Source organism: Amblyomma maculatum, chromosome 1 (assembly GCF_055883805.1).
Source record: "Amblyomma maculatum isolate TAMU_Amacu chromosome 1, ASM5588380v1, whole genome shotgun sequence".
NCBI lineage: Eukaryota > Metazoa > Arthropoda > Arachnida > Ixodida > Ixodidae > Amblyomma > Amblyomma maculatum.
In genome coordinates, this window is record NC_139344.1 from 72,966,848 (window position 1) to 73,111,026 (window position 144,179).

At 47.1% G+C, this 144,179-nt stretch overlaps 3 protein-coding genes across 4 annotated transcripts in view; 2 read left to right on the forward strand and 1 right to left on the reverse strand.

Annotated features, from left to right (window-relative positions):
• Nucleotides 1-18,056: 18,056 nt before the first annotated feature.
• Nucleotides 18,057-97,665, forward strand: LOC146202791 (protein lev-9-like). Its single transcript, XM_084588337.1, has 8 exons — nt 18,057-18,291; nt 63,153-63,335; nt 69,149-69,322; nt 82,246-82,449; nt 84,662-84,835; nt 89,914-90,111; nt 93,415-93,658; nt 96,919-97,665. Exons 1-7 carry the CDS (start codon nt 18,222-18,224, stop codon nt 93,654-93,656), a joined length of 1,245 nt encoding a protein of 414 aa, XP_084444463.1. The 5' UTR covers nt 18,057-18,221; the 3' UTR covers nt 93,657-93,658; nt 96,919-97,665.
• Nucleotides 19,358-26,763, reverse strand: LOC146202792 (uncharacterized). The gene is made up of 3 exons (XM_084587516.1): nt 26,556-26,763; nt 24,904-26,236; nt 19,358-19,364 (listed from the first exon to the last, which is right to left on the reverse strand). The coding sequence occupies exons 1-3, from the start codon at nt 26,761-26,763 to the stop codon at nt 19,358-19,360; spliced, it is 1,548 nt and encodes a 515-aa protein (XP_084443642.1).
• A 27,496-nt stretch (nt 97,666-125,161) lies between the features above and the next one.
• Nucleotides 125,162-144,179, forward strand: part of LOC146202793 (sushi, von Willebrand factor type A, EGF and pentraxin domain-containing protein 1-like) — a 136,376-nt gene continuing 117,358 nt past the window's right edge. For both annotated transcript variants that reach the window (XM_084588340.1, XM_084588339.1), the window contains exon 1: nt 125,162-125,314. In XM_084588340.1, the coding sequence (XP_084444466.1) occupies nt 125,242-125,314 (73 nt within the window). In that variant the 5' untranslated portion in view covers nt 125,162-125,241. The remainder of the gene's footprint in view (nt 125,315-144,179) is intronic.

The window sequence follows — 144,179 nt, forward strand, 5'->3', positions numbered from 1 at the left end:
TGACTGCGTTTTGAGCCCTGGCCGTGAGCACCTCATCATTGTTCATTGTTAACTTGGATTATGCACTTGACGGCGATGCCTTATGATGTCAGCACCATGCACGGTATGACCTCCGACAGCATAGCGCTTCCCTCCTGCCTCACCTGTTTCAACCGCGGTTGCGCGGTTGTTGCGGCGATGAACACTCGTACCCAACCTTTATTTTTACCGAAAGGAGGACCTGCTGGCTTTTTTTAAGGAGATCCTGTTCCCCTCGCCACGCTTTCCTGTGTTTCTCCGCCATCTGATGCTCTACCTCAGCGACCTTCCTCGGCACTCGCGGCAACCATCAGCACTGACCTAACTTCTGAAGAGTCGGCGGCATTACTCGCAGTCTTTTTGAAACACAAATACTCTTTTGATGTGTGTACGTCAAATTTAGGCCGAACATGTGTCACCTCCCATCGCATAGAGACTGAGGGATCAACCATTGTTCGTCGCCACCCATATCGCGTTTCCTCATCACAACGCAACATCATCGAAGACCAAGTTGCCGACATGCTCGCGCGAAAAATCATCGGGCCGTCGAGCAGCCCCTGGTCTTCTCCTGTTGTTCTCGTCAGGAAATAAGATAGTTCTGCGCGGTTCTGCGTGGATTACCAGGTCCTAGCTTAATAAGATAACCCGCAAAGATGTTTACCCGCTACCACGCATCGATGACGCACTGGACTGCCTTCAGGGAGCAGAGTATTTCTCAAGTATCGGCTTGCGCTCGGGATATTGGCAAATTTCCATGCATTAATCCGACAAGGAAGGGACTGCATTTGCTACTTCCGATGGTCTTTGTGAATTTAATGTAACGTCTTTCGGTTTATGTAATGCTCCAGCCACCTTCGAGCGCATGATCGACACAGTGCTTCGAGGAATGAAATGGAAAACGTGCTTGTGTTATTTAGACGATATTATCATCTTTTCGTCGGACTTCGCCCAGCACGCACCGTCTTACAGAAATTCTTACATGTCTGGCACGAGCCGGTCTCCAGCTCAACACTAAAAAATTCCACTTCGGCAGCAAAACCATCAAAGTATTCGGCTATGTCGTTAGCAAGGCGGGCATACAGCCCGATCCCGACAAAATCGCAGCTGTAAATAATTTTTCTCAGCCCAAACGCCAGAAAGAACTGCGCAACTTCCTCGGTTTGGCGTCGTACTTTCAACGTTTTTCCGCAACTTTCCTTCTATTGCGACCCCTTTACACAACCTCCTGAAGTCTGACGCACTTTTCTTATGGTCCAATGAATGTGAACAGGCCTTCCAATTACTCAAGCAAGCACTCACTTCAACTTCTGTGCTTCGACATTTTGATGACAGCTCCCAACATTCTTCATACTGACGCCAGTGGACAAGGCATTCGTGCCGTTCTTTTGCAAAGCAACGCTGTGTCTGAAGAGCAGGTTGTGGCATGCACTAGCCGTTCTCTCACAGCCGCTGAACGTAATTACAGCATTACGGAACTAGAATGCCTTGCCGTTGTTTGGTCTGTGCAAAAATTTCGACCCTATTTGTATGGCCGCCACTTCACAATCGTCACCAACCATCATGAGCTCTGTTGACTGACGTCCTTAAAGAACTTATCAGGTCGGCTCGGCCGCTGTGTGATACGTTTGCAAGAGTATACCTTCACCATCACGTACAAATTCGGCAGAAAACATCTCGATGCTGACGGCCTCTCTCATTACCCGCTGTCTTCTACTCCAACCAACTGCCATGCGGCAACTACACTCTGCCCCTCACGTCAGCCTTCCGGTGATCATCTAGATGTTGCACCCATCGAGGCCTTTCCGCTGGACCTAAGCAGTAACTTCCCGGCATTACAGCAGGCTGATCCTTACTACAGCACAATTATCGCTCGCCTTCGCGGTCAATCACCGGCACCCAACAGTCGCCTGCGTCGTCAGCTTCGCCTTTTCTGGAATAAACACGGAACGCTTTACCACTCTGTATACCACACGACTGGCCACCGGTGGGTTCCCGTTGTTCCTTGCTCTCTCCATCATCGAGTGTTGAAGGCGTACCATGATGATGCCACTGCTGGTCATTTTGGGACACCACAAGACAACCGTATAAAAAGCCGCTACTTTTGGCCCGGGCTTTCTACCAGTGTCGCCAAGTGTATATCCTCATGTGCGCCTTGCCAACATCGTAAGCGGTCAACATCTCGTCCTGCCGGCCCCCTGCAACCTCTTCTTTGCCCACGTGCCTTTCGATTCTGTCGCCATTTACTTATTCGGCCCCCTACCTCTCACGGCCGCCGGTCATCAATGGGTTGTAACCGCCATTGACCATCTGACGCGCTACGCTGAAACAGCCCCTCTTTGCTCCGGTGCCGCTTCTGAAGTTGCCGAGTTTTTCCTGCGAGCTATCATCTTGCGTCATGATGCTCCCCGTATCTTCATTAGCGACCGTGAGAAGACATTTCTTTCCCAAGTCCTGGCGGAAGTACTCCACGCTGCCAACACCGTCCACAAGACATCTTCTAGTTATCATCCTCAAACCAATGGCCTCATAGAACGCTTTCACCGCACCTTGTCCGACATGATATCCATGTACGTCAGTTCTTACCATAAGAACTGGGACACCATTTTGCCTTTCGCGACCTATGCCTATAATTACGCCGTTCAACGCACCAGTGGCTACAGCCCATTCTTCTTAGTTTATGGCCAATTGGCCATCAACCAACAACTCTATTCGACACCACCATTTGCTGTGCTCGTGCCCCCGCCCTCCCATCTGCATTGTTGGGCGACCAGTTTTCTACACGTATGGCCCAATACCGGCAAATTGCTCGAAGCAACACTGAAGCCGCCCAACAAGAAAGGTAGCACCACTATGACCAGCACCACCACACGGCATCCTTCTCAACCGGTGATGAAGTGCTACTCTGGACGTCGATCTGCACGCCAGGATTGTGCGAGAAGTTCCTCCATCGCTATATCGGTCCTTAAACCGTGCTCCAGCAAACATCTCCCGTGAACTACCGCGTTATCCCATCGCATACCGTCGCCGATCGGAGTCGCCGCTCTGAAGTTTACTTCCAAAGAAGGGGAACCAGCCGAAAGACTGGTTGCACTGCTTAGAGAAGGTCAGCAGGGATCCCTTTGGTCTCTGCGGCCTCCAATGCGCGCAAAAAATGGCACGGTAATCAAAAATCAGGGTTTTCTGTCCATTTTTATGAAGTGGTTTTACTCTGGCCGCGAAACCTTCAAAACTGTATTTGTTGTTTTTCAACAGCCGCCTGTATACAGGCTTATCACTCTGATTCTGAATCGCGTATCTGTTCCGCAATTTTTGTCTGTTAATGCCAGATGTCGCGAGTCACAACTTTATCAGTTTCGTTGTAGCGCAAGATGCACCGAGATCTATCTCGAAGATTCCGGCCACTCATGTGTCTTTCCACAATGTTCCAGCCCGTGCTGGTAGCTGTTTGCGACGTTATCTAGATTGTTCTGTGCAGCCTTTAAATTTTTTTTCGAAGAGTTTGCCACAAGGCATAAGTTGAGAAAGGGGGAATGGGACGCAGGAGATAGAAAGTTAAAAGAAGGAGTGAAGTCCAGTTGTGCTTATGTATTCGAGAAGGTTAGCAGTAAAGCGATTGTCCATTGTCCATTTCTCATAATCACTATCGCGATTCCACCGCAGGCCCACCTTCATGATAATCCGTTGCCTAATGTGCGTCGTTGATGGACACGTCCACAACAAGGGACGCACATCGCAGACGTCAGGTGGAGTCTCACAGTGAGGGCACCTGTCAGTCACTGGTAGATCTTTTTCCCACCATCGATGTCGAAGAGATGGGGTCAGAGCCGCCCCTGCCCGGATCCGGCGCACTGTCACCTTCTCCTGCCGAGTAAGGCTACGGGGGAGAGGGTGCGAACACGGAGGAATGAGAGCGCGTGTTCGCTGGCGCAGAACTTGCGAATCGGAAACGTGGGACAGGAACGGACCTGGGGGAAGAGGGGAAGGTGGTGGATCGTCTGATGTGTTTATATGCGTCATAGCATCTGCTTGTATGTTATGTGGATCGCGAGCATGGCCGCGAATCCAGTGTATGCGAATAGGACATGGGTACTTTGAACATAGCAAATGTATGGACTGTGTTATTTGGAATGTGCGTCGAATGGCTTTAAGCTGTTTAAGGGCAGTGAGAGAGTCTGTGTAAAGATGGACTGCATTGAATGTAGGAACTGGTGGAAGGGAATGTATAGCATTGTAAATTGCTTGAAGTTCCAGTGCCAGAGGGGTGCACGTATCCGCGGTATATGTCACGTGAGTGTTGAGATGCGGTCATTGAGATGTCATCAATGTGAGGCTATGCGTGCGATTACATATCTTCCCCGCCTAACACCCATACCAGTACTTCAGGAGTATGCCCAGCTAAATACGCTCACTGAACTCGTTGATCAGCGGATGGTAAAACAGAGCTCGCAAAAAGTCTTTACAACTACATCATTTCAAGACACTACCTCCATGGTCGCACTGCCAGCTCACGGACAATTGCCCGCTGCTTCCCCGTCGGTATCATCGGCACATCTGCCTGAAGGGTGCATATTATATACCGATGCATCACATACTGCAGAGCGAGGAGATACTTCTGTGTATAGTCCCTCTCAGCCTTTAAATTGAGCGTTGACGATTGTGACGGGCATTCTTTGTCCGACGACCGACGAGCACGTTTGTTGCTATCGCCGCCGCCGAGTTGCTTAGTTCTTTTGCGGGCGCAAGTCAGCCCCAATAAACAGTTATTTCAGTACCATCACGCCTGTGTCTTCTTTTGGCGTGTACGGCCTTGTCACTACTACGTGATATCTGGTGCAGGTGCTGCCTTTGATCCTTCAAGCGAAGACCCAAGCCGTGTTCCTGTCGCACTGGAAGACCAGCCAACAGGTCACCGAGTCAGCCGCCGACTTCAGGCCTACAACCCGAACAACGGCTGTAGCCTGACCCCATTCGATTTCGGGAGGCATCGATGCTGACAATGGCCCAGCCTACAGCACCGGTTGTTTTCGTCCAACCCCGTGAGCCCCCCTGTTTCCATGGATGACCGGTTGAAGATGCGGGACACTGGATGGACCTTTTCGGTCGTGTGGCAGGATTCAACGGCTGGAACGACGCCGCGAAACTTGGGCAAGTCTATTTTGGTCTTCAAGGACATGCCCGAGTTTGGTTCGAAAATCATGAGGCAATTATGAAGGATTGGGAGACTCTCAAGGAAGCGTTTCCTACTGCCTTTTCAAGCGTTGTCCGAAAGGAAAGAGTCCAGGCCCTCCTTCAGTCAAGACTTCAACTCCCTAATGAGCCTGTCCTGGCGTACGTTGAGGAGATGAAGCGCCTCTGTCGCCGCGCCGACCCTAATATGACCGAAGGTGAGGGAGTCAAACATTTATTGCGAGGCGTTAAAGAGTCGCTCTTTGCGGGTCTTGTGCGAAATCCGCCAAGAACTGTGGCGGAATTTTAAACAGAAGCGTCTACCATCGAGGAGACGTTGGACAACCGGATGCGCCATTACGAGCGACCACTTCAACCGGACTACTCAAGCCACTGCCCCAGCGCATCTACAAGCGGAGAGAACCTTCGGGACCTCATCCGGGAGATCATGCGAGATGAGCTCCGCCGACTGATGCCATCATCGCAACAACCGCAGGTGGCGACGCTCGCGGACGTCGTCCGTGAAGAAGTCCAGCAGGCGCTGGGCGTTCCTCAAACGGCGGCTGCGACTGTTCCAGCACAAGAGGCAACAGCGATGAACTACGCCGCTGCATTACGTCGCCCTCCGCCCCGACGTGATGACTTTCCGAACCCTCGCCGCTACCATCCTGTTCCTGAAAACCGCCCCTTGGCCCCCGCCCGCCAATCCTACCAACGACCAACAAGCCCCAGGAAGTGCGACGCATGGAGGACAGCGAACAACCGGCCATTATGTTTCCACTGCGATGAGGCCGGTCACATTCTGCGGCACTGCCCGTACCGACGAATCGGTCTCCGCGGATTTGCAGTCGACGCTCCACGACCACGTCCAGGTGAACGACCGCAAGAAATCGACAGCTATCTGCGTAGCGGTGAAATTGCGCAACCAAGCTGTCGGCTCAGATCTCCATGTCGCCGTACAGGGCCCGCTTTGCGTCGCCAGGCCGTAACTATGATGAGAGTATGCGCGGAAGGTCCCCAAGCCCGCGCAGGGGAAACTAAAGGCAGCAACCTTTGGAGGTGAGGTTGCTCAAGGCGAAAAGACGAACATCTTCCGCCGCCGACGACCACTAACGACGACGCAGCCATTTCACCGCCGCTCCACACGACGTCGTCGCCGACAACCCGACCAGAGTGCAAGCAGACACCGCCGCCCAGCGAAGTAACAACGGTATGCCCCGGCCATGACCTGAAGAAACGACGGAGCCGAGATCGGACACTGAGGCCCACGTGCAATGCGAGGACGCGAACAAGTGACCTTGAAGTTGATATCGACGGTCGCAGAGTCACTGCCCTAGTAGACACCGGAGCTGACTATTCAGTCATTAGTGGACCGTTAGCCTCTCAGCTCAGAAAAGTTACCACCGCTTGGGATGGCCCGCTGATTCGCACCGCAGGTGGCATCTGAGTACTCCATCGGGACGATGCACTGCAAGAATAACCGTAAATTGGCGTACTTACCCCACCAGCTTTGTGGTCTTTCAGCAGTGCTCCCGCGATGTGATTTTAGGCATGGACTTCCTAAATGAACATAGGGCTATCATCGACCTGCGATCCAAGCTCATCAAGCTCTCTGTAGACAAAGCCATTCCTGCTACGACGACGTCGACGCAACACATCGCTCTAAACGTCCTCGATGGAGAATTGACCGTCCCGCCCCGATCAAGCATCGTAGTCTGCGTAGATAGCGCAAACATCGAAACCGCTGAAGGCATCGTCGAAGGAAATATCCAATTGCTCTTAGAACGAGGTATCGGCATCGCAAGAGGCATCGCGAAATTTCGGAGAGGTCAAGTTCAGGTGCTGGTAACAAACTTCTCCGAAGAGTACCGGCATCTCAACAAGGGCACGACGATCGCTTTTCTCGACGAATTAGCGGACTTCAAAGATGTATTCGCCCTCCACGACCAAACGCTGGAAGACGCACTGGACCTATTCCGTCAGCCCACATTTGACATCAACCCGGCATTGACCCACAGCAGGAAAGACCAGATTCTCAGTCCTGTTCGAAGCTACGCGGAGTGCTTCTCGTCATCATCGAAGGTACGACAAACACTACTGGCCAAGCACCGCATTATAACGGACGAACACACCCGACCTCTGCGCCAAAGCCCATATCGTGTATTGCCGCGAGAACGCCAGGCCATACGCGATCAAGTTCAGGAAATTCTGCGTGATAACTTAATCCAGCCATCTAAGAGCCCCTGGGCGGCACCAGTCGTTTTGGTGAAGAAGAAAGACGGCACACTTCTCTTCTGCGTTGATTACCGCCGCTTGAATAGCATAACGAAGATGGATGTGTACCCGCTTCCCCGCATCGACGACACTCTCGACCGGCTGTGCAATGCAAGGTACTTTTCCTCGATGGACCTGAAGAGTGGATATTGGCAGAGGTGGGCAAATGCCCTCATTTTGGCCTTTCCTCCCTCGCCCTCAATTTCCAATCGGCAGCCCTCCGTCACCCTCACCCTCACTTAAAAAATAATGCTGGTCCTCACTCACCCTCACCCTCAACCTCACGCCCAACAGTTTTAATATTTGTTATTTTTCATTATTTTCGATATATGGCAACGTTACAGTGAGTCAAAGTAGGTGCAAACTTTTCTTCTCTGCTTCTGTTTTCGGCAGTGTCAAGCCGCGTTGATCATTTAGCAATCCGAATTTCTCGAAGCTAACAATGGAGATAAATAAATGATGGTGCTGCGTTCATGCTGTAGCGTATCACTGGCAAGAGCCATCTGGTGCTTGTTGCGACAGTTGCTGAAAATCAGATATGCACTGCACGTGGAAACCACAGGTTGTGAAAAGTGCAAAGAACAATTTTGGAAGTGCTCTAAGCATGCCAATCAAATGCGAAACTTCAAGGAGGAAGCAAAATAACCACTGACATATAGTTTAACGGGCAAACCTGCCCACCGGTTCACATGCCATATGTTTGAAGGAGATAGAGTGATGAAATGTGCTTACACCGCGCACGAGGAAGGAGGAGGTTCTAACTTCTAACCAGCCGCAGACGGAAGGCATGAGGCGGATAAGGCATATTAGATAACAGAACAATGTAATCTAATTCATGTAATAGAAAAACGTTATCACACAGAAGCGTATATTTCGAGGGAGTCAGGGGGTCATGGGACCCTCGATCGCTTTGCAGAGGGGGGTGGGATGGAGTGATATAGCCTGCGAGCTCGGGGCCGTGCGTGACAATTTCAGACATGTACATGTAGTGTCATTTGGGAAACACCGCGTAAAAATGCGGTGGCTAGGACACGGCGCCGCAGGTGCCACCGACGGTGTGCCCCGATCGCATCCCGCCTTCCTCCAAGAACAAACCGAAAACGTAAAGTGAAACACGTAACTCTGTTGCGCTTCTGGTGTTCACGAACGCCGCCTCAGTGATGCGTAAAATCGTTGTTTTTTAATTTTTATTAAAGTTATACGAGAAAAGGACGAGACAGCGCCTAACTAGAACAGTACGATGTGCAAAGTGAACAGGCCAGAATTTCATGCATAAGGTTTGGTTATGCTTCCTGAATAGTGTGCTTTAATGTAGGATCACTTATAAAAAATTCAGCGCTTATAGAACGGGAACAGAAGAGCAACACATATGCACCAACTATAGCCGGAATTAGCACTCTTCATCAGTTCGTCAAAGTTCACATCTCCTAGCTGATCTGCTTCATTCCGGACAGAACCCGCACATGCAAAAGTCAGAAAACGGATTGTCTGCACCGTGAAGGCAAGAGCGGCAAAATAATGAAACTCACCTGGAACCTGCATGACGTCGTACACACCTGTCACTTGGACCGCCATTTCCCAATAATATCTGAGGACACTGCCACAATTCAAACTTATTCGCGCACATAGTACACGGACGTCCTTGAGCATATTGAATTTGCAACAGCGCACCAAAGTGTTGTTTCCACAAGCTTCAACAACTTGAGTGGTCCAATCGAATGGACACAGCAACACAAACTGAAGGGCTTCCCCAGCCGTTCTTGTTGTTCGCTGTTTTTTTTTTTTTTTTTTTTTTTGGGGGGGGGGGGGGGGGGGACTGGGCTGAAGGAAGACCCTTTTTTTTTGGACAGAGAGAGTGGGAAAGGAACGCATGGTGGTGGACGCGCGTGTAGCCTTCGGAGAGCAATGCTGCCACGTCCATCCATGCCTCCACCCGGTGCCTCAGAGAGATCTGACAAGACCAGCCACAGCCGCCTCTTGGGCTCAGCCGTGGACCAGCGTGCGTGGTCTGCCCACCGCTCGGATATTTTTTTTTTCTTTTTTTGAACAGCTTTCCTAATGACAGCTGCCCTCGCTGTGGGAGGAGCCTAGCGCCTGTCGTCGGCGCATTGCCACAGGGTGCAAAGCCAGGCGCATACTGATTGGTTTGTGCGTTATCTGTCGCCCTCTCCAGCGGTCTTCAAACGAAGCGCCGCCAACCAAAGCTCTCGGATGTGCAGGCTGAGGTGCGCCCCGGCTAACAACGTTCCGGCTTACAGCCTTGTAGAACACTGTAGCCCGCTGAATGGAACATCTTCCTACGGCCTAGTACGAGTAGTGGCGTTCGTTGCTTCGTTTTTAGTTTGCTTAGGAACACACACATAGTGTATGCGTGTGTTTGGCACAAGACAGAAAAAGTAGCAGGCATCTCGCTCATCATTCCACTGCTTCACATGAGAAGCGATCAACCGCTTGCACAACAATACGGGAAATCCGCGGAAGAGAGGAGGCCTCTTTCCTTCCACAGAAATGGCTAAGCACAATCAGGCGTACAAAAATCAGTGCTGTCATAGTTTCAACCTGCCAGCTGGAGATCCTAGGACATACCATGACTACGCGGCATTGGGTTTACTTTTATCTCAGCTGTCTGCTTCATAATTATTGAGTCAGTCTTAGAGTGAATGTGGGGCGCTGAAGCTGGAGGTAGTGTTGAGCGTTAGAGAGCAGGTATCACGCAAACCCTCGAAGCCTTCTTCCCCGAAGTCTTCCTCTTCTTCAGACATGGCAGATGCTTTAACAGTATGCGAGAAAGGTGCTGTCTGGCGTGACTCTAGCTTTTGCGGCATGCATAAAGGTACTTCATCTCAGCTGGTCATCTTTATGTTAAGAAAATGTAGGAACACTTATTAAAACGTTCTCATAAAGTCCGAAGCTACAATTACAGCCCATTTTAGTCAAACCCAAAAAATGTGCCTGTATGGCTTTGGGGCAGCGGGTTTTACTAGAGGTCTAAGCGTCCTGAGGGCTGGACTTCGACGTCACCCTCTCATCTCATAGGTCAAAAACACTCAGTACGTACCTCTATAACCGAATGTGAATTGATGTTTTGTAGCTTTTCTTGAATCTAAACCCCGCTTTGCGTCAGTTAAAAATTCCAGTTCAGTGGTTGCCCTATTCTGCAGCATTGAACCCACATCACTTTTTCGCTTTATATCGTGACGTACCAAGCACAGGAAACCATGCTTTGGATAAGAAGCTGTTGAAAGCCGACATAAACGTGGTCCACCCCTAGAGTGAAGCTGATCTAAACAAATTAAGTAATGACAAAATAAGAACACTGGCACGTTGCCGTACGTGCGACTTCTTAAGTTATCGGATAAGGCGACGGAGGCTTCAATTGCTAACACAAGTGGTGAATTCCATCTTAATCTAGTATGCTTCGTATACTTTTCTGCTGAGTTCGAACACAAACTTCTTTAAGATTCTCGTTTCTTGGAATCGAGGCGCACGCCTTTGGAACAGAACCATGACACTGACCACATGGACGGCCAGTTCCCCACCACCCCGCCAGTGCGTCTACTCCTGCGATGAGCTCTGAAGTGTGGCGTTCTGCAACATCCAATTTGTTCTGTGTAGCTTCTGACACGGGACATCGGTATATGGTAAACGACGGCACCCTTCTTCGGGATGAACCTGCCTAAGTGATACTGCCTCCTTAGCTGCTTGTGCTTTCCTTGCACCATATTGCACAAGCCAGCCAGTTTTCCGGGTACAGTGATGACTACCAGGACGTCACCTTTGCTGCCACGTTTTTTAAGCGGTGGGAGATTTGATAGCAATATGGAATGACAACGGATCTTGTACCTTGCGCTTCTTCAGCGCAGCGGCGCTGCTCTACATCCCTGGCATCCCTGGCAAGGTCCTGTGAAACAGAGGTGACCATCTAAGAGGGAAATCCTGCACTGGTCAGTATTTTCAGCCAGACATCCACGCTATACATGTAATTTCATGTAGGCAGGATTTGTCAAGAGCGGCATGCAGGTAGTTTTTAGCAATGCTCTTCTTAGGAACCTTGGAATGAGCTAACTGGTGGCTTAAAATACCTTCTTTATTTATAGCGAGGCTGATACCTCCAGCACGCTTTGATTTTGCAAACAGCAACACATGTATTCTAAGAACTGCAAGCACCCTTGCGCACCCAACCCGAAAGCGCATTCGGCAAAGAATTAAACCCGGTTCAGCATTGTCATACCCCCCTCATGCGTGAGTCTGTGACAACATGCGGCCTTACGATCGTCGGGCATTTCGATGCATTAAACTTATTCTGAATACAGAACAGATACTAAAATCAAAGAATATTAAAGAACCTGGTACAGGACTTCAACAGGTTAACACGAAATGAGAACACTCTATAGACTTTGGATACTGGAAATGAAACAACTCTTTCGTGAAATTGTGTTCAATGCTCACACGCTGTAGTTATTACTTTCAAAACGATGTTATGTTAAAACTTATCTGAAGAAAACTGTCTTAAAGGGGCCCACAAACACTTCCCGAGCATTGCTCGCAAACTATCTCAGTCGCTAGGTTATGCTGCGATACACATGTGAACGTAATAAAGCACGTCTACGCGCAGCACAAGTCCCGAAATCCTATTTCTACTTGCTTGACTTTTGTTTTCCGTAAATCGAGCTTGAATAAGGTTGAAAAGCTCATTAATAACGTGTACTCTATGAACCAGATTGTCGACAACTACTATACACGAGTGGATGTCAAGTACACTCTGGAAGTAAGCGATCACATCGCATACGCCTTGCCATTTGTATTAGTTAGCCACTTTGTTATATATGCTCGAAATACCGAACGCTCTATAAGCACTACGAAACGAAGCACACGATGGCGCGCTCGATCGATTTTCTTCCATTTCGAATGCGAACAGCCCACTTTATTTGTTTTGTTATTGAATCCTTCTAAAAGTAATCGTGTTTTCTCAGGGATGAAAGTTAACGGCGTAGGAAAAATATCTTCCTATGGCAGTGGTGTCTATTCACTGAAAAGCCTTGGAAGGTAAGAGACATGCGTTCTCTCTCCGGATAACCCAGGTAATTATTCGCGGGACAACGAGATTCTTAAACTCTGAAAGCTAGGCAGGCTTGAAGCTAGGCTGAGAAGCTAGTCTCATGTATTTTTATTCTCACGCCATTTTTGGATTTGAGTTTTGTGAGAATATGGGCTTTACAGACACACAACTGGCTGTGCAAACGCAGCATTCAGTGCCAGTGCCCTCAAACCAGTGCACGCGACGAGTACGTGTCAATAACTAGGGCGCAAACACACGCGGAACGACGTCAAGACTCTTTCAAACAAGTTTCAGTGCTTTGTTGTTGCTTTGTATCTGCTCCCCGATTATTGGACAGAGTTGAAATGATGAAAACAAGATTAGCATATGCCGAGGAAAGTTTGGGATGCTTTTAGCACTTCTAAGACAGAGGTAAAAATGTAGGCTAGATCACATCTGTTTATTTCATAGCAGGCACGTTCATACCATCAAAAGTGAAAGTTTTTGGTTCTAGCCGGAAGATGCCCTTGCAGAGCTGAAACTTATGCTTACTGCAAACACGAAGCTGCGGTGACCTTCATGTAAATTATTATGAAGCAAATTCATTCACCAGTGGGGTTGTAGGCAATGTTCTGACCTCTTCGTCCGCTAGTTGGAGAAACATTCATGCGCTACAATTCAGCGCTTCGATAAGAGTAAAGGATAAATTCTGAATCCATGAGAATTTTTCCCGGTGAGCAACAGTCCTTTTTGGCCTCCACTTTTTTATGAATCATTAACTTGTTCATCTCTCGTTTCATCCTTCTTCAGCATTCTTCAACCAAAATCTACAAAATCAAAACTTGCTTTTCCCACAAAGGCATCCCCTCCTACTCTCCACTCCGACTGAAGGGCGCGTACGCGTAGGTATATCGTAGGCGCTATCGCCGCCGTCTGACCGGCAGCGCCCACCGCGCTTCTTCCGAGTAGCCTCGACGACTTTCCGCCGGGGGAAGCGTGGCGCTGGCTTCGCGAGACGAAACTTGAGCTTGGGTTCTCTGTGTTTCGAACTACCCACAAAGTTATGTGGAAGCAGGCCATGAAGAACCGCTCTGCTGATAGTACGAATTGAAGAACTCTATCAGGATGCGACCGCTCTAGAGGGAGCCCAAATATCAGCGACGGGCACCTGTGATATTCGTAAACTGTATTTCTGGCCTACGCACCTTACATACACCTTTGTTAGTAATGTCAAGAGCTGCCTGAAAGTGATACAAATCAACAGGCAATGTAGCATGTTTGTTTTCCTCATTTCATTTAATGTTCACAGCTGATCTGTGAAGAAGACCGCATCCACACCATACACCTCTGCAAAATATTCCCGAGAAAGATGATAAGACTATTACTGACAAAACAGGCTGAAACAACCAGACAGCTGAAGAGTTGTACCGACGTAAGCAGCCTTGTATGTAGCGCTCGAATGGGGGTTGATGGAGCACAATATGAGAAATTTTAAAGCAGGTAAAGTAACCTTCACACTCAACTTCAGCCATATAGCTAAAAAGAGGATAAAGCGCCAGTGCTGTTCGAAAGCTACTGAGGAAATTCAAAGCCTTAGTCACCTCCGTACTTGCACATAAATTTATTTTGAGGAAAGTTCATCACATTTGAAAAAAGCTTCCAACATTGGTGTACCTCACATGACTTCAAAGTGAAAAAAAAAAAAAACTTGGCTGAGCTTGGCTCCTCGTTGAATTGGCCGTATTGTCTTCATTCACTGTGACAGCTGCTGTACAGTAGTACTTTTAACTGCTGCCCACTAAAAGAATATTGAAAACAATTACATACGAAGAGGTTGCACAGCGCTGCGTCCTGAATCGAGAGTGTGCCAAAAGTGCACGGCGTTAATAATCGGCCCAAAACCCCAATTTCGATAATTATACACGATACGGCTTCATGTGTTTAAAACACCGGTAACGGAGTGAGCGACCACTTGCTGAAGCACTCTTACAAGTGACGCGCACGGCAGTACGGTTCATTTTCGGTGTAAAGGCAAGTGCATATTTCGGTCGAAGCACTGCGATCGATCTCAAACCTTCCCGTCATCCTTCATACTTTCTCACGCCTTAAATCCTGAAATTATCAAGCACCGACCGTACCGATGTTTCGACGGCAGCACAGCCCATGGAGGAATGTCTGCAGTGGCGATGTGAACTAGGCGCAACACGTCTGTTTCGGGCGACGCGGCGGGCCGCACCTTGTGCGCTTCATATATACTCACTGAGTATATACATGTCATTTTCCCCTTTCACAATAGAACATTCGTGTTCACTGTTTTCACAATTCATTGTTTTGCATCTTGCAAAATCCAGCTACAGAAATGTGTTGAAATTACAGTTGTGAATTGTGAAATGTCTACGTTTTGTTACGTATGCCCGTTAAAACGTAAGGTTACGCACACTGGTTTTTGTTTGTGAAACCGCTGCAGTTGCCACTGTTGCTGCACCTTATCGAATTCCGAGGTCAGGGTCCTGTCAGGAGGAAATGCTCGAGGGCAAACATTTGTACTACCTCATTCTGAAAATAAAAAAAAAAAAATATTATTGAGCTTTCGAAAAAAAAAAGAAACACCATGCAACGACTTCGGCCACTTGTTACTGAGCGTTCACTAGTCAATTCGGCGGTCAACATCATTTCTTCTTTCTCTCTCTTTCTCTCGTTTTCAGAAGCTTACAGCGCGCTGTGACTGAACGTTCTCCGTGTGCTATTTCGCACAATAACGGCCGATCGCCCACGACAGCCGGTCAGTGTTTTGTACAGTGCGCCATTGCGTGCGTAGTGAACAGTTGCCTGGACGCAGAGCTATTGCGGAGGCCCGCCCGATGTGCCGAGTGCTCAGTGACTTAAGACATTTGCGGGTGGGCCTCAAGCAAACTACTGTATACTGTACCATAGTGTATATATTTCTTTTATTTTTACCTACCCTTTTCTTTCTCTCTACCGCTCTCCTCTTTGATTGCCTCTACCTCTTTCTCGCTATCCCTTTATTTCCGCCGCCCCAGTTCAGGTGCTTCAGATATCAGATAGCAGATACCGGGGCTGGCAAACATCTTTTCTTTCCTTTTGTATATACAATAAATAACCACTACCACCGCCACTTGAAGGTCCTGGAATGTTCCGACGCTTATTTTCACCTCCGAGAAAGATTTTATTTTTTTCCAGCTTGGGGGGGTAAGGTTAGTGCACTAGACATAAACTGGAGATCGGCGGTGAAGTTTAGAATTACTGTTTATGCGCCTGTGTATTATACTATTCGCCACCGTCGCTGCGATAGTGGGGATCGGCAGCTTGCGGCGCTGGCAGAAATGCACGCGGTGTATATCTGCTTCCGAGTTTACGGCGGGTTTGTTGGCCAGGAAAGCGTGCCTTATGCAATGTATTAGCGATTTACTGTTTATTTACTGTTTAGAGTGTTCCAATATTGCAGAAAAAAAAATCCGTGGATTTCGCCAATGCAGCAAAAAAAAAAAGAAAAAGAAAGCGCGGATTTTAGGAAAACAAGGCAAACATCCACCCGTCCTTTAGATTTGCTGGCATCGCTTTGCACGCTTTTTGCGTTGTAGTACGGCGCTCACAGGCCTGGTACTTGGGTCTGAACATGACATATCGCCTTTTCAACAGAGTGCGCGTATCTTATACGAGTGAGATAGGCAAATTTAGTGTCAAGCCCACAGAGATACAAGGTTCGTGTTCTGACCTGCAGTACTTTAGATTGAATCGATGCAGCCTGGTTCATTATATCGTACTTGACTCGAGGATTAAGCATATTAAATGCAGCACTGACAGCGTACTGCCCGGCGGTTTGCCGTAGACTGAGTGGACATCAACTCTGGCTAGAAAGCCAGGCACAAGTATTCCCCAAAAATGAGATTACGCCGACACTGTACAGGAAACCTCGTCGCACAGGAAAGCTGACTACTGCTCACGTATAGAACGGTGAGCGGATTGAGTTTGCCGAGCTGACAACAAGGCGAATGCTTCTTGCGGATGATAATCTGGTATTGCACTCTGAAATGACTCTGATTTCCTGAAACCTAGGGAATTATAAGGAATTTTTGATGCGTGTGATGTTTATAAATGGTAAATTAGTAGCGTAATTATTTTTTTTCAATGACAATTATTTCACCATGTAGCGAATAATTTTTAGTGACGTTAAAGTGCAAGCTACGAATCTGTAGCTGCGAAGACGTAAAAATTGCGCTCGGTTGCAGTCATGTTCTGGCAAGGAATTTTGAAGGCTGAATATTTCTTTATCATTGTAATTATTGTTGACTTGGGGTGGTTCTGTCGTTTACTTCCAAAGCAGGTACCGGATATAAAGCTGTCCTGGAAGAAATGGAGTTCACCTTATCATGTCATTATAAATATGCATTTATTGCCGCACTAAACACCGATGGTTAAGCCCGTATGAAGCTATACCCCCCTTGTCAGAAACAACCAGTCTGCTTGAAGGACAGCACAGAATTGATTCTCATGGGCAACCAGTGTACATTGATCTAGGTGTATTATCTAATATTTAGTGTAACAGGGGCTGGGAAGATTCGTTTCTCAAACGTTCGAGCATTTCTCTAAAGCGAAATGTGTTCATTACCACTGTTATGGACGCGCAGGAGCCTTCAACAGAAAAAAAAAAAAGCAAAACAAAAATGCATATATGGGTTTAACGCGCCATGCGACATCGGCTATATGACGGAGGATGTAGGGGACGGGCCTCGGTGTCGTTGACCACGTGGGATTGTTTAACGTGCAGTCAAATCCCACAGACGAGGAGAGCCTTTCGAAACGGCCGGGATCGAGCCCCCCGTTCTCGAAATCAGCAGTCGAGCGCTCTACCACTGAGACACCGCGACAAAGAATTAACAAAAAAAAAAAAAAAAGAAACTCAGACAACTCTATCGTGGATACAGAAAGCACAGAGTAGCTTGTCCGCACTGGATTTTGCTATGCAGCAGTCTGCGGTCTCATGTTTCAGTAGTTGCGGTATTCCAAACAGAAACGGGAATATACGATGTTTGAGCGTTTGCATTAGGTTGTATTGACGGCAGCAACCTGTTTTGCTTTGACACGGCGCCTAACGACAGCAACGTTTCGTTTGAGACACCGCTTGTGAAAGAAGCTCAAGCGCCGAAGGCTGCGACTGATGATGTCCTTTGCAGCATGACATACTCGATATGTACAAGTAAATTTTTTAATGGAGCGTGAGGTAATAGCCTGTCCATACTTATTTTGAAAGAGGCAGATAGTAAGCATAAGCGCACAGGAACCGCGAAACAAGCAAAAAGCGCTCTTGTACACGCGCGCACGTAAATCACTGCGGGCTGGCACGCAACGCGAACACGCATACACACAGGGTATAGGGTTCGCCGCTATGCCGTTAGGTGGCGACTCTGCTCGATCTCGAGCCCAATACCTTCAATCAGCGGCACCTCTTTGTCTCAAGTAAGGCATGCAGACATGGCCTCAAGCTGCTCTCTGCAAAAGCGGAACCAACCGTCTGAAATGAAAGCCGATGCGATGTTGCCATCTCCTCGGTTATTCATTATCTCGGCGCCGAGGTGAGGAATCCAGTTTCGCTACTTCATATCGCAGTCAGCCGCTGTATGTAAGACCCAAGAAACTATTCCGCACACACGGCCTGCGTTCGCGACTGACTCCTGCGGAGCCCTTTACGTCGGCTGGGCTAAGCATGAGGCCACCGTTGATTCTCGCCTTGGCAGCCATGTTCTGTGCCAGGTCAGCGCTTTGCCAAGGGCCCAGTAAGTGGCACATCGTTTCTTTTCTTTTTTTTTTTTTTCATATTCTAGAGCGCACTTGCTTCGCGTCGCGGTGGTTACTGTTTCCACAACGACGCGAGCTGCACTTTTCCCATTCGAGCTAATGACGGAAATCGAGTGCGCAAATTGACTCGCTGCTTGTGCTTATACGCTCTGCTTGTGCTTGGAGCAGCGTAAGAAGTGCACTTATCTCCGGCGGTCAAACATATTTGCATTGAGCTGCATAATATGTAATAATAATCAGCTGCTGCAGTTAACTTCCTTAAGACATAAGCGGGCCGTTCTTTAGCGTGCAGTATTGCGGACAGGAGAGTCATGATCGGACTTCAGGTGTCCGTATACGCTTAGATCGCTTGCTCTAATCGATATTTTAGGTCGGCCCCTGACTCCCGGCCGTCGCCCGAGAAACATTGCAGTTTCCGGGCTTTAAACGCTAGATGCCTTAGTCCCTGAACGGATTACTAGCGCGATGTCATGATGAATAAACAGCGCTAAAGACGAGAACGAAGAGCGATAAGCAAACAGGACGGGCTCTGAGTTGAGAGTCGGCGCCCGTCCTGTTTGCTTCTTGCTCTTCTTCCTCGTCTTTAACGCTGTTCATTCATCATGTCACCGTACCAATTTTCCCAGATCTCTCTTCTATTAGTGCGATGCGTTCATCACTGGCAGCCGTTCGATGGGAGCTGCATAAATGCAAGAGCCAGCAGCTCGATTCATGTAACAGTGTTCTGGGAAGAGCGAAACATGTACGACTGCACGCGAATGCAACCTGTGATACCATTAGTCAAAAGATTGAGTGCTTCGTTGCTTTCGCTTGAAGGGCTTACAGTTGCAGAACAGTGTGAAATACGCTCTTCGCCTTTTGTCGCGTCTCTTGGACTGTTTTAAACATGCATCCGAGGCTTCTGGACGAATACTCTAAGCACGGTGACGCCTAAAATATTGTTAAGCGTGTTTCGTTTTCAAGAGTTTTCGTGGCGTGTACGCGCGGAAGGACAATTTAAGGACTCGGCAAGGCAGAAATGTAGACTCCAAATGCACTACTGTATTAACACCTGCACACAAAATTATGGACCAGAGAGTGAGTGAGTGCGCCAACTAAATTTAGTCGCAAAGGCTCATTACTAGGGCCTTTAATCCAGGACTCCAGCTGAATGGTCGATGTGAAACCTATAGAGTTTACGTAGATAGTCGTGACAAATAAAAGACGTTCAGCATCAAAATGGAGCATTTTGTAAAACGTGTACTGCACAATACTTTCAGTATTATGTGCTAAATATTTCTAGAAGCCATTTGAGTGCTTGAAATTTGCGCGAACATTTCAAATGGGGTCTCTTAAGTTGGTTCCAGAGTTATTTACTGCTCGTAATTAAATCAAACCATAGATATGTTTCTTTATCGCAAGCGTCACGTGAAAAAGTGATTTTGCAGCGTTTCACACGCTGTGTTCGAAATTTTGTGCACAGTTTAGTACATTTTGTAACGGCACGGAATGCACTTGCAGCTATGTATGATATTAGTAGGCACCTGTAACCGCCATCACCCACCGTGCGCGAAGCTCGTCTTCACAGGCTTATTAAAATGCACTTAAACCACTTGCCGCCATTTCCTTTATCGCTATCGGTCCGTTCCCATGTCTCCCAACCTATGCGAACCTTTCCTACTGCCTCTTTTACTGCCTGCTGCTCAGTAGTCGGGTTCCTGTATGCCTGTATGACTAGCTTAGCGCTGAAGGGGAAAACAGCGTCGACTAGTTACCCAGGCCTTCAGCATGATCAGCCTGTAAGTTTTGGCCAAGTAAAAGCATTGCACTACTACTACTGCTACTATTGTATAGTCAAAGCTGTAAGGAACTGCTATGGGTTGATTTCGAAATATTTACCTCTCCCGTGCATTTCTCACGATAGCCTTTCAAGGCTTTGCCAAAATTCTCTTACACAGAATTGCTTCGGAATGGCCGATGATGTAGCAACGATCCAGTGATTATCCCGTTATTGATCTTACGTGTGAAGGGCACGGGAGTCTTTAGGAATTCGGTTATTGTTGCTACAGTGTCGGTCATCGTCTTGCGACGTCACCTGCGTATCTTTGGTTTTCTTGCACCGGCTTCCTTTGTGTAGTCGATCTGTGCTTTCGGAAAGGGGAGGCGGGTTATTTATACGACAAGTGTAATCTTTCATATTTATGCCACGCAGATATGAGTTATAAACGAAAATCTCATAAACCTGTTCCGGCGTCGTCTACTGGGATGGCAAATGATGTCCTTGAAGTACATTTTGCTCTAGAACCCCAACACAAAACAAAACAGAAGTACAAAAGAATGAAAGCAAGTGAATAAAAAAGAGTCATTTGATTGTTCGCAACATCATAAATTTATCCCCATTTGCTTATTCATTTCCACCTAAGAGCTAGACTCGCAGCTGATTGCAGTGGTGGCTGGCCATTGTCCTTACAAACCGACGTTGACGCATTTGTTGAATCGAATTCACACGGTTTGTGTTTCTAGAATTACTATTCGCATGCCTATATTAGTCTTCCAAATGCGTGCTCATCACTATATATTATTTCTGAAAATGATATTTTGGTAAAAACCATTTTTACAGATTAACTCGCGAGCAACAATTGTCATTTCTCACTTGTCTGTAAACTCTATTGGCTAAATTCATTTACCGAGAAGTCACTCCAGCAGATACTTTGCACGGCGTACGGTTGTTGTAGACTGCGGTATAGATTATTTTTCAGGTCTCGAGTAGCAGTGATTTTCAGCACACCTAAGTACGTCAGACTCCATGTCTTAGTAAAATATGCTGAACTACTGGAGAGCAGGCTAACGTGAGATTGGTGCATAGAAGTGCTTTATTTCCTACCCAGATGTTTAAATTACCACGACGATTTCTAAGTATTCACGCGAAAAGAATCCCTAGGGTTTACGCAGCCTTCAGCGAGCGAAGAATGCTTAAGCATGCGAAAATTTGGAGGTGGCCCATATAAATTTGGTTGTCACCACTGAGCTGGCCTTAGTCAAATTATGCTGGAACCAACTTTGGTAAAATCTGGAAGGAAGCAAACTGTGGGGGTCCAGAGACCGGGTTTTTGGTTTTATGGGGTTTAACGTTCCCAAGCGACTCAGGCTATTAGAGACACCGTAGTGGAGGGCTGCGGAACTTTTGACCACATGGGGTTCTTCAACATGCACTGACATCCCACACCACACAGGCGCCATACTTTTCGCCTCCATCGAAAAGCGGCGGCCGCGGCCGAGATTTGATCCCGCATCATTGGGCGCAGTAGTCAAGCGTCTTATCACTGCACCACGGCGGTGGGCTGAACCGAATTTAGACGACTACCCCCTCAACTATATGGAGGTCATCATGAATTGGCCAGAGTAGAATTAGGTTAGACATCAATTTTGTTCAAATTCTGAAGAGGTCACATTTTTGGGGTACAGGAGGCACACCCGAATTCGGAGGCCAACATTCAGTTGGTCTACCTCGATTAGGTTGGACACCGAATTTGGTCAAAATAAATTTCAGAGGTTCAACGGTTCAATTTTATGAGGGCGGAGAGACACGTTCTGTGCAGATTTTTCTGTGGAAAAGTTCAGCGAACGCCATGTGAGGACATCTTCTGCGGGTGCTCTTTTGCACCACAAGCCTATCAATAAGCAACTATTAGCTATAACGCGTGAATTTCCAGCCGCCGGTAACCTCTTAACAGTCTTTTGATAGCGACCAACTTGTGACATAGCTATGCATGTGATCCTAGCAGAGGTCAGCGACCTCCATATCAGCAATTTTCAAGCATAAAATGGGGCAGCCGCCCTCGCTTAAACAGTGACAGTGCCGTATGACAGGAGGCACCGCCTTTGCAATGATTATTATTCATTCATTCACAATAGGGTGGTCAGCCATGGTTAACCCGGCCGCCCAGTAGCCAGTGTTCATATGAGCTACCTCGTAATAATGCTGTTAGTTTCAGAACAACGATATACTTATCGTAAGACGTTGCTAGTTCATTCACAGTGAGAATCTATACAGCTTTTACGCGAGAGATAGATAGATGTATTTATTGAAAGGAAAAGGCAGAGAGGTTGGCCGGAATAATTCAAATATGGCCTGCTACTCTGCACTGGGGAAGGGGAAGGAGAGAAGAAAGAAGGTCATGATGGGTGACGATGTGGGAGAAGGCATGTGAAATACATATACAGACACAGTAGCTTGTTTTACAAGCGCGAATCAAGTCCGCTGGCGCACAAAAAACGGCAAAGAGCACGCTGTTGTGCCCAGTGGATCCCGCAGCTGCCACCAATGTTGTGCCAGTGGGGTTATCACACAGTAGCCCACCGTCAACAGGGTTGTGCCAAGGAGTTGGTAACGCAGCGCTCGTCACCCGTTTCGTGAACGAGGGCTGTCAGCTCCCTGGGCGGTAGCGATGAATCCGAGTCGGCGTTGGTGAGATGAAGAAAAGGCTTTATACACTATTTACAGGTATTTACACAACAAGATCGGCTCTGGGGCCGAAAGCTAACATAGCCATGTGCGACTGTTCTCGCGCAGCGACGGCCGGGGAGATTTCGCCGCGTCCGCACTGTCAGGGGGCGAACTGCTCCCGATGGACGCTCGTGACGAACTCACACTCGGAGTCTCGAACGGAAGCACTTGAGACTCCGTCGCCGAGAACCGTTGACGCTCAAAATGGTCCAATCCGACGGCAGCACTTTCGCAGGGCCAATGGGAAAGCTCGCTGCGCTCTCGCTTCAAATATGCCGCGGGGCGAGAAGGGGTTCACCGTCAGGGCCACGGCGCGCCGTGCTGTGTGGACGTTCAGCTCATGTTGAAACACGTCGCTCCTCTCCCTTTGGTACGGCTCGCCTCCAGTGCACTGGTGCTTTGTAGAGAAGTATCCAGAGTTTGTGAAGGAGGCGTTAGCCGAAGAAGTCTGGCGTCCGGCTGAATTTCTGGGCGGCTTTGGCCAGGCACAACAGCACCCCCGCCATCAGACAATGCGCCGCGAAGACGAGCTGCTCGCATGTGGCTCGGATGCCGGGCGCGCTCATTCGCCAGGTTCCTCCCAGCTCACGCACAGTGTCCGGGCGCCAGGTAGCCTCACGTGCCTCGGGTTCCACTCGCCAGGTCAGGATCTCTGCCGACAGCCTTGTTGCCGGGGCACGCCGATCAACTTCGCTCGGGTCGCTCCGATGCCCTTGCCACTCGCCACTGGTAACGGTAGACTGTTCTGCGGCTTGCGAAACCGACCGACAACAGGCAACACCCAACACAAGCAAGTACCCTCGGTCACCCATCAAACACCAGACAGAGGCAAGATTTCAAATTGAATTAGCTAAATTGTTGTCCCCTTTTTGCTCCCACTACAACAAGAGACAAGTGTATAGGATGCAGTACACAAGGTTCAAACAACAATTTTGCGCATTAAGGATACATTAAATAGCAAAGAAGATTAATAATCAGTAATAGAAAAGAGTCTCCTTGAAATCACTTGGACCGTAGACCACAACTGAGGAAGTAAGGAGGTCCTTTAATTTTTCCCAGTCTGCCCGCGAACATAACAGTCCGTAGCGAAGCAAGAGAAGGTAAGCAACGCGGAGTCACTGCAGGAAGCGCGGCCTAGAAGGCCCGACTTAGAGCGTCTGCGTTCGCGTTCAACCTCCCCTTTTTATAGCGGACAACGAGATTGTGCTGCTGGAGTGTCATGCTCCACCTCAGCAAACGGCCGCTTTTAGACGACATATTACTTAACCATGTTAGCGGGCAGTGATCCGTTTCCACAATAAACTTAGAACCGGAGACATAGCAGGCGAGCCTTTGAACGGCCCACACCAGGCAGGCGCACTCTTTTTCAGAGGTGCTGTACGCCTATTCTCTACAACTGAGTTTGCGGCTCAAGAATAAAACTGGTCGTTCATGACCATTGGCATCTTCTTGGCATAGCACCGCTTCCAGGCCGCGATCACTCGCGTCACACTGAATAATGAAGCCCTTGGAAAAGTCTGGCGCCGTTAGAACTGGCTTGTTGCTCAAGGCTTGTTTCAGCCTCTGAAACGCTTTCTCTTTCTCTGAGTCCCACATCACTTTGACGGGCTCAGATTTCCGGAGTGCGTCTGTTAGCGGGCTGGCAAGGTCAGAGTAGTCTCTCACATAGTGTTGGTAATAACCAGCTAAACCCAAAAAGGCCCTTATCTCAGTCTTAGTGGTTGGCCGGGGATAGTTCACAATAGCTGCTACCTTGATGTCTGAAGGTCTACGCAGGCCGCGCCCCACCACATGACCCAGATAAGTCACTTCCGCACAACCTAGGTGACATTTAGCCGGTTTCGCAGTAAGACCCGCCTCTTTCAACCTGCTCAACACGATTCGCAAGTGCTCCACATGTTCCTCCCAAGTATCTGAAAAGATGGCCACATCGTCGAGGTATGGTAACGCGAAATCGCCCAAGCCATGAAGCACTTGATCCATCAGACTGGAGAAACAATACGGCGCGTTTTTGAGTCCAAAACTCAACATAACTGGGCGGAACGTTCCGAATGGAGAAACAAATGCGGCGTAACGGCTAGCTTGTTCTGTAAGAGGTACTTGCCAATAGCCTGTCACCAGGTCTAGCGTAGAGATGTAATTTGCCTTCGACACTGTCTCCACCCTTTCTTCCAGGTTCGGTATTGGATATGTCTGATCTCGGGTTATCGCATTCAGACGCCGATAACCGACGCATGGCCTCGGATCTTTTCCTGGAACCTGGACTAGTATTAGGGGCGATGTGTAGTCGCTCTGCTGCTCGGCCACTTGCTGTATCCAAGCGCATTCTCCCGTAAACTCACTCGGGGATATCAAAGACTGGTGGACAACGTCCATAGTTGCTGCCGAGTCTCGAAGTGCTCTGCATTTTTTCCCGTTTACCTTAATCTCCTGCATATATGGCTCCAACAGACGCAGGTTTTTGTCTGTTTCCCGAATGGTCGCCAACACAGCTCTCTGTTTGCAGTACGCTGCAAGGTGCCCTTCTCTGTTGCAGTTATAGCATTTCAACGGTTTGCGTTTTTCAAAAGAACGTGTCGCATCGTTGCCCTGTTTGGGAACATCATTATTCCTCTGAGAATCATTCTGCCCCTCCCTTACAGTTTCTTTTGTAAGAGATGAGTCTTTACGAAACTCACGACGCGTGAATGGCTTCCGTTCGTCGGGCCTCCTCGGAAAGCCATCTTTCCTGTCAGTTTTCTCTACGCGCACTGCCTTGTTGTGCAAGCTTCGGCGGGCGTAATATTCTTCCGCTAACTCTGCTGCCTTGTTTAGCTTAACCTCCGTTGGCTTATCTAGCAACCAGAGCCTGACATCATCATCGATACAACGGTAGAATTGCTCTAATGCGATGCATTCCACGAGCTTATCGCGATCGTTGTAAACCTCTTCGCCCTTGAGCCACTCAACTAGGTCGGCCTTCAGACGGAACGCGAAGTCAACATGCGACTCCTTACCCTTATGAGCATATCGGAACCTCTGCCGGAAGGCTTCGGGCGACAATTTGTACTTCCGCAGTAGTGCCTCCTTGACATCACTGTAGCTTTCGAAAGCCTCTTTCGACAGGCACGTGATTACGTCAGATGCCTCCCCGGGAAGCAAAGCCAACAAATTCTGTGCCCAGAGGGATGGCTCGATGTCATTCCGCTCGCACACATGCTCAAATTTCACGAGGAATTTAGCCATATCCTCGCCAATGGCAAAAGGCGGTAGTTGATCACGGATTTTGGGACTGTTAGAAAGGACTGTCGCAGAAGCTAAGCTAGGTGCTGGCGAGCCGTTGTGAAGCTCCAACTCTATCTTTTTATGCTCCAGCTGTCTATTCGCCGCACGCTCCTGCATTTCTTCCTTGCGACGTTCCCTCTCCTCCTCTTTCTCGCGACGTTCCTTCTCCTCCTCTTTCTCGCGACGTTCACTGACCTCAGCCCAGGCCTCTGCGGCTTCCTCAACCGTCACGTCATTAGTCTGCAAGATCTCAAGGATCGTTTTTTTTTTCTTTCCAAGTATCTCGCTCGAAGCGCTTACTTTTGCAGACACGCTCGAAATCTTCCAAGTACTCTGCCATATCCTCGGCGATGAGGAACGGTTGCAGACCCTCCCGCGACTTCGAACTGTTACCTTGAATGGCAATTAAAGCTTTATGCCTTTCAACACTTTTTCCGTGTGCCGAAAGCTCGAGCTGCATAAGCTTTTTTAAGCGAGAAAACCGCTTTTCACGTTCACTGCGCTTTTGGAGTTCTAGCCTTTTGGCTTCTTCCTCCCCTTTTCTTTCTTGAATATCATCCCAGGCCTCTGCGGCTTCCTCAACCGTCACTTCATCTGCCTGCATGATCTCAAGAATCTCCTTTTTTCTTTTTGTTGAGCCCAAATCGATGCCCAACTCATCACAAATTTGGAGAAGTTCTTTGACCTTGTAACTCTCCATCTTTTACACCGGCCTCTTGTTGATTGCCTTTTTAGAATATAGTGTACTATACGTTCGCTATCTCGCTCCTAGCAAGAGATGCGCAAGCCTTTCTCACACTGATTCCCCTCTTAGCATCCCTTGGTTTTCAAAACACTTCCTGTAGGCTTGAAACACGCAAGGTTAACACAATGCTACGCTCAGCCTTTCTCTAAGCTACCCTGTGTGTTAGAGAAGTCTGGCGTTTGAGGGAAACTTCAGGTACTCACCGCGCCGAGGTGCCTGTCGCCGGTCAATCCCGCAGCTGCCATCCAATGTTGTGCCAGTGGGGTTATCACACAGTAGCCCACCGTCAACAGGGTTGTGCCAAGGAGTTGGTAACGCAGCGCTCGTCACCCGTTTCGTGAACGAGGGCTGTCAGCTCCCTGGGCGGTAGCGATGAATCCGAGTCGGCGTTGGTGAGATGAAGAAAAGGCTTTATACACTATTTACAGGTATTTACACAACAAGATCGGCTCTGGGGCCGAAAGCTAACATAGCCATGTGCGACTGTTCTCGCGCAGCGACGGCCGGGGAGATTCCGCCGCGTCCGCACTGTCAGGGGGCGAACTGCTCCCGATGGACGCTCGTGACGAACTCACACTCGGAGTCTAGAACGGAAGCACTTGAGACTCCGTCGCCGAGAACCGTTGACGCTCAAAATGGTCCAATCCGACGGCAGCACTTTCGCAGGGCCAATGGGAGAGCTCGCTGCGCTCTCGCTTCAAATATGCCGCGGGGCGAGAAGGGGTTCACCGTCAGGGCCACGGCGCGCCGTGCTGTGTGGACGTTCAGCTCATGTTGAAACACGTCGCTCCTCTCCCTTTGGTACGGCTCGCCTCCAGTGCACTGGTGCTTTGCAGAGAAGTATCCAGAGTTTGTGAAGGAGGCGTTAGCCGAAGAAGTCTGGCGTCCGGCTGAATTTCTGGGCGGCTTTAGCCAGGCACAACAACGCACTGCCTGGATACCCTTCCCCTTGTCCTGCAAAGCGCCCAGCAGCAGTTCCTCCGACAGAGACCTCTTGTCTAAACGTTTCAAGGAAGCCGCTAGCACACTTCTTTCGCGCGAATACGCTGGGCACACCAATAATATATAGTCCACAGTCTCTGGGATGCCACAAGTTGAACATTCCGGCGAGTCCAATTAATTGTAAGTACTTGTACGTGAAAGCCACGTTTAAACGAAGTCTATGTAGTAAGCATGCCTGATGACGCGGAATATCACGCGGAACATAAAATTTTAATGTTCGATCGAGCCTTCTTAAACGAATGTGTCGGGCGTCTGGCTGGGCCCAGTAAGCTGCAGTAGCATTATTCATGCACCTCGTAAGAAGGCACGTCGTGTCACCTCTTGAAAAAGGCACAGCTGTTTGGAGGCCATTGATGAGTGCGCTTTTCGCTTCAACATCGGCCTGTTCATTCCCATGGAGCCCGCAGTGGGCAGGGATCCATTGAAACATTATCCTGTGGCCTTGCAGCTGGGCAGATGTGAGGAGCTCCATAATGTTTAGTGCCAGGGACTGATAGGCAGTGTGGCGTAAGAAGTTTTCGAAAATTTGTAATGCAGTTTTTGAGTCCGTGAAATATACACCATTTTTGAGGTGGTTCCCCAACATATGTAGCGAATAGCTTCCCGAATGGCTACAAGTTCAGCAGCGGTTGATGTAGAGGTATGTCCCAAAAGGAAATGCAGAGTCGTTTTCTGAGTTGGTATGACCACAGCTGCAGCGGATGCCTGTGCTGACACAGATCCATCGGTGTATACGTGAATATAATGAGGATATTCTGACCAGATGTGCGCCAGAGTAAGTTGTTTGAGTCCACTAATTGGCACCACTGATTTGTTTAGTATTCCGGGAACATGAAGATGCACCAAAGGTTTGTCCATCGTCCAAGGTGGTTGGGCGGGACGATATGGGAGGGCATATCCTGTCGGTACTTGCGATTGATGGCAGCGGAGTGCATTTGTAAACCTGCAGTCCGGCCTTTCCTCCAGAATCTTGCTGAGTGGGTGAAAACTGTGTCTTGTCAGTGCTCGTAAATATACACGAAGTGGTTCGTGTGACAAGTATATGTATATTGGGCGAGCATGTACCTCTTCAATTGTACCTTTGTTAGAGGTGCATCTAGGCAGTCCAAGGCACATTTTCAGTGCCTGCGATTGTACGCTGTCTATAGTCCGCAAGCATGAAATGCTCATACTAGAGAGTACAGGAAGACTGTACCGGATGTAGCCAACAAACAGGGTCTCGTAAAGCCGTATTAAGGAGCGCTCAGTTGGACCCCATTTGATGCCAGCTATGTAACGAAGTACATGGCAAAAATTAATTAGCCTTTTCTTCACCATAGTAACATGTTTCGGCCTTGTGTCGGCGTCGGTGGTCAATAATTACTCCCAAGAATCTGTGCCTGGAGACGTATGGTATTACGCCTCCATGAAGGGTAATCGGGTAGCGGCTGACACATTTCCCCGTAAACGCAATCACTGCACACTTTTCTGCCGCTAAGTATAAACCTTGACGTCGTAAGTACATCGATGTCGATGACCCAGCTCGTTGCAATCTCGCACGTAGTTGTGGGCGCGTCGAACCAGAGGCCCAGATGCAGATGTCGTCAGCATATGCACTTATGTGGAGGTTAGCTGGCAGTTCACTCACCAGGCCAATTAGCGCAACGTTAAATAAAGTTGGGCTGAGGACTCCTCCCTGTGCAACTCCATGACCGACCTGAAAGCGGGTAGTACCTCTTCAGGCGTAGTCACATAAACAGAGCGGCCGCTGAGATAGCTTACAATCCACAAGTACAGCCGGCCACCAACTCCCACGTCGTCAAGTGCATCAAGAATAGCATCATGTAGGATGTTGTCGTAAGCTCCCTTTATATCTAAAAAGACAGCAGCTACTAGTCGACGGTGACGCTTTTCGTGTTCTACTGTCGCCACAAGGTCGATGACGCTATCAATGGAAGAGCGTCCGCGGCGAAATCCAGTCATCATATTCGGATAAAGATCATTACTCTCTAGATACCACTTCAGTCTTGTCAGCACCATTCGCTCCATAACTTTTCCAACACAGCTTGCTAGGGCAACTGGCCGGTATGAGGTAAGTTCGAGAGGAGGCTTTCCAGGCATCAAAAGAGCAACCAGGCGGCTAATCTTCCAGTGTTCAGGAACAGTACTAGAAGCCCATATATCATTGAAGTAATTAAGTAGTGCAGTTCTGCCATCCTTGCCTAGGTTTGATAAGGTTGTATAAGGAATCCCGTCAGGACCAGGTGCAAATGAATGCCGACAAGAAGCAAGAGCGGCGTCTAATTCAGCTATTGTAAAGGGCACGTCGTATTGATCATTCGGCGAAGGTGGCGCGAAAACCTCTGAAATTGGTAACTGTGCCTGGTTTGTGCCCACAACCATTTTACAAAAATCTTCAGCTACGTCAACTTCATTGCGGCTTGGATAAAGGGCTAGGGCACGAAAAGGGTGCCTTTCTCGCGGAGGTGTGCGCAAGCTTCTTGCAACATGCCAGATACGCGACAGACAGGCAGTGGCGTAGCCAGAAATTTTGTTCGGGGGGGCTCACGTTGCTGCGCGTCCTCCTCCATATAGAATTTGTCGATGGATCACATATGATTAATTCCAGCCAATAGCCAATAGCTATTGTGTATTAGGTGCTGCAAACGAATTCTTGAATGCCACGCAGTACGCACTGCCAAGACAAATGTAAAATATTAACTTTATTATAAACGAACATATATGTATGTGACAAACATTGTGGCAGAAATAACTGACATCAATGCTTCCCTGATTCTGTCTGTTGAATAAGTACAGAAAATATTAAACGAAATCTAGAACTATATCAGTTCGAAACCAGCCAAGCAGTGCATACCGCTGAAATGAAAACGTAAAGGCCAAGAAATGAACACTTTGACGGGAAATGCTTTATTGAATCGGTCATCCAAGAAGCTTGTTTACATTTTTATACACGTCCAACGGCCAATGACGCTGTCCTTTTTTCCATTTATTGCACAGGAACACCTGTCATCGGTCGTATACTGTGGGTAATTTAAGTGAAATTATAGTCGCAACAGAGAGCGCGCAGAAAAAGCAGGAGAGTTCCGATACATATGTACATGCAAATGCGAAGATATAATGGAATATTATAAATGAGATGATACAACTTGATAAGGGCAAAAAATTACCACTGGAAACAAACTTCACTATGTATGCACAAAACCTCGCAATATGACATTTAAATATACGTACAAGTCTCCAATATATCTATGCAACTAAGCAAAGTCACTGCATATGATGCGTCAAACAAGGCACATAAACATGTTGCGCAATCACAGATAGTAAAGTTTAAGCACGGAACGACAGACCATCTAGGCAAGAACAAAGCTTTGATAGCCACGCTTCGGTCGCGACAGCACCATATGGGTAGAATAATAGAGGAAGAATGGAAAAATCAATACATTAAATGTAGATTTTAACTGCCTGCACAGCGACAACAGTTATTCTGTACCCAAAATTAAAGAAGGGTATTGCTTTGGTTAAAAAAAAGTTGCAAAAAGCAGGACAGGTGTGTTTAGAAAAAGTTTTATTACACATTAGACATTCAGATTAGACAATCACATGGGCGCCGACAAATGACCGAAACCGGAAATGCACATGATTAAGAACAAAGGAAAGTGCACATAAAATACAGCCTAACGAATAAATACATCACAAATCAGTATTTACATGGAAAATAAAATTTGGCTGTTTGTGATGATGATATATACAATTTTGAACGGCACTGTACATGAAGGTATAGACAGTAGAATAATTTGCCAAATGAAATAGATATAAACATATACAGGAATCGCATGCACAGTATATATGGCACATTGTTGCGGTGTATACAGCTGTGAGTTGGCATATATATTTGCATTATATTACAGGTACCAAGCAGGACGGACAGGTAGCTAAAAAAGAAAGAAAGGAACAAACGAAACCCTGACACGATGCGACAATTCGAACTACCCATTATCCGAGTGTGCTTGTTGAAAAACGCCGCGTGGGCTGGGTTTTCAATGAGCAGGTCGGTCAAAATTGTTTATTGATGTCCTCGCAATTTTCACATTCATGTGATAATTTTGATCTAGATGCTGACTGTTACAATAAAAGACAAAAATGTCTGCGGTTTTAAAAGCTAATGAACAATCATGTTTTTATAATTACGCGTTTATGAACCCGAAGGAACCGTGCTTTAACTTGCATTATTTTTCCTGCTTCGCTATCTAAAGGACAAACTTTACTCGGCGGGGCAGTTTAGCAAAGCGGTCAATCACTTCGGACACGTTGATGTCGACGTTTCAGTGGGCGTATAGAAGCGCCAGCCCAACCATGCGTTTTTCAGACATTGTAGAACGCAAGTAGTTTTTTAGCAATCTCATGCTTGAAAATGATCTCTCTGCACTGGCAGTGGTCACTGGAAGGGTGACTAGAATTTGCAGCAGCTTGTACACATTTGGGTAGAAGCTGCCGTCGCAGTGAGAGAGAGCATCTATCCCTGTGCTGGGACGCTGGCTTGCTGTTTTGTTCGCCCATTTTGTCCACCATAGCCGCAGTTCCCCCAAAGCAGCCTTCACAACCACGTCCTGCGCAAAAGCGGCCAGATTTTCTGCTCCTTTCTGTCGGTCATCTTGCATTGGTGGTACTGCCGATGGTACAATTACAGAAAAGCCCTTTAAAATTGTCCTGTGCTTTTTGAACCGTTGCTGTAGCTGTGCTAATACGTGGTCCATGAATGGAATGTATACAGTTCTCCGGAAATATTCCTCAGCATTTTCTGATGTAACGCTCCCACGATCCTGCTGTCGGACACCGGCTCGTCGGGTGGTGATTTCAACATTCATTTTTTTTTGCCAGTTCCTGCACTTGCGCAAAGATTTTTGAAAATGAAACATTCGAATTCTTGCGGTCATTTTCGATCGCCTGCTGCACCACATCTATGTCGTCAATGGCGGCGCTCATGTCGATGTTCCTGGTCTGCAGCTTCTTTGACAGAGGCAGGGTCATCGCTAGCACATGCTCCGCCACATGCAGGCTCACAAGGAATGCCGGTGACAAAAGTGCCAACGCCAAACTATTTGCCTGAACTGGACTTTCGCCGTTGCCGTTTAATTTTATCTCCTCTAGTGCCGCGATCACCGGTTCAAACAGATTCACAAATGAAAGAACTGCATCATGCTTTTCCACTCAGCGCGTTTCACATAATCCCGAAAGTCGCTGCTTTCTGGACGCAGGACAAATCAAACTTATAATTTCTCGTAAAACGTGCGAGTGGTTAGGAGATTTGCGAAAAAAGTTTGACGCTGCCTTTAGCGTTCCAAAACAGTTTCGGATATCTGTGATGGAGCACGCTGCACAGAGAACTAGGTTGAGGGAGTGGCTGGCGCAATGGGTGTATAATGCGGCTGGATATTTCTCACGAACGACAGCTTGCACACCATTCGCTTTACCAGCCATCGAGCTGGCATCGCATAACCTTGGCCACGAAGATTATGCATATTAATTCCAAGGTCTAGCAGAAATTTTATAATGGTGTCTGCGACGGCCCTACCACTTTGGTTCTGAATTGGCACAAAACCTAAAAACACTTCTTCGATATCGTTGGCATCCTTGTTTAGGTACCTTGCACAAACAGTGAGCTGTTCGATTCCAGCAATATCTGCCGTTTCGTCAGCAAGTATGGAGAAGCTGCCTGCAGCGTTTATTTTTACAACTAGGCTTTCTTTGATAATTTCCCCACAAATTTCTATAATTTGGTTTTGCACATCTGGACTTAAATACGATGCATTACTGGGACAACTTTCCAAATGGTTTTTCAAATTTGTATCTCCACAATCAGCTCGCATGCGAAGAAGCGCTCTGAAAATGCCAGTATTTTCAGAGCAGCCTGTGCTTAAATCAATAGGACCACTGTCCCTATGGCCACGAAGGGCCAGACCTTGTCGCCCGCAAAAAAGAACTGTCTCAATAATAGGCCCTAACCTTCGTCTCTTGTCTCTTATTTGAGTTTGCCTGCCCTGGTCGAGCTGGTCGATCACATTCCGCGCGCTTCCCGAGAATGTTTGGAGAAAATTATCAGCCGCCAGCTGACAGTCACGGTGATATTTAGTGTTTTCGTGCGTGTCAAAGATTTCGAGGGCGTGTTTCCATTCCTGGAACGGCTTGGATACGAGAGCTCCAGTGCGCGCATGCTGGCCCTTACCAACCTCATGTCTGCAGAAAAGGACACACACTCGGCAAAACGCACCTTCTTGAAGCGCTGAGTAGCTGAGCCATCGGTACCTGTCTAGCCAAGCGGACTGAAACCTCCGTTTTTGCTTCAGATCTTTCGTACATTTGAACACGTAACCTTTCGGAGGAATCCAAGGAGAAGTTAACAGATGATATCTGGTCTGATCCTCTATTCTGGAGCCACTCTCGTACATCCCAATGTCAAACTTGCTTGTTTCCACCTTCTGGGGATCTGAGAGGAGTAAAAATTTAAGACACCACTATTTAGTACGGTATATGAACGCGCTGTTTTCAAAGTTCAAACTGTATCCTGATTCAACGAATAAGAAAAATTAGGCGGGGATTCTCACCAGAGGAGCATGTTGGAGCAGGCGATGCAAGCGCCGGCGGCACAATTTTCAGGTGAGTCTCTGAAGCCAGCCTCTCGTCTTCAGTGGCGGTAGGAGTGTTTTGTCTAGAAGCAGTACCTGTGTAAACCGGAAGAAAAAAATATTAAGCAGCGGCTTGGAGATGTCGTTGTTCCCCTTGTATGTTGCCAGCCGTACGAGACGTCACATTTGTTTTTTTAATTTCTTAACGTCATGCATGGAAGCAGTATTGTGTGTGAAATGCATCTTTGCCTCCATGAGCGAAGTCTTTCCTGCATCTAGTAGCGTAACGCGATGGCTGGCGGTTTCGCGACTTCACTGAAAATATGTTTCCGAACAAACTGGCGGAAACCGCCCGTGTTAAGTTTTCTTAGCGATGATTTTTTTGCGCATGCATGAAGGAACACAGATAGCGTGAGATCTTCCGCAAGTGGTGCCGGATTAAGAATTAAGAACGCTACGAAGAGCAGAGTTGGTAGATTACCGGGAGTAGGTTCTTCACCCCATTGAAGGAGCCGGACTTGCGGGACACCTTCCTGCCCAGCATCAACTTCGGTACTCGTTCGATGCCCTAGGCAAGTAAATGTTTCATTGGTGAATTATTTATCTATGCCTCGCACGCCTCGAAGAGCATGAGCTGAGGGGGCATAACATATAAAGGAAACCAGGCTATAGGTCACAATGAACGCGGTACAAGGCCTCTACATGAAAGGAGCACAGCGTTGGTAAGAAAGTAAGGGGTAGCAATTTCGGACCGCAAGAACTAAACATGCACACGAAATTCAGCAACAAACGCAACGTTAAGTGATAATCACCAGAAAACAACTTTAAACAATACTAAACAGATAGATTATGGTGAAGTATATAAATTTTTGTAGAACAAATGTATTAGTGGCGCTAAGCACAATCTTTACAAAATATTTATGCACTCTATCACAACGTTCGCAGCCCTAGTTGTTTTTAAAACACCGGTTATCGAAGGCAAAGACAGCAGATGGTCAGTCAGTCATGAGCGACATTTCGAATTGTGAAGCTGTCAGTCTTTTTTATGATAAACAAAACAAGTACTTATCGAAATTATTTGCCTATCTTATATATAAATGAATTAATGGACAAATGGTGTGGTTTCAAGAGTTCTGGGGCATGTTTAGAAAAACTCATAATTTCACCGGAAAGGCGAAGCAATGAACGCGATAGTAACACATTGGAGAGCTAACTCGAAGAAGCATGGCTGAATGCGCGCACGAACATAAACATATCTCATCCCATGACAACGGAAACTCGCTGTGAAAATGCACGCGTGAGCAAGATTGGACGCAGCAGCAGCTACCTTCGTGCTGCAACTCGAACGGCCACAACCAGAAAGCATTCAAAGGGCTGCTAGGCAGAATTCACTTGGTCAGAGAAAACGAACGCGCACCGAAATGCGCCGCGTGATGGTGGGGGCAACACAAGAAAAACGCATGCGCTCTGGCTGACCTTGTCAGCCCCCGGGTAGCGAGAACAAGTCTCAATGTGTCGTCTTGCATAGAAGTCAAAGTAGAAAAAATAACTAAGAACGTAGTTAGCTTTAGCAGTGCCTTGACATGGACGCTTTGGCGCAGGTGAAAAAAACGTTGAAATTCTTTTCTGTGACATGACGACAGTGACCACGGTGCTTCACCTCATTAGACCTCGCTGCGTGCTGGGGGCGCCCTTGGTTCGCCTGAGATGTCTCTCGCCGGGCCGATGTTCCCGGGTCCTGGCTCGGAAGCCGAGAAGAAGGAGAAGGAGCAGGAGCAGCCAGAGAGTAGAAGTGAAGAAGAAACGTTTTATACAACTTTTTAAATGATCTGACGAAAAAGGAGTTTCGGTGGAGACAATCTGCCGTTTAAATATGGTAGGTTATCCCCAATTCCCTAGCTGGGGAAACGGTTTAATCTGTACAGTCCAATCAGCGGGGCACAAGCATGAACTTGAGATGCCGCCCACTGCCGAGGGTGGTGCTTGAGCCTCCTCTCACATCTTTCAGTGGCGAGGGCTAGCTTCTCCGATGTCGATGACAATTTTGTGCATGCTGGCGGTGGAAACCCTTCACTAAGGTAAAGTAGCCGGAGAAGTCGTCCTTTCGCTGAGGTCATTTCCCCTGCGTTACTTCTCAGAAGTTCACCCGCCTGCTTCGAGAAGTCGGCGAGCAGGGTCAATGCTGATCGGCGACGAGCGTTCGAACCTTTAAACAAAAGATCAGGTTTCCGTGGTCGTCGCCGCGGGTGCCAATAGGATTAAGGTCTGAAAGAGCAGCTCCTCTCCGCCTCCATCGCGAAAAGAGAAGGGGGGGGGGGGGGGGGGCTTGGGCGCCGCAGTAGGAGACAAAGGATCACTCCGCCGCCGTCGGCGCCGCTTCGGTGCCTTTGGTCACGGTCGCTCACCGGCGCCCGCAAGGTCAGTTTCTGTTTTAAGGGGGATTAAGGTCTGAAAGGGCAGCTCGTCTCCGTCTCCGTCCCGAAAAAGGGGGTGGCGGGGAGGGGGCTTGGGCGCCTCATCAGGAGACAAACGGTCACTCCGCTACCATCGGCGCCGCTTCGATGCCTTTTGGTCGCGGTCGCTCACGGGCGTCCGCAAGATGCGTAGGGCGGCGTAGAGCGGTGTAGGAAAAAAAACGAGGTGCAATGAAAAAACCAAAACGCTCCTGGGCCAATGTTCAGCTCCTTCTCTTCGGCGCGTAGGAAGAAGCGTGAAAACGAAAAAAAAAACAACCACGAACAAAAAGCGCAACCACGGAGAGAGCATAGTGTACGGGGAGAAGGGCGAGAGAGTACCACTAAGAGCTGCTACAGCACGGTGAGGATTCGCAGAAGGCACGAGAAAAAAGAAAGCCCCAAAAGAGAGACACAGGGATTTTGAGGAAGCGGGGAGTCGAAGGCGAGGGAAATGCCGCCTTTGAAACACTGAGCGGGAATGGAAACATGTCTTGTTTCGTCGTCCACCCCCACCTCCGCGGCCGGCGCGAGTTGACGCGACGAGCCCGCTCGCTATCTAAACGCCCTTGAAACTTAGTGCTCGGAAATGGTTCCTGGCTTTACGTGACTCCGTCTGCATGGGCGTTGCTACGAAATGCAGCCCCCAAGTTCTTAATGTTCGTGCCGAAATGTATTTTCGAACGAACAGGAAAAAAGATATTGTAGACAAAACCCAGAATGCTTTCGAGCGCCGGTGGTTGTTTTGGTCGGCGGTGCATGATAGCACGAAAACATTTCGGGGGGGGGGGGGGGGGGGGCTTATGGGGCTTCAGCCCCCCTGGCTACGCGCCGGCAGACAGGGGCTTACGAGGATCCAGTGATGAGCAGAACTGCCTCCAACGTTGTCGTCCTAACCTCTCCAGGTGGCGTAGAACGTGTCGTTTAGCTTTGCGAGAAAGTGCGAGATCTTGCGCGGATTTCGTTCTTCTGTACTTCCTTTCAGCTCGCCGACGGATCGCGCGAAGTCGCTCGAATTCCACGTCGATGCTGGACACTGACATCGGCACACAAACATAGCGAGTGTTCTCACTTAGAGAGGAAGTGATGAGGCCCTCTATTTGAGATGGTGACCGGAGGTCCACGCTGGAAATCTCCACCGATGCCCTAAAGGCGGGCCAGTCTGTGTATTGCACACGAGGCGAAGTGGCAGGTGCAAACCACTTGATGCATACGTACGTTGGTATGTGATCACTCCCATGTGTTTCCACATCACTACACCAAGAAACAGAGGGATGGAGGCTTCTGGAAACAAACGCCACATCCAAGCAGCTGCTGTAGGTTGTTCCGCGTAGAAACGTCGGTGAGCCGTCGTTTATATTGACGAGATCTTGCGTATGAATAAAGGCTGCCAGGTTTCTTCCTCGATTGCTCATTATGGCACTACCCCACTGAGGGTGGTGAGCAATAAAGTCCTCCATAATAATACGAGGAGCTGTACAGCACTGGATTGTTGAAAATAGATATGACTTGTCCAAGCCATCTCTCGGTGGAATATAGGCGCCAATTACAGAACATACTCGTCCTTTCAGGGTTAATGTCAAACAAATGTAGCGGTTCGTGCTGTGGGGCTGCAGAGCATGGCGGACGTGCGCAATGTCTTGGCGTACACACACCAGCACTTTGCTTGTTTCGTCTGCTTCTCGAGAGCATAGCAGAACATATCCAGAAAGGCGGAAAGCAGCCGGCATGTTGGGCTCACAGATCACAATCACGGGAAAGCGGTACTTCTGTACCCGCTGTCGGAAGTCACTCAGCCGACCACGCAGACCTCGGGCATTCCATTGCATCACTACACTGCGGCGCAAGCGCATCGTCACAGAGGTGGCGTTAGTTTGTTGCGCCATTGTGAATTATTGCAATGCCGCCAAGAGCGGCTCAAATGCGTCCAAAAACTGAACAGCAAACTTTGCTGTTTGCGTGTTGATGCTGGAGAGCAGCACCCGCATTGAACGAACCAGCTGTTTCAGCATTTCTTTCACCTGCTGGCTGTCGAGGTTGTTGGAATTTTCAGCGCGTGTGGCAACCAAACTGGGATGAGGCCTGGCGATGGCCTTTGATGGTAGAGCAGGCCACTCAACATCAGAGGCGGCAGGTAATACAACAGCTTCTGTCTGATCCTTGGCCTGTGACATTGCCTGTGACATTACAACACGAGTATTCTTAACGGGATTAGACTCAATCTGTTGTGGCACCTGAGCTGACGTTAACTCTGAAGTTGACTTATCCAGGCTAGGCTTGCCTTCCGATTCCTTGTGTCGGCGTCGGGAACGGTGTTTGCTACGACGAATAGATGCAGCCGCTTCTTGATGAGTCGAGTTGTCTCACACCATCTTTAGTATACGTCTTTCGTTCCTAATTTTAGGACAGTCCTTAGTCGTTGCTTCATGGGCACCCGAGCAGTTCGCACACTTGATAGTCTCCGTCTGGCATGTGTCATGAGGATGCGTACCGCCGCATCGACGGCAGGATACCTCATTTCGACAAACGGCACTCGCATGTCCGATCTTGTGGCATTTGTGGCACTGAACAGGTCTTGGAACGTACATCCGAACTGGGCGTCTCACATGGCCCACTTTAACGTGGGACGGGAGGGATTCAGTTTCAAAGACTAATTTAACGTACTTTGAGCGGCCGAAACGATGAACATCCACAATGCGCGCCGCAGATTTGATCAGCGTGCAGAGATCGCTTTCACTTATCTCGGGGTCAACGTCGGTGATTACACCCGCAGTAGTCTTTTTCCCATGTGCAAGAAAGGAACGGACCGGCATGTTGCCAAGCGCACCAATTCCTTTCAGCTTGTCCACTGTAGCCTGGGATTTGACATCCACGGTTTTACGCGAGAGTGTATATGCGAGAGTGTATACATGCGGCTTGTACGGTCGAAAAGCTGTCGCCGTAGCCCAGTTTCCGCTCGAGTTTTGTCGGAAGTATTCGGAAGGTGGTTCTAAAAATGAAGGCCTGCAGTTGAGGCGGTGTACCTTCCTTTATGGCGCCGGTCAGGTGTTCACCGAGAACAGCGGCAGATACTGCGCCTTTACTTTCCTATAGACGAAATTATAGGTCTACTGTAGAGGTCCACCGAAAAGTGAGACAGATACTGCAACTTCATTTTTTGAATAAATTAAACAAAAATATAAAGAAATTCGATGAATGAAAATACTGCCGCGAATCATTCAAGTCTTTAATCGCTTTTCAAAAGCCCCGGCATGCGGTCTTATCACTGTGATTCTAGCGCGCGGATCGACTCTATTCTTTGTTTCTTCATGCTCGTTGTCATGAGACGAGGCTTTATCATTTTGTTTGTGATGCGTCGAGGTGTATCTGGAAGATTCCAGCCACTCGCGTGTGGTTCCACAATGTTCCAGGTTATGCTAGTCACCGTTTGCGGCTTTATCTAGATGTTTCTCCGCCGCCTTTAATTGAGCGTTGACGGGCGCGACAGATATTCTTTGTTCGGCGACTAGCGAGCAGGTTTGCTGTTATCGCCGCAGCCGAATTGTTTAGTTCTTTTGCGGGTGGAAATCAGCCCAATAAAGTTTCTTTAGCGCACTCCCGGATTCTCCATTTGTTGTCATCGGCCTTGCCACCACCACGTGACAATACGATGCTAAAGGTGTGATCGCGCTTCATTTTAAGTCGGATCTTGAGCGCCTTACATAATTAGAAGTGATGAAAAGGGATGAATAGCCTTACGATAGGCCTGGAATGACGCCACAACAGTATTATTGGCGATGAGGAGGGGAAAATCTCCAGGCACCCAAATCTTCAGCTGTCTCAAAGAAGTAGATCTATACTACGTTATCACTCGGGCTCACTGGCAGTAGCGTTAGCCTGAGCTAGAAACTAATTTTGTAACTTCGATTGTGCATAAGAAACAAAATTATTAACAGTTAACTATTGGGTTTACTGTATCGAAGCAGCACATGTGCTATGAGATGTCATAGTTAAGGGATCCGAATCAATTAACACCACCTGGTGTTATTCAACATTTGTTGACATCGCAGGGCGCAGTTTTTTCTTCTCTATTTTGCCAATACAAAAATGCGGCTGATGCGGCCAGGATCCAAATCGCGACCTTGGGATCAGTAGAAGAATGCCAAAGACCCTGCGTTACTGCTGCTGGTAGAGCCTCAGAGACACGTTGCTCTGAGTTTAGCAGAGTAAAGTGTAAAAGATCAATAGGAAGATTGAAAATAGGTAAAATTATGCGATACGTTTTCAGGGTGGACACTCAGGTGAGATAAGAGGGCTTCCATGGTGTATTTGAACGAGAGAATTTCCTCATTCAGTTTCCTACAAGAGGGACCGTGACGTAAATACTGTGAGTGCATGATACAAACAAGAAAGAGTAATGAAAGCAATCACAACAAAATCAAGCAACGCAAGTAAGAGCGCACACTGTTCAAAAGGTAAGCTCGTTTCCTGCAATATGGGTTGTCCCGGTTAAGGTCTGGGTATCAAGGCTTCGGGTCACGAGAAGAGGTGCACGAAAGGTGACTTTATGCATTATTTACAGTCATGGTACAAAATAGAACAACATCGGCACGGGGGCCCAGAACTACTGGTTACACGCATCTGTATTCACACAGCGACGGCTAGGGAGATTCTGCCGCGTGCTTTCTAAGCGAGCAGCACTGCACTCGACGGAGTCTCCGGCGGTCTTTCTTCCCAGCGGCAGTGCTGCGGCTTATATAGGCCAGGAAACCGCCACCACTTGAAATGTCCAATCCGGAGGCAGCAGTTGGCGGTGGCCCAAGAGGTGCAACAGCGAGCGCGCAGGTCCCCCGCTTCGAATCTGCAGCGACGCGAGGGGAAAAGGAGGGGGTGCTATCGCCGGCTGCAAGCGCCAGTCTGTTTAGAGCATGTTCAAACTTGTCCGACGTTGAAGCTTTCCCTCAGTGCACCGATGACATGCGGTGCAGCACTGGGGCTTGTCAAGGGGCGTCAGGCGGTCGCAGGCATTTGCTCGGCTCCAGTCGTCGACCGCTGCAGGAGCAGCACGAACCTCGCTGGAAGCCCGATCATAACAGCTCGTCCGCCGCCCGAAGAGGTCTCGAAAGAGGTCAAACCTCCTCAGTGTCATCTGAAGAGGCCGTATCAGATCAGTTAGTCTCCGGTTCCCGGTTCTGACCAGAAGTGAGATGTCTGTAGGCCAAAGGCCTTAGGTAGGGTATTAGTGATGAGTTCTGCACAATATCTCCACTCCTACATGGCAAGAGTGCCGCCACCTCCTGAGCCGTGCCAAGCAACCAAACGTCAAGCCTTAATCTAGAATTACAATGTAGCCCCCTCCTGCACTATTCCGCAATATAGCAAAAAAGCTTGAACGGTGAAGCACAGATGATATGCGTCCCCTCTACCATTTAGGAACCCCGTCCGAAGTCGCGGCCTGCCGCTGTGTGCTTTTATCTCACCACGACGCGGTGTGGCTCCGTTCGCTGGCTGATAGATTTCTCCCGCTCCTTTAGGCAGCATTGTTTCTCGCCATTCCTTCACTGGAAGAACGCCTCAGAACTCGGAGAGTGCCATCGCTCACCAGTTCAGCCGCTATCGCATCCTCGTCTACCCCCGTCAGCTCGCGAAGTTGTCCGATTTGGAAGGCCATAAACAGGTTTCAAATTCCTCACTGGATTCAATCAGTGGAGCAGGCGTCGTCTCATTCTCGAAAGCAGTTGTCGCGATGTCTACGTGAGCATTTCTTCGCAGGGAGCATGCTCTTCAGCTTCAACTGAGTGCTTCACTTGGTCTGCGATTTTGCAGGCTTCAGACGTATGTGCGTGTACGGAGTGGTCCCCGTAGCTGAGTCCCCTCTTCTCTACTGAAAAGAGGTAGTGCAAATGCTCTGACAAGGCCACTGACACAGCCGCCTCTGTATGCAGTATACGCGCAGTACACCTACACGCGACATGCAGACAAACGCTGTCTTTCTATATACCTTGTGTGATCCACATGCACTCGCCGGTGAAATCCTGCGGTGAAACAAGTGCAGTGCGCACCACATCCACCGTGGCGGCACAGTTGCAGAGAACAATGCACTGCTTCCAATTTACGGTCATTTTGCGCATGCACGGCTGCAGCAGACTCATGTTTTCTGCGTCGAAGGAGCAAAGAAACTGTCTTGTCCCTTCGACATCCGCTCGTGATGTGCCCGCGGGTTCGTTACAACAGAAGCACACTGCTGGTTTCCTCTTCTCAAAGACTTTGGTCTTCACTCTCCGTCAGCATTGCTTCTTACGGCTGCGCTGTTTTCGCGGTCCTCGATTTTTCCTTTCTCTGCATGCATGACGGGTACTCTTTTCTCATTTCGCGATGGCCGCTTTATGAAATCACTGTGGTGCCTAAAAACTGCCAGCAAGCTCTCTTTTCCTGCGTCGCACCTGACCTGAAACTCTTCTGTGAGCTCAGCGGCGCGTTCCAAACTTTTCCTTTCAGACCTGTCTTGCACCCACAGCCACATTTTCTCATTCAGATTCTTTTAAAACTGTTCTAGATAGATTTCGCCGACGACTCTGCCCCGGTCATCATAGACCTTGGCGACCCTGAGTAATTCGATGAAATGCTCTTTTAGATTGCAAGCAAACTCCGGAAAAGACACAGAATACCGTACTACTGCTTTCCTAAACTGCCGACGGAAGAAGTCGGCCCAGAGTCGGTTCTCCAGAAGCAATTTATGTTGCCTTTACTTTCTCGCAATCGCCCGCCTCTTTAGTAAGCCGAGCAAGCACGTCGGCCACCTGACAAGGTAAAACTGTTAAGAGGTGTTGGGGCTAGGTGGAACGAAGAATTTCGTTTTTCCCACAAATGCGCTCAAAATTATCCAGAAAGAGCCCGGTACTCTCACCCATTGTGAAAGCTGACAGTAGGTCTTTGATTTTAGGCGGCTTGGATATCTTAGGGTTCGCAACAGTGGCTCTGTTTGCTTTCGCCAATTCTGCCCGTGCTTTCGCCCGCCTCACTTCCAATCGCTTGCTTTCTAATTCCATTACTTTCTCCCTTTTGTTTCTCCATTTCCGCCTCCTTTTTCCGCTTTGTGTCTTACCCGCATTCTAGAATATCCTCATCTTCAAAGCCATCGCTTTTGGTAGCTTTAACAATCTGCTGTTTTTTTTTTTTTCCAACTTGCACACAATCAAGCCATAATTCCTCACATATCAAGATTAGGTCGATGATTCGCAGCCTTCACCAGTCCACGACTGCCCTATTTGTAACCACAAGACTCTGAGGAGTACGTTGGAGCAAATCAAGGTTCAAATTCGAACAAACTTCTAGAACCAACTTTCCTTACCCGCAGGAACAAAACCTTTTGTTAAGCAAGGAAAGAAGGCGATACACTCACCAAACCAGAGTGAGAACACCAAGCAGACCATCTCAGCACTGCTAAGCAGCTGTCGCGATTCGGGTAGAGGTAACAAGGCTCCGGATATAAGAGATGAGGTGAAAAAATGCGGCATTATACATTGTTTAGTCAGGGCACAAAACAGAACATCCTCGGCACGGGGACCGAAAACTACTGACCACACGCACCTTGTTCACACAGTAACATACAGAGAGGGTCCAGCACGTCCCCCCCCCCCCCCCCCCCCTCCCCAGGCGAGCAGCACGTACTGCACTCGTCGACGGATGCTCTCGATGGTCTCTCTTCCCAGTAGCAGGCCAGGAAACCGTTACCACTTGAATTGTCCATTCCGGAGGCAGCAGTTGGCGGAGGACGAAGAGGTCCAATAGCGAGCGCGCAGGTCCCCCGCTTCAAATCTGCCGCGGAGCAAAGGGGGGAGGAGGAGACGCTGTTGCCGGGCGCAGGCGCCAGCCTGTTTAAGGTATGTTCCGGCTTGTCCGTCGCCGAGGCTTCTTTTCAGAGTGCTGATGCCATGCGGGGCTTGTCAAAGATCAGGCGCTCGCCGGCACCCGCTCGGCTCCACTTGTCGACCGCGACAGGAGTCGCGCGAACCTCACTGGAAGCCCGGTAATAACAGAGTGCACTCCAAATAAGTTTATACGTGATGGAAAACAGCAGTTTGAAATAAAGAGAACCTCGAAGAAACTTTTTTTTTTCGGCCAGGGTCTGCCCCTGTGTGTGTGGGAACTCTTGTTTCTTCCGCGCAGAATGTACAGAGCCTCCAAGCCTATACGTCCACTACCGAGTGCAGCAAGCAGAAGAGTTCCAGCAAGAGTTTCCTGTAGGCTCCACACTCACGTGGCTATATGTTCTTCATTTCACTTCTTTGTGATTCTCCAAGGACGAGATAGACCCCTTAAAACAAAATGAAGTTCTACAATAAGCTTATCAATAGTTGATTTTGCACACTGATATACTTTTGCGAAAGAAAACAAACTTGACTTTTCAGGGTCATAGAGCAAACATTTACTGCTGGCAAGGATTATTTCATAATATTCTTCAAGGTTCGAAAGTGAATCTCATGTCCAGATTCAGTCTAGAATGAGGGGAAGATGGATACACAGTATGAAAGAGCACTGAACAAGAGATGAGGGGAGCAAGTCCGAACGAAGGCAAGTCCGACAAGAGGACTTGCCTTCGTTTTGGTCCAAACGAAGGCGAGTCCTCTAGTCGAAACGTTGGGTCGGCTTGTGAACTAAGGATCCCACTCAGCCCTTGTTCATTGCTCTTTCATGCCATGCCCATAATGATACAATCAGCCGAAAAGAAATAAATATTCGAGTTTGGTTCCTTTAACAACGGATACCAAAAAGTGCACCTTATGTCGCTTTTGTCACCTAAACAATAAGTATTGCAAATCTCGCCCATGAAATGAAACAGCAGTTTATTTGACTGAAGGCTGCACTAAAATAAACTCTATTCTATGTGCATTGTACCTTCTCTAAGCTGTACGTGGGCTCTGTGATCCGTCGTGGTGCATGTGCTTGGGATCACTTTAGCGTGCACTGACTCGCACAGCACACGGGCGTTTCTGCATTTCGCCTCCATCGAAATTCAATGTTGCGTCGATCAGCAGCTGAACGCTTAAGCCGAGGAGTCGTAGTAGCGGCTTAGTGAATGTAAGACCAGAATTTATCATTCTGCACAATTTAATCCACGTGGAGTTCAAGCACACGAGGCAACGCGAGTCCTAGCTCTATAGGTTTTAAAAAAAGAAAAGGCTGCTGGGCTCGTGAGCCGATCACTTAAGACAACGTAACATTATCAGCGATGTATCACCAGTCTGATAAATTAAACGTTCAAGTAGAAAGGTGCCATGGTCAGTATTTTGAATAGTCACGCAGCGTCCTTGTAAAGACAAATGTGCAAGGCCTGGCGTTGCCTCGTTTGATACACGAGCCTTTTGACACGATAACAGTTCTCTGTGGTGGCAGACAAGGCACCCTGTTGGCCACGCTTTAATATCTGCTGTCCTCGCACACTTCACTTTGTGACAAGCAGTTTAAACATATGACGTGGACACTAGTGAGCATACCTGGAAGATAATGGGCACTCTGCTCTCACGAATAACCCACGCGGTGGTACAGCGGTAAGACGCCCGACTAGACTGTACCGGAGTTCCCGGGTTCGATCCCGACCGCCGGCGGCTGCGCTTCGATGGAGGCGAAAGGAAGAGGCGTCCGTGTACTTTACGATGTCACGGCACGTTAAAGATCCTCAGGGGGTCGAAACTACTCCCTAGCCCTCCAGAACTGTCCCTCTTTCTTTCTATTTTCACTCCACCTTCCTCCCTTCCTCTACGGCGCGGGTCAAGTGTCCACAGAAAAAGTGTCAGACACTGCGCTTTCCTTTCCTGTGAACCAACTATTATTATTATTATTATTATTATTATTATTATTATTATTATTATTATTATTATTATTATTATTATTATTATTATTATTATTATTATTATGTAAAGTAATTTGCATTGTGCAAAGCCTCATATTCTCCTCTTCTTGTTTAGAAGTTTAGCACTGGATCCGTAATGACATGCTGTGCAATCTACTTGCTTCCAAGCATCACCTTTATGCTTTTAGTTGGCAGAAGGCTTCATATTTGCAGCAGAAACGAGCGCCGTGAAGCAATGACGCACTGTCGCTTTTATCGCTTTTTGCCGTTACCCTGAAAGTTCAATGTGAAAAAACGCAGTGCTTGCGTTATCGTGTTTTTTTCTTCCCTTAAGGTTACGCCGTTGTATGCGCTCATTCCTGATACTTTCGATATACTTCTACTCGTCACTTCTGTTGTGCACCACTTCTTAGCTGCAAATGAAAAGTACCGTTATACAGATTCAGGGGCCCTAACTATTTCACTCCTTTTCTCGGTAAAGTCACATCTATGTAACTAGGCGGTCCTTCAGACACTCAGTTGAGAAAGTTGTCGCCGGTGGGGCGTTCGCCGCGGAGAGGCCTTTATCCCAAATAGCATCTGAGCCAATTTTTACGCCGGGGAATATAATCTTATATACGTTGATGAAAAGGCTAAATTCTGTTTGCGGAAATTCAGATCATTTTTAGCGGAATGGAAGCGAAAAATAACACGTAAACAAACTTCATTTGTAATAATGTACTGTGGACTGGAAATGATTCGAAAGTGCGTAATTTTAGTACGTGGTCTGTATTAAACGGCCGGGCAGGCCGGTTAACAAGCAGTTCATTAGATCCATGACCACTCCTGATCCATGACACACACACACACACACACACACACACACACACACACACACACACACACACACACACACACACACACACACACACACACACACACACACACACACACACACACACACACACACACACACACACACACACACACACACACACACACACACACACACACACACACACACACACACACACACACGCACACGCACACGCACACGCACACGCACACCGCATGCACGCACGCACGCACGCACGCACACACACCGCATGCACGCACACACTATAGCTGCGGTGTAACTTCGCTTGAACCGATGTGCGAACAAATTGTTGGCATGATTTTGTTTGGCGGTTTAGCATTAAGAAAGTGGCACAGCGATGTTAGTGCGCGTAAAAGAACCCTAGATGGTAGAAGTTATTACGAAGCCTTCCACTACAGTACCTCTTTCTTTCTTTTAGACTCACCTTCTTCACTTTCGATATGGAGCTGCTCCAATGTCCAGCGAGAAGTTGAAGTCATGTGTTGTTGAAGGTGCTGTGCCTATCTTGTCCTGTACAGCAATTTGCAATTTGCACAGTTTTCAATGCGCCTGTGTACTGCGCGATGTCAGTGGGCGTTATAACCCCAGGTGGTCGAAATTTCCGGAGCCCTCCAATATGGAGTCTCTCATAGCCTGAGTAGGTTTTGGACGCTAAACCCCGTAAACGAAACTAAACGTCTTTAGTTGATGTGATTTCGGAGAAACAAAAGCGCAGTTTCTGCCTCACTCCTTTGCGAATACCTACACGTAGCGGATAAACGTTAAACGCTTTTGCTAGGCTCTGAACTTCCGGATTAGCGTTTTTGCTCTGAAATTGCACCCCCCTCCCCCCCCCCCCCTTTTTGTTTCTTGGAGAAAGTTTTTGCCCACGATCAACGTTCTTACAGCGCGCGAACAGCGAGGCAGTGTTCCCAAGACTTTTCCCAATATGTATGCAGATACAACTGGGACAAAGTGTTTAAATAGCAGTACAAACTCTAACCATTGACTGGACTCGTCTGGGCTGCGTTGTGTATATGTAGCGTAGCATATGACAGCGTTATCTTTGCGTGCTTCAATGATCTGTTGTTGAACTAAATTCTGGTGAAGTCTGGCACAGTTCTACGTGAGGTTAGATACGTCTCCCATCGGCCTTTGTCTGAGACGAATCATAGCAGAAGCCCATGTTTTCATTCCACTCTTGAGTAGCTCGAAAATACAAGTCGAGCAAACGCACCTAAACCTTTATATTGTGTGGGAAAGCACCTTCATAGCGTGCCAAGCCAGCTGTATACTTTTCTCACCCTTAGTACAAGCACGCCCCTACGTTGTACAGGTACCGTTGTGGACCTGGATACACTCCAAGACAGATTGCTACCTGGAATGCAACTTGCTTCCAGAAAAAAGACGGGTCAGTAGACTGGGATATTGGCCAGTACGACTGCCCACGCAAGTGTGACGTTTCCTTAAATATTTCTTGTCCAGAAATTCCAATTACGTACAGCCGTGGAAGAATATCCCTTTCAGGCGCGAAATATGAAAAACGGGAGGAAAATTTTGATTTCTTCAAATAGTGTCTCAAATTGAATGAGATCAATAAGAACATGCTTAGTGAGCCAACAAAAAATTTCTGTGCTGTGCACATTTGTACACGTGGTGCCTTCAGGCTGCAAATGTTGTTGATGACCACCCACACAAGGAACAACTAGTTTCAGTCAGGGTTAATGTTAGAGAAATATTTATTCATGCATTTTCATTGCTTCTCTGCTTTGCTGCCTGGAGGGCTGCTAATTTTTGGTGTTAAATATGTAGTAGCAGATCTTTTTGGAACATAGGCAGAGTAAAATTTGACGCCACTCTGTGCTCCCGCACGTGTTTCCAATGGCCTGAGAAGCAACGTGACCATTCAGAAATACTTTCTGAATAGACGACTAGCGCCATCTAGTCCATTTGCTTTTCAGAAGAAGCGCAAACAGTCACGATAGATGCCTCCACCTGTTATGGCCCTCCACATGTGCGCATGGCAATTCTTTTTCTTTTTTGGGGTGTAAAATGTCGGGATAAAAATTGTGTTCATATCAGCTTAACATCAAGGTTATGGCTTTTCGCAAGCGGGAATGTTTTGAGGTTTTTGTTAAAGATGGTTCTTTGTTCCTGCAGTGAATAATGCATGTGTAAAATTGCACACATAGCGCCTCAAGGCTGCCTTCTCATATATTGTCGCTATTTTGTTTATTTAGTTTCTCAGTGGCAGTGCACAACTTATATATTGTACATTCTAGTTATTCGAGAGCACTCAGTAAGCCACCAGAAGGCATCGACTACATAGGCTCAAGCTTTTTTTGGCTAGAATAGCCGACGGGAACATCTCAGATGCGGACTTCTCAAGCAATAATTTCGAAGAATCTTGCAAAATAATGGTTGCTAGTACTCTTCATTACACAGAAGCAATTTTAAACTTTTGCTCTCCTTTACTTCTTCAATATTTCATTTCATTCTAGGGTGCTTTAAATGAAAATTTTTTCCAAGAAGTCCACAGCTTCAATAGAAGTGATGAAAAGAATGTTCAGCAGTTCCCGCGAACCAAATGAAATAAAACCCTGGCTAAGTAGATTGGGAAGATACTCTCATGAGGTAAACTCTGCGTGCAGCTACATCCTTAGCAGAGGATCATCTACTCTTGAGCTGCTCTACTCCTTTATAAAGTACTTCTTAGAAAAAATTTTATGGCATAGTACGTTTCACCAATATTTGCACGTTGCAGAGAGATGGAATCGAGCTAAATACCATATCGGAGGAAATCAAAGTATTCATTGGTATTATGATAATTATGGTAGTTTTGAAATTTCCGAGGATACGAATGTATTGACAAGACAAATGAATACCATGGTTTGCTGATTCAATGACGCCCAAAATTTTTTTTGTGCTTCGAGCAGTCCAACACATCTCTGGTGTTGATGTTACGCATAATCCACTCAAGATCAAAATTTAAAAAGTGGCACCAGTAATGATGCTGTCAGAAGTAGATTTGGAACCTCGTGTAGAAAGCAGTATTGACAGACCGATGATGCTCTTTACAGGAAGGATCCTCACTAAGCAAATCGTAAAAAATACCCAAAGCCCAGAAGGAATTAAATATTTGTCGGTTGCACTGGGTCTCTTGGTGACAACCACTGACGCCTTCACTTGAACGGAAACTTCCCACAAATGTGCCGATGCACTGATTGCGTTTCAATGCCTCGAGTGTGCTGTTGCAAATGCGGAGTTACTCTGCCTATGGGCTACAAAGACCTGCTACTACGTATTTCACTCCAAAAATTAGCAGCCCTCGAGGCATCAAAGCGGAGAAGCAATGAAAATGCATGAATAAATATTTCTCTAGCAACAACACTGACTGAAACTAGTTTTTCCTTGTGTAGGCGGTCATCAAGAACTTCTGCGGCCTTGAGGCACCATGTGTACAAATGTACACAGCACAGACATGTTTTGTTGGCTTAGTAAACATGTTCTTATTGATGTCATTCAATTTGAGTCTATATTAGAGAAAATATTGGACGCTTAATTCGCGTCTGAAGGGGATATATTCTGTCCGCGACTGCACGAAGAAAGACGCAGGGTGCACCAATCCTCCGCCACCATTGCTTTCTGGAAGGCGTGAATGCGCTCAGAGTCTGCTCTGATCCTGTTAAAGAAAACTAATTTTTAAATTAAAGCCTAAATTTGAGCAAGTTGGCATGTGCCCATTATTTGCCATAGCCGCAACCTGGCCGTAATTAAAGACAAACTAATATTGGTCTATAGTTGTATATTAACGTATTATTAATACAAGCACTCTTGTTTCATTGAAATGTGGCTTTTATAGCCTTAAAAAAAAAAGCCTCCAAAATGCAATACAGGGCTTGCCTTTATTGACAGATTTCGCTAGTAAACTGCGGTGTGCGTCGATGCATTTTTGCGGGTAGCTCCGAAGCTATAGACTAAGCTGTCATTCACTCTTGAACGATCATCATTGAGTCTTTGTGGTGTAGATATCATGAGTTTGAATCAAGTGGGAGGTCTTTTTCATATTTTTTTTTTAGTCGTAGTGCTGGCACGGACCTTATCTCCAAATTTATTCAGTTTTTCTCATTCTGTCATAAACTTGCCGCTGCGGCTGCCATGTCATTAAATGGCATAGTTGAGAATGGAAGGCAATCACGGCATGAAAGGCCACTAATCAGCGTGATTTACGCCACCTCTAATGAGGAAAAAACGGTCACTTTACCATAACAGCGCCTCTCGCAAACAGGACTTAAGGCTGTTTCACGTGCAAGCGAAAACGCTCGCGATTTCTGCCGCGGCGATGAAGAAGCCTGTTTTGGGCTGTCGCGGCGGTTCGGCGGCTCGAACGACGCAGTTCCAACAAGTTGGAAATTTTAAGGCGAAAGTCTTTAATGGCTCATACATGTCGGCGTTCGTTCTGTCACACTATAGCTGTCAATCAAATGACGTCATCACCCAAAACGCAAACTAACATCATCAGAAAAATAAAAATCCGGTCTCCATCCCTCGGATCCTCAGCCGAGCCCTGGAACTATAACTGGGCCACGCCCTGGATCGTGAACCACACATCAGAATTCTTCCTGTCTGCAGTGAGGATGATAGTAGCGATGACAATGACGCTGCAATTAGTGATAATGACATTGATGACAGTAGCGATGATAATGACGGTGCATTTATTTAGCAATGATAATGACAGCAAACGTGATGCACGTGTGCACCACAGCGCTTAGGCTTTCGAATTTCTGCTGTGTAGATTTCACAATGCTGTCGGAATTTTCCCACTTATGTGCATGTAGCAGCACAGCTAAGCCTGTGTTCTATTTTTGCTTAGTGTTAAGCCATTCTTGAAGCGAAAGCTTTGCTACGACACCTCGGGCCAAGGCCAGTGTAGGCTATCAATTGACCTTCATGGAGACAGAAGATAAAGCGTGGCTGTAAGAAAAAAAGTCTGTCTCCATCGGGAAATGAACCCCTGTCCCCCCCGATCTCCAGCCGAGCGTGCTAACCACTACTCCACGCCATGTTTCTTTGTTTTTGTTTATTTCCTGTTCACAATGATACTTCCAATGTGGTAATCTATTCCCCGCCGGGCTCGTGGGAAACGGATCGTAATTTCCCTTGCTTGCAGTAAGAATGATAGTAGCGACGGCGACGACAGTGACGATGAAGTTAGTGATAATGGTGATTGTAGTGACGACAATGACGATGCAATTTATGAAACCAGTCATGTATAGCGGCTTTCGCCATTCCGTCTCTTAAGCAGGCTTGAGTTTAGAAGATACGCCAATTTGGGCTAGATGGTGCATACTGTTCGAGAATGAAAAATAATAGCGATAAGAGAACGACGCAGGACGAGCGCTGGTACTTAGCGCTCGTCCTGCGTCGTTTTCTCTTGTGTTTGTCACTTATTAGCGCTATTATTTTTCAGTCTCGCACAGCAGACTTAAGCGCGGTCCTGTATTGGGTCTACGCACCCTAGGTATGTAGTTAAACGACATACGAGAGGCAGAAAAGGGCAAGCTGCTGAAACACCAGAGCATAAGAGGCTGCGAGGCTAGCTTTCGCTTTACAATTAGTTTCACCGTGATTAAACCTGCCTATCTTCTTCTTTTTTTTTTCTTTTTTTTTTTTTGCTGTCTGCATAGCGATTACAGTGTTTTGACTCTTACCGCATGTAAAGTTTCGTATTTTTATGCTTTATTCTACTGCCTCAGCCTTTATCTTCTCCAGTGTCTATGATAGTGCCATGGCAAACACACTCCTCCCCACTTGAACCAATATTTTTACCAAAAAAGGGGCTGAAATTTTACGGAGGCAGCAAACTCAATATAACTTACAGAACTGATGTAAGCGCACTTTAAAGATCCCCAGGTGGTCAAAATTACTCCGTAGCCCTCCACTACGGCTCCTCTTTCTCTTTTTCCACTTTCACTTCCACCTTCCTCTCTTCCCTTACGGTGCGCTTCATGTGTCCACAGAACAAGTATGACAGATGCTGCGCCTTTCCATTTCTGTGAAACTTATTATTATTATTATTATTATTACAGAACTGAGAGTTTTGCATTCTGTGCAATGGGAATTAAAGAGAACATTGATGTCGTGTGCGCGGTGTTTTACGCTGAGTGCCGGCAGAACAAACGGTCCGCCTTTTGTGTGTTTGTGTGTATGCCATGCGTCTCGCCAAATGCTGACAAATGCTCCCGAAACTGGGAGAGCGAAGCGGCGGTGGGGACTGGCGCACTGCTCCTGTCAACCGAGGTGGCCGCTGTCCGCGTATGGGAGCGGCGGCGTATGCCTGCAACGGCTGCTGGTTCCCAGGAACCATTCGGATCTCCGAGAAGTTGATACGCAAAGCAGCTAAGGACCTGGCGAAGAGGGTTCTCGGAGGGAGACAGGAGTCGGAGTGGGCACTTGAACTCGAGTGTCGAGCAGAGGCCGCCCTCTGTGTAGGATGAAGTGTGCGCAATCTTGCAAATAAATTCCTTGTAACTTGTAATTGCCTGTGTGGTCGAGCTTCGTCAGAGCATACCAGAGAGGCTGAGTAAGCGAGTAGCTGCCTGACTATTGAGCACACTCTGACCATGTTACAGTTAGTGTTTTCGGTTTTCATAGCACACGAAAGCATACAGACTATGTGATGCCGGTGCGCGACAGGCCCTCGGCTTACTTTGGGTTTTGTGTCCAGTCGTGCACGGTACATATTTGCGGCTGATGAGGCCGCCGCAATCAAACGCGAATTCCGCCTGTGGACAGACAACGATCATTCGGCTTTCTCCGTCCAGGTGCAGCAAGCTTCTGAAATTACTAACTGTTCATCGACGGGCTTCGCATCGATGTTCTTTTATGCACGTGATTTAGAATGTACGTATAAAAGAAAATGCGCTTGATGTCACATCGTTAGTGCACTCCCGAGGCAAAGTAAAATTCTTCTCCGTGCTTTGGATGGGAAGCGGACCAGAACGTCGAATTACCAAACTTATAGTTTCGCACTAGTTGAAACATCGGAACAAGCACAGAAAGAGCGAGAACAGCAACTTCCCAGTAATGTATGACGTCGATTTTTTGTTGCTAGCAGTGTAAGTTGTTAGTTGCGCAATAAAGATAAGAATACTTCCACAATGATGGGATGCGAACCACGTTTAGCTGGGGAACACGGGGGCTTGCTTCTTTTCGTCTAAAATGCTGTACTTGCAGCTCTACGGACATTGTCACGGGGCGTTCCCGAGCGGAAGGAGTCTCACTTCACAGTCAGGAACACATTCAGAAAACCAGTGCACACAAACACAGCAGCTTCAGTGCTGTCGTCCTTTCACCCAGCGCCCAAAACATCCATGTCGTCTTCCGACATCTTGGATACACACCATAACACTACCCCCCCGCGGGACAAACACGGTCCCTGTGCTTGCTAAACCGAGGAGCGGGAACAGTACGGCTTAAGACGGGCGATGTCGACAATTTGTGTTGGGGATGCAGTGGAGTCTGGCATGAGAGACAGGGGCGTGATCTTGTAGGTCACGTCACTCAGTTGCTACAATACGCGGTAGGGACCCACGTAACGAGGCACGAATTTCTCGCACAGGCCCACATGGCGGGCCGGGAGTCAGAGAAGAATGAGGGAGCAAGGTGAATAGCGAACATCTCGATGATGATGATCGTAACGATTTTTTTGGACCGTTTCGGAAGCCCTGAGGCGATCCCGAGCAATATTTCGGGCGGCGTTGGCGCGTGCTATGACATCGAAAGCATAACTGCTGGCATGGGCTTCAGCAGGCGACAAACTGTCGAAAGGAAGCAGAGGGTCGAGGCCAAAGAAAAGATAAAGGGATGAGTAGCCGGTAGTATCTTGACGGGACGAATTGTACGCAAATGTGACGAAAGGCAAAATGACGTCCCACTCACGATGGTGGTCAGAAACGTACATGGACAGCATGTCCGTAAGCATCCGGTTAAGGCGCCCAGTAAGGCCATTCGTCTGGGGGTGATAGGCCGTCGTGAAATTGTAGCGGGTAGAGCATGAGCACAACAAGTCGTGAACAAGCTTAGAAATGAAGCAGGGGCCTCGATCCGTAAGCAGTTGATGGGGAGCACTATGAAGCAGGACGACATTGTGAAGAAGAAAATCAGTGACGTCGGAGCCCCAGCTGGTCGGTATAGCTCGCGTGATAGCGTACCGCGTGGTGTGATCAGTGCCTACCGCAATCCATCTGTTCCCGGAAGTCAATGTCGGGAAAGGCTCAAGGATGTCAAGACCGACGTGGGAAAATGGGTCAGGAGGAACTTCGATGGATTGAAGGTGGCCACTAGACTGAAGCTGCGGTTTCTTCCGACGGTGACACAGGTCACAAGCTGTAACGTAGCGACGATCAGAATGATAAAGGCCAGGTCAGAAAAGCCGCCGCTGCAAGCTATCATAAGTGCTTGACACTCCCAGGTGCCCTGCTGTAGAGGCTCAGGAAGTTGGGCTAAAACAGTAGAGCTGAGAGGAGTAGGGATGACGAGCAAAAGGTCCGCAACATCTAGACGCGCGTTGCGTCGTAACAAGGTATCGTGACGCAGCACGAGCATGCTGACGGAAGGATCGGAGACGTCGGTGCGCAGCTGATCGATAATGGATCGTAGGAAAGTTCGTGGTGGAAAACTCGTAGTCGTCAGCAGTACAATCAAATAATTCAGGAGGATCGACGAGATGACGGGCAAAGTAAGCATCTTGATGCAATCGGCCTGATTTGCCGACAATATTAAATGTGTATTCCTGTAAGCGCAAGGCGCAGCTACTTATAAGCGCCCGGTAAGGTCCTTCAGTGACGACAACCAGCACAAGGCCTGGTGTTTTGCACTGCGTAGAAGGGTCTCCCAAACAAATAACGGCAGAATTTAGTCAGCGCCCAAACAAGTGCGAGGCATATCTTTTCAGTAATTAAATAGCTGTGCTCGGATGGAGATAGGCGACTGGCATAGGAAATTGCACGGGAGACACCATGCTGGTACTGGGCGAGAATAGCGCCAATTCCATGGCCACTGGCGTAAATTCGAAGTAGGTCGCAAGGGTTAAAATGGTCCAAGACCGGTAGAGCTGTGAGGGCTAAAATCAGAGCTTGAAAGGCGCGAGCTTCATCAGGGCCCCAAGAGAAAGGTGCGTTTTTCTTGAGGAGAGCGGTGAGCGAACGGGCAACGTCACCGAAGTCTGGATGAACCATCGGAAATAAGAACATAACTTGAGGAAACTGCTCGCATCAGTTGTTCACCGCGGAGTTGGGAAATACGGAAGGTACAAACTTTACCAGGGCCAGGCTTAACTTCTGTGGCTTATACCAAGTGGCCAGTGATCTTTATCTGGCGTTGGCCGAAGCTGAAGTTTTATTTCAATCATTGCGGGTGACGGAAAGGATCATGGAAAGACGAGCGAAATGGGTTTCGAATGTTGGGGAGAATACTACAACGTCATCGAGGTAGCATAAGCACGCTGTCCATTTGAAGCCACGCATAGAGGATTCATCATACGCTCGAAGGTCGCGGGAGCATTACAGAGACGAAAAGGCATATCTTCGAATTGATACAGGCCGTCAGGGGTAACAAAGGCTGTTTTCTCGCAATCACGTTTGTCTGCCGTTATTTGTTAGTACCTTCAACTGAGATCAATTGATGAGAAAATTCTGTCTCCATGCAGGCAGTCCCGTGCGTCGTCTATTCGGGGTAGAGGGTAAACGTCTTGGTGATCGCATTCAGGTGGCGGTAATCAACACAGAATCTACAACTCTTGTCTTTGTCACTAATACGACAGGTGATGCCCATTGACTGCTGGAGGGCTCGATGATATTGTCCACCAGCATCTTGTGGACTTGAATTTGTATGATTCAGCGCTCAGAAAGATACACGGTATGGCCGGCGGTAGATCGGGTTAGTATTGCCGGTGTTAATGCGGTGTGTCACAACGGAAGTTTGGCCGAGAGGACAGTCACAGAAGTTGAAGATATAACTCTTGTGGAAATCCAAGAGTTGGGAGAGGGCGTGGGCGAGGTCTGGTGGAAAATCTGTAGAGATCATTGCAGAAGTAAAATAGGAAGCGGCCGAGAGCGAGGGTGCACAATGATCAGGTTGGAGCTCAGGTGGGACAGCAGAAAGTGTGCATTCGGTGAGGGGAAACAGATGCGCGAGTGTGATGCCTTGAGGGGCAAGACTTGGAGGCTGAAGTTCAGAATCAGGAGGTATATAGGTTTGGTTGCCAGTGACGGTGACGATGGTGTTAGGAACAACGACAGTACGCTGAAGAACATCAGTAATAGGGAAAATAATGTAGGTGCCATCAAGAACACAGGGAAACGGAGACATGGGAACATAGATGGCAGCTTCGGGTGGCAGGCGAACAAATGCAGCAGAGTGGAGACGGGGCTTCTGAGAGACGTTGTCGTAGCAGAACGGGAGGTTGAAGCGTATAAGGCCAATGGAGCAATCGATAAGTGCAGCATCAGCGGTCAAAAAAACCTATTTAGAGAATTACATGGTGAGGACAATATTAACAAGAGCAATTGTACATTCCAACGAAGCAGAGCTGCACTGCCACTGGCGACACGAACGGCAGAGGATGCGGCGGGAGTCAAAACCTTTTTCAGAAGTCGACGAGAGTACGGACTAAAGACAGACTTGGGCGCTATTATCAATTAAAGCGGCTACAGGTACATCGTACACATATATTTCGAGAAGGTTGCGTCCACCAGCTATGGTCAGGAGATGATTTTCGGGTTGAGTTGTCAATGTAGCGTCACCTCCGGGCGCTGCTGATCAGTTTTTCGGAGGGGAACCAGAATGATGGGGAGAGGGCGGGCGGCGAGGTTGCGTCGATTGGGATGGGGGGGGGGGGGGGGGGGGCGAAGGGATGGTGAGCGGTTATACCTGCGCGAGGCTGGAGCATTAAAGTGACGGGAGGGTCATCACGTTGCGATGGCAGGCGGGGTCCGTGTCATTGCGTCGATCATAATAAGAGAGAAGTTGAGGATGCGAAAACCAGCGGCTGCGGCAATGGCGCGAAGTGTGGCCGACGCATGAGCTGGGGAAGCAGATGGGCTGATCGTACGAGGTGTGCCATTCGTAAGGATTGCAGAAGCGGCAGCGCATAGAGAAGGGCTGAGTGGGAGTAGCAGCAGCAACTATTGGTGTGGCGTGTGAACAGGGTTGTTCACAAGGTCTGCCGGAGTTCAGGCCCGCGTTCACAGTGTCCTGGCGAACGACTGATTTAATGAGGGCAGTAATGCCTTCAATGGGCTCAGGAGTGAAGGCAATGGGGTTCATAGCCTGTAGTTCCCTGCGGAATATCCGGATCACATTTGCTGGGTGCGAAGCAGGGTGCAGTGTAGGTACGTTCTCGCTTGAAGACGTAGCAGCCGTGTTGGGAAGTCGGTCAAAACGGGGAGTAATTCGACGGTGTTTGGCTTGTTCAAACTCTCGGCGAACCATACAGTAGTGTCAACGATGGTGCAGTCTTTGCACAGCAGAAGATTAAATGCGCATCCGCGATCCTCTTCAGGATATAGCCCACCATGTCGGTCACTGACATGGCGCTGTTTACTTTACGGCACTGCGCTAGGACATCCTGAGTACGATACGTACGACTCGGTGGTCGACTGTGCTAGAGAAGCAAGATTTTTTTTTTTTTTAATGAACTTGCGTCCAATTGGCTTTCAAAATAAATCTTTCAGCTTCTGCTTAAAAATATCCCAGGATGTTTTATCTTCCTCATGTGTCTCGAACCTGACGTGCGTCGTTCCTGAGATGTAGAAAATCATTTTGGCAAGCATGACAGTAGCGTCCCAGCATTGTGCTTGCTTACACGCTCATACACTGAGAGCCAGTCGTCGACATTGTGTTTGGTTTCCGAGGCTGTGCCATGACAACGGGCGGCGGTATTGTTGCCACTGTGGATGGGGAGGCGTCGAGTGGCGTAATTAAAGAATCGAATTGGCGGTCACTTCGGAGCTCCAGGCTGTGGGCCCCAGGATAGTTGTACCTAGCACCTCTATCAAACTGTTACGGGAATTCGCGAGCGCCAGGAGTCTCACTCAAAGTCAGGAACACCTTCGGAACACACCAGCACAACAGCTTCAGCGTCGTCGTCCTTCGACACAGCGTCCAAAGCATCCCGGTCGTCTTCCGACACCTTGGCTGCACACCGTAACAATGTATTGGCATTCTATAAAATCACTGTAATGAAATTCCGTCGTACTTCTGGGTTATATTTGACGTTTTATTTAAATATACGCTAAAATACGTATTCTAACGATATAATTGTCTCCTGTTTCACCAGAAGTATACACTTTGAGGAAATCCTAAATTAATGCCTTCGTAAGAGTGAAAACTTCTCTACTGCATACTCAGGAGAGTACACTTACTACTGTCATGTGAAAATCTATTCACTGAACTCACTGAAAAATATGAATTTATTTCTCTAGGCCTGTGCAAACGGAGTTCGCACTTCCCTCTGATTGCTTCGCTTTAGTTGGGTGTTTTAGTCGTAACCCGCTGAGACTTAGCTCAAATTAGAGCAGCAGTACTGATATAGTAGGGGTAACATTAAGAGATAGGAAGCGTGCAGAGTGGGTCAGAGAAATAACTGAGGTTACCGACATTCTAGTGGAAATTCAGAAGAAGAAATGGGCATGGGCAGGATATGTAATGCGAAGAGAGGATAACCGATGGTCGCTTAGGGTAACAAACTGGATTCCAAGTGAAGGAAAGCGTAGCAGCGGGCGGCAGAAAGTTAGGTGGGCGAATGAGGTTAAGAAGTTCGCAGGGGTCAAGTGGATGCCGCTAGCACAGAACCGGGTTAAGTGGAGAAATATGGGAGAGGCCTTCGCCCTGCAGTGGGTATAGTCAGGCTGATGATGATGATGATGATGATGATGATGGTTGGCAGTGTAATGTCTCTGCTCTTTACTAGGCGGTCAAGGCTAGCCATGGCTCTCTTTCCCAGAAGCAGGCGTCTCCTAATTTCATGGCTGCAGTCTCCTTCCGGGGTAATCTTGGAGCCCAAGAAGAGAAAATATGTCACAGCTTCCACTTCTTGTCCCTTGATGCTCCAGGACTTGATGGGGCAAGACGCCATGATCTTTGTCTTTTTAATGTTCAGTTTAATCCCAAAGTTCTCACTCTCTTCTTGTATGCGCATCAGAAGTCTCTTGAGTTCCACTTCACTTTCTGCAATTAAAGTGGTATCATCCGTATATCTTAGGTTGTTGAAACGTTTCCCAGCAATCTTCACTCCAGCTGAAGACTCGTCCAGACCGGCCTTCCTCACGATGCACTCAGCATATCGGTTAAATAGGCAGGGCGGCAGTATGCAGCCTTGTCTCACTCCTTTCTCAATCGGAAACCAATCAGTAAGACCATGCCCAGTTCTGAATGTAGCCTCTTGCCCTTCATACAGGTTTCTGAGGAGACAGATAAGGTAAATTGGAACTCCCAACTCTTGGAGAGCTTGCCACGATCTGCTGTGATCTACGCAGTCAAACGCTTTCGCATAACCAATAAAGCAGAAGTAGATGGGTTTCTGGAACTCTCTTGCTTTTTCCATGATCCAGCGAAAGTTGACAACCTGGTATCTAGTTCCTCTGCCCTTGCGAAACCCAGCTTGCACGTCTGGAAGCTCCCGATCCGCATACTGCTGCAGCCTACGTTGGAGGATTTTCAACATCACCTTGCTAGCATGCGAAATAAGCGCAATTGTGCGGTAGTTGGAACAATCTTTGGCACTGCCTTTCTTCGGAATGGGGATACAAACTAACCTCCTCCAATTTTGTGGCCACTGCAGGGTTGTCCAAATTTTCTGACATAATGTATGCAGAAAGTTAACAGCGTCGTCATAGTTGAGGTTTTGAAGCCACTCAGCTAGAATGCCATCAATTTCGCAAGCTTTGTTCTTAGCAAGGCTGGCTAAGGCCCATTCAACTTCACTCTTCAGGATGCCCGGCACGAGATCTGTAATCACAGCAGTCTTAAGTTGGGTTTGCACATCCGGGTCCTTCTTGTACAGTTCTGTGTATTCCTGCCACCTCTTCTTTATCTCTGAGGCTTCAGTGAGGTGCCTGCCTCGTTTTTCCTTTATCACGCCCAACTTTGCACAGGAGCTTCCTTTGGTATCTTTGATTGTCGTATACAGAGCTCTTGTGTTCCTCAGTTGGCTGTTTTCCTCAAGTGCTTGGCGCTGTATGTCCAGGAAGGCATTCTTATCTCTTCTTGCTATTTTCTGAAAATCTGCATTGAGAACTTTCTATCTTTCTCTTTCCCCCATAACTTTTGCCATCCTCCTTTCCTCAGCTATTTACAAAGCCTCTTCAGATAACCAGTTTGCTTTCTTGCATTTCGTTTGCTCTGGAACTACCTTAGTAGCAACTTTTCAGTAGTAGTGGTTGGTGCATAGACTTGGATAACTGTTATGTTGAAAGGGTGACTTTAGATCCGAAGTGAAATCATTCGGTCGTTTTGGGGGTTGTACCCTAGCACTGCTTTGCCTATTCTTCTGTTTATTATGGAGCGACCCCCTTCCATCTCCTGGATTCGTGGCCACAATAAAAGACACAATGGTCGCCGGAATTAAATTCTCCTATTCCGGTCCACTTGAGCTCGCTGATATCCAAGATATCAATGTTCAATCTGTCCATTTCTCGCTTGATGACATCCAGTTTACCTTGCATCATAGATCTTACATTTCATGTTGCTAAGTGATATATCTCCTTGCAACATCGGACTTTCCGGTCGCTTCCCGACACATCCACAACTGAGCGTCCTTTTGGATTTAGCCCATCCGCTTCATTCGTCCTGGAGCTACTAGGAATCGCCCTTTGTTCATCCCCAGTAACATGTGGGACGCCTTCCAACCTGGGGGGCTCATCTTCCGGCGCCATATCATTACTGCTATTGTGACTGGTCAAAGGGTTTTCTTGGCAGGAAATACTGGAGTCGGTTGCCATTACCTTCTGCAGTGAATCACATTTTGTCAGAACTTTCTGCCGTGACCTGTCTATCTTGGGTGGCCCTACACAGCAGAGCTCACGATTTCATCGAGTTTCGCAAGCCCCTCCGCCACGACAAGGCAGTGATAGGGCCACCCCAACTCTAATACTCCGAAACGCCACTTCCTTTGCACGGGTTAGACCGCGGGGGAGGCTTACCGAACACGGAGGTATGAGAGCACGTGTACATGCAGTGTCAGAGGTGCTACTTTCTTGTTCAAAGTAGGGTAGCATTGTCCAATTTTATGAGGTTTGGCGATGCCGAGGTTTAGAGTGAAAGGCGGGTCGCAGAATACGCCTGGCTTTGAGCACTTAAATGGTCGCGCGGAGTCCATTCATAGAATTGGCTCTCTAATCTAGTTTTCTCCAGATGACACGTTTAAAATGTCCACATTACGCTATGCGGCGTTCGCTGGCAGCCAATAGATGACGCTAGTTTAACGTAGAGTAAAGCTTGCCGTGCTTACATTTATATATAATTTTTCGCGCCTGAAATATAGAACTGTCTCACCCCTACTGGTTTATTTCTCAACTGAGCTACGCTTTCGACCGCAGTCGTGCAGTGCGGTGCCCTGAGAGGCATCGATAATGGCACTGTGCACCTCTCTGGAACGGTGTTTGGCTCGGTGGCTGACTTCTCGTGCGACCACGGTTTCAAGCTGGTTGGCAACAGCAAGCGCACCTGCGGCACCAACGGCAGCGACGGCCAGTGGAGCGGTGAATCTCCACATTGTAAAGGTGGGCGGGCAGCCTCGTACATGCACAAGCTGCAGGCGAGGCTTGCTTCAGGTTCGAACAGCGGCTGTTTGAAAAACGCAGCTCAGTTTGTTCGTTTGAGTTGCCGCAACAATGGTGTTTTCGGTATTTAGTCAAATAACGTGCTGTTATCATAAAATTTGTAGTTATATGACATGCTGGTATCAACCTGCGCTTTCTGTGGGTATATATCTATGGTGCGCGATGTATTTTAGTAACAGATACGCGCAAGAGAAAAGGAAAAGGAACGGATGTTCAGACCGAAGAAGGGTTTAGAGGAGAGCTGTAGAGGACCTCATATCCCCCAACTTCACTTGGGCAAAAATGGCTTGCAGCAACAGAAATCGAGCAGTATTTCGAAGCACTAATCACAATGACAGAAGCAGCCTCTGCCTGGTGTCGTCCGCGCCTAATGCCACCTAGTGGCCACTATACAATTGATGAGACGTGTTTCGTGGCCTCCGCGATCGGCTCCGTCGCAGGCGCCCCGATCGGCTCCGTCGCAGGCGCTGCGACGGAGCCGATCGCGGAGGCCACGCGTGTTTTAAAGTGTCCATGAATTTGGGGGAGGAGGGGTGGGGGGTGAGTGGCCATAAAGCGCGGTGTCAGAACCGTGCCATAAAGTGTGTGCATTGTGCAGAGTAAATGCCACTGAGCGTGCATGCCTCGTACAAGCCCTCAAAAGCGGGCAAATTTTATTTTATTTATTTACAACGTACTACTAGCCTCGGTTGAGGCTGTCGCAGGTTTGGGAGATTGTATTATACAAGAGAAACAAGCAAAAAGATGGAACAGAAATTGTAGGTGCCCTTCAGGAACAAAACAAGGCAAAAAAAAAACATCGAACAATTCAAACCAGTGACTTAAAACTGGTCAATTAACGGAATGTTAAAATAAAACACACAAAATTAACATATTGAACAACACTCACATCAATGACGAGACTCAAATTAACCGTCCTTATGAATCATAAACAACACTGCACAACTTATAGATGAATGAAGAAAGCGCAGTAGACTTGACAATATCATAAAAAAGAGAATTCCAGTCTCTAACCGCTTGGGGAAAGAATGAATACCTAAACGTATCATTGTTGAACCTATATTCATTTAAATGCTTACAATGTTTATTACGTGTATTGCGTGAAGTCGAAGGGGGCAAGAAACGACTGGCGTCCATTTTGAAGTAACCATTCAGAAGGAGAAATATAAACTTAAGGCGCGTGAACTTGGCACGAGCACTTATATTTGGAATGTCAACGTGATTCAAAAGTTCGGTTGCTGATTCTTCATGTCTATATCTATTATATACAAATCCTATTGATTTGCGTTGGACATTCTCAAACTTTTGTGTGCATAGTTTCGTATATGGGAACCAGGTGATTCTGCTATATTCGAGTATAGGGCGAATTAGTGTGGTGTAAGCCAGACTTTTCGTATCTGCATGGTGCTGCAGAGCTGATTGCGCATTTTAATGAATGGAGAGCAGAAGAGCCTTGCCTGTTTTAAATGTAACATGGTTCTCCCATTTCAAGTCTGATGAGAGTATCACTCCTAGGTACTTGTATTCACTCACTTGTTTTATTGGTGTGTGCTGTATACTGTAGGGAAAAGAAAGTGGATTTTCATTTCCGGTTACGGTCATGAAGACAGACTTTTCATTGTTAATTTTCATTTGCCAGTTCTGACACCAGTCGTCTATTGATGTAAGTGCAGCTTGTAATGCAAGCTGATCTTCATAAGTGATAATTTCTTTGCATATAATACAATCGTCAGCAAACATTCGAATTGTCACATTAAGGCTGCGTGCTATGTCAAATAATTTGTTAGAAGGGTTTAAAAATTGCCGCTTTCGCACCGCGCGGCGACCGGGCTTTTGCCTTACTTCTTGAGCTTTGCATCAGCTCGTGCCGGTGACTTCAGCAATGAAGACTGCTGCGAAATACTGCCATAGGGGAGAAAACCTGGGCCAGGGGGCGCTGCGCCGCTCTGTGCGTCAGCGCCCTCCATGGAGACTCCGTCAAAACCTCCGCGCAGTGTGGCCGCGTCGTCTGCTCCCCGCCGCATAGAAAAGCATGCTGTCGTCTGCTCCGCGCTGCTTTTCAGCACGTGTTTGCGCGCGCGCGCTCGGTTGTTTCTCTCCTCCTACGGCCGCATTCTGGCCGACGTCGCGCTCCAACAAAGGGGGCAAGAAAAAAAAAAAGACTGGAATGAAAAAGTGACGGCGCGCTTTTTCGCAAAACTCGTGAAAGTGTTTTTCTCTCTTCTCTCTTTCGTGTTGAAACGATGGTTGTCGGTTTTTTTTTTTTTTTTTTAGGTATCTCGTACCGCTCGTATCTCGCACCTCTGTTTGTAACTGGCGGTGCTGCAGCAGCCATCGGGGAACCAAGTCGGCCTCAAGAAACAGATATATGTCATTAATGCCATCACTCGGCGCTTATAAAGGGAAAACACATACGTTAATCGTTCTATCCTCATACGCGATCCTGCTTGGGAAGCTCAAAACTGCGCATTCGCTAGAGGAGATAACTGAACTAGGGATTGCACAGCGTAGCTGTGGAATTAAGGAGACAAAGGTTTACTTGGAGAGATGCCCGCGCCTGCATGAAAAGTCGTCAGGCATTTTCTCGCTCTTCGTCACGCGGGAGAGAGGAAACTGCCGAAAAAATGGCATGCCTCGGCTTCTCGTCAGTGATCCTGGTCGTTAGGAAACCTCTCTCGTTAAAAGGTAGACAAGTTATTGATTTCGGATGGCAGCGCCACAGCAGCGAACTCCCCCTGACCACTGTCAGCAGGAACCAAAGGGTAAGGCGGCATGCTTTGTGACTTTGTAAGGAACGCGTCCTAAACGCGCCGAAAGCAGGCACCACGGCGCCGGCAGCATCGCCTAAAACGTCTGTTTCCAAAGAGTTGAATAGGCCCCTTTCAAGTGAGCAGTGACAAATGGAACGGAAGCTCCCCAACCAGCGCCCGGAGCACTCGTCGCTGTGTACACGCGTATCAATTCTCAACGAGAAGGCTGGACCCTTCATTCTCTGAACAACATGGAAGAGACATCAAGAGGTGCCGCCTCAAGTCCTTCAAAATACCTGTCGCTTGCCTCTGCCTTCGAGTACCGAATTCGCGTTCATGTTTTTTTTTTGTCTGAGCCTGCTAACAAGCTCTCTTTGAAAACAATGTCCGCGGCGATCAATTAATCATAATTTCTCACTTTCGAAAGCACCGATAAAAAGCGTGCCTCCAGCCAGCCTCTATGTCAGCCGGGGCACATAAAAAGAGCAAAAATAAGCAACACCACTGGCAAAGAGCGCCGGCTTTGCGCGCACAGACGCATGATCATCCCCCCTCGTCCTCACTCTCCTTCTCCCGCTCCGCGTGCACGTGCGGCTGCCTGTAGCACGCGCTCCCGAGCGAGCGGGCTGCGCAGACTCCGCAGACAGCCGCGCGCAGCGCGGGTGCGGATGCGCGTAGGTTTTGTAGTTCCTCTCCGCTCCGCTGGAAACCGAGCGCTGGCGTCGCGAAGCAAACTCCAGTTTTGGTTCCCTATTGGTCCGCAGCACCGCGACAGAGAAAGCGGGGTACTCGACCAGCATTTTGGCTCCTGCCAGGTAGGAGGCCGTGGAGTTGATTACTCTCCCCTCTTTTGTCTAGCTGTTGAAGTGGGAGGGGAAGAGGAGCAAGTGGTAGAAAAAAAAAAGTCAAACTGCGTTGGCCGGTAGCGCTTTCGCGAGAAAAGCATGTACTTGTCTGTAATCATTTCCGGACATTTAATCTAACAAAGGATCAGACCGGATTTAAAGACAAAGTGAGCCATCGTCTGAACTTTATTACGTCTAAATGTGCGTTTGGTTTTGACCAAGGTTAGCGGATAGAATATTTATTTTGTTTCATCCCCTTTATTGCTTGATTCTCTTGAGATCTTAAAGCAGTGAATGTTGAACTGCATGGCATGGCTTAGGCATTTTTTTCTAAGCAATCTCAGGTCAAATAAGAGGCTCAGTGGTTAGGGCACTCTAACGCTGATGATGAGGACGTTGGTGCGATCCCGGCTGCTGTGGCCGTGTTTCGGTGGTGGCTAAATCTAAGGCATTCGTGTGCTGTGTGATGTCAATGCGCGTTGAGGAACCCCAGGTGGTCAACATTTTCTGAGCCCTCCACTACGGCGTCTCTCATAGCCCGAGTCGCTTTGGGACGTTAATATCTATGACATAATGAACAAACAGCGCTAAAGACTAGGACGAGCAGCTAAGAAGCAAACAGGACGAGCCCTGACTCGCACCTGACGTTTATTAAAGAAAACACAGCATAAAAACCGAAGCCAGGCCGCACCAAATCACACACTAATCAAATGCCAAAAACCAAGTCATACAACCCAGTACACATGCCACGTTCCAGAAATCTAACCTTATTATCTGTCCTGTCAAAATCATGTTTTCATAACTTGCGGTTAAGCTTACATCAACAACTAACAAGACTAGCGAACGTGGGATTTCCCGTTCATGTCATATTAAGAACATGTGATAGGGTACTCAAAAAAGTAAAACAGTCGTGCGCAAGTTCGCGGGAGCAGAAGAGGTCTGGATAAAGAGAAGCTAAAATATTTGTGGTCCTGTCATGGTGTGCATGACATAACGCACAATTTTTAAAAGGTGGCCAAAAGGTATGATGCTGATGTGGTTTTCTCAGTATCAAATGAATTGCCAAAAATATGTTGCATAGTTAAGAACAAAGCAGCGAAAACGGTCCGGGAAAAAATCACGCATCGGGTAAAGCATGAGTATTCCTATATTCCATGTAAAGTGGGCGTGACATACAGAATTTCGTTATCTTGTCATAAAGTGTATGTGGGTCCAACGGGCAGGTTACGAGAGCACGAGAGATCACTAGAGCTTGATAGGGGTCTGATCTGGTTGCGTATTGTAAGGGGTGTGAAGGCTACCAACCTTTCCTTCCACAGATAGATAATTTGGATGCCCATCCTGCGCAGATCAACCGGGAAATCATTTAGGCCAGGCATGTCATGCAATTAGTTGAAGAATGCGTCAGTGACTCGTCTATCGCTTTAACTGATAGTGAGGTTAGATTTCTTGAACATAGCATGTTTACTGGGTTGTCATGACTTACTTTTTGGTATTTTATTAGTATGTGGTTTGGCTTGGTTTGGGTTGTTATTCTGTGTTTTCTTCAATAAACTTCAGTTGCGAGTCAGCGCTCGTTCTGTTTGCTTCTTTAATCTTTGCCCTCGTCTTCAGCTCTGTTCATTCATTATGTCACCGTACCAACTTGTCCTGATGTCTCTTTTATAACATCTATGAACCGTCTTGACCCAGTACTTAAGAACGTCTAGACAATGTACTGTTCATAGCACGTCGCTTTATCTCTGAGTACTTGGGAGCATGGGATTGTTTTTTACCCGATTCCATATAACCTTTGTGATTTTGTATTACAACCGTGACGGAGCTGTTTCTTTGCGCGGCGCTCATGGTAGCGTCATACTATTTCGCTTCTTACTTACTCCAATATCCTAGTGAAATTGGTCGCTAGTTCACATGTTAATTGTCAGTGTAGGTGTCCGCCGACTAGTGAGACAGATACTGCGACTTCCTTTGCTCAAAAGTAAACCAACGAAAAAAACAACAACATTGGATTGTAAAGGCGCTGTTAAAAGCACTATTTCGTTTTACTCTTTAGGCGAAGCTTGAGTGTTCTCATAATTTTTATTTCCTTTTCTCGCGAGTGATTATGAATCGGCATCAGCCATGGTGCCAAATTGTTCTCAACCGTTCTGTGGTGCAGTGGTGGAGTGCGGGCGCCCGGAAGCCATCGTTAACGGCGCCGTGATAACTCCTGGAACTGTGTTCGGCTCGAAGGCGGAGTATTATTGCAGTAATGGTTTCAAGCTGGTTGGGGACAATAGCCGTACCTGTGGTGCCAACGGCCGATGGACCGGCGAACATCCGCGCTGCGAAGGTGGGTGTCACATTTCGATCCGCACTGAATCACGAGAATCTTGTCCCAAAGTTCGAGCAGCCCATCCTTGGGGAAAGCAGTTTAAGATACATTCTTTCCAGGTGCAGGCTACGATAATATGAATACTTACGTTGTATGCAGCTTGTAGGGTGTGCTTTCTCTGCATATATTTAGAATGTTTAATGTTGTGGAGCAGCAGCGCTATGAGCATTAAACGATGTTAGCCGGGCCTGACGCTACCGAAAGAAAATGTTTTGTTTCTCGGCCAAGATGGCTTAAGATTCTTCTCCTCTGCTCAAAATCTCACGCTGTTATCATAAAAAAAAAGCTTGTAGCAATAAAAAAAATGCCAACGATTACGTTACTTCATAATGCGAAATTTGAGCTCAGCTCATCAGCTGTTTCACCTTTTCGATAGATTGAGGCAAAGATTTCGAGCAAGACACGTATGTACACCCGCCCACTTTTTTAACCTGAACGCACGAGCGTCGACCGACGAGTCGATAAGCGCCGTATGACGGAGAACAGCGGCGAAATGAGCGAGAATACGCGCGTGCGCGCAGCGAGCACTCTGGTGCAGCTGTCCTCTGCTAGGCTGTTCCGGGACGTCACCCCTGCTTCCTTTGAGCACCGTTATCATCATCGTCTTTTTTCTTTTCCTGAACGCTTCCATCAAGTTATAAATAAACGGTCAGGTTGGATGGAATGCGATACTACATGCGTATCAACAGTTTGTTTCTTTTTGCTATAGGTCCCGTCGCACTTCCCTGTGGCAAATTAAAGGTATCTGCCACTCGAACTCCTCTTGAACAGGAACTTCTATTTTGCAACGAAAGGCGCAGACGCATTGCCACTGTCATAACAGAAATAAATTTATTACTTTTTAGAGAACAAAAAAAAAAGAAATTGAGAGAGTCCATAAAGATACCTCTGCTCGTACTAGCACAAAGGGGTATTAGAGATTTTCCTAATACAGCTGCTTTACAAGCTATGGGCTTCTGGTTGTCCTTCAGTAGCTGCAAAAACCTCCACCAGATTGAACAACCGCTGCAATGCGTCGCGGAAGAGAGTCGCTGGTACGAGGTCGCGGTCCATCTTCAGAAGCTCCCATTCGGCTTGAACTTTGCGCCACAATTCATCGCAGCTGGCGTTGTGAAGCCCCATTTTGGACAGTTAGTTTTCATTATTCCCCACACATTTTCAATGATATTCATGTCCGCACCCTGTGGTGGCCAGGCCATGGTCATGATACAGAGTTCTTCCAGGCGGCCTTTGGCAGCGCGAGACGTGTGCATGGGGGACAAATCGTGTTGTAGGATGAAGAAGCCGTCACCAAAAGGGCCGTCGAGGACGTGAGGAAGGAGCTCCTGCTCTATAATACTAATGTAGGAGTTGGCACAAAATCGGCCCTCAATTCTGTGTAGTGCTCCGAGACCCTCTTTTGTTACCATCCCCCAAACGTTAACACTTCTGCGTCCACTGGATCTTACTTTCTGGATGTATCGGGGGTCATACCTATAAGAGATGAAAACAATTACTCAATTTAAAGCAGCGACAAGTCCCACTAAATACATTCTGCTAAAGTAACAATAAGAAACTCGGCTCACAGGAAGAAAAGTCTAAAACGATTCTTTACATAACTGCACTGAAAAACTGCTACATTGTAACAGGTCAATTCTCATAAAATCTGCTGAAAATGCATTACATTAAATTTGTTCTGCATTACAGAAACATTTAATTATGAATGATTACGAGTGATTTATTTGCAGTTATAGCTATTCATGTTTGCAATGTAATCCCTTTGTGGCGAACTGCATACGGAGCAAAGGCCTTTATCAGGCTTGCCCTATGCCTTTGCTCCGGTTTCTGTAATCCAGAATAAAACGAATAAAATAAAATGACATGAAACACAGAAACAGGAAAAACTAACTAAATATTGATAGTATAAAAAGCCGAAACTGGTTAGGTCTGGTCTGTATACTTTGCGCCTTTGGTCCACTGCGTGCAGAATGTAGACTCGTCGGTAAAAACGACATTGTGCCAGTCACCTGCTGCCCAGTGAAGATGGGCCTGGGCAAAGTCCAGTCTTTTCGCCTTCGCGGCGTCCGATAGAAGCGGCATTTGGGCGGCACTTCGACTCTTCAGGCCTTCTTCCAAAAGCCGTCTTCTCACCAACTCTTCGCTGACATCTACGCCCACCGCATATCTAACCTGGCCGGCCGTCATGAAGGGATTAGCCTCGGCGACAAGAACCAAGGCGGCATCCTCTTCTGCTGTCGTCTTCCGAACGCAGTTCCTTGCTGCGTCACCTATGCGCCCTTCATCTCTAAACGCGCAAATTATCCTGTTTACTGTAGCTAGCTGTAAATCTAATGTGCTTGCGATCTGTCTTTGGGATGCGCCGCGCAAAGACATGCGTACTGCAGCTACTCTTTTCCTCTGGAACCCGAGGCGGCATCATTCACTCTATACGAAGCACACTCCTGAATAAAACGGATGAAAGGCGTTATTACCATGAAGCACGATGGCAACGACATCTGATGGGATTACTTCGCTTATCAATTCACACCTTGCTAGCATACAGGAAAGCACGCAGTGCACGTGGCCTTTCCTAATCTTTTCCCAGCGGCATGCCGAAAACAGAAGGAAATTCGATAACGCGCAAAAAAGCAGGTGGGGTTGCATCCGCTTCCCTAACAGCCTGGCAGAGGACAGTTGCACCGGAGTGCTCACTGCGCGCACGCGCGTATTCTCGCTCATTTCGCCGCTGTGTTTCCGTCGTACGGCGCTTATCGACTCGGCGGTCGACGCTCGTGCGTTCAGGTTAAAAAAGTGGGCGGGTGTACAGTTGCAGACAACTTTTCATAATTTTTCACACGCATTCCTTCAAGAAACACTTCACTAACAGTTCTTGGCTGTCATGAAAGAAGTTTTGTGGTCGGAGAAATGAAGAGAGCAATTAAGTTATCGGGGGGGGGGGGGGGGGGGGGGGGGATGCGGGAAACAGCTCGTGGGCCCATAGGAACGTTGCGCGACGAACAGATAGCAGTGATTGACTGATGCCTCTGACGCCGCTAGCCAGTGAAGAGAACGTGACTCGCGTTTCGGCTTGGGATGCACGCACCGTGACCCACTGATAGCGAGTCGGCGGTGCGGCAACCGGAGGGCATCTTCGCCGCCACGCAGGAAGATGGGGGAAGGGGGGGGGGGGTATAAGCAGCGGCGAACGGGTGAGCGTGCGCAGCAATCAGATAGCACGCGTGGTCGGCGCCACGCAGGAAGAGGGGGGCTGAGCTGGGAGGCTGAAAGGGGGCGGAGATGGTTACGAGGCCGACGCCGACTTGAAACCCAGGAACGGGAGCCAAATAGGTGCGCTCGAAAACATGACTGCATACATTCTCGTCACCGCTACAGCGCGAGAAATTTCGGCTTCGTACTCGGGTGAAGCACCGCTAGTCATGTTACGAGCGCGCCTCGCATAGCGGCGCTGTGGTGTCTTATCGCAGCGCCTGGGTGGTAGTGGCGAGCGGGCCAGCATGTTACAGATGCGCCACTTTGCGACGCGCGCTCGTAGGCGTGAGGTGCACTCTTCGCTTTCGCCCGGTGCGAACCGGACATTCTTCGCGCTGAAGCAGCTACAAGGATGGCGTTTTCAAATATCTAAATACTGGCATGGGTAGTACACTCGGTGGCCTTCAAGTATCTATAAAGAGCGTTAGGTATGTTGGGTATGTTAACAATGTCATTTATATGTATCAGGAAGAGGAGTGGCACAAGAATGGAACCCTGCGCTACTCCAATACGTATTAGGCCGTATTCCGAAAGAACACCATTAACAATAGTACATTGCTGTCTTGATTTTAGATAGCTAGGAATTAATTGAAGTGGAGTACCACGTACTCCATAAAACTGAATTTTGCTAAGTAATATGTTGTGATCAACTGAATTAAATGCTTTCCTGAAGTCTAAGAACAAGCTGAGCGTAACCAATTTATTTTCAATATTATTCAGTAATGTGTCCTTTATATTTAATAAAGTAGAATTTGTTGATTTTCTTTTCTGAAAGCCGTTATGAACCTTTGTAATGACAGAGTATTTGTGAAAAAAAAAATTACCAAGCGGGTGTTAACAACTTCCCTACTGAAAAACCAAAAGTTCTACGGGGCAATAACCTCACAAAATCTCATCAAATCGCAGAGACTCTCATACGGTGGGCATCATTAACATAAAATATTTCCCATAATTCATGATAATGTAAAGAAGCTGTGAGATTTTATGCAATTATATGTGACTTGTATGTGATTTCTTATGCGAATGGAGTGAGATTGTGTAAGAAAATGTGAGATTATTGCCTCACACAATTTTTTGAGTAGGGTTGTTTAGCAACTTTCGCAAACACAGACAGGTCAGATATTGGACGATAGTTGTTGAGATCATTTTGAGAACCTCCTTTGGGAATGACTGACAGTCGCGATTTTCAGCTGTTATGGGAAAATACCTTCTTCGAGCATTAAGTCCCAAAAATGTGAAAGGGAGCTATGATTTAGCAAACTGCCTTCACTGTTTGGGCTTTAATGCTATCTACTCCAGCACTGAGGCACTGTTGCAGTTTTTCAGCTCAGTAAATTATTGATTGTTCTCCAGATTTGTTCTGAGTTGTGCTTGTTGTAAAATGCCCTTTCGTGATATTCTAGTTTTGCTTTCTTAAGGTCAGAGCTCAGTTTGTTCGATATTTTTTTCTGTGTAGAACGGAGCTTATTTTAATTTAATATTCGTTTGTACAGTTCTTTGTGTATCCAAGGTTTTTTTTTTTTGCCTTAAATTTTATGTGGTTGACAAGTGAGAACGCTGTGTTGTACAACTTCTTTACTTTAGCGATAAATATATTGTAGGATTCATTCGGGTCATTTTCGTTGTATACTTCTGACCAGTCGGCCTCAAATACAAAAGTGTGAAATATATTGATTGTTTCAGCATTGATGTTTTTATACTTGTGAGTGGGACTTACACCGGTAGTTTTTCTAGGGTGGGGTCCCTTACAAAAATGAGTTTTGAAACTCTATTGTTGGACTATTGACCGCCTTTTGAATTTACTGAATTTCGATAGACATTCAACCCCAGCTGAATGCAATCTTTACAGGGCCAACAGAATTTTCATTGTGTTCTACCCAATAGACTTTTTGTGCTATTTTTTCTATGTGCTTTTTGTTGTCAGTTTTCAACGTTCACGAACAATTAGCGTGTACTGTTCATGCTGACCCATGTTTTTAAGTAGTTTTAGGCACAAATGACAAGAGGATGATGTGACAATTTCGTTATGAATTTTTGGTCTCACTTGTAATCAACTATTGGCCACATTCTGCAAAGGGAAATATAAGAGCAGCATGCAGTTGCGTGCTCGTTCATGTTATATAAAAGTACATATTAACGGTGCACACTTAGCTCAAGCTTCGCAACACAGTGAAAATATGCCCTAAAAACTTCATGATGGCAAAGCCTCCACTAATAATGCAAATACATCGTTGAATGTCAATCAGAATCCGTAATGGATCAGCTTCTGTATGTCGCAGAAGGTAACTTTAGTGGTAGGACATATTTTATATTTATCATAAAACAAGTTCAGTGAGTCATCATACTAACAAACAGGATCCTAGATTGAACCTACCATGTAGGGCAGGACAGAGCTTTTTTAAACCAGTTCCAAAGTTCACTATATATATGCTTCAGGGTCTGACATTCTGCCCAAGCATAGGTATTTTTGCCCGTAGCTTATTGCCGCAAAATGAGGTGCAGTCTGTATTGGAATCCTCCACCGCTCTATGTCTTTGGAGAGTTTTACTGTAATTTTTTTCTTTTCTTTCCTTTCTTAAAGTGGACACCATGCTAAAATGAAGTCACTTTAAACATTGAGGGGTTCTAATAATCACCGATTGATCCCACGGATACTATAGAGTTAACACGCATAACAAAAACATTCGCGTATGAAAAAAAAAGAAGAAAAAAACAAGATTGCATGCGTCTTCTAACGGCGACTCTTCTTTTCAAAGAAGCATTCGGCCGCCGCCTTGCTTCTGTCCGCATCCCACTTCCCCCGTGCCCCGCGAACGGCGCCAGCATGTCCGGAGAGGTCGAGGGTCGCTTCCTGTCGGCTGGGGGGAAAAAAGGGGGAGGGAGGAGGGGTTGCTCCCGCTTGGTCTCCGCTCTCTGCCTTCTCCGTGGTTTGTTTTCACGGAGATGACCTTGGCTTCAGCAGTCGCGCAGCGGGGGTGGCGGCTTTTCACCGAAGCTGTTCTGCGCCCCGTTTTCTTTGCACGCAGACGCGGGTACGCCGAGTGCGGCGATGTGCCAGTTCAGTTGGCGTTTTCCCGCCACCGTGGTCGCATCTTGCACTGTGAACGAAGCACCGTATGTAGGTTTTTCGCTGGTGATTATCACGAAGATCGTTTTGTTCAAATTCGAACGCGAACGTACGAATTTAATTCTTCGGAGCACTCCGCTCTTGGGCGGCAGCTTCTGCGCAAGGAGGACGTGTTTAAGAAGTTCAACAGTCGCAGGCGTTTTGGATTCTAAGCGAAAAGCCGGCGCGGGCGGAGGGAGCGTCTGCACTTAGGTGAGTGCTTTACTTTTTCCTATTCGTGTTTGTGCCAGTCTTGTACAGCGTGTGTTACAAGGTGAAGCCCGCATGTAAATATTTCTAGCAGACAAACCAGCCTCGTCGGAAAAAAAAGGAGGGGGAGAGAGAGAATGAGGCTTGTCTCTACGCGGACGCTGGGGCCGATGGAACGCCAGCTGGAATGGCGACATTTTCTTTCTTACCGGTGACCGTTTTTGACGGATTGTTCGGCACAGTGCTGTACTCTTTCGATACGCTACTCGCGCTGAGACGGACACATTATTGAGATCATATGCCTCTGTCACACATTGTGGATTATTGAATCTGTGCAGCTCCGCCATTTTTGCAGTCTTTGTTTTTGTTTCCACTCATTTTAGTGCCTATAGTTGGTAATTTTGCTTCAAGTTTTCTGGGTAGTAATGCTTGTGACCTGCGCTTTGCTATTTATATTCACAATGGGATCTTTGACGGCAGCATATATTGTTTATCAGGGAGAAATGAACGATGTGGTAGTGCTGCCGAGCTGTGGAGGCGGCGGTCGATGCCGTCTAAGCAGTGAAAGACAGTGACAACTCATTTTAGACAAGAAATTTCTTGAGCTATGACGTGGAGCAGCGCACAAATGCCTTTGCTCTATTTTAGGTTAGTATATACCGCAGCTTAATTATGATTTATATTGTTTATTTCAGCATCACATGCGAGGAGTTCCCGGACGTATCAGCGTTTTACGCAAAGAACAGCCTGGCGTCATACCTTGCACATGAATTGAAATAAAGCAAATAAACAACCCAGCTCATGTTATGGGTTCACCAAAGATGCATATTTTTTCTTTCTCATTAACGCGCATTTTTTATTCTGTGTTCCCTTTCCGCTGCGGATTAACAGAAAATGCTGCGTGATCAACGGTTAGCCAGGAGCAGGCACGAGGTGGTTTACATTAATGCAAAAGTAGCACAGCACATATCCTTGCTGCGGTCAGTCAACACATTCTATGTTCTGCTCGACCAATCAACCATTTAGTCAGTTTAGTGTAGGTTAATGAGTGAGTAAGTATAATGGGGCTCAAAAGATCAACATCTGTTTTGTTCTTTTATGCCTCACTATGCTTATCATTAACCAGCACTGATCAGACAGGATTGTTGATTGGTCGGGCAGAACATAGAATGTGGTGACTTATCGCAGCTAGGAGATGTACTGTACTACTTTTGCATTAATGAAAATCACCCCGTGTCTGCTCCTGGCAAACCGATGGTCGTGTACTATTTTCTGTTGTTCAGGAGTGGAAAGGTAGCAGAAAATCAAAAAGCGTCACTTGCAGTGTTTCTGAACCATTTGAGCCTGAAATCAACAGAATTTCAGTTGCGCGAATTCCAAAAGCGCTCTTAAGAAACACATGGGCCACTATTTCATAAGCGCTCAACAAGAGGCCAACACTGCATCATCCAAAATGTTGCCGATTATCGACAGACTTTCAACAGCGTGTATTGACACAACGCTTTCGAATTTCTATAGAAACCCTACATGCATTTTTGTAAGGGGTAAAAGGGTAAAAAGTGGAAGATGATCACTGAGATCACAAGCAAAGACACCAGAACGCACTTCATGGTGAGGAAAATCTGTGAAACGTAAGTCAATAGTTGTTTGAGTATTTTGCGTTACACGCGTGGGCACATTAATTACGTTTATGCAACCGTAACTAAGCATCAGTTCAGATAAATTTCTAGCCGCAATACTGTCCCTTTCAGCATTAATATTAAAATCTCCTAGGACGACAATGAATTGCTCACCAACACTAGACCTTCTAGTATGTTTTCAATGTACGTCAAGAAGTTTTATAAACTGCCTGATGGCGGCCGATACACCAACATAATTGTGATACCACACGAATCCACGTCCAGAATTTCATAATCCTCGTGAACAACTAAATATTTTTCCAATAAAGCATGAGGCATTCCTTGGCGAAAATACAATGACACGCCACCTCCTTTCTTGTTCTTTCTATAAAGGGAGACTTCAGAGTAGTCGTCTATATAAACTATGTCTAATCTATTTGTGAACCAAATTTCTGTAAAGGCTAAAACATCCAATTCGTGTTCAAGAAGATTTATTTAGGTAGAGACATCATCAACTTTGTTCCTTAGACTCCCAGAAGTAAGGCAAAACATGGAACAGAGTCCATCTTTTCAAGCAACCGATTGTAAAAGGGTTTTAAAAATCATCGACACTACAATATATTTTATTGTTATCTGTAATGGCATATTTCCATTGTGTTCAGGAATTGCGGATTTACTTTAAACAGGTATCCTACTCAACTTCATTCTGAATGGCATCAGTTGCTACAGATAGTGGGCGTATCTTAGATAAGTCAGCTTCACTAGTGATGCGCAACGCCAGACCATCGGGAGCCCTTCGAACAAACACTCTGCTGTCATTTTGCCATGTGAACTGATAACCCATCTCTTGAGCGCGTGTGCGTGCCAACCAAATTAGGCGCTTGTTCTGCGGTGTCAGATTATCACATAGGCAACCTGCTGTGGCCAGGCGGCGCTAGCGGAGTGCAGCGTTCAGCGCCGCCAACGGCGGCGCCGAGAAATCTGAGGCAGCCGGCGCGGTCGGGTTGCGATCGCGTTTTTTCTGCGGTTTTAAGGCAATCGAATGTCTTCAGAGCTACTTCCGAAAACCAATACTGGTGAAAGGACACCGCCTCTTCGAGAATGGTCATGTTTAGAACGTGAACGGTGTCGACGTCATCGCGAAGTGCGCGCCGCTCGGGACGGAACACCCGCGCGCACAGCTTTGAATTTCGCGTGAGTAGACGGAGATTTTTTTTTTTTGTAACGAAATTCATTCTCTCACGGCATCAGTCAGATATGCGATGATGAATTAAGAAATCATTAAATTATTGAAAAATGTTAAAAACGTAGCTTTTCATTTACCTATTGCGTTCACACCTCATACCCAAACATTGAAAGTGCAGAGAGAACCTGCGAACAGATTTATCGCCGTTACTTCTTTTTTTGTTCTTGCTGTTTGATTACAGCAGCATAATAATTTCCTCGTGGTTTCGCTTTACTATTTAGTACAATGACGAACACTTGTCTTTGTGGTGCATCTTTCGAAAGTGCTGCGGAGGTCAATGGAGGCATGGTGCGGTACCCGCTACGGATGTCGTGGCGATTGCAAGCACTGTGCGGTTGTAGCGTGCGTCATCAACGAAACATGGCATTTAGTCGCGGAGGCCCAGGCCTCCGTCCCATAGGCCTGCGTGCCGGGGGCGGGGAGCAGGGCGTGCCTCCTACATCGTTGGAAAACTAGAGCTCTCAACAACAACAGCAACTGGCATGCATTTTGTACCTCCGTACCTCAAGCTTGGGGAAAGCAGGCGGGAAATGCTGGCACTCAACGGCAAAGCTTCCGTAAATGAGGTCGTTAGAGTTAGGAATTTTTACTGTTGCTACTAATAGTGCAACGGTCTATCATCTGGGACAAAAAACTGTTGAGCAGTTTGAGCAGTCGGTGCAAGAAATGTTTGGCGCGGAACGATAGAACGAAGTTCCATGTTCCGCGTACACAGTATCACGGGCCGCCACACTCCGGCACTTCGACTTTTTCAGCACCTTAGGAACTAATTTACAGATAAGTATGCCTATTCAAATCTGTAATTGGAAGTTTTGAACATATTTTGGCTTTGTGGTTCCGAATAGACACCGCATTATAAATCCGGTTCACAGATCCACTAGCATTTTTTATTTATTTCGCCTCCGATGAAACGCGGCTTGAATTCGATGCTGCGGCTGCGCGACTGTGTTGCTTTCCTGGACGTTACGTCCTTTCAAAGGGCAATGCCACTCGATCTTGCACAGCATATACCAGTACACGCCAGATTTTACAGCGCGGAGCGCGTACTGAGGAGAGTGCCCCAACCAGCCTGCGACTCCCCGAGTCAGAAGTTTATAGCGTTTCCCCCGCTAAACGGGCAATCGTCCTATTTTAGCCCCTTGGCGTCTGTACGCAATTGAATCCATAACAAAACAAATTTCAGTTACATTACTCTCTCACAGCCACCATTCACTTCTCTCTTCATTCTCCTCAGGTTATCCCAGCAAGCGGTACACTTAAGCTTCTTTCGCGATTTTGGAAGTCTTTCTCGTCGCCCCTGCGCTTATTTTTATCCTTGTTCCCATCCGTAGTAGTCGAAGCATCGCACGAGACCATTGAAGTCAATGAGTAAATTACACTCGCCGGGATAACCAAAAGCGAACGCAAAAGGAGCACAGCGGCCGCAAGTTACACGGCGTCCGCTTCTGCGCCGACTCAGTATTAGCCCCCGTCGGCCGCCAGGTGGCGCCACATGTCTCAGCAAACTCCATTGCAGGTTGCCTATAGGCTCACTTCAGAGCTTTTTTGCGTCACATTATCATACAAGCTTACTCCTGAACCAGTTCACCGCTTTTGTTTTCTTTTTTTGTTTTTCAAATTTTCTTTCGTTTTGCGCGAGACAAAACGAATCAACACGGGTCGTCCACGCTCTCTCTTTGATGGCAGGCGATGCAGGCCATCCAGGTCTTCTTCCTTCAGCGAAGGAACACCAATTGTGGTTGCCAATACATTAACTTTGGCAAGCAGGTTCTCATTATCTTGAAATTCAACAACATGAATCTTTACGTTATTTATTCGACCGTATTGTTCTAGGTTATTGAGTCGTTCTTTGAGGCGCGAAAGTTCTTTTTCTTAGATTGATTTATCCACGCGCTCAATGCGAGCCGTTATGTTGTAAATATCCTGGTCTTGCTTTTTCAGTCTATCGAGAACCTCATCATATTTGTCTGACATGTGAGGTACGGAAGCTTGGAGACCACGCACTATTTCTTTTATTTCGAGTAGAGAGTCGATCGTTTCCACCAAGGGCATCATGATGCGCAATTGGTGGCTACGTCCTGTTTGAGCGCTGAAGTGTGCCTAGTGGCCACGTTGCCGCTGCGTTCGTTTTCAATTGTGCATGCTTGGCACTTCCATTGACTTACACTGTCATTACTTGTTCTGGCCTTGTGAACTTTCATTGTTAACCCTGAACAGTAAACCGATGTGATAGCTGTTATCACACTTGAAGCAGGTCAAGCTATTCTTTGGGAAACCAGACTGACACACCAAGCAGGTATCCGAACCAATTTAAACTTAGTGACAATTGGCAGCAGCAGCAAGGACCTTGGCAAGGATGCGAAACAAAACAGAAAAGTCACCAACCTGAAAAACAGTGGAAACGTGACCTGAGATTCGTGTTCGCTGTGTTGCTGCTGCTGCCAAAGTGCGAAGAAGCACACCTTGGGTGGCCAGAGGAAAACAGTTTGGCAGATGGCGCTCACGGTAGTTCGCAGTAAGGCACGCCAGCAGAGGTTATCGGTTTTGAGATGACATGGGCTGATGCGTTGACGAAAATTCTGCGGAAAGTTGAAAGAGCAGGCGTAGCGATGAGGGCTTGAAATACGCAGTTGACAAGGTATAGTCACTGCAAGGTAGCTGCTCCAAGGCGATGTGGAACAAGTAAAAGATAGCTACGTCCAGTACCTGAAAAACAGTGGAACCGTGACCTGAGATTCGTGTTTGCTGTGTTGCTGCTGCTACGTCGAAACGTTTATTGCTTAAGCAGTAGCAAGCTTGCCTCGCAGGCGTCAAACGACGCTGAGAGATTCGGTCTCCGAGGGTTGCTTACAACTGCTCTCTCACGACAGGAGAAGAAACTCACGATGGCATTAGATATTTTAACTGATTCACTGCATACCGAAAATTTATGTTGTTGGTTCAAATGTTGCATTTTTCGTGATTTCCATCACACTTTCGAGATTGCGCTCCCTACAGTTGTTTTGTCGTTGTTCTCAATAAAGCGGCAATGTGTTCAGATTCCAGCTTGCGCGGAGCAGCGCCCACGTTCTTTTGCTTTTGGAAGAATTTGCGCAAGTGTGAAGTTGATAGTTGGCCGTGGGTGATCTTATACATAGATACATCTTTTTAAAGCCTAGTTATTTACAACCGCTACAAGAAATACAGTGTAAACAGAAACTTTTATCCAGCGGCTTTCACATTTATGCCATGTCACATCATTTAAGAAAAGCATAAAGTGCTTAAATAACGGGCCACAATAGGGCCGTTGAAACGTTGCCTCTCGAAACACTCGTTCCTATAGAAAACTGAAAGTGGTGTAGGACATAATTCAAAGCTTCCGAGCATAGTCGAAGATTGGCAGCAGTGGGGTCTTCACATTCAATTTAGGTTATATAATATTGAAATGATCTGGTCTACATTCGGTCTGCAGAAATTTGGTGCCCGGAAGAGATGCTTGTGCAGTTCACCGAGAGAGGAGGCATCGTAGTGGTGGGCGAGACGCCTGTCGTCGGGCGCCAACGCAATGGCACAACGGCGCGTTACATCTGCCCCCAGAACACTGTCCTGGTCGGCTCCGACTTTAGCATCTGCCAAGAAAACGGAGTTTGGCTCTTCGAGCTCCCGACCTGCAAACGTAAGTAGAGCATGTAATAGCGGTGTAGCCTTTAGGAGACTACCTCTGTAAGCATGTGTAGTATAACGCTTTCTGATTTCAGCATTACATAATCGGCGTTACATTAGAAAAAGTTTTGCCTTGATGTCTAAGCAGATGTTGTGCATTTGACATTTGGCATACTGTCATAATTATATTTTTCTTCTTCGTTCCTTTCATCCTTTGGATTGGTTGGTTTGTGGGGTTTAACGTCTCGAAGCGACTCAGGATGTGAGAGATACCGTAGTGGACGACTTCAGAAATTGAGACCACCTGGGGTTCTTGAACGTGCACTGAAATCGCACAGAACAAGGGCGCTTTAGTTTTCACCACCATCGAAAAGTGGCTGCCGCGGCCGGGATTCGATCCCGCATCCTTGGGCACAGTAGTCGAACGCCCTAACCACTGCACCACCACGGCGGGTCTTTTCAACCCTTGGAGTCCGAAAACACTGATATATAATATGCTCAGGGGAACTACTTGGATCATGCAGCTTCCCTCTTTAATAAATTTAATAAACATTGTTTATTAAATATTCTAACGCTGTCTATTGGTTTCGTCAGAATTAAAACGATACTTGCACGAATATCGTAGCGCTTTCTGGGAATGCGCCATCTCAGATTTCAAACGCATAACGCCAAAGCGGTACAGTGCACATGTGATCTACAGGTCTATCACAAGCGTCGGTGAAAGGTGTGATGGCATAGGGGCTAAAACTGCGGGGGAAAGAAATCGAAACTTACCGCACAAGGCCGCACTGTTTGTATGAGCATGGTTGTATGCAGCGAATATTTTCATGGCTTCCTGCTGATTTGCTTCAGGTAGTCATCGTGGTTGTGTCAGCGCACCATAACCCAGCACTGCTAATTCATAAAGTGTTACGTTATAAAGTGATTGAGGGGAGGGGGGTTCAGACGATTGAATGAGTAATAGTGGTGTTGGCGCGCACGTTTCAAGTCTTTCTTATTCCATGCCATTTTATTCGCTTTCCTTGGGCACTGCTGCATGTGCTGCATCTGGGCGGGATGAATAGCTGATTGATGACAGCACTGTTTTCCTGTGCCCCCGTTCTCTTCTTCTTTCTTCTGAGTGTTGCATTAAAGCGGGCGCTCAATATATTTGTTATGCAAGTCCTAGGTATTAGCTTGTGACTGTCAGACACGTGACTGAAAGATGACGTGAGCCGCCGAGTCGAATATAAACTTTGTCTGAGAAGAGAAACTGCACTCTTTACTTGATTATTCTAAGATAAATCATGTTTATTTCTTAATTCTTGCTGTTTTTAAGTAAACGCTACGCTTCAAGCTGTTCTCCATTACTGATGCGGAAGCATTACTTGCCCCATGATTCGAAAAGTTATCTGACGCTGTTGTTGACAATCGGTGCTACCGTTAAAAATGGCTGCAAGTGGGACGTTAAAAAAAATAGAAGTAATATAATTACATAAATTTATCTGTTTTGACGTTGGAGCCCTGGCCCTCTGCGCGCCCGGCGCGCTCGAAACGCATAACCCACAAAGGGTTATTGGCTCTCTATAGAAGGGCACCGAGGGAGGCATAATGGTGCGTATAACTTTGACGTGTGTCTGGGATGCGTACAGTAATAATAATCGGCGAGTGTAACCCAGAAGCGCGTTGGCTGCACCTACACATTGATTGATGACCACAGGTATGGACGCACTGTGTAAAATAAAGACAGATAAAAGACCGAATGCACTTCGTCTACGCCTGGCTATCAGGTCGTGCAGAGTCGGAAACTTTCATGAAACTTTCTAGCGACACCACAAGCATATCGCTGATGTTTTGTGCAACAAACACGCAGGCAAAACAAAAGGAAGAACTTTAATGAATTTCTAAAAATTGGGAGAGGAATAGCGGTCGCATAAAGAGCGATGCTTTCGAATTCCCTTAAGTAAGGAGTCTTAAGTGTCTATCAAATTTGTTTAGTATATAAGCGATCTCTGGCCAAACGCTCCAGGAAAAAAATGATAAGGGCTTAAGGATGCACTGTGCATAATCCGTCCTGGTCATTTTATATTATTTTTGTCTGCGTTACTATTGAATAGCTTGTAACATTTCTGTTTATGTTTGGTGGCGGGGGGGGGGGGGGGGGGGGATTTGAGCGAAATATGAAACTGTCTCACCTCTGTAGCATTATTTCTCAGGCGTCAGGTGAGCTACTTTCTTTGACGCAGTTGTGGGGTGCGCTGCCCTCCAAGACATCGCTAACGGCAGTGTACGGTATTCCGGAACGGTGATTGGCTCAGTGGCCGCCTTCTCGTGCGACCGCGGTTTCAAGCTGGCTGGCGACAAGACACGCACATGCGGCGCCGACGGCCGGTGGACCGGAGAGTCTCCACACTGTGAAGGTGGGTGGGCAATACTTGCCAGACTGTTCTGAAGAGCGAAATGATCACTAAAAGGATATGTGGGATGATAAAGAGCACAATCGTCAGCAAAAAAGGGTACAATAAACCAGATGGAGTTGGGTAAGCCAGGAAGGAGTAGATGACTATTTTCATTTTTAATTTGTGCTGTTGAGCTGAATTGAAACTGTAATAAGTTTGGGGCGAGAAAGATAACTAAATACAAAGTACAAGAGGGCTTTCAACCAAGAGAGCTTCGGCGCAGTGCTGAAGGGTATCTTATCTGCTGCAACTTAAAGATGTGGCGCGAAAGAACAGAAAGCGCGTAACATTTCAGCACGACTTACAAAGCCGCCCCGTGCAGGGTTTACGCCGCATAGGAGCCGCTGTATAAAGGAAGTTATACGCTTTAAGCATAAGGAATCGGTGTTATGAAGTTATGTTGCAACGGCTAGTGGGAGGGTACAAAACAATTTGAGCCCCATCGCAGCGAAGCAATTTGATGTTGGCGGATGTTATCAGCCTCGCTTTGTCATAGTCGTTCGCTCAGAAAACTCTCTCTGCGAGATGATATTAGGAAAGGAGTATAGGTTCCAATTTTTGAAGTGTCGGAAGGAATGCGATTGCTTTCCTGGTTATACACATGGTGTCCAAGCAATCCCAACATCTCACGGGGCCGCGAAGGTATTTTAATTTCATTTCAAATACAAGCCAGGCAACTGATACTCCGTTTGTGTCAAAATCCATCGACAGTGACATCGCTGTGATGAAAACATGTACATAGGTAAACAAAATGAGGTCATCAAACAACTGTGACGTGGAGTCAGCAAAGCAAAGGGCAGTGACGACACAGAATAGCTCAGCGTGCCGGCACTCATAGGCATGGCCGCACACGGACGACGGCGACGCCGCCGCCGCTATACCCTGGGAGAGTTATGCGCTTCTGCTCGCTTTACGCGATGGCTTCTTCGTTGGTACATGTTACAATTACTTCACCGGTGTGCACATGGACACTGCCTGCCATACTCGGGCCCCAACAGCATGCCTACACAAGTGCAAAGCTCTCGGCAACTGCGCCTCTGGATGTAGCGCCGGGGGACGAACTGCGCCGCCTGCCCTAGACGTCGCTAGTCCTAACTGGTTTCACATCGAAGCGGCATCGGAGTTGGAACGGGCTAACGCCGTACTAAACGTTGGACTTTCGAGCCGCTTTACTGGGCAGCCCATTTCATAATAAAATATTCTTGTTTTAATTTCCCCAGCAGACGTCAGGTGCATCGCTGTGTCCCTGTATGGAGACGCGAACTTAGTGCGGCCTGCTGTGCAAAAAGGCAATGTAAAACGTCGTAGTTAATGTCTCAAACACGCGCTTTGAGCTAGTTTTTTGGACAAATGGCGTCATGTTACCCGAAGTAAAAGAAATATTTCCTGAAAAGCGCGGCAAAAATGGACTACGGAGCAAACAGTAATTGCTTCTTGTTTTTTTCATCTTCGACTGGTAAGAATGTGCGCTGACCAAAATATTAGCATTCATTTATCGGAGGAAGGGCCGGTGACTGTGAAATAATGGCTGTAAACCTTGTTATGAGCGTATTCAACCTTGCATGCACTCCGAATGTCAGCGTCCCTGTTCGGGGACAGGGAGACTGAAATCCACCTCGGCCGTCACACTCTTTTTCCGTGTATTCGGCGCCACTTTCTGACTGTCTGCGCCCGGCTGTCAAAACGGCGACAAAAGCACCGTTTTGGATTTTTCAAAACACGCCAAACTCGACTTCTTTATGTCACAGTACCCTTTTAGGTCAAAAACCAGAAAGTGGCCTGTTCGGGTAATTTCTCACTTTCTATCTTTTGCGCTGTGCAACATCTGGATAGTGTACCTGTGAGACGCAAGTGCTGAGCAGCTTGCACAGAAAAGTATTTTGGACATGACGGCCTTCCAAACTGACGTTGTGAACAGACTAATCGCGTGCTCAAATATAGCGCTGTCGACCAAGTAGGCCCAAAGCCTGTGGCGATAAAGGCTAGTTCGCATTTGCTGCTGACAGCGGCCATTAGGTATACGACGGCTGCAACCATACTGGCCGAAGCATGTCAACACAGCGAACTCACAGCGTTGCCGCCGCGAAGGGCGCACAGGGAAGTTTCGGATTCGCTGCCAAAAGTACCACATCTTTTTGTGGATGTCTGCTCAGAGTAAATGCTTTCACCTTTTTCACAGTCAGTATACTCTGAAGTGATTGATTTATTTAAAATATTAAGCAATAATCTGTTAACTATCTTTTGTGCCCTATATCTTGCTAAGGACACTATCGCGCTTAGTTTTAGTAGCATGCATTACTTTTTCAGTACTGAGGCGCTCTTTCCCAAAATGGGGACATTGCAAAAGACAATGAAAAAAATTAAAATTAAACCTGACATCCTTACCGCCCACCAGGTAACAATCAACAAGGCCTTCACGAGCTTTGCAAAGCGCGCAAAGGCCCCTCACGGATAATACGGCCTCGAAACAATTTGCTTAACAGCCGGAGCATGTGTACATAAACTGGCTGTACAGCTAGAAGGTTCGGGAGCAAGCGTGACAAGCAGAAACTACCCAGTGGCCAGAAGGGGATTTAACTGCGCTGAAACCGAGTAAGACGTGCGATTTAGCATGGTTTCGTTTGGCGGCTTATCATTGAGGTACTGGCACACAGAGTTTGGCAAACTGTCCCTTCCGCGAAATGAAACTTGGTTGGTTTTGAAGAAACTAAAGGCGCGTTGTCTGTCTCACTCTCCGGTGGGCAGCTCTTTTACAATTAGCTGCATAAAATTGGAGGTACGTATGTCGTTGGTTCGAGCCCCTGTCGCAGACCAGCTTCCTACCTGACTAGAAGATGGATGGTGAATGGGAAGCAAAAAGGTATGACGTCACCCTGAACGCTGCACAAAGAACGATTGCATCAAAATTTTGATACAAAAGAGCGTTGTATTTTTGGTATCTATCTGTTGCCGCTCCCTGCGGACGCAATCTGCGCATGACATGCATGAGCCAATTAAGGCTTTCAGCTTAAAATAAATCTACTCTGGCGCCGTACGTCAAGAGGTAGCAGCTATTGCGAAGATGAACTGTCACAGCAATGCCAGGGCCAGGACGTCAGCCGCCAGCGGAGGGACGCTGTGGTGCGCTCCTGACACGAACGTAGCGAGCACGCTTTGCAGCGAAACGTGAGGTCATTTGCTTTGCGGTGCAGCAGACGAAACGCTTCCACATGTAGCCATCTATTGCACTGCTGTCTGGCCTGAAGCCATCACTGACTCAGTGTACCGGATGCGCTTTGCTTCGTACATATATGTGACCGACGGATGGGGGTGGAAGCAACGAAGCGTCGATTAGAGTAATACTGGCGTCTTAGAGAAATGCGGAGGTTTTCGTGTTTTGGTCTCAGTACATCAGTCGCCCTAGATAGGGTGAACGTGACTGCAGACAAATATTTTCATTTATTTATATATTATGCCATTAAGATATTAGTACAGCAGAGAGAGGACGGCCAAACAACAAGGGGAAATTATGCACAACAAAACTAGAATACAAATATAAAACGTAAAAATACAAAAAAAAAGAGTTTTCGGAACAAACATGCACTTAATTACGTAAGCCCGCCGTTGCCATCTATGTTACCAGTCCTGTTACCTTAGTGGACCGCCACGCCTTCGGTTGGGTTGATGCAAATTATCTTGAATATTTTTTTCCTTTGTCCCAGTGTGTATATGAATACTTCTCAGCAATATTTGGTCAGTATAGTGAAATTCATCTCGCTTGATATAGCACACTTCAACGGCACTCCTCTCAAGAGAAGAAAAAACGCACGTCGTGAGCTTTCTTGCAGTTTCTGTGTTGCACAGGGGTTTTTGGAAAAATATTTCCGAATGTTTAAACTCTGCTGCGTAAGACGTAAAGCTCAGAGTGAATTATCGTCTGGCAACTCCTGTCTTTTGCCAGTGCCTAACAACTAGGTAAAATTGAAGACACTTCTTCCAACCTGAATTACCGCAACTATCACGATGGGAGCACAGTTACGCGCTCAGCGCACGTCACGTGATAGCACTGCTGACTTTTATTATCACACGACCGCTTACGTGGCCGGACGTTGATGATGAACGCTATGAATTCGCCTGGAAATGTTAACAGTTCTCGCTGTAAAAGGCGACAGCAGATGACAGTACAGGCTCAGTTGCTTCTTGTGAGGGGCGAAGTTCGCTGCAAGGCAAAGAAAATGTTACATCACATTTACACCTTCAGCATAAAATCGGTAGGAAAAGACCCGCTTGATTTGGCCAATAAACCCAGTCAACATTTGCTATGCGACAAAATCGTACGTGTTGACCGTCCCTAGCTATAATCTACGTGCCGAAAACTCAGCGTGCTAGTCCCGTTCACAGCGCGTATAACTGGTAACTCAAATAAATAAATAAATAAATAAATAAATAAATAAATAAATAAATAAATAAATAAATAAATAAATAAATAAATAAATAAATAAATAAATAAATAAATAAATAAATAAATAAATAAATAAATAAATAAATAAATAAATAAATAAATAAATAAATAAATAAATAAATAAATAAATAAATAAATAAATAAATAAATAAATAAATAAATAAATAAATAAATAAATAAAATGGTTTATTTGTATAGGACGTTATTAAATGAGCCAAAATGCATAAGGAGGTCCTATAACACGGCTGCATATTTTCATACTTTTTATATGCGCAGTGTGTTTCCTTCCTCTTAATACCTAGTGCCTCAAGAAGCCTTGAAAACAGAAATACAAAAATAGGATGAGAGAAAAAAAAAGAAAAAACCTAGGGCCTCCCTGGCATGGCCGCTTAAATATTTTGCAACGTAGTTGAAAAGTGCTTTCTAGCTAGGCAGCGCAGCATAACCTATGGATTGTGCTGAGCTGTTTATGCAAATGCACCCTTTCAAGAAAATGTTCAGCAAATAGCAATGAGCTGTACATCTGCCAAACGAACTTCTTTTACTATGTGATAGAGTGCTGTTATAATGCAACGAGAATAATTTTGTTTGGTTACAGTGAGCCGCGGCTGCTCATTGGAACAGTTCTTCGACGTTGCTCCTCTTGGACTAGTCACCAGTGCGAACACCAGCTACGTACGCCAGAACACGATCTTGCAGGTGTTTTGCGATGGCTCAGACCTTACATTGGTCGGAAATGGAAGCCCAGTAACTTGCCTCGAGGACGACTCCTGGGCTATTCCGTCGCACATGAAATGTAAGTGGTTTCTAATGAACTTTTCACGCACTCTTACAAAGAGTAGTGTCTATCAGCGGCGGGAAAGAAAGGCTTTTGAAAAATGACTTTGAACTTCTCGAACACGCACGCACAGAAACACTAAAATCACGCACTCACACACACATACGCACACGCACTAAAACCGACTGATACATATTTTGTGTGTTGTATTGCTTTTATTTCCTCGCAAAAAGCAGCTTTAGGATACGGAGATTTTTTGTATTTATGTCCCTCACAGCCGACGTAATTTCTTCTGTTCAGAGTAGGTCTCCTTTCGGTTATTTTATTGTGTGCAGCGTATACGGAGCGGGCAGTTTTAGCTCAGCCATAGCCTCCTTGCTCTGCTCAGTACAGAAGTAGATCTCTTTGTCTTCGCCTCGCGTATCTATGCTGCGGCGCTTTCATCAGCGCAGGACGTAAACAGGCTAGACGTAGCCAAGCGACAACACACCTCGCCTATACACAGGGCAAGCGACATCTTTGGAGAGTATTTCACGCCATGAAACAGCCTCCTCAAGTAGCTGATTACACCGAAAGCATTCGGCTTGCCCTGAATGTGGATGAAGCGTCATTTGCACAACATGCAGCCCACCAGTGTTTCCAAAGTCATGATTGTATTCCTACTCCTCCTCCGGTGTTATCAGTGGCTGAGCCCCCTGGTGACATTACTTCAGACTTCACTATGGCAGAATTGCAGGCCTCCATATAGATAGCCTCAAGACAAACACTGCCTCCGGATACGACAGCATGCCTAATTTCATGTTTCGTAATTTGGAAGGGCCTGCTTTACTGTCTCTGCTTGATACATTTAATGAGGTGCGGCGTTCTGGAATAATCCCGGGAGAGGGGAAACACTGTTGTAGTGCCAATACCCAAATCAGGTCAACCGCCAGTACCTCTAACGGCCCTCCGTCCTATTTCCCTTACGCCTACTACCAGCAAGCTTTACGAACACATTCTTTCTCGCTTCTCATGGTGGTTGAAATCGAATGCTTGCTATGCAGAATCTAAAATCGAGTTCCGTCCTCAAACTGGAACGGAACACGGCCGTGCAGCTTTGGCTGCTTACGTATACTTAACTATTCTCCCCAGAGTCATTTGGTTCGTACTGTGATCGCTACAGACATCGCAAAGGCATATGACAACGTCATTAACTCTGCAATTCTTGGCACCCTTCAGGATCTCGGTCTCTAAAATCGCTTTCTTCTCTCAATTCACACCTTTTTAACAAACAGAACCTGTAGTGTTCGTGTGCATGGGAAGCCTTTTGGTCACTTTATCCAACCGTGGGATGGCCTAGGGCTCCGTCCTCGCCCCCGCATTATTTAACGTGGCTTTTATTCCTCTTGTCCGAGCCGTAGAAAGCATGCCTTCTATGCACGTTATTGCGTTAGCCGACGACGTAAACTTGTGGTCTTGTCATCCAGACACGTCTGTACAAGAGTTGGCGCTTCAGCACGCGCTGGATGTTTTAACATCTCGACTCCTCGTTTTGGGTATGTCCCTGTCGTGTAATAAATCATGTTTCTTTCTCCTTGGAAACAAATCTGGCTTGCGGAAAGCAGCTCCTTTTACTTTTGCGGTAGATAATTCTCAAACTCATCAAGGGGAAAGTGTTCGTATTCTAGGTCTTCTTCATACATCTGGGACTGGGACCCCTTGGCTAAACGCTATCCGTAAATCTGCTCCCGCTACACTTGGTCTCATTCGCCGCATAGGTATGCGCTCAGACGGAGCGCGCTCTAATACTGCTAGTCAGCTCGTGCGCTCCATCCTTCAGCCGTGGTAAAGTGTACCAGGCACGATTTCATCGGCTTACCAGTTGACAAAGGGACTCCCTTGAAGCTATCAATCGTGAGGCTATGCGCGCCATAACCAGTCTCCCTCGTCTTACACCCATATCCGTCCTGCAAGAGTACGCTCAACTTAATACATTAACTGAACTCATCGACCAGCGTGAGACGAGCACGAAAAATGTCGCTTCAGCTTCGTCGTTTACAGACCAATCCTCCTTGGTCGTACTGTCAACTCACAGAAAATCGCTCTACTGCTTCACCGCCGATATCAGCCGCGCATTTACCTCCAGTGTGTATAGTATATACCGTTTCATCACACACAGCACTGCAGGGAGTTACCGCTTTGTACAGTCCCACCCATCCTCCTATTAACTCTCGCGCAATATATAGCGTGGATACATGCACCCCCCTTGCCTTGGAGCTTCAGGCGATACACACTGCAATCACTTCCCTCCCACTCGAACCGACATTTGATATCTTTCGTACTTACACTGAATCTCTAGCCGTCCGTAAGCAGCTTAAGGCTGTTCGGCGCACATTCAAATTTACACAACCCATTCACCAGGTCTGCAAAAAGTCAAAAAGTGCCCCTTTCCTGTGCGTATACATTGCATTCGCGGCCATGCTCACGATCTACATAATATCCTTGTCGATACACACCATGGCACATCAGATATCCCGCCACCTTTCCCTCTTCCCACATATCCGTTCCTGTCCCATATTTCGGAGAAAGAATCTGCGCCAGCGAACACGCGCTCTAATTTCTCCGTGTTCGTATCCTCTCCCCCGTAATCTCACTCGGAAGGAAGGGGTATCTGTGCGCCGCAGAAGCGACTCTGACCCCTTCTGTGCGTCATCGGTGGCGTGACGAATGCCTTCAAGTGACCGACAAATGGCCGCATTGTGGGGCCTCACCGGAACTGTGCGATGTGAAGCATCTTTTGTGTACCTGCCCTGCTACGGCATCCGTGAGACAGTGCTACCTGAGAAAAGTATGAGCCTGCGGTGGGACCTCGACAGTGACTACAGCAAGTGGACGCTAGGCAATCACTTTATCGGCAAATTATGCGAATTTTTAAGAGAGACCTGTTTACACTCCTTCTTATTTCTCCTACTTCCCACTCCCTTTCTCACTATGCCTGATGGCAAACGTCTCGAATAAACAAAAAACTAAAAAAAAAAAAAATCATGAGAAGCAGAAAACGCTACGTGAATGGCTTAAAACACCAGAACAGGGCTGCTAAGCTAGTTTTCGCTTCAGTATTGGTTTAACCACGTGTAAACCTTTCTAAATTTATATAACACCAACCTCGATGCGCCCCCCCCCTTTTTTTTTTTGTTGGCACGTATGACATCGTATTAACTTTTGCTATTTTGCGCGTGACGGCTTCGTGCAGTTTGACACGATAAACAAGAAATCTCTTAATCGGGAATTAGTCTATTCAAACTCCTATTGTTGATTTCACTTTCGACATTCCACCCACAGGCATTGAAGCCTGCGACAACTTTGACACTGGACCGGGTGGACCCACAGTGGAAGGGCGCAAGAACTCATACGACTTGGGCGACAGCGTCACGCTCTCCTGCATTCAAAACGGGTCTGAGCTGCAGCCCCATATCGAAAGGATCACCTGTTTGGGCAACCGCTGGTCCGAGGAGGCACTCCCAGTATGCGTTCCTGCGGAGGATAAGCGACCGAAATTCGGCAGAAACAAATTTCTGCATTGACGGTACGTTACGCCCATTTCTAAAGTTCCTTTATTTTCTTTTTGTACCACCTTTAATGCCGAGGTTTCTAACGTAGTTCAAGTAAGGTCGCTAGAGAAGGTTTAGGTTTCGTTCAGTGTAAATAACGATTGGCTGCCAGTTCTGGAGCATCTGTGATTTCAATCTTCTATTTTCCCTTTGAGATTACGGCCTTCTGGCGGTTGAAACACGAGACATATTTCGTTTGCAGGGGAAGTTTACTGTTTGCCTATGCGAAAATACGAAGCACTTATAGAATGAAATGCACTAAAGGTAACCTTAAGGACAAAATCTTCAATTCAGTATGGCTTATTGTTGTGTAGTATAGAAAGATACGGAAAACAATCAAATGTATGCACTAAATGAAGATCAGTGAAATTTTTAATTTAACAAGAATGCTACCACTTAAAATTTTTGTGTACCGAAATCTGTCAGCAACATTAAGAATCCATGTGTAAACTACCAGAACGTCATAGCTTTATGTTTCAATTTTTTATCGACATACATGCTGTGGTATTGTTGTAGACGAATTAAAGGAATTCGAAATCAATCGAAAGCTCGTTCATTCGCCAGAAAGGAAATTCTATGTGTAGCGTGTGAAAAGAGTGGCCCTTTCAGTTTAGTAGAGGCGCGCTGAAACACTATATATTACATGTGTGGTATGAGTGGAAACCGCTTCACGAATACACTCCAGCAAGAATATTTATTTGAGTCTTGTGGAGCTAAGTTAGCTGCAGTCATGGTTTTTGTGCTTTTCTCTCGCACTTCTTGTCACTTTTTACATGCTGAAAAGTCGACGCTCCTCCACTCCTAATTCCACCGGGCTGCTATTGCAAACGCATGTTAATATACTTTCCAATATATTGTTCTTTTTCCACATTCAACCATTGAAGAGAGCTTGAGAACATCATAAAATGTATCCAAGGTGAAAATATTTTTAATTGTGAAATATGTGGGAACTGATGCCACCCATTCTTCTACCTAACGTGTACCGCTGTGTGTATTTCCGAATCGGCATAGTGTCCCGTATATTCATACATGCTGCTTTCTGCTCTACATTTGGCCGCATATGTAGCCTCACAAACTGCAGACAACTTGTGTCGACGGCAGTTTCCCACCGGCTTCATAGGATAACCGCACATCGTATCAGACCACATCGTTAGTTGTTGCGGCTAATTCCTGTGACTGCGAGCTCCAGCTGTAGGCCTCTTGCGCGATGACTAGTGCATATGGCCGCTCTCCAGCGCAAAGCATTTTATACGCTCTTATTTCAGCGTTTATAAGACCCAGAATGCGCCTCATCCAAAAGATCTCCTCGTATCTGACCGATGAGGCGGCGCATGCCTGCTTCGCATTAGGCAAAATTGCGATCGTGCGAAAACAAAGACCTCCTTCTTTAAGATCATGTCAGATGTGTGAGCAACAAGGCTGCTGCATTTCAAAATATATATCCATTGCACGAAGTGTGGCAAGACAACTACGCGTCCATAAAGTGCTGTTCTCTGCAACAGGAGATGGGAAAAACTGCAATGGAATTTGCGGATTAGTGAAGCAACAGTCATCTGTTAACAACCAGGGAACAGGCAGCACGAATGCGACACAATCAGCGTCTGAAACGGTCTCTTGTCGGAAAGGCTGAAGAATATGCAGGTGTCCTTGAGCTTGGCGATAAACGTCAACAATTATACTTGACCAGAAAAAGAAGGTGAGTGTGAAGACATCCGACCGGTTGCATAAACACATTCATGCACGTGAAGTTATGTACACAAGGCACCATAGATGCCAAGAAGGATTTATCTTTGACCCACACAAAAAAATAATAATATAATTTTGTAATCGTTTCTCGCTTCCGTCTCGTTTTTGCAGTCCCAATAGTTTTTATTCGCCTCAGCTCACATTGCTTTTAAATTAAACTCTTCATTTTTCCCGAAAAAGAAAAGTTACATCCTTCAAATGTTCAAGGGATAAAAGCCGATATGAACAGATTGACAGGGGTCCTAGAACCTATACAACTGGCAGTCAGTGACGGAATGCACGTGGACTGGTTTACACGCACAAAAAGAGCATAATGAAATTGTCGACGGATGTTAGGAGTACAATTACACATACAAAACAAGGGTGATGCATTAAATTACAAAAATAAAAAAAAATCATCATCACAAGTCACGTTGAAGCTCTACCGTTGAAATGAGATAAAAATCTACATTTAGAAAACATTCGTTAATTCATATCCTGGCACTTTTATGGCCTTTCTGGTAGCAGTTCACAGATCGGAAACAAATTAACCACGAGAATGTCTTGAAACTGTTTTGTGCTTATGTTCTGATTTCATGTCATTTCGTTTTGGACGTCAAAATTGTAAGTATGAGCAGCACAGAAAAACAAAATAGTGTCACATTTTGGTTATCTGCTCAGGGCCCCGACTATCTGTCAAACATATCATTTTGCAAATTTATGACAGCTACGAACGGAGTAGCAGTTGCTTCACGACCTCCATTGAGGGGCTCAGTTTGCCGATGCTGGAGAAGGAACAAGTTTGAGCTCTCGGAATTTGATAAGAAACAAAATATTGCAACATGTCTCTCGATATCTTTTCTTACCTATGTTCTGAGCATTGTTTCAAGAATTTTTAGTGAAATTAGGAATGTTTCTTTTACAATTGATTTTTGAAAACAATTCATACAGTCAAAAATGCAATATTTGGCATAAGGTTTCTCACACTTCCTCTTATATTTATGAGAATAGAGCTTAGTGAGCATGATTACTACACAGGTGCTTATTAGTTACGAAAATTTTTAGAAGGCGTGGCTTCTACTCGCGGAGAAAATGTTTTGTAAACAAGGCTTATTTTCTCAAAAATGTACTCTGTGAATTTTTTCCTTTGAAGCAATGACTTCCTCAGAATCGCGGAAACACGCCTAACCTACTCTCTGCCACCTATAGTTTGACTGCATCAAATATGTTAATCCTGGCTCGAATACTCTACTTGCTTATCATTGCAAAATCCGGAGACAGCGATGTGTGCGAAAAGTTTGCCTTTGGCGTGACATCGTATTTTTTCTCCCTTAATATTAACGTTAGGACAAAAATAATTGCACTGTTGACATATTGAGTACTACGTTCACAATATACCTAAGACAAAATAAATGAAATATGTTAAATAATTAGGAAATTTGATATATTTTGTAATCGCCCTTTAATGACATACTAAAGGAAACTGGAACATTTTTTTTTTTTTTTTCAGGAGGACGACCACTCGTCCGCCTTGCCAGCAGCTCGCGCTTTGACGTAAGTCAACGGTCCCAGAGTGCCTCGTTGGGCCACTGCAGCTTTCCAGAGTGGACACAGGACTCACGTCGGCGCCGTTTTGTTTCGACTCTTCCGTTCGGAGGCACTGCGCGCTGTGCGGGGGCGCGACGCTTAGAAGACAATTTTCAGTTACATTTTGTTTTAGGCAAATCTGTTAAACTAATACAATAGAGTTGTGCGGAAAAAAATGAACTGCCGCATCTGTGAATAGTTTGATTGCGTCCAGTCTGAGTGCTCTTGTATAGATTGAATGCGTGTCTACGTAGAAAAGGAGTTTACAGGTATTATGAGGCCACTGATAAGAATGGAACAATTTACTTACTTTTCCATAGCAATTGATCAGTGGACTTCTAACGCGCATGAGATCTATGCGCTTGCTAGCCAATACTGAATGCGGCAGTATCTGCATTCAAAGGTATGGTTATTGGGGCATATTTGTTGCGATTTCGTAGCAAGTGAACATTTTAAAGTTTTCCTCTTGGCTTGTGTCTTTGTCTGTTATGAACATTTAACCCTGCTGATGAAATTTATAATTTACTAACATCAATTAGTACAAGCATTATTATCATTAAGAGGTCGTTATATTTTATCATCAATTATGTCCAGTCAAAATTATGCCGAAGGAAACGCGACTGTCTGTACGATTTCATTGTTTACTATGCAAATAAAGAAAGCAATCAAGAAAGTATTACTATTTATTGAGACGAATCTTCAGGTGTCCAGTCTGCAGAAGTCGCGCGATGGGCAATTGCAAAGAGGACTTCCTCATTGGCATACGTGAAATTCCGCGCATTTGATGCCGTATCATGAAAGCGGAATCCCAGAGAAGAAAGAAAAAGCGTGTGTGAACTGATAAAAAAAGACGTATAATTTTGCAACTAAACTTCTGTGTTTGCTATGAAACTCGGGGCCTTGCTAGCAGCCGTTACGTCTAAAACAGCGAATGCAACATACGTCGCGATTCGGTGACTCAGATGCTAAAAGTTGCGAATATGAAGGGAAACAAATGTCAATACTAGGCCGGCGGCGTAGTTGAATACAGCGTGAGAGGTGGGTGCTTCGCGCTGTCTCTTCCTACGCTTCCTCGCTCTGGTTCCAGCGTCGCACTTCAAGACCAAATTTCGTGAAAGACGGCAGTTCCGAAACGTCTAGATCCATTATGCTCTGCTGCCAGCGCCGCATTCACGTTCCCTTTGCCCGCCGTACCTCGGTCTTGTAAGCCGGCGATCGGCTTCTCGGCAATGGCAGCTACACGTCCTTGTCTACGCCGACGGCGAGCCTCCCGACGAGGATTCTTTGAGGATTGAAAGAGTTGCGAGACTGCAGCTGCTGCGAAGTCCACGCGCGCTGGTCGTTATTTTGTTTCTCCAGTCTCTCGCAGAGAAAATCCTGGCTTGGTTCACTCCCGCCGAGTATTTGCTCTTCCGAGTTGCAGCCACTAGCGTCGGTGATGAGATCATGACATAAAGCTACAGGTGTTGGATAGCAATACCTGAAATCAATAGACGTGCGTGGTAATCCCTTATCTGTGACACCAACTCATCTCCACAGCGAATGACAAGAGCGATAATGGCGAAAGCCGGTGTAATGTGGCTTTTGTTTGATTTTTTCTACCCTCTTTATCGGTGAAATCATCCCTCCATTATCTCCTGCAATTCCTTACCTGTTTTCTCTTATCTTCAGCCATCCTGTTTGCTTTTTGGAGTGTTAGCTCTACAGCGTTGATTTAGGAGTTTCTCATTCGTTATTCAGCGTTATTCGTGTACATATACTCCATGAACCCGCAAGGGGCATCTGCTAAAGCAGATGTTGGTGTGTTTTGTGCGACACCACGGACCTCGAGCACCCACGTCTAGCCGTGCGTGTCATCGCCGTGTTTGGAGAAAAGGGGATCCTGGTGGTTGAGCTGATACCGAGGTTTCTGGTCTTTAAGGCAACCCACCACTTTGGCCCCAGCTTCAGGCCGACGGCACCTCCGGGCTGACCCACCCGGGGAGAATCGGCAGTCGCCTTTTCCTGTCCTCCCCTTAATCTTTCTCTTTCCTATACTCTTTCTTACAACTGTCCTGTCCTCTCCTACCTTCTTAGTCTCTTCCTACTTCCAGGCGGCGAAGGTTAACCCTGTGTGGCTAACCACCCTGCGTTACGCCATATTCGGTTATAGTCGGGGTGTACGGCTGGCGTAGGCAGGACTGCCTTGCAAGTTCCTGCCACGTCCCCTCGTTGGGCTCCGTGGCGGGTGGCCGCCACCCTGGCCGAACAACAAACTTACTTTCATGGCTTCTGCTGAACATAATGATCGCCTTGGAAAGAAAAGGCGGACTGAAGAAATTGTTGAATGCTTGTACAAAATACAGAAATGCTTTGCAGAGTATCACCTTATCCACTCCGAAGTTGACCAAAAACCAGCCCGCACCTTGTCCCCATTTTTCGTTTCAAAATGTTTGACCAATGTTCTAGGCCCGAAGTACAAACTGAGCAAATTAACCAGCGGAGATCTGCTCCTCGAACACACGGATGAAGCTCACTATAGAAAACTTACAAACGTTTAGTCTATTGGGGATGTCCCAGTGACCATAACAGCCCATAGATCTCTAAACACCACTCGTGGCGTCATTTCAGACTCTGACTTTCTCCACATCACCGAGAAGGAGATGCTGGATGGACTCGCTGATCAAAACGTCTTAGGACAACAAGGAGATCCCTACTAAACACCTGATACTAACTTTCTGTTCAAGTTCCCTGCCAGAAAAAATCGAAGTAGGGTACCTCAAAGTAGAAGTACGTGCTTACATACCAAACCCACGAAGATGCTTTAACTGCCAGCGATACGGTCACGGATCGCAAAGCTGCCGAGGGCGCAAAACATGCGCAAAATGTGCCTCCAAAGAACACGATGCTGAGAACTGCAAAGCTGCAGTACCTTACTGTGCCAACTGCGAAGGAGAACACCCCTCATACTCTAGATCTTGCCCAACCTGGAAAAAAGAAAAAGAAATCATCACAATAAAGACAAAAGAAAATATATTCGCTGAAGCAAGGAAACGGTTAGCACAAAATGACCTGTTTCAGCTAAAGCAGACTATGCAAATGTAGCGCAGAGGGGCGATGCGCTACAGTGCAATCAGGCACCTACCAAGGCCGCATCAAAGCCAGTGGTAGGGCCATCCAACTCGTCCCACGCAGAGGCGGTGAACACTGCCCTACAATGTACAAATGAGGGACTGACAGCTGCTTAGCTGGCAGCCCGCAAGGTTTCCCCAGCAGGGGGAGGCCAAAGGACCGTCCATCCGTGGGCTCACCACGGACGTTTGAGGCGCTGGACGTCCAGCGCCTCAAACGAGGTGCTGGACTTCACTCTCACCACGACTGTGGTGCGGAGGCGACGAAACTCGCTAGAAAAAAGGGGAAAACCAAGAGTAATTTCCCACCAGACAATAGGTAATCATTCTCCAACATACCACTATGGCTCACATAATACACTGGAACTGTAGAGGCTTGCTTAGAAAATATACAGATATCACAGGCATACTTAAATCAATAGCACCAATAGCTTTATGCCTTCAAGAAACAAACCTTGGCCCACAAAACACAAATATCTTGAAAAAATACAAATCCTTCCGACGAGGCCGACAACAGGCCAGCCGACTCTCAGGAGTCGTCGCAATCACAACACTAAGCAACGTCCTTGTGAGGGAGATACTATTATACACACCTAGAAGCAGTTGCAGTCAACATAGTCAGCCACAAAACAATCAGTCTGTTCATTATACTTACCGCCACACTTAAAATAAGTCTGTGACTTAGAAGACCTTATCAAACAATTGCCAGAGCCATACGTGGTAGTTGGGGAATTTAACGGGCACTCTTCCTTTTGGGGTAGTGAACGAACAGACGCGAGAGGTCAAATCATAGATTTTATTTTATCAAACGATATATGTCTATTTAACACAGGAAAGCCAACGTATTGCTGCCCCAGCTCGGGCAACATGAGCTGCATCGACCTTGCTTTAGCATCACCATCCATTTTCAATGATTTTAATTGGGACGTTTTAGAAGACCCTGGGGAGAGCGGTCACTTACCCGCCATTTTAAAGCTAACATCCTCCACACCCATCATTCTATCGAGGCCATGGCGCTGGAAACTCCACCTCGCCGATTGGTCAGTTTTTAGAACAAATGCTGCATTAGAAAAGGTATATTCTGAAGATTTGACTGTACAAGAAATAAATGAAAAACCACGTGCATAATATTTCTGCAGCTTTAGTAGCCATCCCGCAAACGTCACAACACGCAAGAAAAAAAAAAACACAAAGTATGATGGACGGAAGCTTGTAAACTAGCAAAAAAAAAAAACCAAAACAAAGCGTGGGGCATCCTCCGCAGATATCCGACACCTGAGAACCTGATTAACTTCAAGAAAGCTAGAGCCAGAGCGCGGTACGTGCGGAGAAACGCGGAGAAAACTTCATGGCAAAAATATGTGTCCTCTACAAACAGCTCCTTGCCCTGCGAGAAAATGTGGGAACAGGTACAAAAATTCACTGGAGATTTTACCCCATATACATATCTTATGCTGACACCACCCGGAACGTAAACAACGTTAGAAGAACAAGCGAACATTTTAGGCGAGCACTTTGCCAACGTTTTAAGCTCATTCAACTATACTCGAGCATTTCACAAGCATAGAACTATAGTAGAAAAACAAAAGCTTCCCCTCTGGACAGGTATAAATGATGACTACAATGGACGTATAACAATATATCAATTAAATAGAGTCTTATCTTTTGAAAAAAAAAAACAGCACCGGGACCTGACAATGTACACTATCAAATGCTCACCCACCTCTCGCAAGCCGCCATAGAAGCATTGCTGAATTTGTTTAACAAAATATGGACGACTGGCAAGATACCAGAAGCTTGGAAAAAAGCCATAATAGTGCCCTTTTTGAAATCAGGTAAGCCCCCCCCCCCCACATGTCCTAGCAGTTGCAGGCCAATAGCCCTAACCCGTTGCATTGCAAAAACCTTTGAAAGCATCGTAAACATGACTAACCTTTTTCCTAGAATCCCGGCAACTTCTCGATATACATCAATGTGATTTCAAAAGGCATCATCAACAACCGATCACCTTGTCCGCCTCGCGAACACAATCCGGGAGACCAGCCACAGGCAGCACTGTGTCGGGGTCATGTTTGACCTGGAGAAGGCCTACGACACCACGTGGAGGTTCGGTAACCTCCGCGACCTAGCAGATCTAGGTATCCGTGGCAGGATGCTGAGCTGCCTGAATGACTTCCTGAACAACCGTACATTTCAAGTCCGTTTAGGCACAGTATTCTGCACGACTTTCACACAAGAAAACGGCGTGCCGGAGGGATGCATTCTATGCACAACTCTATTTATAGTGAAAATGAACTCGTTAGCTGCAGTAATCCCCTGCAAATAGCATGCACTTCCTCCAACATATCCACCTGTGAGAGACCCCCCCCCCCCCCCAACTACAACTGGCACTAAATAAACTAGCTACCTGGGCAGACAGCAATGGATATAAGTTTTCTCCTCAAAAACAGTGGCTGTTGTGTTCTCTTTGAGACGAAGCTGACAGACCGATCCCATGCTATACCTCAACCAGATTATACTTACTACCAGTGAAGCAAGAACATAAATTTTTGGGCACCACATCTGACAAGAAACTTTCGTTTCTTCCTCATGTAAACAATCTGAAAACGAAAGCTGCCCAAGCACTTAATGTCCTAAAGGTACTCTCGCGGAAACGGTGGGGGTCCGACCGAGCATGCCTTCTGCAAATCTACCGCTCCGTGGTACGCTTCAAGTTAGAGTACGGATGTATAGTATATGGTCCGGCTAGGACATCCTATTTAAAACGATTAGACTCCATACACAACCTTGGATTACGGTTAGCAGCTAGCGCGTACAGAACATCCCCAATAACCAGCCGCTACGTAGAAACAGACGAACCTGCATTACAAAGATAGACGATGCGTCCTAACATGTGCATACATCCTGAAAATTTGTTCTCAACCAAAACATCTATGTCATTCAGTAATAACGAAATGTCCCTCTAGGACAGTCTTCAACCGCAAGCCCAGGCCCGGTTGATTAAGCCGCTTCTCATGCGCTTCGAACAAATGTGCCAGGATTTAGACATTAGTGAATTGCCAAGTATTGCCCCAAGAAATAAACCACTCCCACTATTGTACACCCTCCCAGCAGTTTTCGACTTCACACTAACGCAGTTTCAGAAAACACGCACACCACATGAGCATATATTACAAGAATACCTAGCATTAAAAGAAAAATATAAAAATTGCATTCCATTTATTACAGACGGCTCAAAAAACTAAAGTCTATGTTGGTAGTGCAATAGTACGAGACAAAACAGAGAAAATAATACAGTACGAGACAAAACAGAGAAAATAATACGACTGCCCCAGGGTGCATCAATTTTTACGGCCGAATGCTATGCTTTTCGCGTTGCCGTGGAGCAAATATTGCATGAGAACATCAAAAACAGCATTATTTACACAGATTCATTAAGTGTCATGACTGCAATAAACTAAAAAATGCTGTTGAACCAGTGATAGGAAACATCATACACAATACAGTAAAGATCACAGTACGAAGACTTACTGTTGGGATTAGGGGTTATGAACGAGCAGATGTATGTGCTGCGCGAGCAAACAATTGGCAAATAGAACGAATAGACACGCCACACAGAGGTTGTATGAAGTTAGTCCGCAAGAAATTAAGAGCTAAATGGCAGGCTGCTTGGGAAAGTGAAGCAGAAAACAAGCTTCCCTCCATAAAGCCCATTTTAGGAAAATGGCAATCATGTCATCATCAGAAACGATTCATCGAGATAATTTTATGTCGCCTGCGCATAAGTCACGCACACATCACCCATAACTTCCTACTAACAAAGAAAGACAAACCTGTATGTGAAAAGTGTGGACAGGGGCTCGCAGTTAATCATATTTTATTCTCATGCTCACAACCTGAAGAACACGGGAAAAAAATATTCTACTGTATTTTACAAGGAACACATTCCATTTCACCCAGCATTACTTTTAGAACAAGCACTAGTCAATTTTTCTACTGTCTGCGCATTTGTGAAGAAAGCCAATGTTTTAAATCAAATATAAGTATCATAACCTTAAACGTCTCACAGATCATCTAACCTTGTGTTTGGCGCATGATAGCCACTGTTGCTTATGTGCCATAAAACCACATATAACTAACTATACTCCATGCTTCGCTAACTAACGTAAACTGCTGTTCCTTCCCGAGGCTGTTGAACATTACCTTAGACTTCTGCATATTGATTTTTAAGCCTACCTTTCTACTTTTCCTGTCTAGGTCATCAATAGGCGAATATGTCTATTTAGGGCAGGTAGTAACCGCAGATCCGGACCATGAAAAGGAAATAACAAGATGAATAAGACTGTGATGGAGAGCATTTGGCAAGCACTCGCAGATTATGACTAGCAGCTTACCGGTATCGCTCAAGAGGAAAGTATACAACAGTTGCATTTTACCTGTACTCACCTATGGGGCTGAAACGTGGAGGTTAACCAAGAGGGTTCTACTTAAGTTGAGGACAACTCAGAGGGCTATGGAGCGAAAAATGGTAGGGGTAACATTAAGAGATAGGAAGCGTGCAGAGTGGGTCAGAGAGATAATTCAAGTTACTGGCATTCCAGTGGAAATTAAGAAGAAGAAATGGGCATGGGCAGGACATGTAGTGCGAAGAGAGGATAACCGATGGTCGCTTAGGGTAACAAACTGGATTTCAAGGGAAGGAAAGCGTAGCAGGGGGCGGCAGAAAGTTAGGTGGGCGGATGAGGTCAAGAAGTTCGCAGGGGTCAAGTGGATGAAGTTAGCACAGAACCGGGTTAATTGGAGAAATATGAGAGAGGCCTTCGCCCTGCAGTGGGTATAGTCAGGTATAGTAGGATGATGATGATGATACTCCATGACTTCCATTGATGGCGCCACGTACTCGTGCTCTGCATGCTGTTTCATCCCATGCTGTGCAGCAAACATCGTTGTCTTCACCGTCGTGCCCATGTACGACATCACTACACTATCGCCGCAGCCGTTCGCGCCTCGTGTAAAACTGGAACAGACTCTCTCGCTGATCAGTAAATATCGTCGTCTCCATGAAGTTCCATTTGCGCCACTCCTCTTTTAACCTATAGGACCATGCACATATGCCATCTCGCTAAAGACAAGAGACGGCAGCCCTGCCAGACTGGCTTCCGAGACCATCGAACAACAGGAAGCCAGCATAGTCCGTTGCCGTGAAGCTTAAAGGGACACTGCAGCACGCTTTGCAAAAGTTGGGCTTTCAGCAGAAAGCCATAGTTTTTCATTCTGCGAGCTCGAATATCAGATTAAAATTAGGCAGAAGAAAGCAGAAATTGCCTTTTTTCAGCAGAGATACTCAGCCCGCGCGACGGGGTTCGCCGCTGGTCGCGCCGCCGCCCGTGATTGGCCAAGACGTCGCGTGACGGCATTCTGAGGAGCGGGGAAGCTGCCGATGCGGCTCCTTCGCTGCGCAGGGTTGATCGAAGCTTTCTGCGGCTTTGTTAATGTCATTATGGCATGCCATTATTTCCACACGAATGACCATCAGGATTTTTACCGCATGTATCCGTACAAGATACGCCCACAAACGATGCAGCACTTCCGTTGAGGGGAGCATAGATTTGGTATGAAAACTTGCTTTAGTTACAGGCATTTTGAAAAATAGTGTGTGTCGTTATTAGCAGAAACTACATGGCCCTCAGCGAAACCTCGGCCCGCATTTTCCTGGGAAGGAAGGGCAGCGAACAATGCCCTAGCCGACTACCTCCGTCTCAGGCCTCTCGCCCCGCCCGAAAGGTCATTGTTGTGAAAAATGGACCCAAAGCGTGGTGTACCAAATCCTGCTTTGAATGCCAGTCGTGACACCTTGGGAAAACGAAGAATGTTATAGAAAGGGTGAAGCAGTACATAGCTATCACCAGACAGATGAACAATAAGCGAAGCGTGGTTGCGGAGCTCTGCAATGCATACGAGGCATTGACGGGGCCATTGTGCTGGAGACCAAGTCAAATGCGCGCAGAATGCTGCTTGAGTCATGCGACATTTAGCTGACGTTGAAAGCCTTACCTTTTTATCGTACTGTCGCAATACACGTTTAGTGAATTGAAGACAAAGGTAGTTGAAAGCCAAGCTGCAGCTCTTCCGCACCCATACCTTTATGAGAAAGCCGTGTTCCGAAATGTGTTTTCTTACAATAGCTTCGTCGTTTTCATTTCCAACTTAATGTGCATCTGCAAACAAGACAGGGCTATGTAAAATGACGAAGCAGCAACGGGTGCAAAATCGCAAGGCCATGTATGAACAACTTTGATGATTGATTGCTTGGACGCACCGAAGGAAACCTCGCTCTTTGCGCTCCTTACCTGAATGCGCCTCTACCCATCTGAGCGGTACACTCCTTATCTTCTAATAATGCTCCCGTAAGGGTTCCACGAACATATCAGGCACGCGCCGTGCTGGAAAAAATCTCGCAGTCTTCACAACCTAGCTCGACAGTGCACTGTTCTTAATCATCTGCTAGTTCGCAAAAATCATCAGCGCGTGCTACTGATGCGTTGTCCATGTTTAGCGCGAAGCTTTTGCGCAAACAAAAAAAAAAAAAACGCGAATGCAACCATGCGCCGATGCTGTCTGATCGTCTCATCATGAAATAGCAGTTCATGAACGGATCGCAGATGACTGTCCCTACTGTTTTGTACAAAGAAACAGAAGGAGCCGTGTCATGGTTCAGCCATACCTTTTTGTCAAAGCCCTATAGAAATCGCATCAGAAACAAACTTCATGTGGTCACAGTTACGAAAATGCTTCGAGTAGAATGTTTCCTTTAGTCGGCTTGAATTTATCTCTCTTCTCAGCAACACCACATTGCGCCGCGAGCTTTTAATACAACGGAAGATCACATCGTCGCGTCCACAGCTGTTCGTGCATCCGAACACACGCAGAGCTGTGTTGTATCAGGTGCACAATACTGAGTTGACGTGCTTTGTACGTCCGCAACGTACGCAAAACGAGGAACAGCGCACGCCGAAAACCCCCTCCGTTAGCTCTGAATGCCTTTGGCTCCTAACGGTGACGTCACGACGGACGGAGAAGCGAGGTTTCTCCCTCCGCTTTCCTCCTCTGTAGCTGTCGCGCGGGGCGCGGGAAATTTGAATTGCGCGCTTTTAGTCGACGATTGCGCAGGTGTTTTATGTATAATCTAAAAAATAACTTCGCAGGCATGATCAACAAATAATCTACTTCAAAAGCTTATAGTATTGGTATATTTGAAAACCGATGCAGTGTCCCTTTAATGAGCGCGGAAGTAAGGCAAGATCGAAGCGGCAGCAGCCACTGCGGCTGCGGTAGATGGGTAACGCTTTTGACACCTGATTTAAGGATAATTGAAACTGTACCAGTTCTTAGACGCGTCAATCGCTCACTTAGTACAGATTTTGTCCACGCGACGGCTCGGAGGTATATGCTAAAGCCGTATACGAAATTACCAAATGTCCTTGTGGAGTGCAGCGATGGCATAGAAAACCGCAACAGCCAGTCTTAACTGGTCGATCATCGAGCAGCCGCATCGAATGTATCATTTGGGAAACATACCGCATTTAATTAGAGGATTATTGACGCAAACAAAAAAAATGCAATATATGTGTTCAGTTGCCGCATTATTTTAGTGGACACGCAGGCGCACAGAAAGATCACTCCAAGGGCATAGCGCGCAGTACGCGACCGGCAAGGACGAACCAACATGGTGCCGAGAGTAGAAAAGGTTGACGTGGCGCCATCTATGGACACTCTGCAAGAGATTGCGCAGTGCTCAGGTGGACATAGAGACATAGAGGGTGCGTTCCAATTCTTAAACGTCTAGAAAGACTCTTTCGCAGACGTCATCGTAGACGTCTACACGTTCGCGTAATGGAACGCGTGTACCTGCCTATGCCTGGCATAACCTGGCGGTATAAAGGTTGAACTATAACGTTTGAATAACTATTATAACGTTGCTTTTTTAAACATTTACGACAATACAGGTGAAAATTACATTTTTAACGGTTCGTCGACTTTTTGCAGCAATAATCATCATCACCATCATCATCATCAGCCTGACTATACCCACTGCAGGGCGAAGGCCTCTCCTATATTTCTCCACTTAACACGGTGCAGCAATAATATTGCGTGTTTAACCGCCACAACGCAGATCGATTATTACTTATAGCAGACCGTAATGGGACTCACGCAATGGTCCCACTCACGGCTTGACGGAAGATGATGTAAGTCCGTTTTTACTTTTTATTACTAATGCTAAAGTGTATGTAAATGCTTCTCGGATGTCTCATGCACACAGCTGTAAGCATTAAAACATGCAAAAGACTGTAAACTTGAGAGGATTACGGACGAAAGGTGATAACTGGCTACAGTAAAAGAAAAACACTGTGCCGTTACACCTGTCGTCTGCAGTCACTAGGCAATGAAACCAAAGACAGCAACTCGTTGTAATAGTATACAGGTAGAATAAAAGCAATGCACTACAAGCTAACATCATCAGGCGAGTTCGTTCTTCCGAGATTAATTGAAAATGCATGGAAAAGTTTGCCGCGGCTACTACAGCAAGAGAGAAACACACACGTGCGCCGTACAGCAGCTGTCCTGACTCCCGGCGAGGTGCCCAGAAAGCGACGAGTTTGTAGATAGCATCAAGACTTAAGAAACTTGCCGTCAAGTTAAAAAAAAAAAAGGCCAACAGCATCCAACTCTTGAGCAAAAATCTCAACCGCACGTTTTCATTAGAGCGCGATTGAAGAATCTGCAGTGCTATGGCAGCTAAATTAGCCTCTGCTAGCGTACACATTAACGTAACAACTTACATTTGCAAGATCCTTCATATGCATACTCCAGCGTTAGCAAAGAGAACGACTACCGTACAGCTACTGCAACCACCGCAAGCACGATTCGAGCAGCGAGAACCGCGCACTGTCTGCCATGTTGTTTAGACAGCAAAGTAGCCTGCATCGATGCTGACATCGGCGAAGCAGTCTTCGCGAGACTGCTTCGCGAGAATTGGAACGTACCCAGAAGCACCCTAAACGAGGTTAGGGTGCCGCTTCCTCCGCCGCTCCGTGGGGGGTGAAGACAGTAGAGAGATTTAGCTTACCGTGATCCGCGATCCGCTACCGTGATCCGCCACCGCGCATTCCACTGCGCATGCCCAGATCCCCTTGACGCCGATAGATGGCGCCACATACTTGATGGCGGCACATAGACCTGCCACGTCGGGACCAATGAGCATGTGCGCGCCGCTCACGCACGGAAGAGGATCGCGGTGGCGGATCGCGGATCACGGTAAGCTAAATTTCTCTTTTATTTGAGAGGGTCAGTGCCACCTCCATGAGGGCGCGCGCCATATTTGAGCGCACTCAGTGTTTCCCCTGCGTCAGTTGCACTCGCGGCGTTGTGTTTCGCGTCGATTTCGAATTTTCTTGGCCCTAATACGGGGAAGACATGATGGAGTGTTGCGTGTCTGTGTGCTCTAATCACTACCGAAATGGGAGCACAATGTCAGCGTTTTCTGGAGAAAGAAAAAGCAGGCTCTTGCGGGCTATAAAGGTGAAACGTGATAAGTCACAGCCGTCCAACGGTTGACGATTTCGCAGTGTAAAAATCTGTATTGCCTATTTCGTTTCCTTGCGTTTTGCCCCATAATTACGTGTGAAGCTCTGAATGAATACCCAACGTGTGTCCTAAGAAAACGGAGGTAGCAATTATGCAGGCGTTCATTTCCATTTCATGCAGGATACGGGTACGATCGTTTATGCCAGCATGTGCCGCGGATTTGTGTATAGTGTTGAAAATGCTTTGCCAAAGTGCATTGCTGGAGGCTTGAAGCGCATGTATAAGCGATAGCTGATACAGCTCGTTCGGTCAAAAAGCCGTCGACCGAGTAGTAGTCGGCACCGTGCATCAGAAATAAACAGGGGCTGCGCAAAAGAATCTTATCATGGCAATCTACGGTCCTCGTGGCTGATGATTGATTGATGTGTGATCGGCAAGAATGACTGAATAAATTCAATGTAATTAGTATATTAATTGATGAACCGAAAGAAATAAAAATGAAAAAAGGTTCAATGATGCCAAAATTATCAGAATGAAAAGTCAATGCTCTATGACGCTAATTAACGAAATTTAGAGTGTGAAATTGAATAAACTAGTTGAAATAGTTGACAAAAAGGGAAATGCGTTAAAGGTGTCAAACTGGTCAGTATAGAAAACCAATATTTGTTGATGCTAAGTGTCGATGTATAAAAATTTAAAAAAAAACTTAGAAAGATATACTATTTAAAAAAGTGAAAAAAAAAATTGTCCGTGTGTGTGAAACGCTAAAGGTGGATTCACACGGCGGACCAAATCGCGAATCACACTCACGATTCGCTGTGACGTAGCCCTACGTCAGTGATTTCCGCTGCTTTGCTTCAATCCGCAAGCAGCGATTCACGATATGGCCAAGAGGCCTTTTCACACTTCAAGTCCGTAGCTGTGACTCTGGATGCATCAGCGGTAAAACGTTTTAGTCTGGCAACGAGTAGAATTTAAATCCAATCCAAGCTTGTGATCGATCTGAAATACATGAGCGCAAAAGTTGTCTGCTAACCCCCTAAGAGCGGGAGTGTCGTGATTCACGGGTAGCGTGGTGATGGGGTGGGAACAACGATGAAGTGTACGTACGAGACGGAGTTAGGAAGAACAGATGAAAAGAGCGTCATACAGCTATTTACAGCATAAACAAAGAACTCGGAGAGCAGGACGGCAACCTGCCTCCGTTGAGAGCCTCTCGAGCAATCTCTCGGTCGCTTCACAACACATTCGTGTCTGAAAACGCTCTCGCGTCTTCCTCTCGTCCGGCCCCGCCCACGCAGTCACAAATCACTGTCAGGCAGCAGGCTGTCGAGATGCAGCTGCAGGTCGCAGGAACGGAGCCACAGGTCCCGGGACCCATCTCGAAGCCGATGGCAACCGTTACTCTAGAACGTGGCGCCGTTGCGTAAGAGCTTTGGGAGCGAGAGTATTTTGGGCGACTCTTCCTCGCTGTCGTCTACTATTTCCTCCTGTCGTGTGAATGTTCGTCGCGGATGGACGGACCGCGCGTCAGAGGTCACGTGACCGATCGCTTCGCTATCCGGTCCGTCGTGTGAATCGGCCTTAACGCGTCATGCCCTTAACGACGGTGCCTAATGGCGTCTTCGGCTGACGGCACTCTTGGAGCTCTGTTGTAGTGCCTCACAAACCAACTCTGCCAACACCGCTACAATCACAACATTTCGCAGCATGCACCGGCGTCTCTGGTTAGCATTATCTCTACACACCATTTGTAGGAACGTAGGATAGCCTCCAAGACAGATAAGAGTATCGGAGGTATGCAGGAGGGCACAAAAAATTTCACGAGTGCCGTCAGCCAAACACACCATAAGTTCATTCTAATTTGTTTTAGCGTGAAGAGATTAGGTGGAAGGAATAAACGACTTTGCTCTGAGCAATGTGAAAGAGCACTGAACGAGGGTAGAAGAGGGAAGCCTCAGTTCGTAAGTCGAGCCAACGTTTTGACAAGTGGAGTTGTCTTCGTCTGAACAGAATACACGGAATACAAGCATGCGTTGCAGTGCGCCCGGACCTTCATGCTCTAGCTCTCTGCCACTCGTCTTCTGTGCATAGAGCTGCAAATGTCTCAGTTGCTGATTAGAATGAATATGAAAGCGAGCGCTCAGGGATTGTTACTCTGCAACATTTAGCCGAAGTTCTAAAGAAAATAGGTCAATTGACACCAAAGCTGTTCGTCAAATTATTGAAGTTTAAGATCACATTGGCTGAGCACCGATATAATGGCAGCGAAATACTTTGGGATTTTCAAATGTACTGCCTATGAGGGGATGTGTAGTTTAATACTAGAGCGGCGATTGTTGCACTCCTTGAAAAATTTCGAAAGCCAGCCTTCCTTTACAGCAAATGCCCTTCACCATAGCCACTCAGCCTAGAAGTTGGGTGCAGCTCTTTATTCTGTTATTTTAAGCCTTATACTTTGCTCGCACGTGACGAAAAACGATTTGACATGAATGATTTACACCCTCCTCCAACAAAATCCCCGACTTAGCAGAGCTGCGCCAATTCCTTTATCGTGGCAGTGAGAAGTAGAAGACGCGACAATGTTCGGGCCATAGGTGTATGTTTTCCTGCGCCCTATTCTTGATTACACCCCCAGTTTGGAGACCGCAGAGTAAGGTTTTAGCTGTACAAAGAAGCTGACTTTTACACTTTTGAAATGACCATATTCGGAGTGCCATGTAGGAGAAAGTTTTTAATTTTAAGGCTCGATAAAAGGCCGACTTTACAGGAACAGGCTTCGCAAAATAGGATACATTATATCACAGAAGCATGCGAAATACGTCACTCTAGCATCGTTTGTGCGTCTGTGTGCATGTGTGTGTGCTCTCGGAAAATAACCGCCATAGTATAGGCAGCGACCCAGGCCCTTGACTTCGTAAAAATATGCCATATTATAATTTGCGTCATCTGCCTGCAATTCATCATGATACGTTGCACATCCTGAGCAGTGCTGTTTAGTTTCGAGGAAGCGCGTGCGGCCCCAGTGCGGGATCCTGAAGCGCTATGAGAAGAGTGTACCAAAATATGGGATGCGCCTGTTGCAGACTGCACGGTTGTTTCCACCCTAGGAGAGGGCTCGCGCATCAAGCCACCCTAAACGCTCTATATATAGCGGCGCCGAATCGCTGAGACTAAAACAAACAGGTGAGTCCAAAGGGATCCAACTGCTAAGGAAGTGATGTTTCTGGCATTGACACAGAGGAAGCACTGGAGGAGCAGTGCGTGACCAGCCTTCAGTGCTTGCAGTTGCCGAGGCCAGTGTCCAGGAATGCGGTCCTCTGCCTTCGTGTGGTTATTAAAGATGTCACGTTATAAGAGCTGAGTGCTTGTCTTCGCGCACTTAATCGTGTTATCGATTAAGTTATCGATAACACACACAGATGTATACGAAGCCCCTCCTCTCCCCCCCCCCCCCCCACACACACATACATATGCAACATCTCGAGCCCCGGCAAGGAAACCGCTTCACTAGACTGTTTTATCTGCTGCTGTAATGCCGCTGGGTGTGCTCTATAGCGTCACCTAGTACCGCAGCACTTGTCTGCAAAAAAAGACAACTTCCATAGCATACAGATATACGCTTATAAGTGTATACTTAAATAATGCAGCAAAGGCTCATCGATTCCGGCTTCCACGACAATATCTAGATGGCGCCCGGGACAAATCCAATTCTTCGAGGATCCCTAAGCTCACCTATTATTCTGAGGGCTGTCGAAAAAAAATTGCAGCTCCTGGATTCAGGCTCACGCCCCTCCGAAAACGCCTCGCGCCATACGGCGACATCGAATGGCGCGATGCCACGTAACTCAATGATGCTGAAAAAATAAAAATCGATAGCTCGCCACGGATAAGAGTTATGAGCCGCTATCGTTGTCAGATGCGAAGGGGGACTTGACATCCGAAAGTACCGTGCCCCAGAGTCTAACATAACTCATCAGCACATCATCCGTTCAATACCTCCGGCAGCCCTCCCCCCCCCCCCCCCCTCCCTCCCAGAGTCAAGTGGGGTCTGGGGGAGAATTTTGTGTTCGTGGTGAGGGCCCTACCCGGACAAGGGGGCCGCCGCGCGATGCCCCCAAAGGAGTGGACAACATCTTGCGCGAAAACTGCCTGCGTCGCCATCGAGGCATTGAGCCGAGGCAGACCTTCATGCTCCCACAACAGGTGTCACCAAGGACAACCGTTCCATTTAATTGAATCATATCGGCACAGAAAGTGTTCCACCAGTAACCAAAAACATCACAGACGGCCCACACCAAATCTCCGAGATCCTTCGCTCGCCGAGAATGCGACGTTCCCGCTTCAAGTGGAACCAGATCTCCTTTCGCACCTTTGCAGCTACTTCACGGAGGCCCAAAACCCTGCGGCTGTATGCCACTGCGCAGCATGCCAGCCATATCTGGTACGTGCACTCCACGAGCAGGAGGACGAACTGGTTAACGGCTGCGCCTGGCAACGAATTCAGTTATCGCACAGTCTGATACGGTACACCCGAAATACAAAAGAGGTCAGCTGCACGACGGAGAAGCGCTTCAGGAACAAGACACTTCAAAAACATGTGCACAGTGTCTTTTCTACCGCCACAAAACGGACAAGTTGGTCGCAAGCTGGCCCGTGTAAACGCATGATACTTAATGGAGAGGACTCCTATGGTGAAGCGATACATAAACGACACTCTGCTTGCTTCGAAAAAGTCCGCCTTCATGTACCGCCAGCTGGGTCTAACACTGACGCGATCATACTGGCGGAGGTGAGGAGAAAGACTTGGAGTAAGGAGCCTACCCAATTTCTTAAGGGGAACCGAAATTACATCTATGTCTGCCTCCGCCTTATGAAGACGCTCAAGGCAGATGGCTGCCTGGGCATAAAATGGCGATGGAGAGCCCGACCATGGCACCCAGTGGAAATGCGTGTGCTGGGCAATGGGGCGGAGACGAGTGCTCAGCAAAAACGAAGCCAGGCTTCGAGTCAGAGGCATGTTCGAGCTCCGCGCCACTTGGGTCCACCTGATGCGCAAGACCGAAGCTATGATGCCTAGGTCGGAGATGCCAAGGCCTCCCCTATCCCTAGGCAGCATCATGACAGGTATTTTGACCTTGTTCGGAGCTTCACTTCACAAGAAACGGAAAAGGATCCGGTTCAGGCAGAGCTTCGTACGTGCCGACAGACGTGTTACGCCGGCGACAAAAGTGAGCCCCGAGAACAAGAGGGACCGCGTGATAGAGGCCCGAGCCGTGAGCGGACACAAACGCTTCTCGTACTATTTTGCCCTATGTTCGATTTTCTCTTAAGCAAAGGTCCACTTTCTGCCTGAAAGGCCTTCTGGACTAAGTATAAACCAAGGAGGCGGACTTCAGCCTTCACGGGAAGACCATGAGCAGGCTGAGGACTGGATGGTGCACAATCAAAATAGAGGGTGGCATTCTTCGACCTACTGACTTGAGTCCCACTTGCCTTACAGTACACCTATATGACATCCAGAACGGAGGAGACAGAAGCCTGATTCGTGACGACAATGGTTAGGTCGTCTGCGTAGGAAAAGATGGGCGCTGGCGGAGAACCTGTTGGTAATGGAAAACGAGCTATCCGATTGTCCCAAGAGAGACTTTATAAAAACGCAAGCACGTAGAGAGCAAGTAAAAGGGGCATCCCTAACGAACTCCACGGCCCACGTCGAAGGCCTCTAAGGTACAACCTAAAACAGAGACGGCTGAAACTGGCCTGGAATACAGAACTCTGACCATGCACTGGAAATCGGAGTTTATACCAGATTCCTCCAGGACTTAAAGTAAGTGCTGATGACTAACTACAGAGAATACTCGAAATATTTCTGTATTGAGTCCAAAGGAAGACATCCTTGAGGGCGAAACCGTGGAGTTGAGTGGAATGACCTAGAACTCAAGCCTGCTAATGACCTATAATATCTGGAAGGAACGAAGTTAACAGAGAGGACAGGCACTTGGTTATGAGTTTGTAGTCGACTTTTAGGAGCGTGATGGGCCGCCAGGCTCGCAGGTCAGTGCATCTCGACTCATTCTTACAGAGGAGGGTGACAAGCCCTTCCCTTTGAGTGTCTGAAAGCGTCCCCTAACCCAGGAGCCTCTTCACAAGGGCGGTGAAAGGCTTCTCGAGCTACCCCCAGATCTTGACTTAAAACTCAGTAGTTAGGCCGTCAGAACCTAGACTACGATTTCTATGGAAGGACCTGAGGGCTGCTTCGAGTTCAGTCTCATCCAAAAGATCCCCTGATAAGTGAACTGGATTGGAGGGACTTTCAAAGGGAAAAGTAACTGTGCTTGGAACTCGAGCCTGATATAGAGCGGAATAGAACTGCCATGCTACTTTAAGAACCGTGTCTGACGTGTTTGCGATGGAGCCTGTAACTGGGTCTACCAATTCTGAGAGGGAAGTCTCCGTGCGCGCTAAGCGGCGTCGTAGGAGGTACTAGCTTCACCAATGTGCCCTCTCCCACTGCTCAGCGCGTGCCATAAACATAAGGGTATCCCAGCGCCGTTGGAGTGATCTCCGGAGTTGGATGCGCTGCGAGGCAAGTGCTTCAGTGACCACCAGGCCAGCAAAAAGAATTTTAGAGAGCAGGAGGATGACGTCAGCGACGATGGTAATCTCCTGTCGCTCCTCCCGTGCCCGCCTCATTCCCGCAGCCCTGAAACAGTCCTGCACTTCAGCCCTAATGATGTCCCATCCAGCACCGTCTGAAGCCGAATTGGACTTGAGAAAACTTCTGATAATACTGGAGGCTTTCTTAACGATTTCCTGATGCTCTTGAAGTCGCAAGTTGAGGTGCCAACTCTCTTTTTAGCGAGAAACCAGAGTCCCATCGTTGAAGCAAAGGATGACACACCTTTGATCACTTAATGCGGATGGGACAGACCACATGGAGTGCGTGACAGAAAGCAATGTTGGAGAGACGTAGAAACGGTCTAGCCTGCTATGAAGGCGCCTCCCAGTCCAAGTCATCCCTGACTATCCCGAGCGGAGCACCTTCCAGGCGTCAACCATATCTAGCTCCTCCACCAACTCCCTAAGTGCCCGCGCTCCCTGCCTATCCTGCTCCTTAGGCGGAGTGCACGAAAAGAGAGTCGATCCACACTGCCGAGGACACAGTTGAAGTCATCAACCAGAACTACCTTGGATGGACCTACTAACTAAGAGTCAAGGCGCTTGAAGAATGCACCCTGATCACGACATTTGTTCGGAGCGCAGATGTTAACTATAGTAATGCAAGTATCAAGATCCACAGACAGAACGCGGCCCTCAGCATCCCTGGAGTGGCGCAAAACCGAGCCGCGGAAGCGTGGCATAAAAATATGCCAACCCTGCGAGAGACCGACATGCCATAGCTCCAGTATGATCTGGTACCAAATGTCCCGTCGGAGTTCTTGATCCGGCCGAGACAATGTATGTAGGTCTCTTGCAAAACTAAAATATCTGTTTTAGAACGAGCAAGCTGAACAATCTCAGCTTGCTAGGGGTGACGGAACATGCCACGAGAGTTAAAAGTGGCTGTTACTTCCCCCGATTACTTCTTATACGCTTCGTGGAGTTTCTTCTTTTTTTATATCTACCTAGATGAAACGCAGAGGTTTCTTGGACATTCGAAATATCAGTGTAAAGAGCCTATGAGAATTGCCTCCACTTTTCCCACTTTTCGCTATTGAATCATCGACTATTGCGCCAATTATACAATATAAGATATATAATGTTTCCCCAACTGTTAGGTAGCGCAGCGTTTTTCCTTCAATGCAATATAAATCAGGTTACATTTGATTGGAGAGTAATGGTTCCTACTCTTGTTTTTCTGATCAGAAGAGTTATTTGTATCAGCCGGGGCTTCGCGGGATTGGTTGCTCCTCCAAGGCGGAGACATGACGCCCTCTGAGACCTAACGGATAGGACCGCTGAAGTGCGCGACCGTGTTTGGCGGAGACGGGGCCTTTTATCTGTCTTTTTTTTTTTTTTTCACCGAGGCAGAATGAGGAGGATATCGAGATGACTGGCGGCGAGAGGAGAGGGATGCACTCGACAGGAGATGGCTGGTGTATAGAGGAAGAATGATTGTCGAGCTTGCCTCTTCGCCCTTTAAGCTTGGTGCCCTCTTTAACAGCGTGTCGGCGCCGGCACCATGCGGAGGCTTTGGAGAGTGTGCCGCGGGTTTGGAGTTGCATTTCGCGGTGAGAGGGGTATGACAGTTGTTCACGGGTCAGCTTTAAAGGTCCAGTCAAACTGCGGAAACACAACAGCGCCATCAACAGACCACGATAGCATTACTTATTGGCTTATGCCAGCGGTGTACAGATTGTGCGTAGGGCATGTGTGTACACTGTCTTAGCGGTTGTTTAGCTCATGTCAAGTAAACAGCCAAAAGTGTTATATTGTTGGATAGCTTGATGAGTATAAATTTCACTGGACTAATTGTACGTCCTAATTGGTTATACCTAATTAGGTTACTGTGATTAAAAATACACTTTACACCACGACATCAAGTAATATATCGTTGGATAGCTTACATGGAATATAATTGCATTGTACTAATTGCATATCTTCTTTATACCGACTTTGATTAGTTATTACTAATTAAAATTGAAATTTGCACTACATCATGAATTGAGCTATTGTTGGATAACTTATGTCGACTATATTTACACTGAACTAGATGCAGAGGACAAGCTGTCGGGCTAGTTGGTTTTCCATAGTTTTTGCAGCGCGTAGCCGGACAAGCACCAAGACGGAGGAACACGTAAGGCACACAGACGCAAAGTTGCAGTTCAGCGCCTGTGCGTCTTATGTGTTCCTCCGTCTTCGTCCTTGTCCGGCTACGTGCTGCAAAAACTACATGCAGGTTTCAATTATTTACCGTTAATCAGATAAAAAAAATTGAACTCTATGCTTCAACATAATCATAGCAATCATAGCATTGGATAGCTTACATAAAGCTTACTACTCTGATTGCCGGTCTTATTTAATAGTCGTTATTTAGTCAACTGTCATTAACAATTGAACTTTAAGTTACAAATTCAAGTCATATCTTTGAAACGTCTCTACGAGTAAATCGAAAATCAAACGCTAAACCACGAAAAATTATTGCAGAACAAAGAATTAACCGAGTATAACTCGGTCTGAAAAATGCATCATAGAAACGAAATAATAGAACTTAAGCGCGGTAGTCCGCATTGCTGCTTTTGGTGTCAGTAGCCGGGCGCTTCTCCCTGGCCGCTTATGCTGTGTGCCGCGCACGTGATTAATTGGCAATATGACGTTGCGCTCCCGCAGCTTGTATATACAGTGTATTTTATTATAATTGTGTTGCAGTTGTGGCACGAGAACAGTTATTTTGGCAGACAGTACCTATGAACTCTCGGGTGACCGGCGAGAACTTGTTCACATTTTTTGTTGTGTAAATAGTGTAAATAGCCCTCCCTGCTACCTTCTTGTGTTGCACCCGGTTTAGTGTACATCTTTCAATCCACTCCCTGTCTATGTTATGCCCGCCGGCAGTAACTGGGGTCCTTGATTATTGGATAGCAATTACCGAGGCCAGCCGCATATTTTTCTTTCTTTTTTTGTTTAAGTTAGTTTTGCAGGCGACTGGGCGATGGGTCATGTACACTGGCACACCCGCGTGTTTGTGCCTTGAACCTTTTTTTTTCTAGAAGGATCCTCGCGCCGCCCCCACCCCAAATGTCGTGCCCTTCCTAAACTAAGGGAGCAATTAGCTTCTTGCATAGGGTCGTCGAGCGGTAGAATAAAAACCATTCCGGCAGGAAGGATACCGGAAGGAGCAGGAAGGAGGTGACACGCGCTCGGCGACGGCGCCTGTGTTGATGATCTTTTTGGAGAAGCTGCCCTGTGATGGTTGGAAACACGGAGGGAGGCTACGGGCGTACACCCAGTAAAGAACACGCGCGAGCCACCGCTATGAAATGGGGTGCTTAATTAGTTTTTGGTCGCCACTGCTCAATGACCGGCCAGCCGAGTACATACGCCGTGTGTATGTTTTGCGGGAACCGCTGGTGGGTGTGGCGTTTAAACGGGCCTTTGTTGTTTTATTGCTGTTTGGAAGATTGGGTCTGTCTGCATTATATTCAAGGGGGATATATTGAAATAATTCCTGGAGCACGCGTGTTCAAAGTAAACAAACTTTGGAGCACCAGTGGGCCATTGCTGTGTTCAAATTTAAAAAAAAAACCCCGCCGATTGGCTCCTAGCAAACGCTTTCACGAGTGGTCACTGAGATGGTCCTAAGCTTTCTGGGTAAACTTATTCAAGGAAGTGTTTTGTAGCCAAAAAGGACTTGGACAGGGTCGGAGGAGTGAGTTTTCGGACAAGGTCAAGCTTTGGATTGACTCCGAGGAATGACGAACCGCTACGAGTAACGCGACGCAAGTTTATGTCGTCGGTCAGGCAGGACAGGGTCTCGTTGCGGGAACGTTGACCTGGCGCTCCCGATCTTTCCAGATATTAGTGATCACACGGGTCGTAGTGTATATAGTGTATAGTAAAGAATGTGTATATAGTATAAATAAATTCATTTATATATTTGTACAGGGAAGAAACGTCCAGCCGTGTTGCACCCAACGAACCACATCTCCACTTAGGACCCGACGTTTCAACAACAGCAGCAGAGAACTCTCTACAGTTATTTATTGCTTTTGGAGGGCTGTGTTGTAAAGAACGTACCATATCAAGGCATTGCTTAAGGATGCGGACTAAATTTGAGGAATCGGCTTAGCGTAATTAGTACATGGTGTGAATAACATGTGGCGAAAACACTGTGATGATAGTCTTTAGAAGATACGACTGTTATTTAATGTTGTGTGAAGACTTGCTGCTGATATGAATAAATAAAAAAAATTCCTGGCCTTTTTTACATTTGTAAAACGGACAAAAATCCGTTAGCCAGCATAATAACGCCTGGTTAAAACGTTTTAACATGACAGCTTTAAGGGAAGCTGCATGAAACATTTCTCGCAAAAAGACGCGTTCTCTGCGGAATTTTATAGTTTTTTGTCCGCTGAACAAGGCTATCATACCTAAAAATGGCAGAAATGAACACAAACAGCAGTTTTTACAAGAAAACGAGCACCAGCTGGTCCACCCTCCAAGAAAACGTCGCTGTTGTCATTAATTGGCAGAAAAAAGTACTGACAGCTTCTATTTTATTAAAGGAATGTATGTGTCATGTACATGGCACATATTTGCTTCCCACATGTGATGTGTTTCATGTAAAGTTTTGTTTTGATATGCATGCGGGTTCACCATTTGCTTATATTTTAGAAAAAAAAAAAAATATTAGTACTCCAGAGTACGTTATGACGGTGCGCTCTAATCATATGATGTTGTTTAGTGACATTTTGTGTTGATTGGTGTTTCTAATATAGCCGGGAAATAATCTCTTTTTACTGATTTGCATCTTACTGATTTGCATTTCCCCATTTCGGCACTAAGGAGTATACGCGCGCGCGGCGCTGCCCTAGCTTCATACCACGATTTCCTCGGTCAAGTTTCGCTTTCTTTCCTTATTCTCCGTTAATCCCCATCAGCACGTGTACGGTAGCCAGCGCATCGCCTAGTTAACCTTCCTGCTATTCCGTTCTCCTATTTCTGTCTCTTTCAGACATCTTTCGCGTTTCGCAAGAGGTTTTCGCACGTCAGCGCATGCAAATCTAACCGAGCAAGGCCCAGCGTATACGCCTTCCACTTTGTGTGTGTGTGTGCGTGTGTGTGTGTGTGTGTGTGTATGTGTGTGTGTGTATGTGTGTGTGTGTGTGTGTGTGTGTGCGTGTGTGCGTGTGTGTGCGTGTGTGCGTGTGTGTGCGTGTGCGTGTGCGTGTGCGTGTGTGTGTGCGTGTGTGTGTGTGTGTGTGTGTGTGTGTGTGTGTGTGTGTGTGTGTGTGTGTGTGTGTGTGTGTGTGTGTGTGTGTGTGTGTGTGTGTGTGTGTGAAATACACACACACTCTCTCTCTCTCTCGCTCTCTCTGGGCTGCTTTCCGTGCTCTACACAACCCGGCGCAAGATGTTAGAAACTTAAGCAGACTTGCTGTTCGACGCTAGAGGTGTGCACGGGACGAAATTTTGAGCCCGAGCCCTGCCCGGGCTCGACGCTACAGACTCGAACCCGGACCGGCCCGAATCGGATAGGTACTGAGCCCGGCCCAGCCCGGCCCAGCCCGGCCAGGTGCTTAAATTTAAATAAAATAACTAAATAGCCCACAAGCGGCCACTCTGCTCGGTCACAGACAGCTACCAAAGATCCGTTCGCGGCGAGTAGGCGGGGAGGAAAGGCGGGTCGACGTTGGGAGAGAACTAGGAAGCTCTCGCGTTGGAACGACGCGGATAAATCCTGGTCATTCTAGACGCTTATCTCACTACGGCTGTATTAGCGCTTTCGCAAATGTTGCATGTGTCTGTGATTAGGGTGTCTGGCCTGGCCCGGTCCACCCGAGATAAATATACGTTGGACCGAGGCCGGCCCGAGCCCAAGCAAAAGGGCTTCCGAGCGGCCCGGCCTGCGGGCCGGGCCTGGTACGGGCTTTCGGGCTGGCCCCAGCCCGAGCACAGCTCTATTCTACGCATTTAAGTTTATTGTTAGGTATACGCATGTGTGTATTCCACGATAAATCACGTCAGAATGTATTCCGATATATTTTACAGGCAGAAAATTAATACATAGATAATGGGGTAACACTGTCATGACGTGTTTTTGGCGATGAGCAAAAAAAAAAAAAATGGCGCTATTCGCGACCAGCTTGTGTGAATTTCTAAAGCATACAAGCTGAGCTTCCAATGCGTTAATCACAAAGAAGATAGATTGAAACTAATACTTAGCAGCGACTTTTTTTCTCTCTCTCTAGGTACGCAAAAAAGAAAAAAAATCTGTGTTTAAGGAGATGAGCAGAGTGCGACCTACATATTGATAAATCTCATATGATATTATCATTGAATCTTAAATGAGATGAGCGATGAGATACATCCTTCTGGAATACCACAACTAAAATGTATAAATCTGATGCAGAGGTCCAAGTGTCCAAAACTGAGATCGCTCAAACAGATAGTTAACACAAGAAACGGACCACGAAAGCAATGGTGAGGCAGTTTTGCACATATATTATTATTATGCGCTGTAATAAACGCCTTTTTAATACCAAAGAAAATAGTAAACGGCGCTTCATTCGTATGCAAACTCGAATGTAGGCAATCCATGATCATTTCCAATAATACTTCTGTAACCGAACCAGCATCAGATGCATCATCATGCATGCGAAAAAAGGTTATATGCTTTAACCGAAATACTGGCATTACAAAAATGTGCGATACTAATAGTTTTAACATGCATGATACTGTAGATAGGACAATAACGGTAGTTTAAACATGGGACCCGAATCTTAACATCTGCGTCTTTTTTGTTTTTGTTTTTCATTTTCGAGTCAGCTTAGCGCTTGTGCTGTCGAACGGCTGCGATGCGATACACAGATGGCGAAAACGGCAGCCTGGGCTATAGATGGTTGGGATGCATGAAGTGGAGGTAGGAAGGCAAAAGAGAACCAGGCAGACTACTCAGCGCCGTCGTGGCGGCTGCTGCGCACAAGGAGCTTATTGAAAAAAGAAAAAGAAACACGCTTGTTGATAAGTCACCGAGAAGGTTGGGCGCGCCGCGTAGGAGCAGAGCCTCCTCTTCATGAAGCACAGGGCTCACATGCATCCCTGTTTTGGGCCAAGTTCGACCTCGTTATCAATTGTCTGCCTTTGTACTCCATATTGCATTGTGTTTTGTATGGTTTTGACTATGTTTGGTACTGTGGCAATGTACTTCTCGGTTTGTCAATATGTCTACCCCAATCCTGTCCAAGGACGGAAATGCAGGCCGGTAGTATTTGCTAAAGAAATAAATAAATTCCGGGGAAACTTTGTGATATTGTATGATAATGTTTTGCACCTACTGATGGGAACGGTCTACCGTCAAAGGGGTGGCAAAATAGCAAAACGTATTCTTTGGAGTTTTTCTTGCCCACATACCGAGTATACCCGCGACTTTCATAGAAATTCAAAGGACTGTATTCATGACAATAATTAGAAGCCAACAGCTGAATATTTCAAACTACCGCTCTAAATATACAGGTAGGAGTAGTATAATTATCCGATTAGCAGCAAGATATTGCTTTTAAAATTTATCCCTCTCTCACACCGAGCAGTTAAGCCTTCGGTCGAAAACTATTGGGGGGTGGTTTGGACAATAAATATCAGGAAACTACATGAATTCCAAGGGATGATCGGATGGTTATTAATTTTTATGATGCACTCTTATACAAAAAACTATGCTCATAAACAATAACCGTTGAAAAAATTTGAGAGCTCTGATGATCCTGCACGCTGGGGAAAAGCGAAATCCCGAGTGTTTTTGCTGCTTTTACTTTGCAACTGGACGCGTCGTCATTTTGTTTTATTTTTATTGTTTTCTTTTTTTATTAAAAATATTTTTTTTATTTTTCTTGTTTAGCTATTTTGGTCTCTTTCTTTCCCTCAACGCCCTCCAGCGTCCTTACGCTAAACGAGGAGAATTATGAACACGTCCGCAAGAGGTCGGCGTGGAGTTGTGGCTAGCGGACCCGGCCGGAATGCGGAAGGATGCTGGTTTGATTCCTGGCGTGGAAATTTTTTTTTCTTATGTGTCGTTTCATGAGGACACGCTTAGTTGACTCTCTCTAATGGCGCAGCTCATGAGGCAAGAAATAATTTCGTTTAAAACATGCGATTGTCGAGCATTTTTTGGTATGGAGGCGAATCACAAATGAAGAGGAGATTGCGGGGAGAAGTTCCCGCAGCTTATCTGCAGTAGTGTAGTCCTGCATTCGCAGACATTATTCTTCAACGCAAGAGCTCTGCATTAGGGTAACGATTTCATGAGGATGGGGACTTAAGCACCTTGAACGGTGTCAGGCCACTTTTTATTCAACGATTGGCGTTAACGTCAATGGTAATAATATTTTTTATCCTTCAATACCGCTAGTTTACTAGAAGTACTACTAGCAATAATGCTAGCTGACGCAAGTTTTAGGATGTGTATTTTTGCTGAGAAATATTTTACTCTTGCAACACTGTAGTTCTGATACATGAAACTATCTGTGATGAAGGTTCACAATATTGTTTAAGTGCTCATCAGCTTTGCCCTTGTTTCTTCAAAATCGCCTATTTGTTTCAAGCTCATGAGTAACTCTCCTTTAAGCAAGTTCCTCGTCTTAACAGCAGTCGCCGTGTACTCATATTTCCAAGCTGCTCACTGCAGAAGCGGAACCAACCGTCTGAGATAAGAGCCGGTGATGCGTTGCCATCTCCTTTGGGTGTTCGCTGTCTCGGCGCCGAAGTGAGGAGTTGCGTTTCCGCGCCCTCTATCGCAAAACGTCGGTCGCAGAGCCGAAGAAGTGGTCTCCTACACTCCTCCTGCTCGTGATTGACTCGCGGCGCTTTGCACACCGCCTCGTTCGCGCATAAGCATGAGGTATTATCCATTGCTTCTCGTCTTGGCAGTTCTGCTCTCCTCCAGATTAGCGCTTTGCCTGGAAACCAGTAAGTAGCACGTTGTTCGCTGTTCCTTGTTCTTTGTTTCTCGTTCATTGAGCTTGGAGCATGTACAGCCACCCAAATCTTTAACTGGCTGCGTGACGGCCGAACTTTCTGTAATTCTGAACGCTACAGAAGAGTTAACTGCTAAAAGTCCAAGTATAAGTAAGCGTTCACCAAGCCCTGGCCTATTCTTGACCTTCAGTAAACCTTATCCGCCCTAAGGCGCAGAAGCACGATAAAACCGGTCGTCATGCAGGCCAGTCAAACATGTGGGCGGCAGTACCATGGTAGAAAAAGTAAATCGTAGCGTAACTCCCATAGAAGCCTGCGTGTCGACTCTGGGCGAGGCTTTAGTTTCCTGGCGCTCACTGCAAACTGTGCGGCAAAGCAAACACGTGACATTGTGACGTCAGAAAAACTCGTGACGTCACAGCGACGTATCATTGGCGGGGAATTTGACTTTTTTTTTTATTTTGGACGAAAAACAAGGCCGACAACGACGGAAGCAGAACGATGCTCGGATAAGGCGGAAAAATGGACACCGTAACTACTGTTCAGCCACCTTTACTTGATATGGACCTACTGTCAGGTTTTACGTTAACTGAAATGTTACGACCTCTTCAACCATCTTATCATAGCACCGTTCCGGCTATGTCGTCGTTAGCCTAGTCTTTCGTCGCAAGTCATGTAAACGCATTCTGGGGCTTATTTCTTCGGGCACGTTTGTGAACATAAAGGACCTCCAAGTGAATTAGGCAAGCACATGGATAAGAATCACATGGCTTGAGGGATTTCACTAAGGGCATAAATGAGTGATGCTGTGCTGCATCGAAATTATTTAGACGCGTTCATCATCATCGTCAGCCTGATTATACCCACTGCAGGGCGAAGGCCTCTCCCATACTTCTCCACTTAACCCGGTTCTGTGTTAGCTGCATCCACTTGACCCCTGCGAACTTCTTAATCTCATCCGCCCACCGAACTTTCTGCCGCCCCCTGCTACGCTTTCCTTCCCTTGGAATCCAGTTTGTTACCCTCAGCGACCATCGGTTATCCTCTCTTCGCACTACATGTCCTGCCCATGCCCATTTCTTCTTCTTAATTTCCACTGGAATGCCAGTAACTTGAATTATCTCTCTGACCCACTCTGCACGCTTCCTATCTCTTAATGTTACCCCTACCATTTTTCGCTCCATAGCCCTCTGAGTTGTCCTCAACTTAAGTAGAACCCTCTTGGTTAACCTCCACGTTTCAGCCCCATAGGTGAGTACAGGTAAAATGCAACTGTTGTATACTTTCCTCTTGATCGATACCGGTAAGCTGCTAGTCATAATCTGCGAGTGCTTGCCAAATGCGCTCCATCCCAATCTTATTCTTCTTGTTATTTCCTTTTCATGGTCCGGATCTGCGGTTACTACCTGTCCTAAGTAGACATATTCGCCGACTACTTCCAGTATTTCGCTACCTAATGTAAATTGCTGTTCTTTCCCGAGGCTGTTGAACATTACCTTAGTCTTCCGCATGTTGATTTTCAAGCCTACCTTTCTACTTTTCCTGTCTAGGTCATCAATCATTATTTGCAGTTCATCCCCCGAGTTGCTTAGCAAGGCAATGTCATCAGCAAATCGCAGATTACTGAGGTATTCTCCATCTACCCTTATCCCTAACTGCTCCCATTCCAAGTCTCTGAATACTTCCTCTAAACAAGCTGTGCATAGTACTGTGGAGATTGTGTCTCCTCGCCTAACACCTTTCTTTATGGGAATTTTGTTACTTTCTTTATGCAGAACTATGGTTGCTGTGCAGCCACTATATATATCTTCCAGCTTTCACGTACGGCTCGTCTACACCCTGATTTCGCAATGCCTGCATCACCGCCGAGGTTTCAACTGAGTCAAATGCTTTTTCGTAATCAATGAATGCTATGTATAAGGGCTGGTGAAATTCCGAGCATTTTTCTATCACCTGATTGATGGTATGGATATGATCGATAGTAGAGTACCGTTTTCGAAACCCTGCTTGATCCTTTGCTTGATTGCAGTCTAAGGTTGTCCTGATTCTATTAGCGATTACCTTAGTATATACCTTATACGTAACAGACAGTAAGCTGATTGGTCTGTAATTTTAAAGGTCCTTAGTGTCCCCTTTCTTGTGAATGAGGATCATGTTTGCATTCTTCCATGGTTCCGGTACCGTCGATGACACCAGGCACTGCGTATACAGGGTGGCCAGTTTTTCTAGCACAATATCCCCCCCCCCCCCCCCCCCGTCCTTCAGCAAATCTGTAGTTATCTGATCCTCTCCAGCGGATTTCCCCCTTTTCATAGTTTCTAGTGCTTACTTGATCTCGTCCTTCGCCACTGGTGGAACGTCTGACTGTTTTTCCCTATCGCCAATCTCATTACGGTCCTTACTACTCTGGCTACTTACGATACGGCTTACGATATCCCCGTCCCGTCTTTACAGCATCGATTGATAAATAAACAGAGCCTATTTCGCCAAAAAAATTAAGGTCTGCCCTCAGCTGCATCACGAAAGTACACAAATTCACACAGTGACCGAAGCTGCACAGCACGAAGAAGAATGCCGCCAGATTGCACGGACATTCACAACTGACTCTCCGTGGCGCCAAAAATATCGCCATGACACTAATCAGAAGAATGCACCACACTTCGAGCGCGGCTCACTTGTGTGGCTATGGGTTCCATCCGGCTGCCCCGGCTTCTCAACAAAACTGATCTCCAAGTATATTGGGCTCTACCGCGTCGTCGAGCGCACTTCACTAGTGAACTATATTGTTGAGCCGCTTACGTCATCTTCCAATTTGCGACGCCGTGGCCGTGAAACTGTACATGTGCAGCGCCTTAAGCCGTTCTACGAGCCCATTGTATCTTTGTCCCCTTAAGTCGCCAGGATGGCTCCTTTTTCCCTGGGGGGCATTGTGAAGAAGAAGATGGACCCCTTCGCTGGACGCTGATGAGAAAGAAGCAGTAATGGAATTGCCATTAAGCAGATAGTGTTGGTCTTGATCGCCCCGCTTCCCCGCTTCCCCGCCGACCTCGACGCCGTCCTCAACGTCCTTGTTCTACAACTCTCTTTCTTTCGCTTGTATGGAAAGGCGGTCACTAGGGCCGGTATGGAACCCGGGTCCTCCTGCTCAGAAGTTGAGCGCCCAAGCTACTGAGCCACCCCAGCGGGTCCTCATGATGCGATACGTGCTTAGCCCGGCATCATTTAATTGGATATGAAGGCAGCGAAATATCGAATATAAATAGGCACTGTCGAGAAAAAATAAATATAAAACGGACAGCACTGCCTCATTAAAACAGTGCGGCGATAAATGGAAATCTTCTCTCCATAGTAAATTTGCATTACAGTTCTTCCCCGTGGAGCTTTACTATTCGTCGTCTTCTATCCCGCACACAACCCGAGTGTCCATAGTTACTCTTACAGTTATGAAATCTAGCTGAAGATACAGAGATCTTCACAATTAACTTTGAAACTCATCAATAATGTGCGTCGTTCGGCCTGTGGAAGCGGAGCGCCATCCCTCGCAGTCGCCCTAGCCGCTACTGTTATTTCTAACCACTTCCGCCATGCAATACGAGGTACGGTTTGTTGGCAGGCTGAAACAAAACGCAAAAAAGGTACCACGCGGCCACGAATTACAGCGCTAGCTCCAATTCCACCTTCAGTTACGCCCTACAGTTTGGAGGCCCAATTATTGACTGAACCGTTCTTGGCGCGGGGAGAGGGGTCGTTCGCAGAGCCGGGCGCCTCCAAACGCGCTCCCAAAGAGGGGTGGGGAGAGATTGATGTGTGCTCTCTGGAGATCGCACGCCATACGCGCGTATGCGCCCGAGCGAGCTGCCTCTAATGCACTGTTTCGTCTACTTTGCCACTGTTGCTGGAACCTGGTTGCAGTGTCACGGCTAGTACGACCAACTCGCAGCAGCAATGGCAGAGGAGGCGACGTGCACTGAAGGCAGCTTGCTTGCGCGCATTCGCGCGCGCGGAGTGCGATCTCCAGAGAGCGGACATAAACGTAACACCACGTTCAGCGTGATCTGCTCGCAGCAGCAATGGCTAATTAGGCAAAAGAAGTGCATTAAAGGGAGCTTGAGAGGGTTCTCTCGCATACGCGTGCATTGCATGCGACCTCGGTCGTGAAGAGCTAGCGTTTACAGAACCGATAAGAAAGGGCGTAAATGCATGAATCAATTTATGTACATTTTTGCTCAAAACTTCCACGTGAACAGAATTTATTTATTTTTCATTTATTTCCGATACCATCATGCCCCCACGGCATTATTGAGGGGAGTGGTACAAGAATGTGAAATCAAACTGACAAAAAAAAGGTAACGCATGCATACACATGTCTACGAAATTTGATAACAACGATTGCGAAAAAAAAAAAAAACTGACTGAAAGAAAATGCATGTTTCGAAAAAGTGATACAATACAGTCATTAAAAAAATAACAACAAAATAGTTAAATTCACAAAAAAAAAAACTGCCCAAAAAAGTAGCATGTAAACGCAAACATTTTGAATCATTCGTAGAAACATTGAGCAATGAACTGGGTACGATGGCAGAAGTCTATAAATGAAAAACACAAAAAAAAGGAACAGAGCTAAATACACAATACTCGAAAAGAAATGAAACAATTGAGGCTATGGTATACAGTAATATAATGATAATTTTATCTTAAACTCATCAGCGTCATTTGCTGCTACAATATTTGTAATATAGGTAGAATATATGCAGAATGCTGTACGGCAGCGAGGGACGCCAACTTTTCGTGATGAGTGATTGATGCGGTTGAGACATATGCTGGCGTAGTGATCAACGCGCCTTTAAGAGTGGAATTCATGTAAATTTCAAAAACACAGACGGGATACTTTTCTGCGCAGAGCAAGAGGGGTTAATGGCGAGGTATTTTTTATTTCCTTGACGCTGGAAGAACGATCATAGTTACGCGAAATAAAACGCGCTACTTTATTGCGCACACCTTCTAAGGCGTCAGCGTATTCTAGTTTTGAGCAGACAAGTGACCTATGCAGAAGAAGCTTGACAGGGGCTGGTGCTAAGTAAAAGCTGCGTTTAAGGTAACCAAGCATGCGGGCAGCGGAAGCTATGATGGAGCTGACGCGTGGTTTCCGAGTCAAATCTGATGTTAGAATGACACCAAGATATTTATAAGATTGCACGAGTGTCAGCAAGGAAGTAGAAATAGTGTAAGCAACGGGATTGAATTTTCGCAACGGGAAAAGTGCATTGCCTTGAATTTAGTCGCGTTAAGCGTCATTTGCCATTGTGAGCTCCATTTAGAGATAGTGGTTAGGTCTGCCTGGAGCAACGCAACGTCATTAATGTTTTTTTATTTCTCGGTAAACAGCACAATCGTCCGTAAAGAGTCATACTAAAGGTGTTACGTTGTTAGGCAGGTCGTTAATATATACAAGGAATAACAAAGGACCGATGACAGAACCTTGCAGTACGCCGGAGGTCACATAAATCGATGACGAGTTAAAGCCGTTAGTATGTACATATTGCAATTGGTTCGAGAAAAAAGATCTCAATCCGTTTCAGTACATTATGGTCAATATTAAAGGGGGTAGGAAACTGCTAGAAAGGTCCCTGATAAACGTTTTCAATGTGCGGAACAAATGCTTCCGAGAATTAGTCCAATGTAAACCTCCTCAGAAAAAATCCAGCGATTTATTGTTTTTAAAAACAGCGTTTTTTGAAATTCGCGGGCTGCGCCGTTCTCACGTCGAGGCGAGATTTGGAACTATTCTGCCGTGATTACCTACGTCACAAGCGCCGAGAGTGACAGGCCATGACAGGCTGCCATTGGCTGCCATTGGCTGCAGCCGCGACATGCACTACGTCACGGACACACTTCCGGTAGCTGCGAAAGTCTGCTCGAGTGCTGCGTTCCAGCACTGCATGCGTGAACCCGAACGTGGCGCTTTGGTTCACAATGTTAACCGAACAGTTGGTGGCGTCCGACTGAAAGTGCGCGTCGGTGCCGAAGTGCGAAAAGAGCACCAGCTGGCCCGATTCAACATCGAACCGATTAAATAGGCAGCATCAACCTTCATGTACCGACCGACGGCGCAATACCGTACTGCCGTCCCGTGTCCCGTCTCGTCTTTGCCGCATCGAACCTTTGTGCGGCGTGTTGATAATTAAATGGAACGTGCGTGAAAAAAAAAAAAAAAAAAAAAAGGTCTGCCCTCAGCTTCGCCGCGAAAGTACACAAATTCGCACCGCTTAAGTGTAGCACCGGATGCCGCCAGGTTACCGTAGAGATGCCGTCCGCGGGCGCTGCGGCCGACGGCACTCTGGTCGTGCGCTACTCCCTGCTCGTCGCTAGGCCTTGTTTCTTTTTCATCGAAGCCACGGCGGACGGCGTTTTGGAATCGCCCGCTTCGCTGCGTCTCTAGCGTAGTCACTCGCGTGCTCCTGTGCGCGATTCTTGCGTCTAGCTGCGGAAATCGGTGCCACCTGCGCTGCCGAACTGCATGTACTGAGCTGCTTTGCTGCTGTTTTGCGCCGTCGATTCTGGCTCAGATTCGTACACATGAGATAAAACACGTGTGCACGTTACGCATTGGCACTTCCTAAACGATGTGCGAAAGGACTTAAAAAAAAAAACGAAAAAAAAAGCTACACTATCTTTTTTGTTAGTCTCAATCCTTAAGATTCGCGGACGAATAATTCGTGCTCACTTGTCATCCGATATCCAAACTCTGTAGCGATCATCAGTCCGTGCTCTCGTCGGTGATACGTACCGTCTTTGCCAAAAGTAACCAGGCTGCTCCGAAGGCTGGCGGAGCAAGCACGCGGCCGTGTGGCGGCTTTGCGCTCGCTGTGGCTTATCGGTGCTCGTCAGCTCCGAGGGTACAACAGCTGACGTAACTTCGCACCCTCACTCTCGTCCGTTGGATGATAAAAACTAGGCACGTATGATGTGCCGGCTGCGGTTTCACGCGTGCGAAGCCTGGTTATGCCCAGCGAGGGCGCTCAGTATAGCTACGGAGCTATTCGCTCTTCTCGGCAACTGCGGAAAACAGAAAAACAGGTGATAGTAGACACGGTGAGCTCTTGTTCATTTCTAGGACGAATATGGGCTAGGTTTGCCAGACAGTGTTGCCCTGTAATAAGGGTTCCGCGAACGAGAAAGCAATCATGTGCATATAATGACTAAGCACGAGGAAGGTTTCATTTTAGTTCCTTACTTAAACCAAAACTTACCTGAAAGCAAATGCAAAAATTTGTTAGAATCAATCATTGCACATAATTTTAAATAGCCTCCCCAAGGGGCTAACACAATTTTGCATGCCTAAAAGAGATAAGGTGGCTTGAAAGGGTTCACAAGCTTTCCCATATCTTTGTACCTGAGTTACGACCCGTAATGTGGCACTACGCAAGGCACCTTGGAGAAAGCATATTGAAATTTAGAGGTGCGTTATCGTTCTTTAATGCACAGGCGCATCAAACACGCAGAAAAGCGCAATACTTCTGGTGCGTTTCAGCAGCGGATTAGAGAACACAAGCACGCATAACTAGATAGCGAGAAACGCGACATATCTGCTTCAGGGAAGTTGCCGAGAAGAGCGAATAGCCCCGTCGCTATACTGAGCGCCCTCGCTGGGCACAACCAAGCTTCGCACGCATGAAACCGCAGCCGGCACATCATACGCGCCTAGTTTTTATCATCCAACGGGCGAGAGTGAGGGTGCGAAGTTACGTCAGCTATTGTACCCTCAGAGCTGACGAGCACCGATAAGCCACAGCGAGCGCAACGCCGCCACACGGCCGCGTACTTGCTTCGCCAGCCTTCGCAGCAGCCTGGTTACTTTTGGCAAAGACGGTACACGTATACATTCCATTCGTTGTGCACAAGAGATGCCTCTCGCCGACCGTAATGAAAGCGCGCCTGGCTAAAAACGACGATGACATGCTTGCACGCGGGCAACTCGCACGCTCGATCGTCTGCCTTCTACGCTTCTACTTTCCTTCGGTGCAAGTGCGAAAGGATTTGCGTTGCCTCAAATTTGTCAGCACTTACATAATTGCATCACAGTTACGAACAGATTCCCTTGCTAATTGCATTGAAAATTTTCAAACTTCCAAATTTTTGCTTCGTATTTTTCTTTCAATCAATTTTGTGATCTTAAATTGTTTAGTTGACAGTTACTTTAATGCACTAATTCAGTTTGTGAACGACATTTGGCAGTCCACACTGAACCCTGGCCAATCCCCCTTCGTGGTTATGTGCCATATATTAAGGCAGAAGAAGAAGAAGATCGTCTGCCAGCATCCATAGAGACTTGACTAAAGATAAAGCGCACAGGAAACACACACAAGAGACGAAGGCACAGGACACGAGTGTGGACATAGTGCGTCTCCTGTGTCTCCGTCTCTTGTGTGTGTTTCCTGTGCGCTTCATCTTTAGACAAGTTGCAATGCACCATCTATAGCCCAATTTCAAGCTTTGTTAAACCATCTATACGCCATGCGCAGCGCCTATAGGGGCGCCACTGAAAGCCGCGTAGCGGCGGCCGTCGGAACCTGAGGCGGGCCTCATGCGGCAAGCGTGGCCGTGGTGCGCGTGTGCGATCAGCCGTTTGTGCGCGTCTCGCGGGCACTTCCGCGGTGACAGTGTGCGCAAGAGGATCGCACTTTATAATAGTGGACATGTTTTCGATATCACGGCCGTCTGGTATTACATCGCCTCCATATGCATCAAGTGTCTGCTGCAGACGAGCATCAACAAGGTTGCCTACGAAATGGAGCTCATTTTGACTATCCCGCTTTCATTACAACGCCGCGCTAATTCGTTCATTCCTTGACCTATGCACCAATGTTCTTTCGTTGCTTAATGTACACGCTTGCTTCGCTTACATGCAATATATTGTCACAGTAAACTAGGCAGCGTGGTCGAAACTGCGAGCGGTTTCGTACCGGTGCGACCGCAGGCAAAGCCAGCGAGCTTGAAACCAGCATTCTGAGCATCAGAAAAATAGCGCATATTAGGCTCCTGCAGTACGAGTTCAGATTTTTCATGCTTGTGCTTTACCACTGCCTGTGCGGCTTGGATTTCACGTATTCCGTCGTCAAAAAGGCAGAGCGGGCCGATAATTTCATGGGGGAGTGAGATGTCAGCAGAGGCAATATCTGAAAAGCTGCATCAGAGGTTAGCCAAGAGCATGTTAGATTTAAATTTTATAGCCAATTTTATTATTTTAGTATCATCTTCATTTCATTTGTGTCACCCTCGCGCCCAACTGCGGAATTACAGGGCGCTTTATAACAAGCTCTAGAGCCCTTAGTCTGAATAGCAAGTGCAGCGACATGTCATGTTTTCGTAATCTTGCCAGGCAACAGGAACACTGGCTCTGGTCTTCAAAGTAATTGCATGGCAAGTTTGAAAACGCATATTGGCAAATATCTGTTCAATAACCCACCGCAGTGTCTCAGGCTACTGAGGAGGATCGAGTTATCGGGACCGAAGTCGACCGCGCCGCCCGTGTTTAGGTGGAGGCGAAACGCAAAATGTAACCGTGTGCTGTGCGATGTCAATGCACGCTAAAGATCGTCTGACTAAGCGTTTCACAAATCTAATGCGTATTATATCTTCCCGGCCAGCGGACGCAACCAAGTTTAAACAAGAAGTGTTCACGGAAGGTGCAATGACAAGCAGAAAGCATTGAAAAATAGTTATCACTCAGCCCTGACACACGTCAAATTTAATTATTTTTCTATCGCATGAAGCTCATTCAAAATGATGTTTGTTTGCTGCTACACGAGAAAATATAATGACATTCGATGAAAACGACATTAGGTATTGAGTGAGTTTGAGGTACTCATCCGAATGCGATCAGTGAGGAATTGTGTTATGTCGACACCAGAGACTCGGTGAAAATATACACCCAAAACAAACTACAGTAGTGCCACCTGCATTAAACATTACTGTTCTCCTATAATTTTGCAGCTAGTCATCTATGAGAAATATGTCAAATGCATCGTAAAAAAAAAAAGAAAAAAAAAACTGGCACTCATCGCTGCCAGCCAACCCGTAGCCACCGCACTCAGCGCAGGCGGAACAGGTCGCTCTTGCTGCCGCGGTCCGTCGGCGCCGGGTCGCCGACACGGCGGATTTCTTTCGCCACCTTCAGAAAAGCATGCTTCGTTCATCTCAAATAATACGCGCTTAATTTGAGGAACGCATCTAAAAAAATTGTCTTTACTGAGGAGCGCTGTTATGTAACGAGACTTTGGAAGAACTGATACCAGAAATAGAAGCAAATTTCTGCTTTTAGCAGCTGCCGCTGGTGTGACGCAGCTCATCCGATTTCGTTATCTAGCTCCGCTGCTAAGGCGTCGCCGAAGTCACACCTTCCGTTTACTGTAAGACAATTTGTGAGGCAATTGAGCTGACAGTAAGGCAGTTTTATGAATAGGAAATTTACTATTTCCAAAGCACTTCAAGCTACGGCTTTTATGCGTAACCGTTCAGGCCTAGCGACGACTAGGGTCTTTAACACACGGCCAGAGCGCCGTCGTCGGCCGCCTTCGCGGGCAGCGTCGTTGCGGTAAGCTCGCGGCATTCGATGTAGCAAGCGTTACGAATTTGCGGTATTCTTTGTTGATGAGGCTAAGCTCGAGCATTTTTCGACAAGCCTTAATACGCCGAGCGAACGATTTGGCGAAAACGTACGGGAATCAACGGGGCTGTATTCTGCGCCGTAGGGCGATACCCGAAGGTTCTATAAAATCGCCGTTGGAAAGTACACTAGATAATGCCTATTTTACGTGTTGCTCTTGACACTTGCTTTAGTGCGGAAAGTGTACGTTATTGAAACTCGTACGCGTTTCGCAATCGAGCGCAGACGTGCGCACCTTCCGTACCCTTTCGTAAACAAACGACGCCGCCGACACAGCCGCTAACTTCGTCATTGATAGTCCTAATCAAAAGGTTGGTTACAAGGTATGCAAGACATGAATGTCAATTTAAAGCCTGCTTTCGTTTACAGCACCTTCATCTTCGCCAGATATTGAAGGCACTCCAATATTTGCATATCAATCACAGTTACCATAATTTGGAAATGGCATTAGCTTTGATCGTGTAGCAGCGCGTCGAAAAAATGACATTAACCTGAACAAATGTCATTCGGGGCGATTGCTTGCTTTCTGCGTCAAACAGCCGCGATTCACGGCCCCCGTCGTTCTCGTGAAGATGCATCACTGAAACTTATACAAACGTGTTTTTGGCAAGGTTTTATGTGTGTTCGAAAGACCAACTACGCAGCAATGTTTCCTGGACATTGCACAAGGTTGACAGCGACGTTATATCTGTTAAACCGCGACCAACGACGAAAACACGACGCGCGCGCATAGACGCTGACGTGAACAGCGCCCGACCGAGCCCGCCTACGCTTTGCTGCTTTGGCAACAGGCGGCGTTGTCGGCGTTTTGCGCATCGCGTATACAGAGTCGATGATATCGCGTCAACTCCGCGAGGGGTCACCGGCCGCCGTTGGTCAAACAGCAGAAGACCGTACCAAAGAGACTGACCCCAGGCCGCGCGAGAGATGAAAGCGGTCTTGTAGAAAGCCGTGCTCGGCAGGAGTGCACGCTAATTTGCGCTGAATGGGACAGGGATATGAAGGAAAGTGCTCCCTCCTCGGCGGCCGCCGGTATGTGTGGACTCCCACCTGCAGGTATGCGTTCGCGAACGATCTGAGTCGTTCGGGCTGCTGTCGCACACAATTCCGAGAGGTCAAGAAACTGAAGAAACCGGTGGCCCAGGAAGACAACAGACAAGGTTGAAAGCTATGCAAACGCAGACGGGAAAGGCAGAGACCGTGAATGCGTGGGCGACGCTCGGGAAAACCGGCGCGGCAGCCGGAAGTTTGAGAACCGAGCGTCACCTGATTACGCTTCGTGAGCGGGGCTAGCGGGATGGAGTTCCCGAGCTGTTTTCTTCTTTTTTTTTTTTTCTGGTGTCTCGGAGTGTTGAGTTGAGGGGAGAGAGGAGGAGCGCCATTTTTAATCGCCAGCATCTTTGGTGTTAATGAAACTAGCTGAAAGATCCCCAGAAAGCATCAGTTTCATCACGCAGAAACATTCATGCATATGATTCAAAATCTCTGTTCTAAAAATAGGGCGACATTCGCGAAAACGCAGCATACATAAAATACATAATCCTGTACGGGTGAAAGGTCACTGTGTGCACTCGCCTTGATGTGCTCGTCCACTGTCTCCCAATGTGTACTGGCTCTTCTGGGTGTCGATTCGAGTTGTATCCGAACAATGTGCAGAAGAAACGATGCAAGAGCGGCGCCGTCCAAAGCTACGCGCTGCCCTTCAATGATTCATAGGAATCTTAAAAGGCGTGGGCCGGCGCTTCACGAGAAAGGGACAGATTTCGAACGTCACGGGCCCAAAATCGAACACTGCTATAGCTGCCGTTGCACTGACATGATGAAATTACGAGCACGTGAAATATTAACACGACAAAGTGACCGGAAACACAAAGTCTGCGAACCAACGGCAACACGGCTGGTGGAAGTCCCAAAACAAGCACATACCGTTCAAATGACGCCGGCGACGAGCGATGCAACAGTCGCGGGGTTCGAAATTCAAAAGGGATAGACAGAAGAGAGGGAAAAGAGGTAGATAGATCGAGAGAAAAGAAGCGGAGGCTTTCCTCCTCGCACCTACACCTCGACTTCCAAAGCTGAGGAGGTTCATCGAATTAGCGGCATGGATGTGGGCCGTGCTCTCCTCTCCATGGAGCAGGTTTGTCGAATTAACCCGGACAGAAGTGGGCCGCGCTTTCCTCCCCGTTGCGCCGCCATCAACTTTAAAGAGGTCATGACAGCCAACATTTGAGCTTGAACTGATTACTTCATTTAACTCCACACACCTTAAATTATATATAATTTCTCGAAATTTGAGCTCATTCTGTGCAGTATATATTTTTAGACTGAATCCTTGATTAATTAGAACGTAGCTTCCTGGTCTGGCTACCATTAACCGCTGATGCCACAACGACATATCAACCCCATGTCGTCTGCTTTTCGTGGAGTCAGCTGCACTCTTGCATGCACGCCGTGGACGGCAGTCGCTGAGAGCTAGCTTTTTTTTTTCTTCACCAAAAATATTTTATTTGCACGTTCACTTTTTTTTTTTTTTTTCAGAAGCCTGCACTATAATATGCGACCTTAGTAGTCCTAGGACTTGTTTTGGGCTTCTGTCTAGAGATTGTCGTAGAGGCCGAAATGAATGGGCTCATGCTGTGTTATTTAAGCACACAATCAGGAGCACATTACTTGCACGTTATGAGAGTTAGCTTGTTTTAACAACAAGTGCTCCCGCATATAAAAAGCGACATGTCCAATGTTTCCTGGCGCCGTGTGCGCCGCGAAAGAGGGGAGGGGTTGGCGTTGTGTTGTTGAGTGCTGAGCCATTGCCCGGCGGTCTTTCGGCCCAAAAACGAAGAGGGAAAACTAGCATACGTTGACGCGAGAGAACACTTTGCGACATTAGAGAAGCAGACAAAACTTTTGAACGAAGCGGTACCTCTTGACGTGCTGTTATACGCGCGTGTTAGTCAAACTAAATTATTTTCGGCTGGGAAAGCATTTTTGCAAAACTATGTTCAGTCTCGCCACGGCCAGCCCACGAGAGCATGCGCCAGCGCCGCCGCCGCCGCTTCAGGCCCGTAATCGCAAGACTCTACGCGATTCGAATGGGCTTCACTGCCCGCACCGAGCAAAAGCCTCCCAGCCGCCGCCGTTCTCCGTCTTGTCTACACCGCAGCAGCGCGCGAGCGAGCTGCGACCGTCTGCCGAGCCTAACCTTACATCTTTCTCGTGCTTGTTCAGGAAGTTAATCGTGAGTGCTTCAACGTAAACATGCACCGTTTAGTATTTAGTGTGTGAGCCCTAACTCTCGCAGGAATGCACCGGTTCACTGATTACAAGTACTGCCCCCCCCCCCCCCCCCCCCTAGCTTAACTGTCTGCTTACAGAGCGTTTGCATATAAGTGGACGTATGCTGCTCGTTCGTCGCACGGCATAAAATGCAAGCTGGGCTGGCAATATGAAAACTATCCATTTCTTTTCATACCAGTTGTACCTTTATTTGTTTACAACCTACAACAGCGCTGCAAGAAGCGCAGTGGATGCTCGTCCCTTGCCTGCGCCGGGTACCCCCACAAGCGGCGCCGACGGCTTCTGGCTACGCTCGCCAGACAGGGTCTCGTATACATCGATGCTTCCCGCTCAATTCGCACGCGCATTCTGATGTAAACAGTCGTCGATTTAGGGTCGCTACTGGCAGAACTACACTCGACGGCCGCATGCAACCGCTAAAGCTGCTGAATGCGTGCTCCGTAATCGCCGAAACTACACCCGAACCCCACGTACTCGCTTTGGCCGGCAGTTTTCGCCAACTGAACTTTCTGGCCAAAGTCATTGCTGATTAGAAGGAGGAAGGTATAAAGTGTAGCTTCTTGTTTTCCTTTTTCTAACACGTGGTTAAGCTACAGACAAGCGCAGCTATTCAGGTCATTAACTCAGCGGGTATCAAGTTCTCGCTCGACCTCTGGTCGACCAAAACAGATCAGGAGAACGTCCGCTGATCAGTCCAGTCTACGTATCGGGGTGGAAAACCTCACATTACGGCGATAGGCGACCGTTGGTCGTGCAGGCTTCGTCGCCGGTGTAATGCGACAGATCAGTGCGTCGATGAGCTAGGAACCGAACCGTGTCTTATGCTGAAGAAAACATATTTTACTCTATATCGCTTTTGTGAAGTAACATCTTCATCAAGCATTTCTGCATAAGGTACGATCACTGTGTCAATCGCCCACAAAAGAAGAGACGTGTACTTTGATATTGCAGCCTGCATTGCAGACCTATTCTCTGTGACGTCACACGAGCATTTCAAACAAAATGGCAGTCTCTCTCGGTGTGTTGAGTTTCTTATTCCTATTTCTATCGCATTGTTTAATATGCGAAGCGCGCTATGCACTAAAGGTTTGCGAGTAGAATCACAGACTTATATATTATTCACAGAAGTATAAAACGGCAATACATCGAACGACCCTGTCATCGCCCTCTTAAGATGACCGCGTACATGAATCGAAACTATAATTGTCTATAGATGATGATCTTAGGCGGCACAAACCCTTTTCCCCATATTGGTAACCTATGTTGTCAATGTACTGGTCTTACGTTGGGCCGGACAATGCCAACTCAATAACAATATTGAGTCAATGGGTCGTTCTGTCTGGAATGCAATTTAAGAGCTAACGGCCTGGGGAAAGCACTGCTTCCCATGAGATTTACTACTTATCGTCTTCTAGTACAGCACAAAACCTCAGTACACTGAGAGATCATCCCGATCTCGGAAGGAAATAATATTCTTACAACGGAGTTTACTGTCTGAGCACCGCCGAACAGATTGAGAAGACAGAAAGCTCAACTGGTCAACGGCTGCTTGTCCGGCACGAGAGCTTCTCGCGACGTCTTCATCCTTGTCTTTTGCTACTGCTGCTCTTCTAAACTTCTTCAAGACTGCTACATTTCTCCCTGGATAGCTGAAGACGATCCACCCCCTCCCCCTAGCGAGGTAGTCGTTCTCATGAGAGGGACAAGGAATTCATCCAGGCGAAATGGGTGACTTCCGTTGTGCCTAAGCGACGACCGCTTGCGGTCATGTAGTTTAGGTAGCTGGCACGGTTGATGAAAGCGTAAGAACCAACTTAATGCGCCAATTTTTCTAGGCTAAACAGCGCTTTCGGAGAGGTCGCCAAAGCCACAAGTCTCCAAGGGCGTGAGACACATGACAGTGCCGGCTATCGTACCGAGCTTTGGAACGCCCTTGCGAAGCGAGATTCCGCAAACCGGTGAGGCGCTGAGCTTTGACCTGACAAAGAGTTCCAGCCATGCACGGTTCGTCATGGACGGAGTAGAGAAGAATGATGCCTAGAAAATAACAAGGAGCACGGGCATAGAGAAGAATTAACGAACTGTCTCATGTGTTGCAGTGCTGAAGGTAAACATTATAAATGGCAGTATGGTATCCCAGATCTTGTGGTCAAATGCGATACACACAAATAGCAGCTTGACGTTGTGTGCGGTGGCGCGCTCTGTGAAACCGTTGGTTTGAAGACGATATGGTGTGGAGTGTCAAAAATGGGACGCGCATAAACGGAGAAACTCTTCCACGACATCTGCCGTAAACTGGCGACCTCGGTCACTGATTATCACTAGCGGAGATTAAAGGTGCAGGATGACTGAACGAAGCAAAAACAGGGACATATGGTGAGCGGTGGCTGAAGAAACAGCGGGCATTTCACAGTAGCGGGGGAGATAATCCTGCACAAACCACGATCCAACGATTTCCATTGGAAAGCTTCGGGAAGGAACCCATAAGATCGATTCCGAATTCCTCGAAAGCACCGCGTGGTGGAGTCACAGGATGCAGCAGGCCTGGTGACATGGACGTAGGGAATTTATGCCGCTGGCACTCAGGGCAGCTGACCACATATCGCTCAGTCGTCTGGCGCATCTTTGGCCAATAAAACCGGTCACGAGCATGTTGCAGCGTTCGCGCAGACCCAGGTGACCAGAAGTGGGGTTGTTGTAAATCACACGCAAGACGCACGAGCGGTATCTCTCGGGAACCACGAGTAGAAAATTCATGCTAGTGTTTCAGTGCGCCATTTTGTACAGGAGGCCATCACGGAAACAAAACGGTTTGGTAACTGTGGAATCCCGTGCAGCCGCAAGCAGTGGCTCAAGGCTTATATTGGTCGCTTGCACAGTCCGCAGAGCCCAGATATCGGGAAACTCACGCACGGCGGAGGCAATGCAGTGATCGAAGTCGGCAGTCACATTCGGTCGTAGGAAGGGGAAGACGTGAAAGACAGTGCATCGGCGTGTTTTTGGTCACTCTTGTAAGAAAAAAATACAAGGGTTCAACGCTGCTGAACCAAATATTGAGCGTAAGCATCAACTTAGGGTGACTGAGCGTTCTTCTTCTCTTTTTCATCTTCCTCAGCCCACATATAAAGCCCCGCTTTAACCAAGCCGTATGGACATGCCTTAGTGGCCTATAGGGGTAACGTGAATGCCAGGGTCCTAGCAGGCGGATTCTTAGATAACCGTCCCATGTGAAACGAGAGACCAAAGTTGGCAGCTCCTGCCAGCCCACGTGGGGTGTGACGTCACAGCGTCACGGGGGTAGGACGTGGCTACCGGCCGCGCTACGCTGAAGGCTCGAAACTTAGAGTAGTATTGTTTTCCCAATAAAATGAACTCGTACCCTTGCAGACGAAAGGCCCAGCATGCCAGACGACCAGATGCGTCAGGAACATTGACGAGCCAACTAGGGCATGATGGTCTGTCACAACCGTGGAATGGCGTCCATAGAGGCAGCACCGAAATTGCTGAACGGCAAAAACTACAGCCAGACACTCCTGCTCCGTAACTGTGTAGTTATGCTCAGGATTGCTAAGGTAGCATAAGCAATTACATGCTCGTCGGTTTCTGAATGTCATACAAGCACAGCACAGACACCAATCCCACTTGCGTCAGTGTAGACTTTCGTGGGAGCGGAGGGGGTAAAGTGCCGGAGTATGGGATGTGACATAAGTAAACACTTCAAGTGGTGAAAAGACGCGTTACAGTCTGAGGTCCAGTAGAAAGGGACGTCCTTTTGGAGAAAGCACGTCAGAGGGAAGAATACGTCGGCAAATCGCAGGATGTACCGTCGAAAGTAAGAACACAGACCGAAAAAACATGCGGAGCTCCTTTTGAGTCTGGGGTCGTTGGAGGCAGAAACTGCAGTAGTCTTCTGTGGATCGGGCCAAACATAGTCACAATCGAGGAAATGTCCGAGTTCCAGCGCTTGACGTTAGCCAAAATGATACTTTTATTGCGAAAGCAATACTACTCTAGATTTCGAGCCTTCAACATAGAGCGGCGGTAGACCCACGTGACACTGTGACGTCAAATCCCACGCAACACTAGGGTGAGAGCTGGGCTACCAGCTCAAGCGGTTGGCGTAGCGTGGCGGTATCCACGTCTTACCCACGTGATGCTGTGATGCCACTCCCCACGTGACACAAAAGCGAGAGATGTGCTCCCAACTAAGGCGGTCGGCCTGGCGTGGTCGAAGCCGCGGCTCAGTTGGCAGGAGCTGCCAAATTTGGTTTTTCGTTTCAAATGGGGCGGTGATGTGAGAATCAGCCTGCTAGGACCCTGACATTCACGTTACCCCTATAGGCCACTAAGGATGCGGCTTGGCTAAAGCGGGGCTTTATATGTGGATTGAGGAAGAAGAACGCTCGGTCACCCGCAGCTAATGCTTTCGCTCAATATTCGGTTCAGCAGCGTTGAACTCTTGTAATTTTTTTAGAATTCAGGACAAGCCCAGCCTTCCGCAGGCAGCCGAGAACAATAGCGAGTCGCCGTGTTATGTCTGGCCAAAAATAACAACATCGTCTGAGTAACACGTGCAGATTTCCCACACGAGGTCACAAAGTATTGTTTCCATAAATAATTTAAATGTGGCTGGCGAGTTACAGAGGCCCAAGGGCATCGCATTAAATTAAATTAGGCCGTCTGACATAGCGAATGTAGTTTTTTCCTTTTCCGTAGGGTCCGCTGGAATCTGCCAACACCCCGATCGCAAACTAAAGAGCAATAAGACGCGGAGAAAAGGTAATCTATGACGTTGTCGATGCGCGGGAGAGGATACACATCCTTTTTAGTGATTGAGTTGAGGCTACGGTAGTCGATGCAGAACCTATGTTCCGTCTATCGCGGAAGCTGCCCAAG

Coding starts and splice junctions, on each gene's coding strand:
- LOC146202792 (XM_084587516.1), bottom strand. CDS start 26,763: ATGGAGAGTTACAAGGTCAAAGAACTTCTCCAAATTTGTGATGAGTTG. Junction 26,237..26,555: donor ACTCCAAAAGCGCAGTGAAC/GTGAAAAGCGGT, acceptor GTCGCGAGAAAG/AGGAGGAGAAGGAACGTCGC.
- LOC146202791 (XM_084588337.1), top strand. CDS start 18,222: ATGAGGCCACCGTTGATTCTCGCCTTGGCAGCCATGTTCTGTGCCAGG. Junction 18,292..63,152: donor AGCGCTTTGCCAAGGGCCCA/GTAAGTGGCACA, acceptor TTTCGACCGCAG/TCGTGCAGTGCGGTGCCCTG. Junction 82,450..84,661: donor CGAGCTCCCGACCTGCAAAC/GTAAGTAGAGCA, acceptor TCTTTGACGCAG/TTGTGGGGTGCGCTGCCCTC.